The sequence below is a fragment of the Nyctereutes procyonoides genome, unplaced genomic scaffold (assembly GCF_905146905.1).
Source record: "Nyctereutes procyonoides isolate TBG_1078 unplaced genomic scaffold, NYPRO_anot_genome, whole genome shotgun sequence".
Taxonomy (NCBI): Eukaryota; Metazoa; Chordata; class Mammalia; order Carnivora; family Canidae; genus Nyctereutes; species Nyctereutes procyonoides.
In genome coordinates, this window is record NW_026575144.1 from 5790037 (window position 1) to 5911932 (window position 121896).

Sequence of the window (121896 nt, forward strand, 5' to 3'; positions counted from 1 at the left end):
ATTTCTCTTGTTTATTCTTTATGAGACTAAAAATACCTGAGAATGTAAGCTGGGTCTACCACAAAAACCATGATAGGTAAAGTTCCTTCACCTCTCTGAATCACAGTCTACTCATCTGTAGAATGGGTATAAGAGCAACCACTTTGTTTCACAAATATGTGGCAGGGATCAGAGGAGGTAATAAGCATAAGAGCTTTGAACATACCAATGTAGATGTGTAATATTGTTCTTCTACTACTCTTAGTATACCAGAGACACGTCCTACCTGGACACACATTTAATGGTAGATATTTGAAATGGTTGAAAAGAAAATGCAATAAATCATCAAGGTCTACCTAGGAGCAGGTCAAAACCATGGCATGATGGCAGCAGCTAATTTTTATTGAGTACTTAACATATGCTGAACACTAGCCACTTCCCTTAATAACATCTTCTCCTCACAGTTCTGCAAGGTATATTTATTAGCCCCATTTTCCAGATGAGGAAACTAAGGCTCAAACTTCACCCAAAGCCACATGGTAGATTCGTAGAAGAACTGAGCCTCGAGTCCAGATTTGCCTCTTCATAAAAGCCAAACTCTTAGCACTATGCAGACCTATCCCTCTGTGGAGGGCCTGGGAGAGGGAATATATGGGATGCTTTTGGTCATTATACAGCTAGGCTTCAGGATTTCATCACAGCTCTCTCCAGCATTCACACCAGGGCTGGGTGGGCTGAGGAGGAGTGGTGTATGGACTTTTCAGGATGAAATGTATTGCCTGCTACTAACCATAATGAATATTACAACCCCATTTCAGCCTGGGCTCCAAAGACCAGATAAGATTTTCCCATGGGAACCTTGTAATGTAAGTCTATTTTATAATCCATTTGAACAGGGTGCTGAGATAAAATTAATTCATGACAACTTGTTCTCAAACTGTGAATTTTTGGGAACATTTCCAGTATTCATTAGCTCTCAGATTCACACTTCCACCTGTGTGTTGAAGAGTTGTTTTATCGGTTCCTAGAGCAAGAAGATAAAATATATAGGGGGACTGACTTTGTCTCATTTAATTCCTTTAATTTGCAATTTTTAAACATCAGTAGACAAAGTTTTAAAATGTGGTCAGGAGTCCTCTAACTCCCACATTCCTCTTCTGGTAAATCTTTAGTTTTGTTTATGTCCTTTTTTCTTCATGCTCTGGGTTTCTCTCCAATGGGAATCTTATTTTTACTGAATTATGTTTACAGTAAGCTTTGTTATAAAGAGGCTCCTCCTTATCTCTATAATAGCTTTCTAGGCCAATAAATACTAAAAGTGACCTTATTTTAAGGCTACTATAACCCCAACACCCCTGAGCTTGATTATACATCAAGACTCTCAGTAAATCCTGACGTTTGGAACAAAAACTTAGCTAGAGAGAAAATAGCTATCATCTGGTCATTAAAATCACTGATCTTGTCTCAGGTAGCAGAGTTTAGCATTTCCCAGTGCAACTGGCCAGTTATACTGAAGTTAAAATTGATTTTCTAATTCTTTCTTGTGCAATGCTTACCTCATCACACACAAGACCTACTTCTTACTTACGACCTATGACAAACTAGCCCAGCTTGAGGAGCATCTCAGTAAGGCTAGGAGTATAATTTATAGCCTTTTTCTTACACAAAAGCTGTAACTCCCCCCCACACACACTCAACTTTTCAATCATAGTTCTTACCAATGCGTTTGAAATTTCACAACCTTGGTAATTTTAAAGTGTCCTATCATTCTCCTCTTCTGCTAATTCGCACTCAGGGAGAAACAAATCAGAACAGATGTTCTACACTTCATTTTCCTGCCTATCTGACAGAAAGAGATTCTGGGAACAGTGACATCAGACAAGAATACTGAAAAGAATTCTTGCAAAGAGAAGGAATTGAATAGATATTGTGGTCAAAGGGGAGGATGATGTCACTGACCCTCTACATCTCATCTGCCTTCAGTGTCCTATCTTTTTGTCTTTGCCTCTACTTCCTAGCTCCCTTATTTCCCTTTCAACTATCTCATACCAATTTTTAACTGAAGTATAATTAACATATAATATTATGTTAGTTTCAGGTGTACAATATATTGATTCAACAATCCTATACATTACTGTGTTAATCACCAAAAGTGTAGTCACATCTGCCACTATACAACATTATAACAATATTATTGACTATATTCTCTATGCTGTCCTTTTCATCTATGTGACTTATTTATTGTATAAGTGGAAATATGTACCTCTTAATCCCTTTATGTCACCCATTCCCCCGTCCTCCTACCCTCTGGTAACCACCAGTTTGTTCTCTTTATTTAAGAATCTGTTGTTGAAGTTCCCCACACCTCCCATTAAAATTTCCCCACCCTGAATGCAAGCTGATGCAGCACTCTGAAAAATACTATATATATATATATATATATATATATATATATATATATATATATGAATACTACTAAGCCATCCAAAAAAAATGAAATCTTGCCATTTGTAATGATGTGGATGGAACTAGAGGATATTATGCTAAGTGAAATAAGTCAATCAGAGGAAGACAATTATCATGATCCCACTCATACATGAAATTTAAGAAACAAAACAGATGAATATAGGTGAAGGGGGGAAATAAAACAAGATGAAATCAGAGAAGGAGTTGGTCAATCAAAACCAGAGATAAGAGACTCTTAATCATAGGAAGCAAACTGAGGGTCCCTGGAGGGGAAGGGGTTGGGAGGATGGGGTAACTGGGTGATGGATGTTAATGAGGGCATGTGATATAATGAACACTGGGTGTTATATAAGACTGATGAATCACTGACCTCTACCTCTGAAACCAATAATACATTATATATTAATTAATTGGATTTAAATTTTTTTAAAAAAAGTTTGCTTTGGGATCCCTGGGTGGCGCAGCGGTTTAGCGCCTGTCTTTGGCCCAGGGCGCGATCCTGGAGACCCGGGATCGAATCCCACGTCAGGCTCCCGGTACATGGAGCCTACTTCTCCTTCTGCCTGTGTCTCTGCCTCTCTCTCTCTCACTCTGTGTGACTATCATAAATAAATAAAAATTAAAAAAAAATATTAAAAAAAAAAAGTTTGCTTTGCTTATAAAAAATAAAATAAAAATCTCAAAAAAAAAAAGGGCAAAAGAAGTGATGGGTATGTCTATAGCATAGATTGTGGTAAAGGTTTTATGGGTGTGTACTTATCACCAAGCTCATCAAATCATATATGTTAAATATAAGCAGCTTTTTGTATGTCAACCATACCTCAATAAAATCATTTAAAAATTAAAAAAAATTCCCACCCTCACTAAAAACATCTGATAAAAGAAAGAGAGTCAAGTGTATGAATTGTCCAGGTGCTTTTTCTCAATTATCTGTTTGCATGCTCAGTAGACAACAATTAATGTATAGCTGTGTCAGTAAAAACAGAAACATATGAACCACTAAAGACATTTCTAAGGCAAGAGTTGGCTGGCTAGATCGACAAGCAGTTGTATTCTTTAAATTTAAAAAGACTTGTCAACTAGGTTTTTTTTTTTTTTTAAACACTCTGATTTGATGAGCAAGGGAATAGCTTCAGAGAAATGTATGAGAAAGTCATATTTATATCATTGTAAATTTTCTAAGCAGCAAGGATCTGAAACATGCTTTTTAAAATAGCCAGATAGAGAAATCTTAGTGTGAGCAATTTACACTTGAAGTGACTGTTCTGTCTTTAGAACACTGGGAAAAGCGAGGTGTTTAATGTATCTTCCAGACAATTACAAAGCAGTCCTTGATCAAAACCCTCTGCGAGGGATATTGACAAATCTGCCCAACTGCAAGAATCTCCTGTAGAGAAAATGATCTATGAGATTACCTGCTGGCGGGTTCATGGGTCAGATTGTCAATATCTAGAGAAGGATCACAGAAATAAACATTTAGTGTTTGCTGTCCTGATGTCTATATTTATGGTCCTGTTAAAGCAGTTGGTCAATCAAAACCAGTTAAAGCAATTACAGTTTTCCCCAGCTACATGCAAGAGAAAGAAACTGAACTCTTTGTGACGAGAAGTCAATATAGCAAGATAATCCAAAATTGCTTTTTATTCATGTGGAGGGAATTTGGTGCTATTATATCTCGTCACTTGTAATTGTCTGATTAGATGAATACACTGAAGATGTATTAATGTAATGAAGTCAAATACTCAATTAGATTTTATTTTTTCTTCCCTTCCTACATTGTTTGAGGTCCCCACAGAATTTGGAACAGAGTGTTCCTTTCCCAATTGAGTTTGACTCCTTTATATTTGGAAAATATTTATTCTTTTATCTGTGTTTCAATTGAAGCTGCAATGAATGGGTCCATTTTTCTCACAGATTGACTTCTGCTGTCAAACAATATACGTGATGTTGTTAGGCATAAAATTATTTTGGAGATGACATAAATCACTAACATGAGACAGACTGCATTCTGGATTTTCACAGCAAACTTCTGCAAAGGAATAAGAGAGAGCATAAATGGCAACATCTGAAGGAGGATGTAGTTTCCAAAAATGGTGACCCAGAGCCTGAAAACAACCTGGAAAAAAGATGCATCGAATTGTTAAATCTGAAGGGTTTAAAAGAAAGGCAGGTAAAATGAATTGGCATTTGTTTTGGTAAAACTTGCTATTCAGATACTTGAATAAGGAGTTAATAGGATTTCTGATTGAGAGCTCAGGTTCTAGAGCTGGGTCCTATTTATGGATGATGTGACCTCAGGCAAGTTGATATCCCTCTCTAAGCCTCAGTTACCTTATCTGTTGAATGGAAGTAATTGTAGAACCTGCTGGATAGAATGGTTAGGAGTTTGAAGTTATATAATCCATGCATGGCTCTTGGTACAGACTGCATTGTAAGAAGCACCCAATAAATGTGAGCTATTGTTGGCTAATTGTCAGATACTGTGGAGAGCTGACGCAGAGTTTGTGGTTCCTATTAGCAACCTGATTGGTATCTAACTCAACACACTTATTTAGGGTCTTCTATGTACAGAAAACAAACTAGGTGGATTCAAAGATAAATAACACATCGCCCCAGTTTAGGAGGGGGGGTAACCCTGGTATTCACCAGTCTCTTAGAAGGTAGACTGAGGTGAGTATCTAAGAAACTGTAAGTCACACCTGAAAAGCTTCTACATCCATTCGGAATCTTATCCTAACCCAGTCTCTATGCAGGAGTAAAGGATCTTTATAAAACCTTTCAGTGGCCTCTTGTTGAACTCAAAATGAAATCCGAAGTACTTACTCTGGGCTCCTTGGCCCTGCCCCACCTGAGCCAGAGACCTCATTTGCTGTCACTCTGTCCCTCTCTCACTGGAGAACTCCTTCCCGCTTTGCTACAGGTCTTTGCCTCTGTATCTTCCCTCCAATGGAGATGTTCCCTCTCCCTTTCTTTGCTGACTTAATTCTCACCAATTCTTCCTCAGGCTTCAGCTGTGATGTTACTTACTGAGGGAGACTTCCTTAACTGTCTCACTGCCCACTGCCAGTCTAAATGAATCTCTCATAGAAAGACTTATCATTTTCCTTTATGACCCTGAACCATTTCTCTGAATTCAGAAAAAAGAATCTGTCTCCCCTACTAGACATAAACTCCTTGAAGTCAGAGACTATGACTATTTTGATCATCCTTGTGTGCTCACATGCTGGCACAGAGCATGCCATATAGTAGTTGCATAATAAACAAAGCACTAAAGAAATGTGTGAAAGGGTAATTTCTTTCTTAAAGAAAGGTCAAATCATGATTCTCATACAGATATAAAATGAAAACATGTGAATGATTTTAAGTCATTAATGAGCGAACGAGGTAGATGTTAAACAGAGTCAAAGAAATACAAAAAGAATAGACATACAGAATCTATTTCTAGATACAGGGTGTTGTAATGAATGTGCAAATCGAGACAAAACTAGCTTCTTCCATAGTGCAAAGGAAATTTAACTGAACCTTCACCTGACATAATTCTTGTATATTCATAGACAAGAATTATTTTGCATTGCTTTTAGTTATCTACAACTTACAGAGTTATAAAGTAGCTCAAAGGTAATGGAAGGCCAAAATCTGAGAACTGAGAAGAAAGTACTCCACAGAGTACACAGTTGTCTACCGTAACACATTTTTCTCTACAACACATAGATAGTAATTATGGGGGCACATAGGAGGGTACACTTCATTTCAAGGGTAGGTGAGAGATTTCAGAAGAATAGAGGGAGAATAGTCGAGCTAAGTCTTGATTGTAGGTAGGATTTCAACAATGGTAACTACTTGAGAGTTTTGAGCAGTGCTCTAGAGAAATTTTTCTGGTAGCCATGGATGTTTGCTAGCAGGAATGCAGTCTGGGAGACAAGACACAAGGCCGCTTGCAACAGCCCGGGGGAGAAACGGCTAGGATAGAGGAAGGAGCACCCAATGGGGAAGGGTGATTCTGATTCTTGCGCCAGCGTTTCCTCTGGACTAATTCACAGATCTCTCTGGGCCTAATCTCAGAAATACTTAGTTAGCACTTGGCACCAGGAATATGATGGTGAAAACAAAAACAAAAACCAGGCATGTAACTTAGATTCTGGAGTACTGATTATTTGGATAAGGAAATCCTGATGTCCTAAAAAAAAGTCTCCAACCTCTATAGGTAGAGTCTATAGGTAGAAGTGTACTTCCTGAAGTCATATTGAAATGAGAAATCACCCTATGTCTATGAGCAGATTATTTAGTACATGAATCCTACAGGGAAGGTTCCTATCACATGACTAATATTACTGATTGTCTTCCAGCACAAGAGTCAGGAAACTTTGTCTGTAAAAGGCTAGATTGTAAATAGTTTCGATTTTTGCATACTCTACTACCTCTTTTGCAATTACTCAACCTTGCTGTTATAGTTCAGAAGTAGCCACAGACAATATGTAAAGAAATGGATGCCTCTGTTCTAATAAGACTTTATTTTCAAAACCAAGCAAGGGGCCGGATATGCCCCACAGGCCATAGTGTGTGAACACTTAGTTTTGAAGGCAAGGGGGTGAAGATCAGTAGAATTGTGAGCCAATGGAAGGCAGTTTATTTACCTCTGCCCCAAATAGTGCCTTGTGCAGAAATTCTAGAAAATTCATTGTAAAAGAAACATTTTTGTTTAAAAGGATCCTGCACTGGACTTTTACAACAATTTGTAACTAACTCTCTTGTAGCATTCATCACATCCCACGTGATTAATTAGAGTTACCCATGCACATGTCTTTATTTCTCCCTAAGCTTTAAACTCCTAGAGGGTTGAAACCAGGGCACTTTCAATCTTTCTATTTGTTCCTTGATGTATCAGTGCTAAAAAATGTTTCCTGGAGGAGTGAATGAAATCATGTTGTTTGGGGGTTTTTTTAATCGCTCTTTCATGGCCTCAGTGAAATATTAGGCCTTCCCTGGAATGTTCAGTATCTCCCAGCAGCTTTCTCCAGGGGGGGGAAGCATCTCTTGGAACAGGACACTTGCCTGTGATCATCGCTGTGGGTCAGTTCCTCACCCTTTTCTCCCTACTTTGCGGGACTACTCTTGAATGAGCGATCATTTGCCTTCTTAGGAAATGTCCTCTTAGTGGCTGCCCATGACCCATTTAACATAATTCAATGCAGCATTCATATATTTTTCCCCAGGGCTGTCCTTTTCATGTGCACGTCTGAGAGCTTTTGAGGGAGGCACAGAGTTTTGTTGTGGGTCATTTTATATACACCGCAGATAATAAACTGTTAATGGAAAGAAATATCAGCTGCATTCAAATTTCCAGTTTGTTTGTTTTTTTTTTTTTTTCAATTTTCCTTAAGTGTCCCTTCCTTTGTGAGAACACCAAGCCCTCATTTCCCTGCCTACAATAGCTTTTTCATGAAGTGCTTTTTGATTTTTCCCCCTTTTTTTTAAGCTTTTAAGCAGTACCAGATGTTGAAAGAAACTTTCTCTGATTGGTGTCCAGAGAAAACAAAAAGCATGTATCACTCCAAGCCTGACCTACACAAGGGGAAAATGGACCAAACAAAAGCTGCCAGGATTAAACGCACTGCAGATGGTATAAAAGGAAAATTCTAAAGTAGTACTTTTTTCATCCTTTGTGCTTCCATTGTTCCTCTTCATACCTGATTAAAGAGTTAATTTTTGTTAAGAAGAAAAGATAAAGTAGGAAAGAGAAAAGCCACAAGAAAAGGATTTTTGTCTGAGGTTCATCTTTTGCCTTCTGATGTGATTCTAGGCCAGGGATCCTAAGGAGACCCGTGTTCAACCAGGAGACATTGAAGGTTTGAGAGAGGAAGGAGGGTTTTGTGACCAGGTAAGTTTGAGCTATGTTGGGTTAAACAATCAAAACTATGGGCCAACCAGTATCATGAATCTCCAAGGGGGTATCTATAGCTTTAGTGTTTCCCGATAATCTGTGCAGAATACTTTTACTGCAGAATATTTTCTAGAACTAATGCTGCTGTGGCATACACTTCAGGAAACGTCCTCTGCTAGGAAAGGCATGTTTGCTAGAAAAATTAGGTGCCATGATCTTTGGTATCATTAACGCAATGGTATTTATTAAATGCCAGCTCACCGCCCGGGTCGCGTAAGGTGCTGTGGAAGACTCCTGAGTCCTTGTCTCCTGTCTCCAAAGGGGACACAGCCTGGTTGGAAAAATTTGGCACATGCACCTGAGAAGGTACCCAGTGGGACAGCGCCAAACCAGTGAGCAGGGAAGCAACTGCTACAGCATTTTTTGAAAATTATGTGTGGTGGAGCCGTAGAGAGTCCCCGAGGGTACCACAGGGCCGCCTGTGAGGGGAGAATGGTTAAGGAGAATGTCAACCGGGAAGGGCTAAGCTCCCCAGCCGTGGGTTGGTTAGCGAGCAGAATTCCATGGGGAGAGGACGGTGCTGCTGCAAAGTGCCCCAGTGATTAACCGTGAGAGGATGTCAGGCCATCCCTGTTGGCACAAATCTCCGCCTCTGAGCAGAGTGCTCCTTGTTACACTCACGTGAGGCAGAAATGGGAACATGGGTGGCCAGACAAGGCAAGAAGTGAGGAGCAGAAAGAGGAGGAAATGAGGAGGAAATGAGAGAAGTTAGAGCTGCCTAAGAAACAGATGGGGGAAACCAAGAGGGAGAAGGAAGCGAAGTCAGAGAGCGGGATGCTCTCGGGCAGCCAGCAGAGGGCGCACTGGAGGGGGCGCCTCCGGGGGAAGGGAGAGGCCGAGAGAGCCCGCGCCCAGGAGCTGAGGCGACGCGAGGCACCGCAAACCTCGACGGGATTGCCAAGGGTGCTCCGGCCGGTGCCTTGGGTAAAGACTGCAACTCCTGTTTTTATTATTATTATTTTTTCGTACTGTGCTTTTCCGTGCATTCACTGGATTGCCTGGGTTCAGAACTCAGGGCTACGCAGACCAGTCCCTAGTTGCATGAGGCTTTTTTGAAATACTGCATATGCCCTGGGGGGCCCGCCGTTGCCTGCGAGCCCTGGGAGATGCTCAAGGGGGGCCAGGCTGGGAGCTCATGGCTTAGATGATGTGGATAAAAACTGCGAAGGACTTTTTCAAAAATCTCACTTAGGAAGTCCAATGAGATTAACAGTTTTTATTACTTCATAGAACTGGGTAAACAACCTGAAGTGGTTTGCTTTGCTTTTTCCTACTCAGAATCTCCTGTCACCGAGCCTTGTAACTCTTTTTGCTTCTAGTTGCTATGGAAATGGTGCAAGAAATCTTGACCGGTTTGTGCAGGATTCATTTCTCTCTGACACCGTTGCCTTCTAAAAGCGACGTTGGGGTTGTGTGTGGAAATTGGGTCGCTGCACTGTACGGTAATTATAAATGCTGCTATTTTCATTGAAAGCAATGAATAAGACTTCTGATTTTATCTTGGTTAGGCTGGATGTGTCCTTAGAGGTTTTTTTTTTTTTTTAAGCTTGGTATCTACTTAACGTTCAAGTCTGTGTGTGTGTGTGTGTGTGAGAGAGAGAGAGAGAGAGAGAGAGATTGAGAGATTTTCCCATGTGCACTTTTTTCTGACGACTCCTTCCTCATCTGCTTATAGTTGACTGAAACCAAAGAGGGAATCCTTTATTCCCACCCACGCTACTTTCTGGAACCACTCATCTTGCCACTAACAACCATTTTATTGTGGGCTGTCTTAAAAGATGCGAATTAATAGAGAAACAATTCATTGCCTTCCGGAATCATCTCCTATCCTGAATTTATGGCCCTTTGGAGGCCCAGGGCTTGATTCTGAGGTAATTTTCTCCACATTCTGTGACAGGAATGAACTTCGTGAACCAAGAGTGCTCCTTTCTTGCCACAGTCAGGTGAGGGACTCAGAATGCCTTCATCTCTCTTCTGACCTCCAGTAGAAGGCTGGCGATCCCCTGTCGTTAGAAGCATCTGAGGGGGGTCCAGGATACCTCAGGTGCAGATGGCCCAGGCCTCATTACCACAGATGAAGTGACGATGACTTTTTAAGAGACTACCAAGACAGTCTGCTTCCAATTTCCCTCTGCTCCTTCTAAATTTGATTGTATTCCTCTGCTTAAGCCACTTTATCATCTTAATATGTGAAACTAGGACGTCAACTCTATGGAAAATATAGTTTTCCACAGAAGACTGCGTCTTAGTTTTGGCTGCACATTTTCTTCCTGCATTTTTGCATATGGCAGTCTGCGCAGACACACATTTGACTGTTTAATATAAAGAGCCATTGATTTGAGGAGAATTTACTTCGCACAAAGCCTACAATCCTGATTTTTTTTCCCCCAAAGCTTTGATAAAGCTGAAGTCATAGGGATGACTGGATTACCCAGGGAGAGGAGACAAAAAAGAATCCAACAATCTACTTTGGGAAGACTTCTGATTCGTCTGAGTGAGCACTCAGACATCTTTCCTGGGCTCACCTTGCTTTCCCCACCAAACGGTTTAGAAATAGCAGTTAAGAGTCTCACTGTTTTTCAGTTCTGCTATTGCCAAACTTAGCACTACCCATATTATTTGGAAGGAATGAAAAAAAAAAAAACAACACGAAACCACACATACAACAGTCTCTTCTTTTTTCTTTGGTTCTCCCGTTATTTGCCTATAAACGGCTCATTTAGCTGTTCTTCATTTGCAGGAAAGCTTTCTGGGGCCTCATCAAAGCCCTCTTCTCTCACTTTTAAGTCTCCCTGCAGGTTCTTTTCCTGATTGCTTTGAAAAATCTTTCTCTTTCAGAAAGGCTCTGAACTTACACCACCTTCCTTTTCTAAAACAATCACAAACCCATTTCTATATCCAAATTGTTGTGATTTCAAGAAATTGTGGTTAGAAGCGCAAACAAGATGGGAGACGTTTAGAAAAATACCTCTGTGTTCTATGCATGTGTTTGCTTAATTTGCAACTACACAAGTAGACAGGAGTTCAGGGAACTTGCTGAGATCTTCCAGACTCCTCAACCATACCACTGGGCTAGAAAGCAAAGCCAGAAGTGTTTACACACACGTGCACCATGCACACCATGCACACAAATACGCTCAGATACACACACACACACGTACTACACAGACAGGTCTGAATATTTCATCATAATCCTTGGAAACACCCATCAGCAAGTGAATGCTTATTTTCAAATTAACTTTCCAATTCACACACTACAGAAAATATGTACAAATACTAGAATTGTTCGACCAATCTATATATTTTCCTTTTTCTCGTTTTTAAGAAATTTCAATAATACAAAACAGGAAAACAACTGGTTTTTCTACCTTTTTCATACATTCTTTTTCATGAAACTTGGACAACCTAAATGAGTGAAATGTGGCTTCTAAAATAGCCTTTACCAAAACAATCAGGTCAGTCAAAATAATCGGTAAACATGTTAGTCAAAACTGTCAAACCGGTTTTGCAAAGGAAACTGATATTGTCTGTGACGTAGATCACTGTGCATTTGCCCCATATCCAAGTTCAGGTTAAATAGTCTTGGAGATATGAGGAAGAGTGTGAGGATAGAGCCAATTATCAGTTATTCCATGGCCTTACTCTTCTGTCTCCAAGCCCTCTTCCCACACAAAGTTTTCTTCTTCATGTATATTTTATTCACTATGTTTGTTAGAGTTGATAGATGCCATGTGTTTATGAATTTCACCACAGTTTTGAGTGATGCATCCATTGTATTAACAAACTTGGAACTGGCTGAGGGGGAGGAAAAGGGGCATCATTGCAGATACTGGACAAATCAAGGGATTTCTTTTTTATACTAATTGGAATCACAGTTCTCAAATTAGAATGTTAAAGTAATACTGCTTTCCAAGTTGTCTTTAAATCAAATAAATATGGACTCCAAGACACCATCCCCTGACCAGCAAGAAGTTCAAGCTCAAAAGTGAAAATCATCTCCCCTTCTCCTTTTCCTTCTGGCCTTCTGTCCCCATTCCAGCCCACACTGGTCTCTGGAAGGCCAGTTGCTTCCTTCCTGTCTACAGGGTTCTCTGCCAAACAAGGAAACCAACCTGCTCAAGCTTCCAGAGTTTTCTTATACCCTGGGGCATTCCCAGTGTTCTGGTCACCTGCTGTCACCTAAACAACTGCTCAAGAACGGTGACATAAAGCAACAGCAGTCATTTATTTCTCTTGCTCTCGTTCCCCCTCAGAGCTTTCCATGAACTTGCAGTCAGAAGGTGGCTGTGGCCGGCATCATCTTACAGGCTTCTCGCTGACAAATCTGGAATCTGGGCTGAAAATATTCAAAAAGCTGGGGGCTGGAACCTCTGGAGCCCCTCAGGCATCTCTGTCACCATGGTCTCTCTGTGTGATGTGGCACAGTGCCCTCACCATCTTCAGAACTCTTATGTGGGGGTGAAGGCTCCTGCAGGGGCTGCCCAAGAGAAACCACCACAAGTGGTGTGGTTCCTTGCCTCAGAAGGCACCCAGTATCACATCCATCACATTCTGTTGCTGACGCAGTCACGAAAGCCAGCCCAATCTCAAGGGAACAGTGTCAAAGGGCTTATAATGTTTTTTAAACCCACCAGACCCACAGGACATAATGCAGTCCCTCTCAGTCCCACGGCTGTCCTAACACTTGCCTGTTTAGACAAGTCTCATCTTTCTCCTTTCCCGTTAGTGTCTTTTTCTGCCATCCTCATCAGGGGCAGCCAGTGCTGTTTCCACAGCGCCTTGGGCCAAGGAGCAGATAAGAAAAAAGGAGCCCAAACCTGTAAGCAGGGACACCGCCCCAGATACTAGAATAAAGAAATAATCCTTTACTATAAAAAAGCCAAAGAAAAATGACAAATGGCAACCAACACTAGAGGAACTCATTTCTGAAGACAACAGGGACTGGTGCAAACTGAGGCAATCTATCCAAAAGGGGCAGCTGCTATTCTGCGTTAGCCAGCCGTTGCCATGAGAGAGACAGGCCCTGTTTTGTGAGTCATGCCAGTTTTTCTAGAAAAGTCAGAAATCTCAATTTTTATGTGAACCATCCTGATTGTTAAATGCTACTTACTAATTCAAATGCCTTGAAACATCATTTGGGCCAAGCAAAATCTGTCATTGGCCATATTTGGGGTTCCAGACGCCCATTTGTATCCAAGGCACCAGTCTTGGATTTCAGAATAGGTAGGAAGAAAAGCTGATTTCAGGCAACTTTGGACTTGTGCTCTTTCAAAATCCCCAAATCAAAGAAGCATGAAAGAACCTGTCTACTTTCAATAAAATATCCTGCCACTCAGAGAGACCAGGGGTGAGCAAACCATGAACAAACTAGTCATATATATATCTCCTGCTGCCTGGTTTTGTAAATAAAGTTTTATTGGAAAACAGCCATGCTCCTTTGTTTATGCATTGTGTGTGCTTCTGCCTTGCTACCATGGAGGAGTTGAGTAGTTGCAAAGGACAGTGTGGCCCAAAAAGACTTCACAGAAAAATGTTGCCAACTCCTGCACGGTATCACTGAGGCTTGGAATCACAGCAACTGAAAACTAAAGGCTCTTAAATCCATTTCTAACTTTGGGGCTACAGTGTGGATATTTCCACTTTAAGGAAAAGGCTGTGGTTTCTCTGGATCACTGGTAGCAATTGACTTTTCCTCTTGAGCTTGGTCTGTAATTAGCAGGTGTAGTCAACCTTGACTGGTTTCCCTATGACATGATAGTTAAGGCCTATAACTCAGCAGCTTTCTTCTAGTCAAGAGGAAGAATAAAACACGTTGAAAACTATGCATTCTATCCTCTTCCATGGCACCTTTATTTAAAATTCAATGACATAGTCACATTAGAGCATGACTCTTCCCCCTCAAGAACAGAAAACTTAGAATGAGGATATAGTTGCCAACTTTTCAGGTGTGCTCAAAAAACAGATTATTTCAATATTTTCTAAGAAAAAAAATATTAATTTCCTTTCTTTTTCACAAAACAAAAAGTCTGCCATTACTTTATATGGTAGAAACAGTCACAGACCAGTGGGTCCTACTTTCTCCCAAAGCACATAATTTAGAAAGAAGTTAATAAACTGGTGAGGTGTAAATCTCCAGCCAAAAACATCATCATTGCTGTTGTTTTACTTGGATCCTGTGCTTCACTAACTACACAACAAAATGAAATAAATTGGCACTAAAACTTCTAGTCCAAGACCAAGATAGCATAATGCACTTCTCCTTATTCCTCACTACGTACAGCTAAAACCCCTGCACATTATGTGGAAACTAAACATTACTAGATGTTGAAAGGTGGTAAGAAGAAGGTAGACCAGCTAGGAATCTTGGGACCTAAGGAATGACATGGAGGCCAAGTGCAGAACCCAGACATCTACCTGTTCGTAACAGGCAAGATCCCCCTTCACCTGTCAGTATGGTATAAAGGAGGCCTGCTAAAATAGAAGATTTCAGTACTACCTAGATTTCATAGCATAATACTCAGGATGTCCAGGACACAATAAAAAAAGTCAACCATCATACCAAGAACCAGGAAAGTTTAAACTTGGACAAGAATAAACAATTAACAGATGACAAGACCAACCCTGCCCAGAGTGGAAATTATCCAACCAGAATTTTAAAGCAATCATCATTAAATTCTTTCATAGGGACTCATAGGGACTAACTGAGTGGCTCAGTTAGTAAAGTGTCCAACTCTTGTTTTCAGCTCAGGTCGTGATCTCAGGGTTGTGAGACTGAGCCCTGCATCAGGCTCTGTACTGGGTATGGAGCCTAGTTAGGATTCTCTCTCTCTCTCTCTCTCTCTCTCTCTCTCTAAAGAAAAATATTTTTAGAAGTAATTACAATCACATTTGAATATATTAAAAAACAGAAAGTCTCAGAAAAAAAGAGAGAAAAGAAAATATTCAGAGGAACCAAATGAATACTTTAGAACTATACAATAGCCAAAACAGAAAAGTCAATGGATGGACTCAATAGCAGAATGGAGAAGAGAGAAAAAAAAAAATCAGTGGTCTTGAAGATATAACAATCAAAATGACTCAATCTGAACAACAGAGAGAATACAGACCAAAAATAATAATAATAAAAATAAAAATAAAAATGAAGGACCTGTGGGAGTATAATGAAAGATTTAACATTCATGTCATTAGAATCCCAAGATAGGAGAGAGAGGGTGAGGGTGAGGCTAAGTATTCCCAAATTCGGCAATAGACAAAATCATACAGATTCAAGAAGCTGAGTGTCTCAAAAAGAATAAACTCAAAGAAATCCATGCCAAGATGCATTATAATCAACCTTCTAAAAACAAAGAAAAAATATATTGAAATCAACAGGAGGAAAAAGACGACTTACTGACAGGGTTAAAACAATTCAAATACTGAGGAATTCTCATTAGAAACCACGGAGGCCAGAGGGAAGCAACACATTTTTTATGTGCAAAAAGCAAAGAACTGTCAAACCTAAATTCTCTATTCAGTAAAATTATCTTTCAGAAATGAAGGGGAAATAAAGACATTCTCAGATGAAGGAAAAGTAGGAGAATTTGCCATGAGTAAACCTCCTATATAGGAAGTTCTTGAAACAGAAAGGAAATGATTAAACAAGGAATCTTGGAACATCAGCAAGGAAAAAACAACAGAAAGAACAAAGATATGGGTAAATACCATACATTCTGCTCCTCTTGTGTTTTCTAAATTACATTTGACAGTTAAAGCCTAACATATAACATGTGAGATGTGATTCTCAACATATGTAAATATGTAAGGCAATTATATTATAAACACATGAGGGAAAAGGGCTTTTAAGGGAGTTGAAGTTTGTATATCTCACTCAAACTGATTTGTATTTTGATAATGGTGATGGTTATACAAATTTACACATATGATAAAATGGATAGAACTATTTACATGTATCAAAAAGACGAGAAATAACAAATGATACAAAAAATGTGGGTGAAAGGGAATACTGTGCACTGTTGGTGAGAATGTAAATCAGCCACTATGGAAAACATCATGGAGGTTCCTCAAAAAATTCAATAGGATTATCATATGATTCAGCAAAACTACTTCTGGGTATTTATCCAAAGGAAACTAAGTCACCATCTTGAAGAGATATTTATACTATCATGTTCACTGCAGCATTATTCACAATAGTCATGATGTGGAAACAACCATCTGATGGATGAATGAATAAAGAGAATGATAATAAAACAGGAAATCCTACCATCGGAAACAACATGGATGAAACCCAAGGGCATTATGTTAAGTAAAATAAATTAATCAGAGAAAGATGAATACTATGTGATGTCCATACTATGTGGAATCTAGATTTGCTGAGCTTCTGGGAACAGAATAGGTTGGTGTTGCCAGGGACTGCAAGGAGGGGGAAGTTCCTGTGAGTCAAAAGGAACAAGTTTCTGCATACAAGATAAATAAGTTCTGGGGATCTAATGCATGGTGACTATAACTAGCAATACTATATTGTACACTTGAAAGTAGATCTTAAATGTTCTCAACACACACATACACACACCCCACACAGACACAAAGGTAAATATGTGAGATGATGGATGTGTTAACTAACTTGTGGTAATCATTTCACAGTATATACATATATCAAATCGTCACATTGCACACCTTAAATTTATACAATGTTATATGTCAATCATATCTTAATAAAGCTGGAGAAAATAGACTTATACACATTGTATCTATGTCAGTGTCGATTTCCTAGTTTTGATACTACACTATAATTACATAAGTTATTACCATTGGGGGGAACTGGGTGAGATAGACAGAGGACCTCTGTACTATCTTTGCAACTTTTTGTCAATCTATTATTATTTCAACATAAAGTTATTTTTAAAATGACATTAGATAGATAGAAAATTTCTAGTTGGGAGGATGAAAATATTCTGGAAATAGTGGTAATGGTTACATGTCATTGTGGATGCACTTAAGCTACTGAATTGTATACTCGAAGCGGTCAAAATGGTAAATATACATGTATTATATATAAATATATAAATTGTAATATAACATATATAAACCTTTTATCATGTAAAATATATTTATACTTTATTTGTATTTATATTTTCTTATATAACTGCATATTATATAAATCATATAATAGTCACTTATGTTTCTATGATATATATTTAATATGTTATTATGTATTATATACTTATATGTAATATATTATATTTATATAAAATTAAATATACATAAATTTATATATAGCTCTCTATATGTATATATAATATATATGTTACTATAATAAAAATCTAGAATCTAGAAAGACTCTCTTTTCCTGGGATTATATGTATATTATATATAAATATATATAAATGCACAAATGTAACATATATATTACCACAATTTTAAAAAATGGCTCTAGAAAGATTATCTTTTCCTGGAATTATCAGATTTAATCTTTCAGAAAATATGAAATTGATCCAGGCCAAGGACAAAGGAATGTTCTGGAACTGTTCAACATGGAAACTGGCTCGATTTCTCTGTACATTTCATTCCCTCAGCACTTAGCATTCTAAATGGATTTATTTTTAAGATGAAACACAAGAAAGTAAACATTTCCATTCACCTCTCTTCTCCCCCCTGAAGATATTTGGTGCCATCTGGTGATGAGGTAAAAAAAAATTGGATTTCCAGAGGGATTAGTCTAGGCTCTCTAAAGTACCAAGTTAGCACAGAGGTTTTTAACCTGCAGTGACAAATGGCTCTGGGCTACGATCAAGTTCTACAAATAGATTAAGCCCTTTTTCTTCTTCGGAATAAACTGACTCATCCAGTCCTAAAAATAGATTACTAATCACCTGGCCTATTTTCCTACAGTTATTTGAAAAGAAAAGAAGAAAAACTCTTTTGGCCAGACCTCAGTAACTCTTATTCCCTTAATTAAGAAATTAAATATACGATTTTTAATAGGAGCTTTTTCTGATAAACTGGCTCCTAAAAATGTTAATGATTTCTCATACCAAAATGTACAATTGCAGAAGGAAATGAAATATGTAAGTAAACCCAGTCTGAAGAAAATTCATACTGCAGCAGGTAATTCAAAGTTCCCTTTGAAATCTTGCACATTTCAATTTTTCCCATAAATAAAAGCTTTTAATTTTGGATTAAATTTGATATCATTTGAACTTCTACAATAAATGTGGCGTTTTGTATTTTTATAATGAATATTGTTGAGTTTGTTAAAGGCAGTCCTTGGAAAATCTAACCAACCCCTCCCCTTTCCCACAGAGCCTGCATTTACAGATGCTATAACACCATAGAAGAAACATCAGTGTCCTCAAGGAACCTCATATTTTAGTGGCAGCCAAAGCAACAGATTTCTCTAAGCCTTTTTAGATAAGAGAAATTTCTCTGCTGTTTGCTTTTGTTCACTTGATTCATTTCCCTGTAAAGTGAAAGTGCTCACAATTCCCTGGGCAAAATGTCTATGAGAGCTAGCAGGGCATTTCATACTTCCTATTATTAAAAAGACACCGACAACAATTATACTTATTTTATTTTGTTTACATCCCTTCTTGTTCCAAAATATAATAATAATAGGAGTTATTATAATAGGAGTTACATAGCTGTAATAATAATAGGAGCTGCCATTTAGTAAGTGCTCGTTATGTGTCAGGGGCCGAGCTGAGCATTTTTATGTGGAGGTTAAGAACAGAGATTCTGTGGCCAAACACACCTAGTTCAAATCCCAGTTCCACCACTTACTTAGCTCTGTGATCTCACACACAGAATTCCCCTCTCTTAGCCTCCCCTCTTTATAAAATGAGGAGAATTATAGTCCCCATCTCGTAAGAGTTATTGGTGAGGTTTAAAACTGAGATGCTGTAGATATATCCACACAAGCCCTAACATGCAGAAAGTACTCTATAAAGGTGAGTCTCATTAATTTAATCTTTGGAACTTCTCAAAATATATAGTGTCTTGATAGGACACCGGCTTAGACGGATACACCGATTTGCCATAAATAGGGTTTTGATCCATGATTTTCTGCTCCCAAAGTCCACGACTTCTTCCTCACCACTACAATTCTATTTATTCATTTTATTGTAAAAGCAATGCTCATAAAAGCTATGTTATTGGAGGTGAAGAAACGAAACTGTAGTACAGGCTCATTAACTCTCACTACAGCTTTCTCTTCCAGGACTCCTCGTCCTCTGCTCATTCTCTTCCTCTTCCTCTGTCTCTGGCAAAGCAAAGATTCTGATGACAACCAGAGTGGCCTGAACTGGAATTGGTCTTGTTAAGAGATAGAAAAGCTGAAGGGTTCAGGAGAGGGACCCAAGGCCTCCAATGCCCGCTTACACCAGCTTGCCCATACTTGATGAATTCTCAGACCATCTCAGCCCAAAGACAGAGAGGACTTGGCACTCCTGGGGCCACTGGCTTGAATGATGCTCCATCCAACTGGAGCTCTTAGGTACACACCAGTGGCACCTGCAAACTGCTAGTGCCGTTCAGGGTTTTTTATTACACAGCATTATCCAGGTTTTTTATTACACAGCATTATCCAGGCATGACACACATGCCTGCCTCCACCAAAAGAACATTGCCAATGCTGGGATGCTTACTCATGCTCATCTTCTCCATCCTTATCCTCTCCTCTTGAGTTTACTTGCTTGTACATACTTCATATATGTCATGTTTTGCTTTTCCATTATGTATCTGGCCCGGGCAAGATTTATTTCTCCTCCTCCTCCCCTTTTCTCTTCATCCTCCACCTCCTCTTCTTTCCCTTTATTATATTATTATTCATATCATCATCATTATCAATATTTAGCTTTCCCATGACTCCCTAAGCTCATCATTTCCACTTGGAAGCTACTCTAAATATTCTCGAAATCCTCCTTAAAAATAATTTCCATTCAACAAGTAAGGTTCCAAATCCACGCCTGCAAATCTTCCTGGTCACAATCTTTTTTTTTTTTTTAATGACACTTGTTGCCTGATAAAAATGTATTTTCCCAACTAGTATATGATTCCCCCTACTTGTCTTGTGCTACCTGATTGAAAACCCACATTTTAGTTGTATGGCTTTGGCTGTCACCTTTGTAAATTACAGAGCCAGCTTCATGAGACACCACTGCAGCTGGGAATTCATTTCAAACTGATATTTTTGGTGTGACCACATGTGGCCCTATTTGTTCACTGAAACCTGCGGGAATGGGAATGTGGGCACTTTAGAATCTCACCGGGCTTTCATCTCTCGTGCTGGGCTGTCCCTTTGCTGACACGGACCATTATTTTCCCCTCACTCACACTGCCTCTCTGATTTGCTTTCTACAACCCTACACATTTCTCATCAGCTTGTTGTGAGCTCTGACACATCCCAAGTAAGTTATTTATTTTGACAGTTGTGTGTGTAATACATCTAATGTGGGATGAACCTAAGAGTCAGATAACCAGTTATTTTAGTCCTGGGAAACAACTTCATTATCTTGTGAAATGTACTTTCAACACTCAATCCTAGCAAGTAATGAATGATATTGTGTAACATGTTTGCAGCAATTACCTTTGGAAATGAAGACTCCCTCTGGTGCTATTGATAGAATGCAAGGTGAGACCTTTTTTCTTATAGAAGTCCAGGGTTTCTGTACGAGCCCAGCAAGTGTGCAAGACAAGCATAAAATATCTGTGCAACTGTATTGAGGGAAAAGACCTGTCCCCCACTCTGCCTGGCAGTGCTCCAGGCCCCACCACCCAGTTGAAGCTGAGCCTTGGAGACTAATCCTGATCCTAGTTAGAGGGAATTTGGGGATCCTACACCTTCAGAAGCCCTGCTACTTTGCATCAGATCAGTCTTTATTTAGTTCTGGTGTTGCTAGAAAGCCTTGTTCATAGAACTGGGCCATTGATATGTCCATGGTCATGAATTTTGTGTTTCCTTTCAGTTGCTTGTTCTATTGAGCAGCACGTAGGTGTTTTGGTGAACCCAGTTTCCAAATGGGTACATTTGTTATTCCTTCTGAAGACCCCTGAGGGCACCACTTGGCTCCTCGTGGAAGATGTTGGCACCACTTGGCCTCCTCGTCTACCCTATAACCCCTAAATATGATTTAACTCTCAGCCCCTGTGCAAGTCCCCTTCTCAGCCACCTTCTCCTTCATACAATCTTTTGGGGGTCCCCAAGGAGCTGATTTTATTTTTTTTTCAAGGAGCTGATTTTAACCCTAACTGCTCTTACCAGCATCCAGGCCTTCTTGCCACACCGAGTATTGCAGACACCCCCCCTCTCCTGGACTCTCCATCTGTCAGGTCCACGCTCGCTCTTCTACATCTTTCTCCACATCCCTGCAACATCATCACACAAAGCAACCTTTCCCTGGGCTAGCATCTCTCATCCCTTACTTGATGGGATGAATTTCTTTGGCATTCTTGACCAAGTTAGCACTTGGTGAATTCTACCCAAAGGAGGAAAGAATTCAGCTTTCTCCAAATGACAATCTCCTCTCCACATCCCAGCTTTCTTGACATAGTCAAGTGGTGAGGCACTACTGGAGTAGCCCTCTGTGTAAGAGCTGTGATGTGGGGAGGTGGCTGTGAGGCCCACTCTAAATTCAGAATGTATGGCACCATGTGGGTGATTATCAGCAACTCCATGGAAAAAGGAAAAGATCCTAATTAACTTTTACACTTCCATTTTATAGTAATTCTTTTTTGAGTGCCTATCATTTTCCAGGCATATGTTATTCTGCCTAAGCCTCATTCTAGTCCTTTATTACACCTCTATTATAAATGCGGACACTGAGATTCTTTGAGATTATAGTACTTGTCCTAGCTCAAATGGGTAATAAAGGACCTATTTTCACTTATTCTTTCAATGTATATCTAAGCAGGTAATATGTTTAAGGAATAGCCTTGGTGCTGATAATACAACAGAGAAACAACAGTGCTGTTGTGTCTGGTTTTCCTCATTAAGGTATGTTTGAAGGGGAGGGGGTTGTCTCAATCATCTCTGCAACCCCAGTAACTATCAAAATGCATAGTCATTATGCAATGACTGAACCAGTCACCCATCAATTATCCTCTAGGTCAGTGATTCTCAACCAGGAGCAATTTTGCTCTGCAGGGTACATTTGGCAATGTCTGGAGACATTTTGGTCATGGTGGGCATCTACTGGGCAGAAGCCAGCAATGCTGTAAAACATCCCCAAACACACAGGGCACCCTCAGCATACATACACTTGCACACACAGCAAAGAATTATCCAAAGCCAAATATCAATTGTGTTGAAGTTGAGAAAAGCTGCTCTAGGTCTGACCCCATCCATTCTGTGGCCTGCCAGCCACACACTAAACCTTGTTTAGCTAGCTATGTAGTTCTTACAACGGATCCTTTACCAGTTATGTGAGGAAAAATACCATAAAACCACAGTCCCTCAAAATTTCGTTCCCATTTGAGCCACAACTAACCCAACCTCTAAATGTAATCCTCTTGTGGACTTCCTCTTCTGAGTTGTGACTTTCCTATTTCCTTTGCACTTTAATTTCCTGAAACTTGGTCTTAGATTAGACTAAACCACAACTTACTGATGGATAGAGTAGATATTAATTGACATGACTGCTAAGCTTCTGAAAATCTTCCTTTTCTTGGAATCACTACCAATCACAGAGGTAGGCTCCCAGTGGCTGTACTCACCTCTTAGCCATCACTGACAGACCCCACGCCACACTGAGTCAATCTGAGCCTTTCCTGGCATTTGGAACTTAACTAGAGAAACACTGGCTGGAGGCCTTAGGAACTGAGCTGAGAGGCTCCAGGAAATGTCCATGGACTGGTCTTCCCAGAAGCCTGGATCTTTAGCTTTCTCTTTAGTTATGAAAAGCATTCCTAATCATTCCAATCCCCCACTTTGGCTTAAGTAGTCAAAATCTATGCCTCTTGCCTGCCACCAGAATGACAGTAAATAATACAAAATTCAATGTCATATTGCTACCTACTTTTAGAAAATATTTGAGGCAGCTGACAAAAAAAGCATTAACATAATGAGGTCAAAGCCATTAACAGAAAGCAAAAGACAAAACCCAATGAATTTGAGAAGAAGGAAATAACTTTGGTTTGTTCCCTCCATCTCCGGGTCCACCCCCAAGAAACATATACACAATCTTCCACCTTCTCTTTTCCTTCCTTATTCAAATAACATGACAATGCTACGCTCTAGGTCAATGGTATTCAACACCATGAGTGCACTATAATAAACTTATGAATATTTTGTTAACCTTCGCCTCCCAGTGACCCTTCCTGGGATATTCTAATATAATAGTCCCAGTGGGAAGCCATCCATACTTTTCAAGAGTTTTCACAAATGATTTTAACATGTAGCCAGATGGAGAATCACCTTAGATTAGTGGTTTTGCAGAGTCATGCATCCCTAGGACCCAATGAAATCTATGGACTGTCTCTCCCAGAAAAATGTACATCTATCTTTATTCTATTTTCATTATCAAGAGGCACACAGACGTCCTCAAGCCCAACTATGAATGCTTGGCTAAGAGCACTGTTTCTAGACACTGTTAAGCAATGAAGGCAAAGGGGCAAGAAGGCACTATAAATGAAACATGGCCCCTGCCCCAGAACAATTGATTTTAGCAAGAGGTTCTAGATAAATGAGCCAATGATTTTTTTCAGGCCCACCCAATACTTGCAGCTTTTTCTAATTCTGCCAACTTTCAGCCTTCTTCTAACTATACAACAGTTTTCCGGGTCTTTCTCTTTTGTAAATACAAACAGCAGCAGACCCATGTTAGAACTCACTATAGTTTAAATGGGTCTGAGTTTTCATCTAAGGCATGGGGCACAAATTATAGTTTGAGTACTCTTTTTGTCCCTAACAATCTTTTGTAATTATGCATGTATTTATTCATTTATTGGTAACATACATGAATCGCTTACTAATTTCCAAAAGCTTGCTTCATAAGTATGCTTAAGTATTGCATTTATGCAAACTCCTAGAAGGCAGACATTATAGTGGAAATGAATGCTTCATGTGGTGTAGCTGATAAAATCTCGCTTCTGGTTCTCAGAGAATTTGGCACCTCCAAGGACAGTGGTGGCAAACTCTCGACACTCATTTTCACTGGCCCTGAAACTCTGAGTGTCTTTGATATAATGGAAATAACACAGGATGAAGAGTCAGGACATCTAGTTCCCAAGTCCAGCTCAGTCTTCACCCAGCTGCATGAAAGGAATGAGCCTCATAACTGTCTTCACCTTCATTCCCAATCCAGTCAGTACAAAGACCACATCCCTAATGAGTAATCCTCAGCACTCAAGGAAACTGGAAAAAAATTAAAGGCTTCTATCATTATAAATTACTACACAAATGGTATTACTGGAGGCAGCCTGGCATGAAGGAATGAGATTGGGCTTGGATTTGGACAAATGTAGTTTCAAAGCTGATGTCTGTCATTTAAAAGCAATGTGATTTGGGGAAGTCACTTAACCTCTGTGAGTCTTAGTTTTCTCTTCTATAACATGAGGTGCTTGTGTTATCATATAAGAGTATTATGAGGATTTTATGTGAAATGTTTATCACAGAGTTTGCTTCATAGGAGCACTCAAAATATATTATTTTCTATTATAAAGATGAATTTTAATAACTAGTATTACTTCTTTAGTAGTAGAGATGGGTTTACACTAATCTAGCTATATTCTCTTGTCCTTCATCTCAGGGGACATGTGTTGCCTGGCACACATTTGCAAAAAATTACCAGAATTAGGTGAGCTCTTGGTCACCCTGAAATTGGCCACAGGAAATTTAACACCCATCCTGGCCTCATTAGTACAGAGATTAAATGATGTACTTGACTTAGGAGTGACTTCCTCTAGGCCTAAAATAGTCAAAACAAAGATAAAGAAGAGAGAAGAGGTTATTGGCCTAATAAAGTCTATTTCCTTACAAAGAGGCCCACTTGAAGGCTAATTTAAAATAGTGATATTATGAGGCTTTTTATATCACTTTAAACAATTCTTAGAGCTTAAGTGGTCATAAAAACTCCATTTCAAAAAATAATTGTATTTTTTAACAGCTGCTTGTGGTTTTAGAGAGCTGCTTATCCTTTCCCCCAAAAGAGCTTACAGCCTAATGTCAAAACATCTGGCAATTACCTTGGACACTGATGTCAATCCTGCAGGCAATGAAACTTCGAATATTCCATTAGGACATGAAGATCACAATGACATCTGACCGCTTGTATGTTAGGATTGTTCTTGACTCTGAATTTTTATAACAATCATGAATCCATAATAGACAGGTTGCATGACTGAAGCAGAGCTCTGATGAGTCATTGAAGCAATTCCCTTGGTGTCACTAACCTTTCCAGACTGCTAGGGTGAAACATGTATTGATCACTATGTACCCAGCCATGTGATCACCCTAGGGGAAAATGATGAAAAGGTATATAAGAACCATATCTTTTAAGGTGCAAGTTTTTAATGCAAACACAGCTAAATAATCTTTCTGAGACCTAACATTTAAGGTTGGAATCTTGAGACACAATGTAAGGGGCTTTAAGCCTGAATTTATTTGAAGACATCAAAGTTTATTTGAAAACTCCTTTAGTGCTTCTTTGCTGAAAGCCTCATGACCATTTACCTTCTAAGAAAGGAATGGTTTAATCACAAAAACATGGTGCTGAAGTTGACCTTAAGAGCACTGGGAATCTTTCAGAGAGACAGGATGCCCACTTTGATGAAGACAGAAATAACTGCATACTTCCAAACGTTTTCCTTAGCAACTCATGGTGCCCAGCATTATCACCAATGAGTTACTCCCTTCAAGCTAAACTTTTTCTACAGGACCATTGGCAGACACAATACAACCCACTTATACTCATTATCCAAGTGAGACATTAGTTTGCCTGTAATTTGGCAAAGAGTGGAATCTCAGTGGAATTACCAATGGGACAAGCTTGAATTTTTTAATGCTGGTTGGGAAGGGTAAGTTTAAATACTCAGAAGATCTTGAGGACATAAGACACTTGGGATCAGGCGCTGATGACAGGTTCCATATCCTTCAAGGGCATGCTGGAACTGCTAGAGACATCACTCATCCAAGGTCAACAAAGGGAAAGCATCCACACACACAACTCTCTGAAGTCATGGCCACTCAGAGAGCCCTTTCCAGCCACACTATCTCCCCTCTCACCCACCCAGGAAGCCACTGTCATCTACCTCAACTAGGAAGAGAGGAAAACCCCAGTGCCTTCCAAGATCATCTTTTCTTTTTCCTCCCTGCAGACCTTCAGGCTGGCTTTCTTAAGAAAAATAGTACATTTCCTATTTGAAAAAAAAAATCTGAGAAGAAAATGAAATAGGAGTTGGATGTTATTTCCATTTTTAAGGACTTTAGTAAATGATTTGTTTTTAGAAATTTCTTCCTGGGATTTATATCATTTTCCTCCCACCTTACCTCTCCTGTGTCCATTTTGGAGAAAAGCACCTCGTTTATCTTTGGGAGACAGTAATGCAGAAACTGTAACTGAGCAGATTTCCCCTTGAGGATCAAAATATTTGTGTTAAATGAAATGAGAAATCTGCTAAGTGGCGGCACGAATACCCCAGGGAAGGATATTTTGTAATTTTGAAAAATTCCTACTGAAATTCTTCTCTTGCCAAGAAAAGAGGAATGATTTCTATTAAAATTACTTCATGTCTGAATTACTCTCTGCCCCTTGGGAACATATAACATTACAGCTTTTATACTTAGTAATTTAGAAGGACGAGGGACACCTTATTTGGAAAGCATGTAAGCTTAACAAGAAATGTTGAGTATTAAGTATTTTCATCACAAAAGTCTTCTTTTGAAAATTTTGCACTTAAACTGTTCAAATTAAAGCTTGTCTTCAGAATTGATTTCTATGATCATCTGTATATGTTCTTTTTAACTTCCTACCCTTATCCTACCATTTCCTGAAGCTAAAGAAAAAAATTATTCAATTGGTGTGCAAGAATTGTACCTTTTATGCAAAACAAGATTGGTGATATCACATTAATAAAGTATTTGAATGCTTTTAAGCCAATCAAATCTGTAAGTTGTATTTAAAAATATGTTTATTCTTGTGAATATATGAGTAGGTGGGTCTAGAGTAAAGGCTTTGGAAAGGCACAAGTGATGGAAAACATTTAACAATACATGCACTAATTCTGATCAAGTATTATGGATCCTATAGGAACTGTGTTGAGAAAGCTTTGGAAGCCAAATTCAAGTTAAGAAGGAAAAAAATGTCATTAAAGATAAATATTGTGCCATGATCCCAGGTGGCCAAACACCAGTTGTCATCCCTGGTATGTGTTAAATAACAAGAAAGATGCTCTGAGGCTGGTGTAATTGGAGTTGTTCTCTAATTTTCCATAGTAAAATATTTTGTTTTTGTGGTAAAATTAAAGTTATTTTTAGTATTTCTTTTAAAACTGAAAAAATTGATTTGACCATTTTTTCTTACGTTGTCCCAACACTTAGGGGAAGGTACTTAAATTATCATCTTTGTGTCCTGATCAGAAAAAGTCATCTTTGGGATCAATGGAAACTTTTGCAAGGATATGGGGTTCATTTCCATATGCTGAAAGTCAATAATTCTTTGGATTATTAATTAATTATTAATTATTTAAAAAATACCAAGACATATTCATAGGCTTTATCCAGGAAGAGTTCCTAATGTTCCTATAAATAGGCTTGGGCTAAATAGAAGTAGATGTAAGGATCACTGGAGCAGCAAAGCTGCAAGAGTATGAACACGCTAGGACAAACCCAGACTGTTGTGGTTGTGGGCTCATGGTCTTTGTCACTCTCTCTCACTCTCTTGCTGTCTCTCTCTCTCTCTCTCTCTCTCTCACACACACACACACACAAACACACACACACAGAGAGACACACACACACCACCTAGCTCCTCAAAAGGAGAGAGGAGTAACGTCTATCTCAAGTGCCCTTCTAGGTATTTCAAAATGTCGCAATGAATTTAAAAAGTGCCCTATAGCACACCAATGCCAGTACACTAGCACTATGCTGGGGTTGTCATTATTAGCAATAACTGTCAATATCCTTGATTTCCTTATTAATTAAGGAAACAGTAGTACCCAAAACACAAATAATCTGAAATTATTCTTTATGCTTTAGTAATTGATTTCTAAGTAGCATAGACTCACTGATGCCTCTATGCAACTGTCCTCAGAAGTGATGTGGTTCAACAAGTTGCCCCACAGATGAAACAGGGCCCCAAAGAACTTCAGTGATGCTTCCAGGTCACATTTACAATTAACATTGAATGTGAACCAGAAACTATGGCTTTTTTGCTTTCCTTCTAGTCTCTCTTTCAATCCACACTACTGCTTCTTATTTATCTTTATAATACTATTTCCTGCAATATTTGATTTGAATGAATGGTCCACACTTGGCTAAAGATGTCAACAAAATGATTGTGCAATCTCTACATAATTAGAGGAGATTTTACCTGGGTAGCTCACACATTACAAAAAACCCTCCGCTGAGATAGAAAGTAGGTTTATCCACTATATGGATGAACACTGCCCAAATGAATAAATACCCAGCTTATGTGGTTATAAAACTAAATAAAAGCAGTATGCCATATTTGAACCTTCACACTGTCCTTCCCCTAATATTTGAATATTAAATTATAAAGAAAAATAAGAATACATAATTTGCAAGGGAGTTGGCCTGAAGTAATATGTAAAAATAATAGCTATCATTGAGAGTACATGTGTTTTGTTCCAGGTATTTAAACATATTACGGATCATCTTTATACCAGCCTTATGATATAGTGATGCTATCATTTTACAGGTGTGAAAACAGAGAGTCAGAGCCATTAGTAATTTTTTTAATTTACTAAATAGTGGCTACTTAAGACCAGAGCCAAGATCTGAACCCGCAAAGCCCGTGCTCTCTTTACATTGTGATGTTAACATATTAATATCAGAGAGTTCATTATAATCATTTTTATCCTCCTAAATCAGTTCACAGAGGGGTAAAAGTGCTCCGAAAAGAGATTTTAAATTAGGAGGTCAATGTTGTGCCATGTGATGGCAAAGTCAGATGTAGAACCCAGTCTCCTGACCTCATGTGTGTGCTATCCACTTCTTTAGTCAGCCTTTAGCATGCACCCAGGCTCATCAGGTGGCCTACCAGCCTCTGTGGGTTTCTAAAATGCTTCTTAGACATGGTGAAGCAGCATTCACTAAATAAATTCACAAGCTGACTACTTGCACCCAGAAGGAACATGGAATTGGTGGTGACTGGTGGAGAATAAGGGATGAAATACAGCAGTTTCTGAGGATAAGAGATTATAGGAGAGGGGTACTTCAGGATAACATGGCCAACTACCTGAAATGATCTGTTTCTAAGCAGGGAAAATCTCAGGTTTCACAGAAAAGAGATAAAAATTATCTGAAATAGAACAGTGTGTCTGTGGTCTTGCCTATGCCCCTGTGCAAGTCACTGGCCCCTTTGTGCGTCTTTCAAATAGAAATCCTAATGTCAACCTGATTATATCACAGCAGAAGACTAAGTAACAACCAATCCAATGACTATAAAGCAGTCTACCCCAGAAGTGTGCAACAGAAATTATTCAAATTAATGATCTGGGCAGCTTGCAGGTGAGGTGCCTGCTCCAATTTGAGCCAAGTCCTTTCAAGTTGTACTTTTTTTTTTTTTAAGAGTTCTGCCTCAATTCAGTGAATTGGATTATTTCAATGAAATACAGTTAATAAGTTCCCCTGGGCATCACTTGATACTTCTTTGCTATTCTTTTTACCTTTTTTGTATTAGATTTAACACCTGGGTAATACTAAGTGCCATGGTTACCATAAATTATAGGAGACTAAATAAATATTTGAGAGAGCAGGAGAGATTTGATTAAATTGCTGAAAATGAAATGTTGAGTACTATTTCCCACACCAAATAGACTTTCTTGCTTCAGCGTGCACTGCCAACAGTGGATTTGGTTTTCATAGCCCCAGACATTTTCTAAATGGGTAAACTGCCAGCATGAACGCTTCCGTTTTTCTCTCTTGTTTAAGCCTCAACATATTTTTTATCCTTTGACTTTAATCCAAGCTGGTAAATTATGACCAAGAATTGAAGGCTTGATTATAAGGAGTTGTAATAGTGGAACTCTATTGCAAAATCTACCTAGAATGGGCAGGAATGTTTATATTGTAAATGTGGGCTTGGGGCACATGAGATTTATACATCAAAAGTAGAGTCCTTTCTGATAAGTGGGCATGAGTGGGTAAATTCAGCTAGGATGAATTAATAATAATTACAGCAATGTCAGGAAATTTGGAACAGGCTAAAAAGATTACTTGGTTCCTCCAATGGAAAACTAGGCACCGCTTAGAGCAGCTAATTTCAATATCCCTAATGCATAAGTGACTCTGATGCTTTGGATTCCCCCCTTTGAACCAGTTGTACTCATTTAATAATGAGTTAAATAAAATCTTTGATTTTACCTTTTCAAGGAAATTATCCTTCCTCGGGTTTAATAACTAACATATAGTGAAATACTTAATGGTGCGAGATTCTGCGTGGGCAGTTTCTTATTTAAGCCAAACAACTGCGTATATATAAGCCCATTTCCCCTTTAAAAAGATGAAATGAGTGAGATATAGAGAAGTCAATAATTTGCCCACATAAGAAATGAGGTAGAAATTCAGAGAGGTAGCCTCTGTCACCCAAAAAAATGTGCAAAATGCATAAATAATACTACTGTAAATTTATGTGTGTTTTTTTCAGTTCACAGGGTATTAATATGTTGGAGTACTATGTAAATTTAAAGAAATCATAAACCACATTTATTATGTCAGTGTATCAGAAAAAAAAAGGTTAGTTCTCCATCACTTCTGACTAGATTGAGATCATTACAATATTTCTTGAGTTATTTCCCTTTTGAGAATATAGTCTTTCAACATGCATCATGGTCCACACCCTATGGGCAGTCTCACCAAGTTGCACCTTTTTCTGATGGCTGATAACAAAGATATCTTCCCCTGAAGGTTGTCCACTCTGTCCTAACCTAACGATTCCCCCAAGGAAGTGGAACACTAGTGAATGATGGGAAGAAGGAAGGGTTCTGAGTTTAGAAGATAGAGGGAAGGACGTGGCAACTGCAAAATGCAGATTTCTGAAGTCTCCGCCAAGACACAGTTGCAGGATGGATTGGACAACAAAAGGGGGTGTGCAATGGAATCTGGTGTTTGGGGACGTGATACTGAATTTGTTACTCCATTCTTCCAACACTCCAGAGAAATGCTGCCCAGTGCCTCAGCAACCCCCACTTCCATTCTCTCAGGAAGTTAGCACTCTGCCTTTAGGCTCAGATTCTGTAGTGCCTACCTACAATCTTTTTACTGCCCCAAATGGGAAGGCCCTACTAGAACTGATAAGCTGTAGAGTTTGGGTAGGTTTGTTTCTAGGTCCCAGTTTCTTCTTCCAGAAAGAAATCCAGAGTGGAGAGCCCCTTCAACTTTTAAAATGGAACAAGGCACGCCTGGGTGGCCCAGTGGTTTGGTGTCTGCCTTCGGCCCAGGGTATGATCCTGGAGTGCCAGGATCAAGTCCCATACCCGGCTCCCTGCATAAAGCCTGCTTCTCCCTCTCTGCCTGTGTCTCTGCCTGTCTTTCTCTCTCTGTTTCTCATGAATAAATAAAATCTCTAAGAATAAATAAATAAGAAATAAAATGGAACTATTTCTATAACTAGTCCATCATTCAGTGAAACATAATTCCAAGAATAAAATGAAATTTAAACTTATTTTAGGAATTATAAAGTATTTGTTTACTCCTTCATTAATTATATTCATTTAGAACTATTTTATTCCTAAAGAGAGTATGGCTGTCTTACCAGATTATATCGCAGTAATAACCCATATAATATGGTCTGCTGAAGTCAGTGTAAAGCAAGGGGATTATAGTAGGTAGGGCTGTCGATAGCAGGTACAGAAATCCACTCTGCCACTTAAGGGTAATGAATGCTCTCATGGAATCCCAGAACAGGAATGCCTCCTTGGCCCTGTGAATGAATGGAAAGTAGGATTGGAATGACCTCCCAATTCTACTCCCCACCATATACCTGCATCATTCACTTCCATTACAGAGTGTGGCCCATGACAGAGGGGGTTTCTACAAACAGCAACCACACATATATACCATCCAAAGAGGGACCAACTCCTCTCTAAGACCCAACTTGAAATTACTGGGGAAAGAGTTAGCCAGGCTTGGGTCAAATGTCCACTTCTTGATCAGTCAACTGTGGCCACAGTCCAGGAAAGGTGCTTGGACTGAAATGTGTACTCTTCCCTCCTCTAATCAGCTGTAACCTGTGGTCAGAGCCACACTACGCAAAATGGCTAAAGTGGGGGCTCCACATCCACTATTGCCTGAGGTGAGAGGGAGGGACTACTACCAGAAAACACGGGACTGAGATAACCACTGAAAAGATGTCCACCATAAGTCCCATCAAAGGAATCATTATTAAGTAACACAGTACTCATAAAACTTTAAGTAATGCCATAAACTTCATTAAAAACTCAAGCTAGAGGCTTTATGCATCCCCTCAGTCCACAGGGACATTTTGACACAACCAGACGTGATCAAGCAAAGCACACTGTATTTTCTCCTCCAATTAGCATCTTTCTTTGCTTCTCTCAGGGTGCTTATAGGAGGTTCCAATAAAAGGATGCACATTCCCAAAGAGTTCTTCATTTGTTTCTCAGCATTTTTCTTTTGATTCTTGGACTTCATTTATTCCATAAAAGCACATTGGAACATCAATGCACACCCTTGTTTTTGTGATTGTTCTCTCTGCACAATTAGGCATAATAATTAAAGCATCCTTTTTGTCTGAAAGGCAATTAAAGTACAACTTTGGAAACATGCGACAATAATATTGAATAATGTTACATTTGTCAGTGAGGTCACTAAATGGGCAATAGATCTTAGAAAGCAAATGGTCTTTCCTTTGTAAACAGATCATTGCTTAGCTTACTTAAATGGCTGTAATAAGTCCCATATAGCTCTGTAGCTTGCTGTATTTCTATTCCTTTATCAGAAGGGAACACTTTGTGGTAATGGGCACATGCCCATTGACATACTGATGAAAAATGAGTCTAAAACCACTTGGAAATCAGCAGACAAGTAAAGAGAAGACATTACAGATTTTTTAAAAAAATAATTTTTAAAAGAACGTCTCAGAGACAGAATGAAAGATGATACCCTATCAAATGTTTAGCCAGAAATTGAAAGACAATTATGGCAACTCTCAAGTAGCTACCAAGTTACTGCATTTGCAGTAATTCCTGACCAATTACTCTTTTGCAATGACATTAGCTTTCCTTCGCTGCACATTTCTGACTCGTCTACTCCACACTAAAAGTTACCTCCATGAGGGCAGAAATACTGCCACCTTTGTTCAGTATATCGTCCCCAGCACCTGAATGAGTGGCTGACAACAGGTGACGCTCAAATGTTTTTGTGCATCTCACATGGTGTTCATTTTATTTTTTATGGAAGGATAATATACCACAGAGAAGCACACATATCGTGGGTGTAAAGTGCACCAAATTGTCACATCTTCACACATCTGAGCAACCAGAACTCAGAGCAATAAACAAAACATTACCAACACCTCAAAAATCCTTTTGTATCCTTTCCCAGTTACTATCCCCACAAGAATAATCACCATCTCCAATTCTAACAGCATAGTGTGCTTTGCTTCTTTTTAGACTCTATAAACAGAACCGCATAATGGGAACTCTTTGTGTGTAATTTTCATTCAACACTGCACTGGTGAGATTGCCTAGTGTTGTAGGCAACTGTAGGTTACTCATCTCCCATTGTGTGAATGTGCCAGTTTCCTTACTCATTCAACTGTTGATGAGCATTTAAGTAGTTTCCAGTTTGGGGCTAATACAAATAGCACTCTTATGTACATTCCAGTGCGTATCTTTTAGCATATACATTTCTGTTGGATATATGCATAGAAGTGAAATGGCTGTATTGTAGAATAAACATGTTTCTGGATTTATATACATTAATATTTTTAAACCATTAATAATATGAACTTTAAAGAATCTATACTTTACTTGAATTTGGGGTGACATTAAAACACAGTTCAATACCTTGATTTCTGCATAAAGAAACTAAGGACCAAGTTCATTTAAGAGGAGCAGTAGAATGGAATGCATGCTGCTACCAACTAGCTGTGTGGCCTTAAGCATGAATACTCTGGCCTTGATTTCTTCACATAAATTGAGGAAATTCAATAAGATAATCTCAAAATCACTTCCACATCCCAACTCTAAAATTCTGTAACTCACTTGAAGCACAATTGTCAGAGTCGTGACTAAAAGCCATGCTTCAAACTCATATCCACTAGTCTTAACTCCATATCAGCCTTTATTCCAATAAGATTGATTATTGATATAATTATTTATTTTCAACATTAAAAGTTAATTATATTAGCTAATATTTATCGAATGCTCTTTCCAAGTGTTTTTCACATACCATCTCATCAAATCCTGATAACAACTCATAAAGAGTTATTATACTCCTCCTTCATTTACAAACAAGGAAACTGAGGACTCAAATGGCTAAATACCCAGTCTAAGGTCACAGAGCTGTGAAGTGATTGAGCTAGGTTCTTTTAGGCAGTATGCACAAATAACTCCATGTGCAGTCATTCTTTAAAACTAAACAGCATCCTTTTGTTATAACTTACAGCTCTTTTTAGCCACTAGTTCCAATGGAAACTTGTTTCTCCTTAGAGTCCTATATGTGACTCGTGAAACGCACAATCTGAAAAAAAGCCACACTATAGCATTTTCTGTGGGGTGCTCCCAATCCGGGCTCAGCACACTGACAGTCAAATTCTTCACTGACATGTCCCAAGATCATCTGGTACTGATCTCTATCTTCAACAACACTGGATGCGTTTCTTAACTCAGGATTTTGTGAAGGCAGTAAAACTAATGAATCACAAGTGTCTGAACCCATATAGGAAACAATGCTAAAAGAGATAGTAAAATTATGTATCAGGATCTACCACAAACTATAAATATTATGCATCAGGTATCTGACGGTAACATCTAACTTCAGCCTGATAACAAGCTGGTGGAAACATTTCGTCATCTCGTAAGTAAAATATCTCTGCTCTGATACAATTCAGATTTTTGCTTCCATATTCTTTGGCCCTTCTTTTTTTTTTAATGTTCCATGAAGATTTTCATAGGCTCTAAATTTCCATTTTATTACATACCAGATTCCTGGTTACTCAGTACAGAGAATTCTCAGGGCCTATCTGAAATCACTCTAATTGCTGGCTTTTCATGAAGGAGGTGGGGTTGTGCATCAGCTGATTTTTAGGGAGGCTTTGCTTTCAGTCAAAATACTTGGCAGAGATATGTCTATTGAGTATCTTGCTATATAGGAATTGTCCCTTTATTTCTACACATAAGTAGGATCAGTCAAAATACTTGGCAGAGATATGTCTATTGAGTATCTTGCTATATAGGAATTGTCCCTTTATTTCTACACATAAGTAGGATGTGGTTCCCAATCCATTTCTTCTCTAGCTCATCTAAACTGATCTATAACTAAACTTTCACCCAAATTCCACTATGATCTACATTTACATTTAGTCCTGCTCTGATGTTGAGGCTAGATATGGTAGGTAAGGAAGGGGCCTTACCCTGTTTGGGGTAGGAAGGCCCTCTATTCTTCCTACCCTTACAAATACTTTTTAGAAAACCATATCATATGTGCACACATATCACCCTAATTACCACATAATCTCTCATTGAAGTCCATTCTGTTTAACTGTTTACATACACAAACAAGTTTGACTTTGCCATTGCAAATATGTATGATAGCAGTCCTACGTGGCCATTTTGCCATGATACATGTAGACTTATATAACCTGGAAAATGGTTCTACTTCTCCATCCAAAGACATATGAAGGCAGCACCTCAGTGAGAGCTACAATCACGAAGGTCGCCTTACCTAGTTCCTTGTTCTTTAGTAATGTCTACTGGCTGGGTCCCTGGTCCACATGTGATCCTTATCAAAGTTTAAGGATTGCAGTTGTTTCCAGACCTTTCCACTACCTGTGATTCAGCCATCAGTAGACCTCACTGCCCTTACCTTGGTCACTAATGATTAGTTGCACAATTATTTAACATGTATGGACTGACCAATAAATGATTAGTAGTAATAATTTTGATTAGCAGCTTTATCTTCCTGCAGAACCTCAAAAACAGATCCAAACAAACTGTGGTCATAATGGGTTCAAGGACTGTACAGGTCAGTCCCCCTTCCCCTACCCCGAGGTAATCAGTTTTACATTCCCTTCCTTGGCAGCATTCTGGAAAGCATATCTGGACCAATACATGTGCAAGAAGGTAAAGAAGAGAATGGATGTTCAGCAAGACTATGACAGCTAGCCAACATGAAATTATACATTCTGTGAGGTATTTTTATTAAAAGTAACAATACTCTTCTTGTTGCAGTGACTGGTGTTGGAATATTTATTCTTGTTTCTTAAAGTAGTCTACGGCCATACCACCCTGAACGCGCCCGATCTCATCTGTTTCTTAAAGTATATAGAGAAAAAAATCAGTCCTCATGATGTCAAGGGAAGGAATGGGCAAAATATAAATATCATGATCAAATCTATGACCATCTAGGTATCAGTTAAGAGATGAGAGCAGAGTGATGAATGAGGAGCCTCTTTCCCATACTTTTGATCCCAGGCTGTCTACTATTGCTCTATCAGATCTTAAAAACTAAGAGCCAGAACTGGAGGAAGACTGGAGCACAGACACATTAATGGTAGACAACTGCAATGAAAATCACAGACCTCTCCTGCTGAAGTCCCCTAGGACAGCCTGCTTCTGACCCATTCTACAACATAATTTGAGAAAACAGTATAGATCAGAAAAGGAAGCTATTTCATTAGAAGAGAGTATGATTAAATATAAAATATGGATAGTGAAATTGAGGACATTTTCAAGTTCCTCAAACATTATGGAAACGGCCGAACTAATAAAGGGGGAACTGGAGAATGTTTACATGAATGACCTCACAATCATAGCCACAGTTTGACCAAATGGATTAGGAGGTCTGTGCATAACTTCCCTCCCCTGCCCCCTTTTTTTTTGTCCTGGACACAGGACTCTGTCCCCACACTAAAGAAAAATTGCATGAGTTCTAGAAAAATTTCATGAGAATAAGGTAAAAAGAAAATTGAAAAGAAGTCTGAGAAGATGTAAGACAGGAGTTAATTACATAGAACAAAACAAAGTCAGCAAAGCAAAGGAACTGGAAATTTGAGAGTTAACAGAAGCCTGTATTATGGAGAGTCTTCTGGGTACCATTGATCTTTTTTCTCTCCCATAGTCTCTGTTGAAGTCAAAGTTGATGATAAATAATGTAGTTACATAACTATGTTTTTCCCCTTGTCAAGAACACTGCTTGAAACTAACCATGGACTGAAGAGAGGGAAGGGTTTTCTCCAGGAGCCTTGTAAAATTGAGCTGAGATTGTAGTAAAATAGTCAAATATGCCTTATTTTGATCTACTTAAATGAACTATCATCCGAGGGTTAAGCCTGCCTAGAGTTGAGACTAGAACAGATTTCATTTTCTGTGTTCTTGAAATAAATCTTGGATTTCATGAGCAGTGAATACTTGCAATAAATCTCCTTTTACTTAAATTAGATTGATTAGGTTGCTCTTTGTTACATGCAAACAATCTCTGACAAAGATGGGTTTTAGCTAAAAACAAATTCTCCCATTAGGCAGAAACATGACCTATGATTTGGATTTCAGTCAGAAAGCAGAAACCACTTGAGGTATTTCAAACAGATAGAATTTAATCTAAGGAACTTATTAAACCAGTGATGGAAAATCTAAGAGGCTGAACAGAAGATGATGAGACATGGCAAAGATTGGTAATGGGAATAAGATGCTGCTGCCTAGAGAAACACAGGGAGGGGACTGTACTCCCAAATCCAGAAGCTGAGGTCACTGGGTATAAGGTGGAACCATAGTGGGCCTTTCCAATGGGGCTATAGAGACATTTCCTGGAAGGATCTGGATCCACACAGGAGGCACAAAGATGCTGCCAGAGATGCCACCTAAAGCAAAGAAGAGACAAGCCTTCTTCCCTTTTTATGTCTCCTTTATACCAGTGTACCCTACTGGCCAAACCTACAAAGATGCTAGAGGTCTGAGAAATAGTTTCTTGTCATACAGAACTGAGCAGGGAAAGATAAAAGAATGAATCTGAAAGTAAGGAGGTCAAGATCTGCCCCAAGTAGGCTCCAGGAAACATTCATACCACACTAGTAAACACTCTGTGACAATTCTGGGTGGTCTGGGGGCATAATAACAGAATTTTAATTTGTATGATTCTTCTTACAATTTTTCCTTTTACCTATTTCATTCTGATCCTCAGTATCTTGCCCCATAGATTTTTCTACGATGTAAAACATAAATTACTTGAAATAATATGCTCTCTGTATATAAAATAAATGCTGAAATGTGCTGCACATATTATACTAAAGATAATAGAGGAGGAGGAAAGACAGGGATTTACCTATGTGAGCAGCAAGCAACAGACGGTGAGGAATTCTCACCACTGGAGAGGATAGAATACAGATGTCTCAGGGAATCAAGCTCTCATATGCTGCTCAGTGTTGACACCCCTAGAAGAAGTCATACCCTTTAGAGAAAGTCGGTATGTGGTATCCCAATGAAACCTAAAACCTGCAGCACCTGAGTGGCTCAGGGGTTGAGTGTCTGCCTTTCGCTCAGGTCATGATCCTGGCATCCTGGGATCGAGTCCCGCATGGGGATCCCCAAAGGGAGCCTGCTTCTCCCTCTGCCTGTGTCTCTGCCTCTCTCTCTGTGTCTCTCAGGAATAAATAAATAAAATATTTTTTTAAAAAAAAGGGAAGAAAGAAACCTAAAACCTAAGTGCAGGAGATTGCTGCCTTGGCAAAGGGTCCCATCCCCTAAGCAAGGTCTGGATACAGCACAGCTTTCAGACAAAAAGGGAAGTGCAAGCTAAAGTACCATGTAATCAAAGGGAGCCAATAAGCTTTGACGAACTTCCCATCCAAGCCTTCCCTGCTTGCCTTTAACCTCAAAACCTACCTCAGCACCAGCAGAAATCAAATGGCAAACTCAAAAAAGTGTACTTGAAAGAACCTAACAAGAGAACTATTACTTAAATCTTAAACAGGGGGGTGCCTGGATGGCTCAGTTTGTGGGGAAATAACTTATAGTTTTGGTTCAGGCTTGATCTCAGGATTGTGGGACTGAGCCCCAGGGAAGGGGCCCCATGCTCGGCAGGGAGTCGGCTTGGGATTCTCTCTCTCCCTCTGGCTCTCCCCTTGCTTGCATTTGCTCTCAATCTCTCTCTTTCTCTCTCTATCTCTCTCGTAAATAAACAAATAAAATATTTTTTTAATTAAAAAAATACATCTCCAACAGGATTAAGGAAATCAACAAGGATGGTGAGGCATCTTGGAGAAAGTCACTACATTCAAGGCCTGAAGGGAAAAAGGAAGAAGATGATGATATTGCAGCCCCGAAAGAGCTGAAACCACAGAACAAAAGCCTTCCACCAAGTAGTCCTGACGCCTTAGGGAAGTGTTTTCACTGTTCCAACAATAGTGAGACATGAAAAACGCGAAAAAAAAAAATGAATATCCCAACTTATCTCTTTTCTTTCCTTTTCAACTCTAGCTGGTACCTTTCTGTTTCAACCCATCTAGAAGTTAAAAAGCACAGCACATAGGCCCAGGTAGGGCAATCTATGGGTCCCAGGGCACAGAACAGAGAAAGGCTAAAATTAGGAGATGCTAAATAAAGAACAACTCAGAGAAAATTAAAATACTGATTACTAATTCAAAAAGATACAGATATCTTTCTGTTTAGTGCAGCAGTATCTACAATAGCCAAGATATGGAAGCAAACTAAGCGCCCATCCACTGATGAATAGATCAAGAAGATGTGGTGTGTGTGTGTGTGTGTGTGTGTGTATAATGTATATAATATATAATCATATATTCATTTATATCATATATTCATATAATATGAATATTATTCAGCCATAAAAAGAATGAAATTTTGCCATTTTCAACAACATGAATGGATTCAGAGGGTATAATGCTAAGTGAAATAAGTCAGCCAGAGAAAGACAAATACCATTTGATTTCACTCATGTGAAATTTAAGAAACAAAACAATGAACAGCAACAAAAAAATACAAACAAAAAACTGACTTTTAAGTTTAGAAAACAAACTGGTGATTGCCCAGGGGGAAGGGGGTGACTAAGTGAAATAAGTGAGTAAGTGAAGGGAATTAAGAGTACACTTCTTATTATGAGCACTGAGTAATTATAGAACTGTCGAATCATTATATTGTACACTTGAAGCTGATATAACACCATATGTTAATTATATTTGAATTTTAAAAATTGTTTAAGAGGAAAAGAGGATAAAGAAAGAATAACCAGCACTTGGCAGCTCCAGATTTCGTGGAGTCTGAGGTCTCTACAATTTGAAGGGCTTAATTTAAAAAATAACAATATATCATTAAAAATACAAAATTAGGTACAGAAGTGCATATTTGTTTATATCAAAAAGAGAAATCACAAAAAAGTTTAAATAGCTAACAAATATTCAACCATAAGAACCTGAAAAAAAGCAAATCCTTATTAATTAACTGCCTAAGATACTTTTATAATATTTGCCTTCTTTATTACTATAAATTAATTTTTAATCATCTCTTTATATAAGAACACTTTCTAATATCAACCTTTGTAGTGAGAATAGAAAGATAATATAATATTTTCTAGAATCAAAATTTTTTATTATTGATAGCTGGAATGCGGGAACTATGCAATGTTACAGAAATATGTTTTTGTTGTCTGTAGTTCTATTGTAAGTTTGTGTCCTACAAACACAAGAATTTTGATAAGTTCTATTTTGCATGATTACCATAAGTCTTTTAAATGTATGCTGCTTTTTAATTTGCTAGTGTCATCATTTGTATATATCATTTGTATATATTATCAAATATATTCTCTGACAGCAGAGCATTTCCATTTTTAAAATGGTGTTGATGAGAACTGAATTCTCCACTAACAATTAAATACGTCTGATGACTGAAAGAATTTTCCAGAGATCAGCTTCCGATTCCATATATTGCACTCCTAGTTCTAATGCTAGGATCCATGTTTCTGCTTCCAGGAACCATAAAGTAATTCATACACTGATGGTTAGCAATGGCTTAACTGCACAAAAGTGACTGTAAAATCACATAACTATATCTCATTAAATTCAAACTAAATATCATAAACTCAATTTTTCCTAAGCTGAATCTTATAAAATCCTGAAATATGGTTAAAGGAAATACAGGGCAATGAGGTTCATAGACTTGCATTTGAAAAATCAAATATACTCATGATGTAATGAATTTTAAAAAATTATTACCTAACTCTCTTCACACAAAAGATTTAGAAGCAATAACTACCTCAGGGACAAGGAGTGCCCCTAGTGTACAGATTGTGGTTTCTAAATACCATTTCCACAAAACACTCCTGAAATCCTTGGAAAGATGGCTGATTTCAGGTCTGGTACAGTAACTTTATATAAGCCTAGAACATCCTATCATTCCAGAATGCTATCCACATTCACTGGGTCATGTCAAGAGATAATAAATAAGGGACTCCCAGTGGCCAAAGATGAGATCGTCCATGCATCAAAAAGTATAACTCTAATAGATAAAAACACATCCAACACATCTTTAAAAAAAAAAAAAACTATGAAGTCACACTGTTTTCCTCAGTGGCTTTAACAATTTACATTCCCACCGACTATGTACCCTTTTTCTCCACATCCTCCCCAACACTTATTATTTCTTGTCTTGTGCACTGAAACTAAAAGAATAGTCTGTGTCAATTACACTCAAATACAAAAAATATACAAACATACATGTCACACCAGGTTAAAAAATCTATGAGGTCATAATGATATATTTAAAAAAAAATCACTGGTTCCATTTGAAAGTCTTTTAGGGCACCAACCTCTCATTCTAAAATTTGACAAAGGGGGGAAATTATCCCACCTTTCCTGTATTAACTATATTCCAGTGTAATCAAATAATTGACAAAAAATAATTCTTCTTTATAGAAGAATTCCTCTTAGTAATTACAGAAGGGATGATTGAATCAGAGTATCTATATTTTGTAGCCCCTAATGAAATAATAGCTCCAGACAATGGTCATCCAGGGTGGCTAAAGCCATCTGTGGAATGATGCATAGATCAGGCCGACAATATTTGAAACCTCTGGTGAATCTTCACATTACAAAAAATGAAACAAGATACAATACAATACAATGAAAAGATAGTGCATCAAACATCATATGCCCTTGATATGATATAATAATGAGTCCACAGCATCACTTATGAAATGTTCTACCAAAAAATTGGACTTGAATATCATCAAGCATCTCAATATAACTACCAGCTAATAGGAAATACACAGATGAACATGTCAAATGACACCACAGAGATGCAACTGGCCAATCCCAGAGTGTAAAATATGCAATGGGGCACAAGATCCAGTTTCTTCAATAAATAAGTGCATTTAAAAAAAAGAGAGAGAGGGAGGGAAAGGGTTACAGATTTAAAGAATTTTAGGAAACACCAAATGTGATATGTGGACTTTATTTGAATCCTGATTCAAATAAATCAATTTAATAAAAAATGTAATGGAACAACAAGGTAAATTTAGTAAATACTGAAAACATATTTAATCATATTAAAGAAATAGTGTTGCACTGGTGGTGTAGGTAGTATTGGCAGCAGGTGAATTTGGGGCCAAGTTTCACACCATTTTGCTGAACAGCCCCCCAAGAGGCCAGAAGGCAGGATTTATGCTATGACTCTGTGAAGGAATCCATTGACTGCATTTGTAAAATTATGGAGATCATCTGAAGAGCCCCTCTATCACATATGATATCAGTAAGTTGGTTGATTTTACCCATGATTTGGTAGACCTCAGCTGCCTTGTTTATGGAGCTGATATCCAGGCATACCAGCCTTATAACAAAGTCTGGATTAAAGAAAAGATCTACATGTGTCTTCGTGGGGAGGCCCGGAAATAGCTGAGCTGGAAGCATGGGGGGTTGGGGGTGGGCTTGAACACTGGCATATACACTGTGCTACAGTGGAAGTTTTGTGTTACAGCAATCCTGTTTCCATTGTGGTATACCACAGCCAGGATTGCATGGAGTAGATGAAATGTGAGGATCTTGGTCAATCTGAAACCCCCATGGCCCTCTTTTCCCCCTCTTCTTTAATGTAAGCATTTTTATAATTTAGATGGAAGTTGTTTTTTTCAGTTAATTTTGGTTCCAATCCTTCAAACTCTCCATATCTGCTTTATAACATTCACTGCACTAATCCTTCTTCAAGTTGGGGTGGGAGTGGAGACAGTTTAGTTGCATCTTCAAGAAAAGTCTTAGTGAAAAACAAATAAATGTTCTTTAGGTCTTTTTTTTTTTTTTTTATAAATTAATTTTTATTGGTGTTTAATTTACCAACATACAGAATAACACCCAGTGCTCATCCCGTCAAGTGTCCCCCTCAGTGCCCGTCACCCATTCACCCCCACCCCCCGCCCTCCTCCCCCTCCACCACCCCTAGTTCATTTCCCAGAGTTAGAGGTCTTTATGTTCTGTCTCCCTTTCTGATATTTCTCACACATTTCTTCTCCCTTCCCTCTCGGCCTTTTGGCTAAGATCAAGTGTAGTATCTGTTCTTATCACTTTTTTTTTTTTTTAAGAAGAAATAGTGTTAAGGATTTTTTTTTTTTTGGTAAGGAGGGGGCTCTAACAATGATTTAAAAAATACTGTCTTATCTCTCAGAGATACATACTGATATATTTAAGGGTGAGGTAATATTGTGTCTAGTATTTACTTCATAATTATCCAATAGGTGGGGGTAAGGCATAGGAGAGACAGTGTAGATGAAACACGACTGGCCACATGCTGATAATAGATGAAACACGATGCCATGCGCTGATCTGGGCAACAGGCATATGGAGGTTTATCATAATATTTTTTCTAATTTCATGTATGCTCAAAACTTCCATAATAATTTTTTTTTCAAAAAAAGCAGCTGAAGAAAAATTAACTGTCCAGAAGTTTCACTGAAACTGTGATAATGCCACTTTCCTCTTATACCAGGGAGAAGGAAGTCTACTTAGGCTTTCAAGTTTTCAGGCAGCAAATTTGTGATTCCCTTCTCTCTCTCTAATCCCTAAATGTTGCCTGAATTGTCAAGCAATCAAGGCCAACTCCATAATCATCACGGTACATATGTCTGTCCCACCACTGGTATTTGACAAGGATGAAAACTTGACTTCGGGAGTACCCTGACTCAGTTATCTGTAGCAGGATGAAAACCTTTCTGAACCCTGAACAGACTTGGAATTAATTGACCCTCCAGTATTAATTGAAGGCCTTGGCTGAGTGAGAAAAAATAAATAAAGCAAGTCTTGACAAGCAATCATTAAAAGGCACTTGGTCAGCCCGGTGACAGATCTCTGCTGGAGAGCTCAAGAACTGTCTTCTCCTAACTTCTCACTGAAAGAGCGAAAACATTTCCTTCCCCTGCTCCCATCAGCCTCTGGAGTCGTTGCTTTACGGAAACAAGGCTCAAAGTTTCTACCCTTCCATTCTGATAAAGTACAGAATTAATTAGGATTACACAATCTCGAAATCCATACATAGGGATTCTTTTTGTTCGAATATATCATGTGTTAGACAGTGACACCTATTGGTCAAGTGCAGTATTGTAAACTAGGACTACTGAATATTGTAATACAGGCATCTCTCAGACACAATAGAAGAAAGGCCAGACTAAATCCATGGCAGGAAAAAAAAATCACTTTAATATGCTTTTATCACCTTCAAGTAGTCTAGGTAATTCCACCTAGACTAAAGGTGAGGTGGGTTGTTTCTTGACCCTTACAGGAAGATTTTTGATGAGCACATCAAATAGCCTGAACTGTAGTGATATTACCTTTAAATTGCAATTAAATCTTTTTAAATGGGTGTTCCCAAAGTACTTAGAGCCACTTTGTTCTCTTAAGTGGACAAATCACAGCCCAATCTCAAATCAGTTTTTGAGTGAATGTTATTTATTTTAAAATCTACCTGAAAATTCATAAATTCCAAGCTTGTAGAATCCAAATTAATAAAAAAAAATATATATTCCATACTCAGACAAACGATTAGGAGATACATTTGAGCATTATAAATGTTCAGTGTGAATATGGAAAGAGGGAGTTTCTAAGTATGAAATAAATAACCTCAATCAATTATAGATAGGAAGGATAGATCCTCTCATTGAGGGATCAAACTGTAGGAGCAAAGATTAGGGAAATATGAAAAGTAAAATCTCACCCAGTTGTCCAGCCATCAACTTGATCCCTTCCCTCATCAAAAGTTCTTACTTTTTTCATTAGAATGATTTTATATTGCTTACAGAAATAATTTCTAGGGACACCTGGGTGGCTCAGAGTTTAAGCATCTGCCTTCGACTCAGGGCATGATCCTGGAGTCCCGGGATCAAGTCCCACGTTGGGCTCCCTGCATGGAGCCTGCTTCTCCCTCTGCCTGCGTCTCTGCCTCTCTTTCTCTTTCTGTCTCTCATGAATAAATAAATTTTAAAAATCTTAAAAAAATAATAATTTCTAATACATGGTATAATTTATAAATTTGTTTACATTACAGGGTAAATATACATATGTGATATAAATATACATTTTCATATGTGTCACATAAATATATGAAAATATATTTACAACATGAAATTACATTGTAAAATAATTTTAATAATGAAGTCAATGTGAAAACTGGGTTCAGTCTAAGTAATTTGTTTTATAAATCCCACTTTTTATTGGAGTTCAATTTGCTAACATATAGCATAACACGCAGTGCTCCTCCCATCAAGTGCCCCCCTCAGTGCCCGTCACCCAGTCACCCACACCCCCCTTCCACCTCCCCTTCCACCACCCCTTGTTTGTTTCCCAGAGTTAGGAGTCTCTCATGTTCTGTCTCCCTCTCTGATATTTCCCACTTATTTTTTCTCCTTCCCCCTTTATTCCCTTTCACTATTTTTTATATTCCCTAAATGAATGAGACCATATAATGTTTGTCCTCCTCCGATTGACTTACTTCACTCAGCATAATACCCTCCAGTTCCATCCACGTCGAAGCAAATGGTGGGTATTTATCGTTTCTAATGGCTGGGTAATATTCCATTGTATACATAGACCACATCTTCTTTATCCATTCATCTTTCGATAGACACTGAGGCTCCTTCCACAGTTTGGCTATTGTGGACATTGCTGCTAGAAACATCGGGGTGCAGGTGTCCCGGCGTATAAACCCCACTTGAGGGAATACACCAACATACTGCACAGTGAATGATGCCTGAAATTGGAAGTCTTAAACCTAGGCTTCTCCCTGATATAAAATAATTTTCCCTCCCTAATCTCTCAGTCATCTCCTTCCTAACTATTTGACAACACTCTAATGGGTGGTGGGAGGTTTTCTCAGGCTCAGTTCTGAACTCACCTTCCCCTGCATCTTCTCCTCAATTATCTCTCCCTTCCAGAATCCTGGTCTCCTCCCCTCAGTGACTTGGAAGCCAGCCTTGACTGCCATGCAGCATGAGGGAGCACTACTAACATTTTCTTTTCTTCTGTGGCTCTCTCCCCTCACGTTTTAATCAATGCCAGAGGAGCACTTTGGGGAATACACTCTCAGGTCCTAAAGTCTCTGTGTGGCCAAGATGCTTGACCCTACAGGGAGCTGAAGGCACAGCAGGGACTCTGAGAGCCTTCAAGTCTCTAGAGGGCACATGGGAAGCATGTATGTTCTCTGTAGTCGATGTGGTAACCACACTAACTCTGTGACAAGAAGTTTCAAATGGCAAAAACCCTAGATTGTATGTAGAAGGAAAAGAAAAGAAGAAACAGACAACCAAGGCCCCTGACTGATGCATACTTTGCTAATGCTTCCATAGGAAGAACAACCAGTTAATAACAGACCAGAAAGGCAAACTTGCAGTTAATTTTTACTTTCTATTCCCATCATCAAAGCATGTTTAATGTGATCCTGCATGGAGCAGGAAGGTCCTTGCCAAAATAAAATCATGAAAGGTTGGCCATCTGTGAGAGTTAAAGGAATATGGAAAGAGTCAGAGAACAAAGGAGCAACTCCTAGGATAAAGAAACATTATTTAACTCATGATTGTTTTCTGGTTTATCCTTGTTTACGGTAGGATTGCGGGGTGGAAGAGTTCAGAATCTTTAAGTAAATAAAACATTACAGTCATGCTGAGTTATTCAAGTCATTCACTCAGGGAGTCGACTCCAAGAGAGTTAATTGGAGTCACTTGGGATTGAGCAGGTTACACTTCCTACAGAAGCTAAGTGAAGGCTCAGACAAAGCAGTCGTTGGAAAAGTCAGGGCAGGGTTGGTAGTTCATGAGGACAAATTAGTTGAGCCTGAGAGAGCTTGGTGAGCTGATGCATGTCCTGTAGAGTAGGATCTTTGCAAGCAGATTCAATGTTTTGCTTACACACCAGGATACTGGTTATGAAAAGCTGAGAACTCTATTAGCTAGAAAGGCCCAAGGCTGTTATCCTCTCCATAAAAAGGTAGGAATAAATCAGTAGTTCTCAAAGTGTGGTCTCAAGACCAGCAGCATCAGTACCCCCTGGAAGGGCATTAGGAATGGAAATTTTGGGGGCCTCACCCCTACACACTGACACAGAAATTCAAATGGCTGTGTTTTTATAAGCCCACCAGGTGATTCTGAAGCACACCTAAGCATGCTTGAAGAAACTCCTGGAATAAATGACAGAAATGGTTCAAGAACTTTGTTACAGTGAAATAGGGATACCAGGAGTCTCTCCCTTCCTGCCTGGCTTCACCCCTGTCCAAGCCAGCACAGTTGCATGCCCAGATACCTACAAGAACCACTGCTCTCATCTCCCCCATCTGGTTCAGGCTCCTCCAGTCAATTTCCTGCAGTGTTGGCAGAGTGAGCCTTGAAATTACAAATCAACTAGTGTCATCCTCTTGATTAATACCCTGCAGTAGCTTCCCATAATATTTAAGATCAGGTCCAATTTGTGACCTGACTTCTGCTGTGTTGCTCAAACATTCTCCCTGGCTTGAATCTCTTTGTGCCCTAGACTCCAGACCATTTGAATTGCTTTTAGCTCCTCAAATCCAACTTCCCGGCCATGATGCATGCTTTTTCCACTACCTGAAACCCTCTATCCATGTCTCTTCATCAGGCAGATCTGGAGGTGACTTGGTAGGAGGAAGAGGAAACCCACAGGGGTAAGAGTCATTAAAAAGAGGAAGCCGAGAGAGAAAGGAGAAAGGAGAAACTGCTACCCAAAAGAGTGCCAGCCTGTGCTGTGAACTAGGTCCATGGGGTCTCAAAGCCCATCCTAGCTTTCAGCTTTCTCTTTTGCAGGTGCTCAACCTATCCCTGACTTCCCCTTCAATGCCCCCAGCTTCTTGTGGACCCTCTAGCCCCCAAATATAACACACTCTCTGGAGATTAGGCTCTCCATGGCTTCCAAATAATAATTAGCTACCGGACCTGCAGGGGTTCTCAAAGTGCGGTCCCCAGACCAGAAGTATCAGCACCACCTGGGAACTATTTAGAAATTCAAATTATTAGATTGAATAATTCTGAACCTACTGCATCAGAAACTCTAGAACAGGACTCTGTAATCTATATTTTCAAAGATCCTCCAGATGACTTTTACACGCAATAAAATTTGTATCTAAAGTAGTTATGTTAAAGCCCATGCTAATGGAAGACCACATATTTTCCTCAGCCTACAAGAGGGCATTATACTTTAGGCCTTCGGGTGATGATACCCCTCCCTCTCTTGTATAAAGCTCAAAATTGTCTCAGGCAGTTGGAGCTAGGCAGAGCATGTGTGGCCCCTTGAAAGAGTATACCACCGGGGTACCTGGATGGCTCAGTGGTTGAGCATCTGCCTTTGGTTCAGGTCATGATCCCAGGGTGCATCTTGCCTCTCCCTCTGCCTATGTCTCTGCCTCTCTCTCTCTGTCTCTCTGTGAATAAATAAATAAAATCTTATTTTAAATAAAAGAAATAGTAAATACTGGTGATCATTTGCTAATCCTTTATACCATATTTTAGTTACATATATTTAACATATACAACCTTGGAAGGTAGAAATTAATATACCCCCTTAACAGATGCAAAAACCAAGTCTCAAAGAGGCCACATAATTTGCCCAAAGACACTCAACAAGAAAGTGATAGGTTAAAGACTTAAATGTGGGTCTGTCTAGCTCCAAGCCACTCACTCAACTATACTATTAATTCCTACAGAGGTGCAGGGGTGGTTACCAGAAAACACTCTGCTTCTCGAGGCAGACACCTCTTCTCAGTAAACATGGCAATGTGTTGAGTTTCCTTCTGCCCATCCTGCCTTTCTTTCAGCCTCCTTTCTTTCAGTATTTGCTTTGGGGCTTCTCTTCTCCTCACTGACCAATGATTGTGATGATGCAGTTTGCATTGTCTGTTGCCATGCAGAAAGTGGCAGACAGTGATATCTTGTGTGTGTGTCTGTGTGTGTGTGTGTGTGTGTGTGTGTGTGTGTGTGAGAGAGAGAGAGAGAGAGAGAGAGACTTCCAGATGAAATGCAATGTGTAAATGGAAATTGTCATCATTATCCCCTGAATAAATGGAGAAGATGAACATTGGCTCTAGCAGAACTGGAAGGAAAAATTGGACTGCGAACAAAAGCATTATTAATTTAAGGAACTGCCTGAATTTGCCTCTGGCAGTTTCCTTTGTAAACACCGTTAACACTCTGGAATGCTTGAATTGTATCTAAATGCATAGCTTAAATATGTAAAAACAGAAACCTAGGCATTACTTTTAGGCATCCAGAGAATTGTTTGCTTCTAAAATCTGCCAGAACAAAATACAGCTAGCATATGAGACTTCCAAATTATGAGGGTCTAATATTTCTCATAACAGAGAATATAGAATTGTTGACTACCTCCCACCCAAGACCAGATATAATTTACAACTGACAAAATATGGGTCTGTAACACTGCTGGTGCAGAACGTGCTTCTATTTGTGTTTCTCTGTAACATGAACTTGATTCTTGGAGGTAAATGGCTGTAGCAAGGGATATCTTTAGGCAACAGAGTTATTTAAGTGGCCAAGTCACAGTTAAATAACTTTGTAAATGAACCTGGTAGAGTCAACTCTGGAGAAGAATAATTGCATCTTTATGACCTCATTCTGAGGTGGAAAGCCCCTCACTCAGCCACCATGGTGGGAGACATTCAGAGAAAGTTGTATTTTGGACACTAGAAACAGGTGAGTTACACTTCCCAGAAGGAAAATATATCTATGACTTTGGATGAGGTAACTCTAAGTGAAAAGCCATCCTACCCTCACCAGGTTTACAGGTTTTCCCAAATAATTTGGAAAGTAAACATGGACTTGTCAGTTCTCTGGAGCCCAAAAAAAGCATTTGGGAGACATCCTGACCGAGTTTGGTGAGCAACCATATACCCCAGGAAATTCCCCATTTAGAAGCAAGAGAATAAAGGATGGGTAGAAAAGTTGTGGTTAATTAGGAACCAACCAGCCCCTGGAGCAACTGGTGGTAAACTAGCATTTCCCTGAGCATGAAAGAGTCAAAGTTTCAATCCCCTGTGAAAATACAGAATAATAATAATAATAATAATTAATAATAATAATAATGACAGCAACCAATAGAGAATAGTCTTACAATGTATGGAGTAAACACTATAATATATACACACACATATATGTGTATATATGTACATATATATATACACATATATATAATTTAATCTTCTCAACAACTTTATTAAGCAATTTAATAATATTATTTGCATTTTACAGATGAGGCAACTGAATACAGAGGTTTTATAATTTCCCCAAGTTAGAAAGCAATAGAAACAGAATTCAAACTGAGTCTCTAGAGTCCCTACTCCAGAGTCCCTGCTCCTAACCATTTAGATAGGTCATCACTTGGCAGGGAAAGATCATGGGCTTTCAAGTTTAGCACTAGGGAATGGAATTCTAGCTTAGATACTTGGAGATCAAATATGACCACACACACACACACACACCACATGCACTATGGAATATTACTAAACCATAAAAAGAATGAAATCTTGCCATTTGGACCAACATTGATGGAACTAGAGTGTATTATGCTAAGTGAAATAAGTCAGTCAGAGAAAGAAAAACAAATGTCATATGATTTCATTCTTATGTGGAATTTAAGAAATAAAACAAATGAACAAAAGAAAAAAGAGGAAAACCAAAAAACAGACTCTTAACTACATAGATAAATTGACAGTTACCAAGGGTAGGTGTGGGGGCGGATGGGTAAAACAGGTGAAAGGAATTAAAGAGTGCACTTATCATGATGAGCACTGAGCAATATATAGAATTGTTGGATCACCATATTGTATTTCTGAAACTAATATAGCAGTGTATGTTAACTATACTGGAATTAAAATAATTTAAATTAAAAGTGTGATCCTGAGTAAGTGACTTAACCTTATACCTGGCCTAAAAAGTAGATAAAATTCTCAACTAGCAGATTGTCATAAAGAAGGTACTTAGGACTTAGTAGACACTCAATGAACAGTTTCTTAAGGTACATCTTCTTTAAACTCACTAACCATTTCTGGCTATGACCCAGTATTGGAATGGCAACTATTAACTCCAGACTATTTCTTGGCTAAAGATCTAAGAGGCACAAGCAGAATGGGATGATTGCAAGCTATAAAGGAAAGAATCATAAGTATGTACACACACAAATATACACAGACTGGATTTTTGTGGAACTTAAAACACCTGCCTTCTACATTCAAATCCTATCACATTTATCAGGCTCCTAGCACAGTTGGCTGAAGATCCACACTTAATTCTGAATCTGATTTTGTTTGAAGAGTGTCAAAATTTTAGATTTTAAGTGCCAGGAATTTGTATTTTAAACAGATATCACTTCATATACATAAATATAATAAATATAAAAAATATAAAGGGGTGTGGGTGTGTGTGTGTGAGACAGAGAAGACTGTGTATTTCCCCCTATGGTGATTTTGTAACAAATTAACCTCATTGCTTTAGGCTATTTGGAACTCTTCATTGACTGGGCTGGAATAATTCAAAACCACCATGAAATGATTTCACTTAGGTTATATTTCCCTGGGATTATTAAGACGAGACTTTACCCCCTTCCCAACATTTAACCATTTTTCAAACATGGCTAATGACTGCTTTTTCTCCCATCCATTTGCCATATCCTTACCATGTAATAACTAGAAGAGAACATATTATTATGAATGATTTTTTTTTATCTTTCCAAGCAGAAACTGTGAAATAGTATTGTGCTTTTTCATCCACCCCCCTATTATTTGGCTTCTTTCCTCTTTCCTGGGGAAGAGAAGCTATTTCAAGAGTAGAGAAGATTAGTTAATTATTTTCAGATGCCTTCTTACCTTTCACTGTTAGACTCTAATCTCAATGGATTCGTTTAAAATAACTCTTTGATCATCAGGGTATTATTGAGGAAATTGCCACTATGGTATATTCTAAAATGTATTTTTGATTCTAAAAAACACAAGAAGTTTCCCAGGGTGTAGATCCTAGTACATGCCCCGCCTCCCTAGTTTTATCTCTTGGTAAAAATGTCCATTGAGAAAAAGAAAGTAAAGTGATTTTCTGTTTATTAAGCTATTTTGATAGATAGGAACAGAGACTCATTAAAGTCACTTCAAGAAAAGGGAGATTGAATATTAACTAGACTTATTGTGATGTTCATTTCACAATATATATAAATATCAAAGCATTACATTGTACACCTGAAGCTAATATAATGTTATACGTCAATTATTTCTCAATTTTAAAAAAAGTCCTTGATGTTTGGGGAAAAAAAGAGAAAATGGTAGAGTGAATTGTCACAAAGTCATTATAAAAGGTACCGGAGTACATTTAATTCAATTTTCTCTCCAATGTACAGAAGAAACATTTCCTGTTCTCTCTGGCCCCCTCAGAATGGCTTTGTCCTCTTGGGAAAAATAATCTCTTATCTGAGAAGGTCCTCACCTTTGATAGCAATGAAAAAGGCGAGGGACACATGCCTAGCCAGCCAGATGAACCTGACCCAGTCCAGCAACCACCAGTGATAATTCTTCCCTACTAGCTCTAGGATGACAGGTAGGTGTCCCACCCTCTGTGCCTGGGCAGGTGGTGGTATCATGGGACTAAACAGAGAACACAGAAAGGGCAGGTCTAGAGGGGAAAAGGATGAGTTCACATTTGCAAACGTCCACACTGAGGCACCGGTAAAACATGCAAGAGTACATCTGGGTTTGACTCTCACAAGACAGGCCAGAGCTGCAGACAGAAATCCAATGACTGGCCCAGGCTACACAGCATGGTGGTGGTGGTGGCAGCACTGGAAGTTGAATGGAATCAGGTCAGTGTTAGTTCTGCCATTGTACACTGCCCATAATGCCCTGCATCAGGCGTACCAGTGAGGGGTGAGGCATGAAGCTGCCTCTCTGGCCCTTAGCTCTCTGTACCTTTTCCCTTTGCTTCCTCTTCCACTTTCCCAGCTTTCAGTCTTTCCGAGCCTGCTCCGTTCTCCTTCTCCTTTATCTTAATTAAAACTAGACTCAGGAAAGGAACTATTAATATTGCCTTCCCCAGGGGGATTGACTCTTAAGTAGCAACTCACCATGGGCAATGATGAGAATGATGAACATAATGATGAGCATAAGACTTACGGATCTATTTTGTGTTTGTCCATGCTGAATTTTTCCCTGTACCTTTTAAGGCTTTCCAGACTGTTCTTCCCTCTACCCCACCGAAGATATGCAAGAGAAAGACCCAATCCTACACACAACTTCTATTTCTGGGTCCTTCAAAAGCAGGAGATCTTAGGGTAGAGCTGCAAGAGAAATATAGAGTGCTTGGTTTAATATGAATTCCTGATAGGTAAGAGTTTTTTTAGTGTAAATATGTCCCAAGCATTGCTAGGGGTATACTTATGTTAAAAAGTTATTCATTGTTTAGCTGAAATCCAAATTTACTGGGTGATTTTTCCTGGTTTGTTTGTTGTTGTTGTTGTTGTTCTTGTTCTTGTTGTTCTTGTTGTTCTTGTTCTTGTTCACTAAATCCACAATCCTACTGGAGGGCAAAGGGAAAGAGCCTTTGCAAAAATAACATTGGGGATAAAGAAGGAAGAAGAAAACAGCAGGAGAGAGGGAAACCCAAACACCAGGACAGCCTCTGAGAAGCCCTCACAGAACTGGGCCTGAGTCCACCCCTCACACCAAGGTTGAAGCAAAGTACAAGATATACTTGTACCCCATGAACAAATTCTGTCTGCATAGAGAAATGATACTGTGTCAGTTGGAAAGAAAATTTTCCCTCTTTCAAATAAATAGTGATTGTATAATATAATGCTTTCACTGAAACCTTGGTGCAAAGATACAGGTCGTTTTTTTGGAGTGACAGAACTTGGGAAAACTTAGCCTGTGCAAGGGAAAGGGTGCAAGTTCTGAGCTAGGCCTAACATTTATGTCTGAAGCAAGGAAATTAAGCATTTACATCAGTATCAACCCTTTTTGCCTTTTATAGGGAACAGCAAGACAGGCTGGTCTGAAACAAATACCTTGTCTGTCTAGTGAAGAGTCTTCCTGAGCTAATTTTTCCTTTAGATCAGAATTAGATTTGGGGGCTAGGACCTCAGTGGAGAGGCACTAAGTAGGATCCTGTAGGGGTCTGAGCCTCTGACCTCAGGGCATGCTCTAGAGTCCTCAGGACCAAGCAGGGCAGATATACCCAAAGTCCCCTAACATCAAGTAGCCATTTGTGCTTAGACAATTAGCTTTTTCTCTATTAGGTCTCAAAGACTGAGATGGGAGTGATCTAATAATGACTGAGAATAGATTTCCTGCCAACTAGCAAATAGGAGACCTCAGACTAAATTTAATTTTATCCAAAGGAAGTGATGTGACATTTCTAACATTCTGTTTTGTGAAGAAACCTTCACAACTGCAAAATAATCATCATTACTGCTGAACATTGACCACTTTCTGTGTGACACATGCCATGTTCATTGGTTCAGTTTCTGTATTACAAAATTATTATGAAACAAAAGGAAGGATCCTTTGTTAACAGAGTGTCAGTCTTTCGGGAGTATGTGAAAAAGATCTTAGATGACTAACAGAGGACATAAAGCAGCACCCACTTCACTTACTGATTACCCTGACTTTGGCCTCCAAATCTAATTGTGATATAAAGGAAAAATTAGCTCAGGAAGATACTTCACTAGATAGACAAGATATTTGTTTCAGAAGCCTGCCCTCTACCAGCCTGTCTTACTGTTCCCTGTAAAGGGCAAAAAGAGTTGATCCTGATGTAAATGCTTTATCTCCTTGCTTCAGATATAAATTTTAAGCCTAGCTCAGAATTTGTGGCCTTTCCTCTTGCACAGGCTAAGTTTTTCCAAGTTTTGTCACTCCAAAAAAACCCAAAAAACAAAAACAATAACAACAACCTATGTCTTTGCACCAAGGCTTCAGTGAAAGCATTATATCACTCAATTACTATGTAGTTGAAAGAGGGAAAATTTTCTTTCCAACTGGTACAGTATCATTTCCCTACTCAGACAGAATTTGTTCATGGAGTACAGGTATCCCTGTTGTACTTTGCTTCAATTTTTTGCACTTCAGAGATACCGTGTTTTTTACAAATTGAAGGCTTGTGGCAACGCTGTGTAGAGCAAGTCTGTAGGCATCATTTTTCCAAAAGCATTTGCTCACTTTAGGTCTCTGAGTTACATTTTGGTAATTCTCACAATATGTCTAAATTTTTCATTATTTTGATATTTGTTATGGTGATCTGTGATCAGTGATCTTTGATGCTACTATTGTAATTGTTTTGGGGTGCCATGCCCGTATAAGACAATGAACTTAATCCATGAATGTTGTTTGTGTTTTGAGTCTTCCACCAATGAGCTGATACTCCATTTCTCTGTCCTTGGGCCTCCCTCTTCCCGGAGACACAGCAATATTGGAATTAGGCCAAATAATAATCCTACCATGGCCTCTAAGTGTTCGAGTGAAAAGATGTTACTCATTTCTCACTTTAAGTCAAAAGCTAGAAATGATAGAACTTAACTAGAAAACATGTCAAAAGTTAAGACAGGCCAGAAGTTAGGCCTCCTGTACCAGTTAGCTAAGTTGTGAATACAAAGGAAAAGCTCTTGAAGGAAATGTAAAGTGCCACTCCACTGAACACGTGAATGATAAGAAAGTGAAAGAGCCTTATTGCTGATATAGTGAAAGTGTTAATGATCTGGATAAAAGATCAAACCAACCACAACATGCACTTAAACCAATGCCCAATCCACAGCAAAACCCTCTCTTCAGTTCCATAAAGGCTGGGAGAGGTGAGGAAGCTGCGGAAGAAAAGTCTGAAGCCAACAGAGGTTGTTTCATGAGGTTTAAGGAAAGAAGCCATCTCCATAACATAAAAGTATAAGAGGAAGCAGCAAGTTATCCAGAAGATCTAGCTAAGATAATTAATGAAGGTGGCTACACTAAACAACAGATTTTCAATGTAATGGAAGAATAGTCTACTGGAAGAAAATGTCATCTGGGACCTTCACAGCTCAAGAGATGTCAATGCCTGGCTTCAAAGCTTCCAAGAACAGGCTGATTCTCTTTTAGAGGCTAATGCAGCTGGTTCCTTGAAGTTGAAACCAGTGCTCATTTACCCTCTGAAAAACCTAGAGCCCTTAAGAATTATGCTAAATCTACTCTGCCTGTGTTCCATAAATAAAGCAACAAAGCCTCGGTGACAGCACATCTGTTTATAACATGGTTTACTGAAAATTTTAAGCCCACTATCGAGACCTACTGTTCAGAAAAACATCCCTTTCAAAATTATACTGCTCATTGACAATGCACCTGGTCACTCGAGAACTCTGATGGAGATGAACAGTGGGATTCACATCATTTTCATGCCTGCTAACACAACATCCATTCTTCAGCTTATGGATCAAGAGTAATTTTGATTTTCAGGTCTTATTATTTAAAAATTCATTTTGTAAGACTATAGTCAGAGCTATAGCTATAGTGATTCCTCAGCCCCTGGACACGGGAAAAGTAAATGGAAAGCCATCTGGAAAGGATTCACCATTTAGATGCCATCTAGAATATGTGATTCATAGTTTAAAATCAAAATATCAACATTAACAGGAGTTTGAAACAAAATGATTTAGATCTTCATGGATGACTTTGAGGGGTTCAAGGCCTAAGTGGAGGAAGTAATTGCAGATGTGGTGGAAATAGCAAGATAACTAGAATAGAAAGTGGAGCCTGAAGATGGGACTGAATGCCTCTAATATCATTATCAAACTTGAATGGATGAGTTATAGCTTTTTATGGATGAACAAAGAAAGTGGTTTCTGGAGATGGAATCTACTCTTGGTGAAAATCTTCTGAAGATGGTTAAAAATGACTTAGAATATTACATAAATTTAGTTGATAAATCAGAGGAAGGGTTTGAGGACTGACTCCAGTTTGGAAAGATGTTCTCTTCTGGGTAAAATAATATCAAACAGCATTGCATGCTATAGAGAAATCATTCATGAAAGGAAGAGTCCATCAATGCAGCAAACTTCACTGTTGTCTTATTTTAAGAAATTACTGCAGTCACCTCAACCTTCAGGAACCACCAACCTGATCAATCAGCAGACACCAAGGCAAGACTCTCCACCAAAAGAAAGGTTGTGCTTCACTGAAAGCTCAGATGACGGTATGCATTTTTCATCAATAAAGTATTTTTTCTTAAAATATGTACATAGGTTTTTTTTAGACATAATTCTATCACAGACCTAAAAGACTATAATATATGGTAGATACACTTTCACATGCACTAGGAAATCAAAAAAAAATTCATCTGACCAATTTTATTGTGGTGGTCTGGCACCAAACCCACAATATCTCCAAGTATGTCTAAATTCAGTGTTCCTTCTCCAGCACTAAAAAGCAAACAGGTATTGGCTTACCCGGGAAACATTTTGTGCCCCCAACACCTTAGTAAGAAGATGTGAAATGATTTTTCTTTCATGATGAAAAATAAATCAATCTAGCACCTGATTTTGCAGTCTCAAGTCATCTTCAGCATGTCACAAAAAAAGAAAACATCATCATCACCATCTTGCTCAACAATGACTAGCATTATAATGTCTGTCCATAATTACAAAGACTATAAAAGGAGACAGATCATGAAAAGAAATCTTGATTCTTGACCAAAGGCTTAGAAATTAGGTTTTGAAGAGGTTTTAACACTTAACCTTACAGATGAACCCCTTACCAAAATTTATTGGAAAAGATGAGGGGTTTTTTAGGAAAGATTTGTGTTATAGGATTTACTCCCAAGTCCGTGGTCTCTGGACTCAGTACAGACACACTTGATACTACAAATAGTTCAATCAGAGGTTGGTCTTAAATATCTTGATGTTGAAGGCAAGGTGTTATTTATGTCAATATAAGCACCTTGTGCTGGGGGAGCTACCCTCCATGGAAAATGAAGGTAGAAATAATAGTTTCTTTGTGAAGGAATTGGTAGGCATATACATAAATATATAATACGTAATCCCATGAAGATCCCACAACTTTGGCCTCCTTGACATTTATACTACTGACTGAACCACAGCAAGTTAAAGGCAATTTTTCTTTTGGTAGAAACAATTAAGATCTGGACCTCTCTCCACCTGGATGTCTCAGAGATTTTTCAAAGTAAAAAAACTATATTTCTATTTGCCTTTTAAAAACATCTTTGCTCTGGGTTAAGTTTCTCAGTATTGGAGACTGGAGTTGCAAATATGAAAAAGGGAAGACTAGACTGCACCATTAGCCATGAACTCAGTGTTTTTTAAAATACAGATAGACAAATAGAGAAATATATATATGATATACATAATATATAAAATATACAAATAAGTATAAATATTAATAAGTACAAATATAAATATATATACATATTTCCTAGCTCTGTCTAGCAAAGAAATTAGAAACAATAATACTCCAATAGTAATGAGTACACCCAAATTTTGGTACTAGGAATGGTGCTCTCCAGACAAAATATGGATTCTAGGACTGGGGCAGGAAAAGTACAAAATGATCCCTTTTGTACTATATTGCTCTAGAAGTCAGAAAGTATCCAAAGAATGGCAGAGACTATTGAAAGCATACAGAAACCTATTTGAATGTGTTCTCAGAAGTAAAATCAGGGACAATTTGAGCATCAGAATAAATATGACAGCAGTAGATTATAAACTTATATTTAAAAAGAAAATCCATGAACCTATACTGATTTAAGTAAATAAATACATAGATGGGAGGATCAGAAAAGCTCTTCCTAACAGTCATATCAGTATAGTAATATGAATACAGGTGCAATTATGAGTTGGAAAATCAATAATAGGGAAACAAAAGCAAAAATAAACTATTGAGACTTCATCAAAATAAAAATCTTCTGCACAGTGAAGGAAACATCAACAAAACTAACAGGCAACCTGTAGATTGGGAGAAGATATTTGTAAATGACATATCTGATAAAGGGTTAGTATCCAAAATATTTAAAAAACTTATATAACTCCACACCCCAAAACCAAATAATCCAGTTAAAAATGGGCAGAAGGCATAAAAGATATTTTTCCAAAGAAGACATTCAGATGGTTAACAGACATATGAAAAATGCTCAACATCACTTACCATCAGGGAAATGCAAATCAAATAAAACTATAATGAGATATCACCTCACGCTTGTCAGAATGGCTAAAATCAACAACACAGGAAACAACAAGTGTTGGCAAGGATGCGGAGAAGGGGGAACCCTCTTACCCTGTTAGTGGGAATGCAAACTGGGGCAGTCATTCTGGAAAACAGTATGGAGGCTCCTAAAAAGTTAAAAATGGAACTACCCTAAAATGCAGCAAGTGCACTACTAGGTATTTACCCAAAGGATACAAAAATATTAATTCAAAGGGATACATGCCCCTGGTATTTATGGCATCATTATCAACAATAGCCAAAATATGGAAAAAGCCCAAGTGCCCAGGAACTGATGAATGGATAAATAAAACGTGGTATATATACACTCAGCCATAAAAAAGAATGGAATATTTGCAATGATCTGGATGGAGCTAGAGAGTGTGATGGTAAGTGAAATAAGTCAGTCAGAGAAAGAAAGACAAATACTATATGATTTCACTCATATGTGGAACTTAAGAAACAAAAAAATGAACACACTGGAGGAAAACAGAGAGGCAAACAAAGAGAAGAAACTGATGGCTACCAGAGGGGACGTGGGCAGGGGATGGATTAAATGAGTGATGGGTATTAAAAAGAGCACTTGTTGTAATGAGCACTGGGTATTGTATGTGATGAATCACTAAATTCTACACCTGAAACTAATATTGCACTGAATGTCTACTAGCTGGAATTCAAATAAAAACTTGGGGGGGGGGGGAAACCCCAAATTTTTAAAATTAAAAAAAAATCAACAATGGATGCTCAAAGTATCAGATAAAAGTTTGATAAGGCACATGATATTTACATAGCCTAAAATATCTCACACAAAATTCTTGATGATTAAAAAGGGGGAAGTTAATGTTGCAGCGAAGAAATCTAGTGAACATCATTCTGAGTTATCTATGTCAACATCACTGATATTGGAACAGACCTACTTTAAGTGTCTCATCCTATGAAACACCAAGGAGGATACACCTAACTTCTTTCTTTCTAAAAATCCATAATCTGCATCTAATCATAACGAAACATTAGCTTGGCTCAAGTTGAAGGACATTCCACAAAATAAATGGCTTGTACCTTTCAAAAGTGCTAAGACATGAAAGACAAAGAAAGGTTAAAGAACTATTTAAAATGAGAGGACAATTACACAGACAACTAACTGCAGTGGATGAATCTGGAATGGATCCTGGGAGACAAGTGACAAAATCTGATTTTGTACTGTTGATTAAATAACAGTATTGTATCAACATGAAATGTCTTGGGTTTGATTATTTTACTGTGATTTTGTAAGAGCACATCCTTTTTCTTGAGAAATATACACTAAAGTGTTTAGAAGTAAAGGAGCAAACAGTCTCCAGGTTACTTTGAAATCGTTCAGAAAACAAAGCAACGTGTGTATACGAGAGAAGAAAAGGAACAAGAGCAACTGGGGCAAGATGTGAAAACAGGTGAATCTGGATAAAGTATAAGGTGATATCTTGTACTATTCTTGCAACTTTTCTATAAATTTAAAATTATATCAAAAGAAAATTTACAAAAATCTACCCATTTTTCAAAGCCCAAGTGAATCCTTACAGCTTCCATGAAGCTTTCTCTTCCCACTGCAGAATGAAATAATAAATCATAGAATTTCATTGCTGAAAGAATCTAAATACTTTCTCCAGAGGAATCCTGTAGTATGGTGAGTCTGCATTATTCATCAGTTATTAATTAATCAAAGGAGTTCTGAGGAAGTCACTTCTCTTGTCTTCGTGTATTACCAAAATCTTCTGCTATCATTTATCTCTCCACTTACACTGTAAGCCTCTTGAGACTTGAAAATGTGTTTTATAAGTTCTTTAACCTCCTGACCCCTTGGTCACATTCCGCACTCTTTCCCTACCCTTACCCTCTCCCCCCTCCCATCCATAGCCTCTTTGCCAAACACACACACACACACACACACACACACACAAAGGACAAAACTGGCTAACTGCTCCTATTACTGCTTTACCCCTTATGTTTCAGTTTAGATACCAGCCATTTGTGATACCCCAGACTGGATTAGACTACCTTTGTACATACTCCGCATAGTACCCCATTCTTATACCATAGCACTTAGCGTGCTGAACTGAAATGGGCTATTTTCATGTCTGTCTCCCTCACCACATCCCAAGATCCTTGATTAAATAACTATATGAGGGATCCCTGGGTGGCGCAGCTGTTTGGCCCCTGCCTTTGGCCCAGGGCGCGATCCTGGTGACCCGGGATCGAATCCCACATCAGGCTCCCGGTGCATGGAACCTGCTTCTCCCTCTGCCTGTGTCTCTGCCTCTCTCTCTCTCTCTCTCTCTCTGTGACTATCATAAATAAATAAATTTAAAAAAAAATAACTATATGAGTAATAATGGTCTAATTTTTGGAAGTCAACACTTGATCCCATTTTCTGTACCATTTCAGATAATCTGCTTCAGAATCACTTGCTAGAAGGTAAGGAATCTTCTGGTGAATAAGGGCTGAATATCAAATTTATCAAATTTATCAATTTATCAGGCAATTCTAATGCATATCAATATTTAAAGCCATAGATGGAGCAGAATGAAATCACTTTCCACTATCCCTGCCCCTACATTTCACCCTTTTCCATATTCACCTCTAGTGTTAAATTCTCCAAAACAAATTTTGCTGACATCCTGCAGTTTCTACTCAATTTACACCCTCCTTATTGGAATAGATCTGGCCTCCTGGTCTGCTTTGCGGATCCAGCCTCCTAGTCTGTTTCTCAGTAGCAACGTTAAAGAATTTTGCAAGACCCTCGTGTCCATCCAAAATTTGATGCTAGTTGGTGCTAAAGAAGTCAACTTATCTAATGTATCTGGGAAGGAATGCAAAGGAAATACATTTGAACATAATCAAAATTTTACAGAGAAAATAACAAAAAGGCAGCATATGGGATAAAATACAAAAACAGAAAAATATTTGCTCTCTAGCCCTAGTCCTACCAGAAAAGAAGGGTTTTCATCTAGAAAAACAATGACTTTCGATTAAGCCAGCTGTTACATACAATCACATATCCCCTTAAAGCATTAGCAGTGCCCTTGGAGTGTTAAAAAGTGGGTGAGAGGACATAGTATCCAGTTTTACTGAGGATCCTAATGGGGTGACATTTTTAGTCTGTGGACCTCTGTTGTGTCTTAACACAGCCTCTTTGTAAGCTACTAATTACTTCTGTGCTATGTGATTCTGGATGAATAGTAAAAATGAGATATTAATTTCTCTTTTTTATTTATTTATGATAGTCACAGAGAGAGAGAGAGAGGCAGAAACACAGGCAGAGGGAGGAGAAGCAGGCTCCATGCAGGGAGCCCGACGTGGGATTCGATCCCGGGTCTCCAGGATCGCACCCTGGGACAAAGGCAGGCGCCAAACCGCTGCGCCACCCAGGGATCCCGTTTCTCTTCCTTTTAAATGCCATACCTTTATCATGATCTTCAATGTCTATGAAATGAAAAAAAAAAACAGACCCCCCAAAAGTCAATGGACAGCATCTTGAACACTGTGACATAAATTATTCTGAGTTAATAATTTACTAGTTTCGAGAGCCAAGGGAGATAAAGCAAGATCCCAGTGTAAGTAAAATAAACTGTGTGCATATTTAAATAATTCATACTTTAATTAAAATTGCCTATGGAACACTAGGATATTTCAAAATCATTTTGACCAACACCTACTTTCATCAGTTTAAAAAAGAAAAAGAGGAATCACCATACGTAACTTAGTATGGTTTTTGAAAAGGTCCCCAAACTGTAGAAATATAGGTCACGTGCTTTTACCCTGTGCCCCATGCTATAATGAGCTTGTGGTGTCAAGAGGAGGAAGCACAACTGAACAGCAGGTACCCACTAGGTTTTGCTGCATGAAGCGTAATGAGGATTTCAGATGTAACACACTAATACTTGTTTTATTACCGTAGTCAATTGTCCGTGCATCTTAGGATTCATGTTGTGTACATTGGCTAACTCATGTTTCTTTCATTAGCCGAAGCAATTAATGTACATTCAGCCTTTTAAGTGCTACCTCTTTATGCTTTCTCCTTGTGTAATTCAGTTTGCAATGATTAAAATAATTTTTCAATGGCGATGTCACAGCTTAATGAAAAAATATACAGCACTAATGTAGGAAGCATTTGTAAACATTTTTAGGAGGATATTGTTTGTTGTTACACAACATTGTAGCAGATGGCTATAAAAAGCAACTCAAACTCAAACTAGCTGAGAGACAGACCTCAGGGGATTGGGATAAACAGGTGAAAGAAGGAGAAATTGTACTCTTTTTAAAGAGAATTTAACACCATGTCAGAAATACCTTAGGATCCCTCTTTTGGTTTGTATGGTTAAGGACCAAATATGGGCTAGCGTTTACAATTGATGACTCAGTCTTTGTTCAACCTTTTCACTATTGGGCATTTACCTTGTGCCAGACCTCAGGCTAAATCTTTTATACACAGCTTCCCACTCAATCACAGAAAGTAAGACCCAGGAGGATGAAATAACTTTCCCTAGAGTCTCTCCACCAGCCAGTCCTGGAGCTGGGATCCATCCCACACCCAATTCTCTCTTACCACCTAGCAGAGTGGTTAAAGAGCCAGGCTGCATCTGTTTAGGTCTACAATTCCCTGTATATCAGCGATGGGACCACCACAAGTTGCTTAACCTTTCTGAGGTTTTGTCTTTAAAAATGGGGATAGTCATAGAAACCTAACTCACAACGCTGTTGTGAAGAATCAGTAAGTGAGTTTATGCCATGTGCTCAGAAGCATGCCTGGCACACGTGGCAAGTGCTCACGCAATATCTCCTCTTGTAATTACTACTCTCTCTATGCTATACTGCCCATCCCGTGTTGTCTGCTTTCCTATTTCAGGCCTAATTGTTTCTTTGTTTAAAGCAAGATGTTATGCTATTATGATGCCTATTAGTAAACAAGTGTGTTTGTAAATGGTCTAAGAGACGATTATGACACACTTGCTACACATCATAATCAGAATCCAGATTTCAGCAACATTCGAATCTTTCCTAATTTAATAAGTGATTATCTTTTAGTGCACATGGGCAAAAATTTCAATAGATATATTTTTTTTTTACTTTTGCCAGCCTGTCAATGCATTTTATTTTATTTTTTTTATAAATTAATTTTTATTGGTGTTCAATTTACCAACATACAGAACAACACCCAGTGCTCATCCCGTCAAGTGTCCCCCTCCGTGCCCGTCACCCATTCACCCCCACCCCCCGCCCTCCTCCCCTTCCACCACCCCTAGTTCATTTCCCAGAGTTAGAAGTCTTTATGTTCTGTGTCCCTTTCTGATATCTCCCACACATTTCTTCTCCCTTCCCTTACATTCCCCTTCACTATTATTCATATTCCCCAAATGAGTGAGAACATACACTGTTTGTCCTTCTCCGATTGACTTACTTCACTCTTTTTCACTTCTACATGCATGATGTGATAATTCAGTCTTTAGCAGCTAGACATATGTGATCAGACCAAAGGAGTTCAGACACTGAGAACATTGTGTGTTTCCTTTAGATCCCCAGTCAGTGCTGAACAGAAGAAAAGCCATTTCTGATCCATGGTGATTTACTGCATTCCTTACTCAGGCTGGCTGTTTCCAAAAGCAAACTCTCATACTGTTCCTTCTGCCTATATATTTGTCATATTCCTACTCTCCCTCAAAGACTTAGCTTAAATGTTACCTCCTCCAGGAAGTCCTCCAGGAAGCTTTCCAGACCTGTTTCTTCCTTTCCAGATAAAATTTTCTCTCCCTCACCTGAAGGCCTGAGGTAGAAAACACCCATTTTCCTCCAATAACTATCCTCTCTTTCTACTTGGTTAGTAAATTTCAGGGCTGCAGCTAACACATGGCTTTCTAGACTAAAGATTGTATCAGCCTCTCCTTACAGCCTTGTGACCACAGTTTGATGAACAGGATATAAGCAGAAATATTGTGTCCTACTTCTAGGATTGTCCTCATACAGAACAGGGCATGCCATTCTTTACTTCTTCCTTCTTTCTGATTGCTAGAATATGGATTTAATGGGTGATACTTGAGCAACCATTTTAGACCATGAGGTAGAAGTCAAGTGTTCATGATGGCAAGAACGACTAGCTCCTCCCTGGTGATTGTAAAGTCACCAGGCAGCGTGGACTGCCCACTGCCAAAAACTGTTTATGTGAGAAAGATAAGACCTTGCATTTTCCTTCATCTGCATGTGAACCCAGTCTTGACTCATTCAACTCCTTCAGTATTTTGTATTATCTGCACTTGGATCTCCTGTATGGCTCTCACAATATCATATTTTATCTAACTATATAGAATAGCTGTTGCTTTACTGGATGTGAGTTTCTAGAAGTAAGAACTGTACATTAAGTATTCATCATGGTGCTAGGCTCTTAGTAGGCTCTTGAGTAAATGCTTGTTGCATAAAGACAACCTGATTCAGAATGTGTAGAAGACATTGAAAAACGGGTCCTCTTGACAGTGAATCAGGAGCATCTTTTTGTATAAGCATAAAGGTCTTTTTTATGCACAGATTTACAATGCACAGCAGAAAAGCAGCACAATATGTTTTGTCTGTTGTGTCTATCCATTGTTCTTATTCAGAATGACTTTATTCTAATTAAGAGCATAAATTCTCTTGCTTAAGGATTACGTGTTTGCTTGAAGGCTCCAGTAATAAAGTGTGTACATGTGGCTGAAGAACACTCTCATCTGAGAAGATCATCCTCTTGAGTAGAAAGCCTTAGGAAGAATGAGTGGTGGCTCCAAGGGAGGAGAGGTCCATAGTTCTGTCGCATGACTCTTACATCTGAGCTAAGTTTGTGGGATATGATTATGAGAATTATGAGACCCGGCACATGTCCTAGGTTTAGCCACTTGTTGGCTATTTCTACACTTAGTCTAACTTCCTATCCAGAGTTGTTTTCCAGGGTTCACTAAAATAGAAGATCATTTGAAATAAATAATCTATATTAACATGAACTGTAGGGTTTAAAAGGCAGCAGGACGGGACATTTTAAACTTAAAAAGCAATGTTTTAGCAGAAAGTAATGCTTTGGGGAACGTAGGCTTGGGTTTTTGTTTTGTTTTGTTTAGAATAAAACAATCAACTAAGAGAAAATAGACTATCTTGGGCGGGAGTGTCTTATTGATTTATCTATTCTCTGCTATGATCCCATGACTCTTTGGTAGTGCCACAGATATGAAATTACTATGTGAACTTTGTGAAAAAGCATGACTTCAATGGGAATTCATAACTCAACTTGTGTATTTAGCACTTAGCTCAGTTAAATTTCCCAATGCTACTGACATCATAAAGCTCTTCAGAAGGCACTGAGTGGTATAGAAAAAAAGTCTGTCTGAATTTAAGAGCCTAATTTGTCTACTTTAGAAGAAAGAAAATAATCTTTTTGGTGGCAAAGCTTTTTGAGATATAAGCATTACACTGATTTGGCTGTAAGTTTTTAAATGGCAATGAAAAATGAGCCATGTATTTTTTTTCTCAAATTCACACTTGGCCAACAGTGAGAATCCTTTCATACTGCTTCCTCTGAATAAGGGTCACTTTATTCAAAGGGCAGAGGAAAAGTGGAATTATTTTAAAAATAAGAGCAGCTGCAGAAAATGCCCTCACTGCCTTTGCGAGGCCCAAGACAAATTGGAAAACATATGTCCCTCTGACTATCAGTCACTTAACATCTTGCTCACCTTAAGGATAACTATCCTGGGTGACCATGTGTTGCCAGTTTAAAAGCTAGTTCACTAGTACCATACAGCAATACAATTAGAACTAATTCGCTCCAGACATATTATGGATTATAAATAGGTATTTTGTCTGTGGAAAACAATGCAAAAAAATCATTGAAACAAGTTAATCATGGGACATAATCATTAAAACAACTAAGTCTAGCTTGATCATTTTAAGAGTGAGTGAGTTTCCTTATCAGGATCACTCATCACCTAAGTAATGATCACAATTATAAAATATTTGCCATCGATCAAGAGAGGGAGGATGGAAGGAAGGGAAAAGAGAGGGAGGTAAAATATCTTCAGAAAGATGTCATAACCCCCTTGATTTCAAGAACCTTCAAAAGTCTTGATTAGAAAATCTGAATCCCTAATGATGTAACCGGCCTTAGAATCTCCTGGGAAGCCACAGCTCAGCTGTTGTCACTCACATGTATCTTAGCAAAAGTCTAGGGCTTTTGGGACTACAAATTATATCTGTGGCTCAGCCCAACCCTCGATTCTTGACACTGAGCAAGTCCTTTCCTTTGTTTTTTTGTCTAGATTCCTTTTTTTCCCCAGAGGAGAGAGAGAGAAGAAAGTAAGGAAGAATGTATAGAAGAAGGACAATAATAGGAATACAGAGGCATAATTCTCATTCATACCCAGGTTTTCCATTTTTTCACCTAGCTAGGGGACTTTGAGTGCTAAAAGCACTGGAATATGGGACCACATTCAGCAACTGAGCTTATACACTATGTACTAGAAGTTCTTTTTTTTTTTTTTTTTGTAGAAGTTCTAAGTACTATGGTGAGAGCCACAAAGTCCTGGTGTGTGGGATCATGTGTCCCACTGAAATACTAGACCAGTTCCAGTGACTTTGAACCCAGAAGCATTTGTGCAACAATTCAACCAAATGCTGACACTCCAGTCTGAAATCAGAGCCAAAACCACAGATTCAGAACCTTTAACCTATCTGATCTTTATTTCACTCCACAGAAACTCATGAATGTTTTCTACTGAAGTAGAGCCAGATACCAAAGTTCCACTGAGGTATTTCATATAAAGTGAACATGAAAGAGTCTATAAAGGATTCAACTTAGAACTCTAAAGGAAATTAGAAACGAGTAGAAGTAATTCTTAATGAACCAGTAGAAGTAATTCTTAATGAACCAAATCAAAAAGAAAACTGCCAGAAATCTTATGACTTCTTTTTATAAGATGGAGTCAAAACTCTTTTGACAGTTGTTAAAAACAAAACAATAGGCTACAAATAGAGTCGCTTGTGCTCAGACCCATGTCACCAAACCAAGACTTAATAATGTCCCAGCTCTCCCAGAAATGGAATCTCAAACCAGTCAGCTATGAATCACCTGATCAGCATTAGTTTGGCACTCTGCCTGACAGATCCTTCTCACCCCCTAAAGGAAAGTTACCTTGTAATAATCGACCTGCTTTCTAACCCAGTGCAACTGCTTTGTTCCTGCTCCCTTCTGCCTATAAAAGTCGTTTTGTACAATTCCTCAGAGCTCCTTTTTATCACCTGGTTAGATGTTGCCAAACACAAATCAATTTTTGTCCAAATAAACTCTTAAAATTTTAAATAAGCCTTGGTTTATCTTTCAACACAATGAATTATTTTTTGCTCAACTGATGATTCACTCCTGCCAAAATAGTTCCCTCCTGTCTTTTTTTTTTTTTTTAACTCAGAATGTTTAGTCATAAAATTATTATTGAGTCTTTTGGGTTGTATCCCTGTAAGTTGGCCACTAGATTTGAATTGTGTTAATAGATATGGTAAAGTCCTGGAACTTCACTCAGGAGGTTTTTTTTTTTTTTTTTCTATTTGTTTGTTTTCAAAGACACTAGTGACAATAACATTTATAACTGGTAGGAAAACAGTTTCCACATTAACACAATAGTTGCTACCAAAGTATTGAATTCCTGTTTTTGAGAAACATACTGGGGGATAAACTTAGTGTTCTAAGTAGGTCTTTCATAGTTAGATAAGAGCCATTTCTCTTTTCCCTTCTTCACTACAAACCTTCCATCTCTCCCCCGCCCCCCCAAAAAAAATCCTTTTGGCAATCTATTCCTTTGGATTATCAAGATACTCATAAGGGTAAAGAGAATATAAACTTGCTTTAATTGATAATTTTGCCTAATGTTCATTTTCCCCTGTCAATAATTAGAAAATCTGAACAATGGTAGAAGGGTTCTGAACTGTCCCCCATGATTCTAGATCTTGGGTACAGGCCCTGACTAACCCCATCTTTCCCTTTAAGTGTGGGCAGAACAAAAACTGTGAAGGACACTCTCCTGCTGGCCTGGAAGAAAGAAAACTTCCATGTTGGGAGAGCAGGGTGGTCTCTAGGTGTTGAGAGCTGTCCCAGCCAATATCTAGCAGGAAGACAGAGATCTCAGTCATATAACCAGTGAGGTTGCAAGGGCACTACAAGTCTCAGCCAACACCTTGATTTCAGCCTGGTGACTGCCTAAGCAGAGGACATATCAGATTTGTATCCAGACTCTTAACTCATGAAAACTGTAAGATAATAAATTTGTGTTGCTACAAGCCACTAAATTTTTGGTAATTTGTTATGTAGCAATAGAAAACTCATAGCTGACAAATGCATGTAAAAGTCAGTCAACAGAATCTGTTAAATGACCCTGCAATAAATGGCATTACTTTATCTTGGTGAAGGCAAAAGCAAAGGTTAAACATGGTATTTGTCACTATCTTCTTTCCTTTCTTCAATTATAACATTTGGCATTTGGCAGAAGTGCCTAGAGTACTGTTTTCATTTCTTCTCTGTCATCCTCTCCAATGGATCACATAATCAATTTCAGAGGAAATCATGGAATGATTCCTTTATAATGAGGTACTCAAAATCAATATTCTATTGAAAGGGATATATGCAGCTAATCCATTTTAATTAACTAAAGAAGTTTCTTTCTTATATATATGGTATCTCTTCAAATACAATCAGAATTTGGCCAATCTAAAAAATGTGTTTGTGGAGAGACAAACACATAAGATCCAGTTATACATATAGATTATATTAAGATTCTGATCGTGGTGTGTTCATTTTCCCTTTTGTAAAAATTGTAGTAGTAGTAGTAATATCCTTTATAGGAGATTGTGCTCAGCTGTTTTCTCTCTCCTGAGACTCCTGGAGGAAAGGGACTTAAGCTTAATGAGGAGGCAGCCAGCATACCTCATGGGAAGACAGTGGCATGGATAGTAGGAGCCCTGGGTTCCTATATATATATATATATATATATATATATATATATATATATATATATGATTTTTATTTACCTATTCATGAGAGATACACAGAGAAAGAGAGAGAGAGAAGCAGAGGGAGAAGCAGGCTCCTCACAGGGAGCCCGATGTGGTACTCAATCCCAGGACTCCAGGATCACATCTTGGGTTGAAGGCAGGCGCTAAACTGCTGAGCCACCCAGGGATCCCTGAAGCCCTAGGTTCTATGACCTACTCTGACATTTATTAGCTCATGATTTTAAATCTATAATTTTCTTTTTCTAGGTCTCAGTTTCTTCATATATATTTTTTAAGATGTTATTTATTTATTCATGAGAGACACAGAAAGAGAGAGGCAGAGACCTAGGCAGAGGGAGAAGAAGTAGGCCCCCTCTGGGGAGCCTGATGTGGAATTCGATCCCAGGACCCCAAGATCATGACATGAGCCTAAGACAGATGCTCAACCACTGAGCCACTCAGGCATCCCCTTCATGTATATAAAGAAAGGGTTCAATATGCTCATTATAGTTTATAGTGTTTAAAACCTCAGGAAATCCCTAATGAACACATGGTGAAAGCAAAGACAATAATGGAAGTAGGGGAGATGGGAAACCAAGCTGACAGGTTCCAGGTCTCCCTGTTCATCCCCACACAGATTAGTTATTCTCTGTCTCATACTTGTGGGCTCCATGGAGAATTTCATATCAACAACTATAGCCTCATTAACCTGTAAAACTGCATGCAGTGTAGGGATTATTTTCTCCAGTTTACCAATGAGAAAACTGAGGCTCACGGCAAGTTATTTAACTTGCTCAAGTCACAAGCTAACAAGTGACAAGCCCACATCTGCCTGACTTCTAGTACTTATCCACACATTGTACTCTTTCAAACTACTAGAATTCGATCTGCTTTAGAGCAAAAGCCAAGATGTTTATTTTTGAGTGCCCTCATCAGCAGCACAGTATTTTATACAGCAGATGTCATACGAAAATATTTGTTATTGAAATAACTATCCCTATTATTATTGGTGGTAAAATTGAAACTGAATCATTGGAAGGTGTGGAAATATCAATATGCTGTTCAGTGGAACTGAGCTTTACTAGCTACTATAATGACAAAGCTAAAACACACAGAGAAAAGCTTAACTTTAATTCATATCATCTATTATCTAAATGGATTTGTAAACATGGGATCATTGTCCTGTAAATGGAAATTCCTAATTCTTTTAACCAGCAATATCTAAAGAAGACTATCAAAACAAGAACTCTAAGAAGTAGGTATGATCTAATATATATTAACTTTAATATATATAATCTCCCTCTAACTGGATTTGTTGCCATAGGATCATGGGTTTACTACATGGAAATTTCCAATTCTCTTGAATATGACAATATTTAAAGAAGAAAATTAAAGGCATGAATCTAAAATAATGACTGATACAGCCTAGGTTAGTATGGGATTCATCCTAAAATAACATTTAGCTCATTAGCAATAGCAGCCTGATCTATTCTCCCTACTTAGTAAGTGTTACATATGGTATCAGCTATATTTTCCAAACCCCGAATCAGAGTACATGACATAGGATTGCTAGGGAATATCCAGAACATATGGTCACCATCATATTAGGGAGCAACCATGAGATACTTTGGAGTTGCTATTCCTATAGCACATATGTGTTTCAGAGAATAACCCCTTATTTTCCCAAAGATATAGCCTAAATCTACCAAAAGCCTTTGAGAGCTGAAGTTAATTATATATCCAGGTAGGTGGGCCAGCAAGAAAGCTCAGAAAACAGCTTGATAATACAAGAAATCAACCCTTCAACCATTTTCAGTTTAGAGAAGCCACATCAAACCTTAATGAGAAACCACATGTAGTGGTAAATTCTGGCATTTAATTTTATGATTATTTACAGCCATTCTGGTACATAGCATATGGCATACAGTTGCCTTTTTAAAAGGACCAGGAAAATAAGCTCGGATGGACGAAACACATAGCAATTGAGTTTTATTCCTCTTGATAAAGAGATGAGAGACATATTTAATTAAACAACAAAAAAAGATAAAATGGTATGAGCTGTGGGTAATATTTCATACTTTGGAACTGCTTGGCATCATGCCTCAGGCAAAAACTAGTAACAGATATTAAGAAAGTAACAAAAGTTGCAAGGTAATTTATTCTTAGGTGAATGTCCTATAGTCTGCCAAAAGCTTCATTCTTTTAATTCTATAGTCATTTGTCATTCTAATAAAATATTATAAAATACACTGTAAAACCTTTCACCTATTTGGTTTTTAAATTATTTTCTGAAGTCTCTTAGGTGATTGCGGATATAGAAGCAACATAAGATTCATTTCTTTTCTCCTCAAGAACAGTAACTCTGCTCATCCACATCCCTGTGTATAAACCTAACGGATTTGAGTCAATTTTCTTCCCAAATCAGCTATTATGGTATGTTTCACTGAATGGTAAGAGAGCAGTCAGATGGCACATGATACCGCATAGTAATAAAAATCAAAGCAGAAGAGTTTCAGGTACAAAATCACAGACCAGGGATTCACCCCCCCACACACACACCCAAAATCCCACCCAAAAAGACTATATATCAGTACAAAGGAATACAACCATATGAACACATACACTGGGAGGAGAGAAGTTCCTCATATTTTTGGAAGCACAAAGATGGATGAAACAGTGGGATAACACACAGTCCAGAATCTACTGTGTGGAGGCATAATGCCAATCACTGAAAATGCAGTACACAACCAGGGAGGCTCCGGCATAGGAGGAAGAGTATGGAGAGGACTGAGAAACAGGGCTGAAAATAGAAGAACTGGTTGAAGGCTGAGAGAATTGAAGAAAAACTTCAGTCAGCCCTTCTCCCCAGATATGAAGGTGGGCAGGTTGAAGGTAGACTACTCTTTATTCTCAGGCAAAAGTTACACATAAATAAAAATTAAGTAGAAAAGAATTCATTGTGGCCAGCCACGGAAAGACTCACCATTGTCATGTTAGTGCCATGAATTTAAGGCAGAGGGAAAAAATAATACACAACTTGATGTTTAAAATTTATGATCTTCATCTATTATCATTTGAAAGCAATGTCCAAACCTTTGGAAACATTTAGAACCCACTTTGCTTATGTCCAAATGCCTAATGTGGCAAAGTAGACACTAGCCAGGCATGGGATGGGTCACCATTTTCCTAAGTTGGTCTGTTTACTTGAAATGCTCAATGGAAAACACCTCTTCTCTCAGTCACTTGTAGAGAACTGAGAATAGGCCTTGAAAGAAACCCATTTAAAACTGAAGTCCATAGCATGGAGCAGCTAGATAATGCACCAGTGCTATTATAATCTTTTGAATTCCCCCAGCTGGATAGAAACAGAAGCAGGCAGCTGGGTGTCAAAGGGAAATGACCCCCACATGCCCTCTGCTTAGACACCACTCAACAAGTGTTCTAGAAATCCAACTAGATTTCAAGGTAGGCTATGTTTTGTGGCTTTACAAAGATCTTTAAGGAAAAGCACCTCACTTGTAGCCGTATCCACTTCTCTGACATTCCCACTGTCATTGTCATCACTCCCTCCACAATGAGTTTTAATGCAAAATCAAATAAACTTGAAATTAAAAATGTCAACACTCAGGGCACCTGGGTAGCTCAGTCAGCTAAGCATCTGCCTTCATCTCAAGTCATGATCTCAGGGTCCTGGGATCAAGCCCTGGGTTGGGCTCTCTGCTCAGGCAGGGAATCTACCTCTCTCTCTCTCCCTCTGCCTCTCCCCGTCTCTTGTCCTCTTCCCCCACTAATGGTCTCTCTCTCTCTCTCTCTCTCTCTCTCTCTCCCCACACACACACACACCCCTAATAAATAAAAAATGGCAATACTTGGTGGCTAAAGGAAACTAGCTCTCAAATACATGAGAATCTAAAACTTGCCTCCTAAGAAAATCTATAGTTGATTTGCTCCAGAATTTTCTAACCTATTATTCTCATCCTAGTTCTACATTAGAAACTTCTATGCCTAAGTCTCACTTCAGATGAACCACATCAGAATCTCTGGGGTAAAGCCAGGAATCTTGTCTTAAATGCTCTCCATGTATTTCTAATGTGCATCCAGCATTCAAACCACTGAAGTGGCCTCTAGTTGTAAGATGACTACAGGTTATTTGAATAAGGAACTGCAAACACTGATGTAGGGCATGAGTACATACACGTATTTCAGGATTATGAAACACTTCTAAATAGCCACTTGAGAAAACTTAGAATATTCTCAGTCATAAAAAATAAGATTTAAAATCAACACAGAACCCCAATTATCATCTAGTGAATAACCCAACCCCCCCCCACTATCATCTAAGATACTTTGACTTGACTTAACAGCACTGCCCAGACCTAGGACAGAGTGGTCATCTGATGCTGGTCTAGACACCTGCTGTTTCCTTTCTCTGGCCATAATAGTTATTCTTGGACCAAGTCTGAGCAAAGATGACACAACTTTTCTACAACTCTGAAACTAAGGAAAGTGCTTTTTCTCATGAGACTTGATTCTGAAAAAATAAAGGTTGGAGTTGGTAAAGCCAATATTTCCAACAAAAGAAAACATTTATTGGAGAATAAATCCAATAGAAAAAAACTAGCTGAGAGACTCTGAAAGAGAATCCAGCCCCTGATTATATTCTCTGGGTTCCTACCCATACTGAGCCAAGCCTAAAACTAAATTTTAATCTCCAACTGAATTTTAAGTTATGAGAGCCAACAAATTCCCTTTTTATAAGTTTAGTATGGGTCTTTGGTAACCCAAAGTATCCCATGTGAAACACGTTCCCATCTACACAACAGATACTTTCTTCCTTTCTCTGTCTCAAACTGTTCCCATTCCCAGCACAAACACAGGACGTTATTGCCATGAATTCAGTACTCACATTCATAGACACAGAATCACAAGCCAGCTCACTCTCATTCTCAGAAGTCGTACAACCCCATGACAGATAGACCAAGACGGATTAACCCACATTATTGCACAAAACAAGAGCTTGACTAGAAGAGAGTCAGGTGGTGATTGCCTTATCCATTGTTCCTATCATCAAAAATATTAAGACAAAGATTCACAAGGAGAATAAATAAAAAACAGGTAATAATAAAACTACTGAACATATAGTAAAATTACTGGAACCTGACGACAAAGAGAAAATCTTCAAAGAAGCCAGAGAAAATGCACATTACCTTCAAAGAAATCCTAATATGATTACAGCTAATTTCTCAGCAATAATAATGAAAGGCAGAAGAAAATAAAATATCTTTCGAATGATATAATAAATTGAAACTATAAATGCACTAGGTTAATATATATATACATATATATATGTATATGTATACATAAATCTGGCAGCTTAAAAACTTATAGCAAAAGAGCACCTCAGTGGCTCTGTCGGTTGTGTCCAGCTCTTGATCTCAGCTCAGATCAGAACATTGATCTCAGAACATGAGTTCAAGCCTTGTGTTGGGCTCTAATTCTGGGCATAGAGCCTCCCTAAAAAACAAAAAAAAACAAAACAAAAAAAAAAAAACACCACACTTTTTTAGCATACATAACACCAAAGAGGAAAACCAAGAAAGACAGAAAAGAGGAATAGATCTGACCATATAAAAAGTATGTTTATAAATTTGTATATAAAAAGGAATGCCATAAAAATGTAAAAGATATTTTCAAACTGAGGAAAAATATATTTCCTGTATATAATATATAGAGGTGTTGTCCTTAATAGATTGTCTTTACAAATCAGTAGAAAATATATGATCATCTGAGATTAAAATGAGCAAAGGATATATAAACAATTCACAAATAAATATAAATGTTTAACTTAAACATATTTAACTTCATTAGTAATAAAAATACAAATTAAACAAAAATATCACAGAAACTTTCAACTATAAAATGGTCAATATATTTTTAAAATTTTAATATTGAGTTTTTCAAAAAATATGCTGACAATTAGGCTCCTTGTACTTCTGGAAGGCAGTTTAGGCGTGTACATTTGACAACCTTTCTGGAGGGCAACCAAGCAGCACAGATTTTTTTAAAAATTAGGACATGTCCTTTGGCCCAGTAGTTACACTTCTAAGAATCCTTAGTCAATAATCAAAAAAGCTTATGAAGATTTAGCTATAAAGAAGTTTATTACAAAATAATTTATATGAGTAAAAATTTAGAAACAACATATATATTCAACAATAAGAGAGCTATTAAAGTAATAAAATATACTGTAATTATAATATTTTGTAATTAAAAATACAATCAGGTAAGCATAATATTATTCCATTTCTCTAGATTTTTATAGGACATACATCACCTTTTATGGGACAGCACAAATTTTAAATATGCTGTATTGGACTCAATTTATGTGTCTCTCCGGATTTCCTCAACCCCTCTGAACTCCCACGCTGAATGCAAGAGTCTTAACTGGACAGTGATGTAACCAACCTGAGTAAGTTCAGTGGTGAAGGTTTTGGGTGCAACAAGCAGATGACATATTGAGAACAGGAAAGCTCTGATAACTTTCAAATCACATCCATTTACATATTGGGGAAGCCTCAAAGTATGAAGGTTTGGTGTGCAGAGAGAGAAGAGGAGTCCAGTAGGTCCCTGTCTTATATCTTACATTTCCTTTCCATCAGTAACTTTAGTGGAAAAAGAAACAGTGCTCAGATTTGGAATGATTAAGAGATCAGCCTGCAATTCCATACCATTGTCAATTTATGCAAAGAATCCTTGAGAAGAGTTTCGAAGCATCGTCTGTATTTATGCCCTAAACAGATTGACTCCATGGCTACCCACAGGCATCACCTGAGATGCTCTCTTCAGTATTCCTTGAAAGCAGTTCCTTCTGAGTCTTTTCCTTCTTAAATATAATCCCTCTCCACCTCACCCCAGGTCTAGGTGGCCTTGCACTCTGACAAGAGTTATAATGAATGAGAGTGAGACAACAAAGGACAAGATTTAAGATTCCTGCATCAGATATCTCAGAACACAGGCAAATGTACATAAATTCTGACCAAGCAGGCATGAACTTCCATGTCCTTCCAGGAAAATTCAGTTAAATCTACATCAACATCCTGGTGCAGATTATCTAAGTCAAACATTATTATCTTTTATGCTAAGTTTCTGTTGCCATGACACGGGTTCCTTTTTTTGTGATCTCAGCAGTGGAGATTAAAAAAAAGATGAAGAAAGGAAAAAAAAAGAAACTTCAAATATAGATTTTTACAAAGTGTGGCTGAAATTAGTAATATGATATTACTAAACTGGGAAAGTTTTTAGAATCTTAAAGTTGGTGATATTCCCAAAATATACAAAACACAAGTTCCTATACTGTCCAAGACTCAAGACTTTTCAATTATAAGAGAAATCATGTATGAAGGCCAATAAAAATCTACCTTGCACGACTCCACAGTCACATTAAAAATAAAGGCTTTTTTTTAATTAGGTTCAGAAGATTTAGTGATTCATTAGTTTCCTATAACACCCAGTGCTCATTCCATCATTTGCCCTCCTTAATTGCCCATCACTCACCCCATCCCTCCCTCCCACCTCCCATCCAACACCCCTCAGTCTGTTTCTGAGAGTTCAGCATCTCTTATGGTTTGGCTCCCTCTCAATTTTCATCTTATTTTATTTTTCCTTCCTTTTCCCTATGTTCATGTGTTTTGTTTCTTAAATTCTTACATGAGTGAAATCATACTCTATTTGTCTTTCTCTAACTGATTTATTTCACTTAGCATAATACCATCTAGTTCCACCCATGTGGTTGCAAATGGCAAGATTTCATTCTTTTTGATGGCTGAGTATTAGTATTCCACTGTGTATATGAACCACATCTTCTTTATCCATTCATCTGTTAATGGACATCTGGGCTCTTTCCACACTAACACTAATAAAAATAAAAATTTTTAAACGTGTTAGTCTTATCTGCCTATTAGATAAATGGATTAGACAATAGATATGTCTGCTCATTTGCATATTTCCTCGAGTCTAGAATTGTATCTTAACAGTAGTTGTTTTTTTTTTACAGTAATTGTTTTGATCAACAACTGTGCATTAAAAATTCTCTTAGCTGCTAAATTTGCATCTAGGATTCTTTTATAGTAAATTCTTGCATCATGCACTTGACTAACACAGAAGCTGCTGTGTTAGGACTTGGAAGAAAATAGTTTGTAGGTAGTGTCTGCCTTGGTGGCTGACAGTTGAGGATGGGAACCAAGGAAATGTTAGCAGTCATGAAAAGGAAAAGCAGTGCTCGATAGAAGTATGCAGTAGTATTCAGAGAAAAGCAGAAGTAGGGCAGCAGAAAGAACCTAAGGACATTTCAGTCCTTCACTGGGCCCCTGCCATTCTTGCAGAGTTATATCCTATCAATAATATCCTCTTTTGGTTCAAGCTACTTCAGGTTAAATTTCTATCACTTGGCGCCTGAAATACTTCTGACCAATTCATCATCTTTTCCCTATAAATCCTCTCATCTATTCCTTTTCTGCTCTTAATTATTGCCAACTCAAGCTGTATCTCCACTGAGATAGTCGATTCACATTTTGTTGAAAAGCACACAAAGAATACTGATCAGATGTCAAAATGATGAACCTCAAGTTTATGTTCAGAGTATATGATTAAATTGCTATTCTGTAACACTGGGTATCACTCAAAAGGCCTTCAGTTGATATTTAAAGATGTTGTCATACAGCATGTAACACTACAATAGTAATCTTTTAAAACATGCTCTAAACTGAGTTAATTGCATTTCTTATAAAATTCACTACCTAATTTTCAATAGGTAGGTTTTTATTTTCTCTCCAATAACAAACACTAATATTTTTCTAGTACTTAAAATTTTACAATGCCTTTCACATGTAATCATGTTTGAGACTCTCAATAACCATGTGGAAGATACAGTGGATATTGTTTGCACTTTTGTACTATTCATGGTGGGTTAATGGCTGCAATTCACAACCCTAAAAGCTCAGTGATTCATAACAATCAAAGTTTATTTTTTGCTAATAGTGAGTCTAACACAAACCAAGCAGCCTTCAGAGATGCCCTTGTTATGTCACTATCATCAACACCAACACAGCAAGGGGGGGATGAGTATGGGAAAGTACACCAGCTGGCCACTTTTTCAGAAGTGACACACGTATCAGTTCCACTCACAATTCACTGGCCAGAACTAGTCACATGGCTTTGGCTCAAAAGCTAAGGAAGAGAGAAAGGCAGTCCTTGGCTGGCATCAGCTTCCCAGAAGCAAATCCACACTATGGAAGAAAGGACTGAGGGCATTCAGGTAGCCACCCTTGCCAAAGTTTTAGGGGTGAAGACCCTGAAAAATCACACAGAGCAGGAACTGCAACAGATCAGTCACCCCAACCCAGGTGTCCGGGCTTTTAGGTGGTGCTTTCTCCTCGGTGCTAATGCTAAAGGCAGTCACAATGACATGCATGTAGAGGTATCTGTATGTGTCTCCTCAACTCACTCATTCAGATTTTTCTGAGACTCTTAAAAACCTCAATAATCTTAGTTTTTTTTTTTAGACCTCCTTCCTTTCCCACTCTTGTCCCACCCCATCAACCATGCTCCCTCTATTTTTGCATTAATTAGCATTCACCTACATTGGAATGTGCTTTATCAAGGTCTATATCTCTTGACAGAACATGAACACCTTGAAAGCCATCTTACTCCTTTGTGTGCCTGATACACAAAAAGTGATTAAGAAGTGCTTGGTGACTGAGGAAAGACTTTCTCCAAAGCTGGGTTTATCCAACTGCTGACCTCTCTTGGATTAAACCTCATTTTCCTCCAGTAATATGGAAGACCAAAAACAGAAGCCAGAACACATGTTACAGATGTAAAAATGTAAGCCTGGAATTTTTCTATATGTAACACATTTTGTTATGACTCCAGTTCAGGAGCATCAGCAGATCCCCCTTCTTAAAATGTTTGTTTAATCCTACCATTCAGCAGCCTCGAGTCAGGGCGCCTACATTAGCTCTGAGTTGATGCTTGGATGAGCCTTAAATCTTCATGTTTTCTGACACCGTGCTGAGACAAACTCTTTGATTCAGGAAAACTGCATACTCTATGGAATAAGGCTGAAGCAATTAATCAAATATTTAATTATATCATAACAGAACACACAGTTATCAAGCTTTTAACTAACAATGGTAAAGAGTCCCCAGTGACCCAGGCAATAGAAAACACCAAGACACAAAAGGCTGCTTAAACCTTACTTCCTCCAATCTCTGTGGGAATGTGTGGAGGAGTCTGGAATGGATCAGCACCAAAAGACTAAGAATCTGGCAGCCAAGCAGCCCCTTCCCTAGGAGACTGCTTGTTTCCAGACATTCCTATTCACTGGTCCCGACTGACCTGCCAACTTTCACCACCTTGTGTTCTCTGAAACAGAGCTCTTCAGTTTCTTCCCCTTTGCCTCTTTTTTTATCCCTGCAGCTCATGGTCAAAAATCTAGATACTATAATCCTGGCATTTTGAAGCATGATATCTTAAAGAGCATGCAACACTGAAGAAATCATCCTACCCTTGGCTGACTTCACAAATTCAGAATCCATAGGATGATGCAAAACATTTACTTTCTGTTCTATTATGTCCATGTCAATGGATATCCAGAAGTCTCCTCTCCTTGGTCTCTTTCCCTCTTTTTCAGCCTCTCAACTTTAAAGTCCTGGTTCATTCTGTGGCTACCATTCTGTCCAAGGCCAGAGCAATACATTCCTGTCCCACTCTTCCTGGTAAGGTGAGGCTAGGCATGTACATTCTTTGGATTGGATAAGATAACCCAATTCCTCTCTCACTAATAATAGAGAGCATGTCTCGACAGAACCTTGATGGATTGTGATGCTTAAACAACCCTTCACATTATATGAGAATGGGGAGAAACAAAGGTAATAAAGAGAGAGTCCCATCTTGCCACAAAAGTTTTGCCTACCCACTATAATCTGAGTGGGAGGCAATTTATCTCTACAACATAACCCTCTATGTCACACACAACTTACACTCACTTCTCCATTCAAATAAGAAATTGCTGCTTCTCAATAAATTTATCAACCATTGTCTACCAACCACAGAGTTAAGATTTAAGGTTAAGGCTTAATTCTGAAAACCACAAAGAATGATAAAATAAATTAGTGTCCCAATTTTTCACTGTTTTCCTATAAAAAGTTTATCTATCCATACTTGTCACCATGTGATTCTGCAATGCCACCAAGTAAAATACACAAAATATACATAACTCTTCTTTCAACCTGGCTATGTGACTTGCTTTGGCCAATGGCATATGGGCAGAAGAGACAGTGTGCCAGTTCTGAAAAGCAAGTTTAAGAGGCATTGCTTGCACCCTTACCCTTAAGCCCCTACCATGAGAACAGCATATCCCATACAGTGGCTCTTCCTTTGGCTTGGGGCCAAGGATGAGAAACAGATGGACCTGAGTCAAACTGAAACGACTCAAATTAAACCAAACCCAGCCAAACTCAGCCAAGTCCAGCAGAGCCACAGTTTGCCTGTAACACAAGAAATAAGTAAAATATCTCTTGTAGTCAGCCACTGCAGTTTGGGGCTCGTTTGTTGCTTGATACGCAGTAGGTTCTAATTAGATTTTTGTAGACTGAAAATTTAAATGAATGAATGAATGAATGAATGAATGAATGAATGTTAGCAAATTACACAATCCAACTGGGTAAGTGCTATCATAAAGCAATTTTAAAATAATCGTCAGATGAATAGACATGTATTTTTCTAAACTATACCATGTGATACATTAGTTTTTCTTAAGATATTAAAATGTATTTCTGGAGAAAACTGCTCCACAGTTAAATAAGTTTAGAAAATCTTGCATAAAATACTTCCCTTTGGAGATCCATAATGCTCATCAACAATTAAAGGCTCTGAGAAGTCATGTGATAAAGAACTCTATTTAATTTAATTTAGTACTCCCTGAAATTAATTGACCATCCACTCTTCCCCCTACTGGAATACCTATTAATATCCAGTGTTTTTTTATTCAGTGTTTTCTCAGGACATGGTTCGTGTCTTGACTTGAGCTGCCATAACAAAAGAGTATAGACTGGGTGGCTTAACCAACAGTTTATTTTCTCATGCTTCTGGAAGCTAGAAGACTGATATCTTGGGTGCCAGTAATGGTCAGTTTCTGGTAAGGACTGTCCTCCTGGCTTGAAGATGGCTGCCTTCTCACTGTGTCTTCACATGGCAGAAAGAGAGAGAAGGGGGGTTTCTCCTCCTCCTCTTATAAGGCTACCATACCTATCAGATTGTAGCACCACCTTTATGACTTCATTTAACGTTACTTACCTCTAAAGCTCCCTCTCAAAATGCAACCATACTGGAAGTTGCCTCAACACAGGAATTTGGGGGAGGAAATAATTCAGTCTATGCAGTTTGGGAATTACTGGTAAAATAGGGAGTGTAGCAAGGTGAGTTCAGGCTATGTTGATAGAAATAGGAAATACTTTACTGAAGAGGCATGACTTAAGTTAGTCTGGGATGCAGGGTGAATTTAGAAAGTTACTTAAGGGATCTATAAAATAGTCCATTTTAAGCTGACACTCCTGTCAAATTTCAGAAGTATGAGCAATTTGCTGGGCTAGGCAAGTATACTACTTTAGATGTTTTACTGCCCCCACCAGAGGAAGGAAGGTTTTTCTCCTTCCCTCGCAACAGCCAGGTTAATGAGGTTGTCACAACTCAGCCAATGAAAAGCTACTACACACTTCAAACTCCCAGTTTACTCCAGTGGACTTCCAGTTTATAACATCCTTCCCAACCTCTCTCTTTCCTCTATAAAAGAGCGTTCCTCTCCTTTGTAGTCTGGATGGGCCCACAGTTTTGCTGTAGCTACTTATCCCAAGTGGTAACTTTCTGCTATTTCCAAATAACCCACTTTTGAGGATAAAATAGCCAAGAGTTTAATTTTAAGATTGTTTGCTTGTTTATTTGCTTGTTTTAAGGTTCAGGAGACTATCTAGTACAAACTAACTCAATGTGATATAAATAAATATAGGGTTGAAGATGCAAATGCTCCCAAGAACCAGCATGGCAAATGCAAATGGGTAAAATTAGCCAAGTTTAAATGACAGGGAGTGGTGGGAATTGTGACAAACTGGGGAACGCAGGCCCCTTCTCTAGAATTCTAGCAAATATTACCTCGTAGATATGGAAACTGAGTGCTGGCACATCTCCTCGCTTTTCAAGTAAAACTGGAAATCTGGGTTTTTATGTAAAATCTCCTAACTTTTAAATGTTGGCAACTAACTAAACATTTTTAAATCCCCTCTATATAGATGCAAATATACTCCTCCATCTCCACACATACACACACTCACACATACATATGTATACACACTTGTAGGGTAAGTCCAGCCCAGAGGCCACCAGTTCTTAACCTGCAACATATGCAATAAATATTTATTGTATGAAGACATCAAAACTATTTCTTTCCCTCCAATTGAGGGATAGATACAAGAGAAGTCCTGGTATTGGAGACCAGCATCTGGGATTGTCAGAATGGTACAGCATTAATTTTTTATCTTTGCTCTATTAAGAGAAGTGACCACTAAAATTTATAGATATGTTTGAGAGAAGTTACCATCAAATATTTCTTCTCTGTTAAATGAATACTTCGTAAAGGACCCTAGTCCAGATGTCATTACAGATGGACTGTACTTCAGATGGCATGGACTTTCACTGCTGCATCCAATGTCAAATTGAAAACAGTCCTATTCTTTCCATACTCTTGATGAATATTATTTCAAGATGATGACATTAAGTCATGCATAAAAAGTTATACATGCAATATTGTGTCACTAAGACTTAATTACAGGATATGTTACATTGAAATCCATACCTCTCACAGCTAGCCATGGTTCTGTCTGTTTCCTTTGTTTTTTTTTTGTTTTGTTTTGTTTTGTTTTTTGTTTTGTTTTTTTTTTTATCCAGAATGGTTTCATCTTAGGAGATGATATCTTAATTGGGGAAAGAAAACTGCTACCAAAATTTGGAGGATACATTAAATTCTGGTTTTTCTCTGTCAAGTTTTGTTTCCTGTGCTCTTTGCCCCATTGCTGTCCCTCAACACCTCTTCCACTCCAAAAGAAAGCAAGATTTGACAGACTGAGAATGTGCTTTCTATTCATTTCTTGAAGAATTAACTTGTGGAAGCTCTCCCCAGGTCTTATTCACCAGGAAGCTAGGAAGCTCCTCCTTTCCTACTGGATGCCTGACCCTCCTCCACATCCTCCATCCCTTTACCCCTACAATTGCAGTGGGACTTGCCTTAAGCTAAGCTAATCAGCTTGTGGTCATTGAGAGCAGGATCTAAGAAACGATCTGAGTTCTTCTTAATAGAGGCGATGTAAGATGATATCTAAGGAGAGGACTGTCAGATGACATGGCCTCAACACCAGAAGAGTGATGCATAGGCATGGAGCAAAACCTGGAGGCAGGGAGAAAGTTCCAGGAACCATAGCTCATGTTTCTAATTGCATCCGAAGGACTGCCAGCTCTCCTGCCTTGGAGCTCTTTGAGACACCTCTGTACTCTCATAAAAAAGACTCCTTCCTCTGCTTCTGTTTTCAAGCCAGCTCATATCTGTTCTTAGGGCCTGATGAAGTCAACAGTAGCTTTACCTTGCCAACTTTACCAACTTTAATCAGGGATATTACACAATATGAAACTACATAGCCCTCTTTTCAATTCAAAGGTGGCTAATTGGAAAATGAAATGGATGGGATACCTTAAGAAGCCTCATCCCAAATTCAGTCAAATTTTTATGGACAAAGTGAGCAGAAATACAACATGCCAAATATTTTATTGAGACAGGGGCCTCCTTATTTATTTCAAGTCCTTGTATTGAGAACACTGTGCATGCACATGCAAAGCTGCTGTGTCTATTGGTTTTTCCAGAGAAGTGAAGAGGCTACAGCAGAAGGGCAGATAGAATGTTTGGGCCCGCCTTCAACTGGGTCAGCCCCAAAGGGAAAGAAGGGAGTCAGATGGAACTCATCCCATTTAAGGACATCACTGATTGCTATTGTACCAAAATTTGTTACCAAAACCTTGCTGGGATTTACTCCATATAAGAGGGTCCCTGCCTTGGTTCCTTTTTATTAGGCTTCAACCCCACCCCCACCTCAACCAGAGCTTTAAAGTTTTACTTTTAATTTCACCCAACTTTACTCTTAGCTTTATAATGACTTTAACTGTTCAATATTTAATGAACCAATTAATTAAATAACATTTATTATGCTGTAGGACGGTGGTTCATGTATTTTAGTATGCATCAGAATTACCAAGGGAGCTTGTTAAAAACTCCAAGCGCCCACCAACCCAGAGATTCTGATTCAATAAGTCTGAGGTGCGGGGAGCAGGAATCTCATTTTTAACAGCCCTGCTGCATCTGATCTGGGTGATCGGTTGGCTAAGTTTTGGGATGTGCTACCCTAGGGATACAGGATTTTAGGACACAGCGTGTTCTATAGGCGGTAAAGAAGACAGGCAATAGAGTGCAAACGCAAAAGCCCGTGTCCATTACTCACTAGCTGTGTGATTTGGGGCAAGTGATTAAATGCTCTGCAACTCAGTTTCCTCATCTGTAAAATGAGAACAATAATAGTACTGGAGTCACAGGGTTGTTGTGGACATTGAGTGAGGTGATACAGGTGAAGTCCAGATCTCATGCTACCCTGCCTGGGACTCTCACTGACTCCAGATGCCTCTTCCTCCTTCCAGGGCAACCAGGCCAAAGGGTCAGCCTCTGCTAAGAGAATCTCACAAAATTCCAGTCCATCTGTGTGTCTTGGGGAAGAAAAAGGCAGTCGTCTGAGGTAAAATAGGTGTGATATGAGACGCCCACTCCCCAGTCAACTCAAGGGTGAAAGACTGTATGATGTGAAGATAAACAAGAATGGTCACTACAACCAAAGTAACCCCCCCCCAAAAAAAAAAATCTCTCTGGGACAAGTGACACTTTCCCACCTAAACAGTCACATAGGTAGGAGCATTTACACTGTGTATACACAGATTTCACTGTCCTATATATAGAAAAAAATAGGTCGCTGCTGGCCACTGACCTTCGCCAGCCCAGGGTGACCACCTTAAATCAATCGCTTGCTGTAACACAGCTGAGCTTAGCAATTTTAATGAGAAATCTGGTCCTGCTGGATTACTGTTCCTGGACCACATCTTGTCAGCAATTCCTCAGGAAATTATTCAACCATCCCCAATTGCAAAGAAACAGATGGCGTACTGGAAAAAAAAATCTGAAGTGTATGCGCTGGTAAAAAGCAAATTTAAGGACACAAAGGCCAAGGATGACACAAATACTAAAAGTACTTCTTCCTCAGAAAAATGGACTTGTGGATATTTTTTGTTTTTCCTGTCCTTTTAAACTGTGAACTACACCAGTCATCAGCATGCATGCTCACTGGAGAGATCTGCTTGACTTTTTAGAGCCGTTTAACGGAGACAGCTTGTTTTAATAATACAGAATAATACTGATCAAACGCTCTCATGGAAGATCAAGTTTTAAAATTTGTATTAATGCCCTGCTTTCATTCCTCTAATATCCTATAACCAAAACTCCAGGATCACACTCTATTATGCCAACTGCCCATGAAGAAATGCTGAATTATTATTAAAAATTATTGTGGCACCTGAGAAAATAGCAGTGTAACCCTCATGAATATTAAATCTTTTCATAATGATCAGTGTCATTACCATGAATACTAAATGTTACGAATTCATTGCAAATTATGCTTAGTGTGAAAACTTGGCCTGTAACCAAAAAGTCTGAATTACACTTGGCAAATGCTTGGACTGACTTAAGTTATAAAAAGCAGGAAAAGGAAAATGGATAAAATATTTGACCTTCAGTCTCAGAAGCCAAAGGGCATGAGGAATTTTGCAAAAGAAAGCAAGCCACAATTTTCAAATATTTCATGTGAATGTTAGAATCTTCTTCAGAGTCCCCATATATGGTTAATTATACCCCAGCGAAGAAAAGTCAGAGAAATGTGAGGAAGGAGAGACTAGTGCATTTAGTTATCAGTCTGTAGTTGCACTTGGATGGCATTAACTTGGACAGGTTAGTACTGAGCATGTCATGGAAGTGATTGAGCCCTGAGAAGACATTTGTGAAAAATGATCATTTTATGACAGAGACTGCAGTTTTAAAAAGCCAACTTGTAGTCCTCACATTTCCCACTGAGTGTTCTGCTTCACAAACAGAAAGCCACATCTATACGAAAACAAATGTAAAGAGTACTTTTTATGGTTAACTGATCACAAGCCTTCAGCCATGTGTTTTTATATTTGCATGACATTCAGGCAAATAAAATGGAATGATTGATTCTCAAGACCTTCCAAAAGCAGAGGAACAGACGGAGTTTTAGGCAAAGAGATCCTAATGAAAATCCAATGGGAAATGTATGTCTCTCAGGGAGATTATGACTGAAAAACTGGGGGACAATTTATAATGAACTGAAACCTACATTTCCTGAGCATGCCTTAATAGGGTCACTTACAACTATATATACTGAGAAGGCCTCCCCACTCTTGCTGAGTGATTAGAAATCACAGGGGTTTTACATCAAAGCAAAGAAGCTCACATCAAAATTCTCTCCTTAGAAAATAGGTTTTCTAAATCCACAGATAGTTAGCACTCTTCAAAATTAAGAGCATGTTCAACATAGATTTAAAATCTGTGGTTTTACTGTAGTTTTACCCCAAAACCAGTTTAAGATCCATCGGAAATTTCCTTTAAAATATCTTACAATATCCTTAAGATTTAGAAAAAGTTCGGGTGGATGGACAGATCTGAGCAGCTCATAATTTCCTAAAACATTCTTTCACTGTCTTCAACCATAATTCTTTAAGGTGATGGAGAATACAGGACAGATGCTAATTTTGCCTCTGGGAATTTCTACGAAGTTATAGGATGGCACTGAAACTGCAAAACAGCAGGATTTAACTAAACAGAACATCAATCAGTAAAGAACAGTATGGTATGCCTGGAATCCATTCAGAATGTCCTCGGGGCAGATTCCAAGATGTTTTTTCCCCTTTAAATTTTAAGTGTCACAAGTAATGTCTTACATTCTTCCAGTAATTTCTTAAATTATATAATCACCGCCAACCAAGTGGCTCCTGAGAGTTACTCAGCTAATGATCCACCGGTAAAAATTATTGGGCTCTTCAGAATAATTACTTTGCATTCTTCTTGAATTCACCCAGATTCCCTTAGTGTCCTCTGAATCTCCTTGGTTTCAACAAGACTTTCTCGATAGTGTCAGAAGTCTTCAGTCTGAGGGGCCCAGATTAGAAGTACAGATAAAAATTCTTCATATGTTCGCAGAGAATCATGAATAATATTTCTAAGTTCAAAAATAGTCCCTACTTACTTAACAAGGCAAGCAAATTGAGTGAAATTTTAAAGCAATACCATGAAGAGAGAAAATGTTCAATATTCCAGTTTAAATGAAGTCCGATGAGAGAGCATGGTAAAATGGAAAAAAAAAAAAAAAAAGAATGTGGTTTTTGATTCCTGGGTCTTTCACATAAAGTGAATAATCATTTCGTTTTTCTATGTCTCTGGGTCTTCGTCTGTAAAATGGGGAAAACTATACATCTTGCAGGGTTATGGTTAGGATTAAATGAAAGAGATTTCTAAAGCATGTAGCACCTTGACCAACACCAAAATATGTCTCAGTAAACACTTATTTTCCCTAGGATCAGAGCGTCTCCTTGCAAGTGTGATTTCTGTTTGTCTGCAGAGGCCTGGGGCAGAGCCAGCCATTTTAGCAAATCTCCCATTTATAAAGGCCACTCATTAAATAATAGCTTTTCTTCCTCAATAGAGATTGCAGATTACAAGCAACAGATGCCCATTCAAAACAGCTCAAATACAGGAGGACAATTGAAGGATGTGGGGAAAGCTCGAGAAGTTGTCAGTGACCAAGGCAGCTAGTCTGCTTCTCCTCAGTCTCTCTTGGAAGCATAGTGGCCTCTTCTTGCTTCTCTCCTCTTGCTGCCTTCCCTCACCCGCTTCTCTTTGAGTTGGCAAGCTTTCTCTGCCTATTAAGGCACATGGCTCAAAATGCACCCTGTCCCGGGCCTGCTGCTACACGACGTCTGCATTCAAGCATGCGCCACCCAATGAATACACACTGTCTTTGACAACAGACTCTCACAACAGGAAATATGGTTTGTCTCTGGCAAATTGTGTTTATCTTTGGTACAAGAGGTTGTGGCAGGAATGCGAAACCGGGGAAGCAACTTCCCCATGAAGGCCAGGGCCCATCCTTCTAGCAAACACTGTAACTGGAGACCGCTCTAAAAGAAGAATGTACAAGGCTGGCACCCCAGAGCAAATCTACTCAATCACCTCAATAAGATGTTACCTGCTTCATATTTATCAAAAGGCTGGAGGCATCAGTGAGATTGCAGACTGGTGCTATTGGCCAGTGGGCATCCGTAGCTGTCATGTCTCTCAAAAACTAGGATTTGAGCAACCTAGACATGGCCTGTGAACTCAGGCCCTGAGAAACCATCAAAATTCTCAACCACTTCCAGAATTAGAAAATGGTGCCAGCTTATTGCCTTTCCTGTTTCTTCTCTCACACTTTATAAATGCCTCTAGTCACTCCCACACACATACCACACACACTCACCCACAGCAAGGGTCTACTGAAAACTCACTTCCATAACCAGTCTGCTCTTACTCCCTTACTTGTCTTTCTTATGTGTATTTTCTTCTCCTTCTCTTCTTTTTTTCCACTTACTTTCCTTTATAATATCCTCAATCCTTCTTTCATTTCCTAGTCCTTGAGCACTCAATTCCAGAATGAAGTTTAAATCTGTACAGAATAAGTCTTATAGTGGTGGCCAAGTTTTATAGAAAGATGCCTATTGGGTATCAATACATTTGACACTTAGAAGCAAAAAATGTCACCTTATTTTATTTGTTCTAAAACAAGTTTGCTCTGGTACTAAACCCCCCACTAATCACAGTGTTGATAATCTGAATCTTGGACATATTTAGGGAGGCCTTTCCTGTCTCTAGAGGACTATTTAATAGTCCCAAAGAGTGTTTCCAATCCTTAAAATTGGAGAAAGAGGCCTCTTATCTTCAGACCATCATGACTATCTTTGAGATAGTCATTATCCAAGATACACACATATAAACACACACACACACACACACACACACAGGTCATCTGAAGTCAAGTGTTTCCCCTGGCTTTTGCCAAGCTCAGCCACAGGATCATTTGCTATGGTTGCAACCTAATTTGTAGATTTTTCGGGCATTGATGCTGTCATTCTCACCTGAGGTACGTCCATCTTGGGATGGGAGTGAGGAAATCCATCTGCATCCCTCCAAGGTCAAACCATATCTCCTTCCTCCAGTTCTTGGAGGCCACCTTCTTTTCTAAAAAGCCATTCCCTTTGTGAGTCTAGATATTAAAAAAACGAAGAATTGGTAACCTCCCCCTGAGGGCAACAGATGTCCAACTTCTGGGACTCTAAGCTTGCTTGCTTTCTGGAAGGTATAAAAGAGAAAAACATTTCTCATTTATTTTCTGACTTTTCCTGTAATCGTGAGAACAAGACAAATATTGATACCACTTGCTTTAGCAACTCCTATAAGTGAAACTTTTTAAATGACTGTGCTTGGGGCCTCTTCCCAAGCTGTTGATTCCAGGGTCATTCTCCCAGAAGCTGAAAGTGAGCATTTTGACCAACTATTTGGTATAGAAGGGGTCATGGAAAGGAGATACTTCAGACACTGGTGCTCTCAAACAGCTAGGTGACCACACAGACTTTCTAGTCTGGTCCTCCATTTCTTCATCCACTAAGTAGTAATAATATTTGTTATTATTAGATGTTCTGAGAATTAAATGGGATGACATTTGAAAGTATAATTCACATCATATTGTGCAGCAGCTGGCTTAAGAGCCATGCCCAGGCTATTGAAAGGTATTACACAAGAAATTTCTCATGCTGTACGATGAGGGAGCCACCTTCAGAGTGCACTCTAACCAGTCAGTAAGCCTTCTTGCAAAACAGAGTTTAAAACATTCCCTTAGGGCAGGCCGGGTAGCTCAGGGGTTTAGTGCCGCCTTCAGCTCAGGATGTGATCCTGGAGACCCGGGTTCAAGTCCACGACGGGTTCCCTGCATGGAGCCTGCTTCTCCCTCTGCCTGTGTCTCTGCCTCTCTCTGTGTGTCTCTCATGAATAAATAAATAAAATCTTTAAAAAAAAATAAAACATTCCTTCATAAAGAGCAACAACTTACAAAGAATGCTAATCAGAGCAGGGGGAAAAAAAAAAGCAAGATAAAGACAGAAGACAGAGACCACTCAAGTTATCTCCACAGTTCACCAAAAAAGCTGGCATCCAGCATTTTGCAAAGCATATTATTCATTTGCTCCCTGACTTCTTCCCTACCTCTCACCAGAGCCAAAGGGCCCAGAGGCACCCCCAGGCCCAGAGGCACCCCCAGGCCAGGCCTGAGCCTGGGAGCCTATGTCCCACATGGAAGTATGTGAGCTGATCTGATATTGTCATACGTGAGGCAAAAGGAAACTTCTGTGTAAAGACAGGTGTAGGAAGCAAGGAAAAATCCCAAAAGGGAAACCCCTGGAGTTGGCAGAGGAGAAGTGAAGGCAAAAATAATAAGAAGAAGACGAAGATGAAGACGAAGAAGAAGAAGAAGAAGAAGAAGAAGAAGAAGAAGAAGAAGAAGAAGAAGAAGGAGAAGGAAGGAGAAGGAAGAAGGAGGAGAAGGAGAAGAAGAAAGAAAAGAAGAAGAAGAAGAAAGAAGAAGAAGAAGAAGAAGAAGAAGAAGAAGAAGCAGTAGTGAAGGCAAAGAGATGGTCTATAACATGAGATATGCACAGCCAGGCTAGGCCAAGAATACAGAACTTAGAAATGCTCCAGAGCCAACCTGAGGAAGGTGAGGGCACCTTTAATAGGAGGGTCCAGAGAGCATGGAGGGCAGAGAGCACTGAGGGGTGTGCTTTGTGGGCTCCACGGAGAAATGTAAACCTTTTGGTAATAATAGTAATTCTGGAATGGCTGATAAAATATAGCTAATATTTTTTAATATTTTGAAGTATTTTGCATACTTAAGTATTTACTCTCACAGGACCCCATGAGGCAGTCTGTTGTGGTCTCCATTTTATACATGCAGAAACTGAGGCCTCAGAACCCACCAAGAAGACACAGCTGAGAAGCAGGAGAGGGGGAATCCAAATATGGGAGGTCTGTTTTCAGAGTCCAGACATGCCTTGGCCCTTAAGAGAAACCAGGCATTCCTTGAGGCATCTTACATATGGTAACTTTTTTTTTAAGATTTTTTATTTATTCATAGAGACAGAGAGAGAGGCAGAGACAGGCAGAGGGAGAAGCAGGCATCATACAGGGAGCCTGTCGTGGGACTCGATCCAGGGTCTCCAGGATCACGCCCCGGGCTGCAGGTGGCGCTAAACCGCTGCGCCACCGGGGCTGCCCCATATGGTAACTTAATACTGACAGCACCCTACTACATAGTTACCATTATAAATCAAGTACAAGTCTGTGGACATTTATACAAAAAATACACTACTCCGACCAAATTGGTCAGATATGTAAGAAACATTTAACAGCATTCAGCAATTAGTTGTAAGAGCCCTGAAGTATGAAACAAATCCCAGGTCACACCATCATCCATGCTCCGAGAGAAGCAATGCACCTCTAAAGAGGACATGCCCTGGACCGGCACAGGGGCTCTCGGCTTAATTATGCTTATTAAAGATTATCACCAACAACTTTGTGAAAAGGAATCTGAGACTCAAGTCACCCCACTGAAGAGCACCCATTCAAGAGCCTATCATATATAAAGATAAGTTCAGTTTCTACAGATAACATACACACATGCATACACACACATATGTAAGGTAAACAGTACATCCTTACAGAATTCAATCTGAGTTTTGAACATGATTTTTAAAAAATAACCACACAGAAAGTTAAAAATAGAACTACCCTATGATCCAGCGATTATACTACTAGGTATTTACCCAAAGAATACAAAAATACTAATTCAGAGGGATACATGCCCCCCCCTGCATTTAGCAGCACTCAACTATAAAACAGAATGAAATCTTGTCATTTGCAACAACACAAATGGAGCCAGCGAGTATTATGCTAAATGAAATGTCAGTCAGAGAAAGACAAATACTGTATGATCTCACTCATAGGTAGAATTTAAGAAACAAAACCAATGAGCAAAGGGGAAAAAAGAGAGGGAGGCAAACCAGAAAACAGACTCTTAACTATAGCGAACAAACCAATGGTTATCAGAGAGGAGGTGGGAGGGGCGGTGGGGTAAACAGGCAATGGGGATGAAGGAGTGCACTTGTTGGGATGAGCACTGGGTGACGTATGGAAGTGTTGAATCACTATATTGTACAGCTGAAACTAATATTACACTATGTCATCTAACTGGAATTTAAATAAGAACTAAAACAACAACAACAAAAACACACATAACACCCTCAGCACAGTGTCTGAATCTGGTAGGAAATAAGCAAAGTAACATTTGTGGGGAGTTGAATTCTGTGTCAAGAACTACTTTAGAAGAAGAAAAAAACAACTTTAGGACCTTCACTCTCATTTAAATTATTCATTTCACAAAAGCATTATCTGTTTAACCCAAGTCTAGGAAATTTTCTTTCAAGACCAAGAGATAACCTTCCAAGGGGCAAATATTTAACGAAAAGAGGAACACTGATGAAATTAAAGTATTTTGAAATTAAATAGTTCTACGTTAAGGTACAGCTTAAAGCAGTGGAGCCAAGAGACTACTGTACCTTAATGGGAGTCCGTATCTGGCATCCCAGCTTGAGAATGCCTTGCAAACGTGTACTGTGGCCAAAGAGACTGAGGGCCACATGAACAATACGGTGACAGACCATATTATGCGGCTATTAATAGTGTCAGTAGGAGACCTGAGCGTTGCTGAGACAGAACTGGAGTATTATGCCTGGACGGGCATGCACAGACCATCACATTGTCAAGCACATGTAGAAAAAAAGAAAACCAGAGATCAGAGAAATAGACTGATGCTCAGAAAAATGGAAATGGAAGGACATCTCTGCTGCAGAGCAATGTGCCCCGATAGCTCAGACTTTGGGTTTGCAGACTCAAGTTTCAAAAGGTATGGCCATCCTTTTCAGCTGAGCTGATGGTGAATAATTACATCCTGTCTACATTTCTCCTCAAATTAGATGAATTTTAAAATAGTATGGTGACAGGCAGGTTTCATGGCAATCATAATTGAATATTTTGATGAAGAATTTCTTCTGTACTTCACTAGAGCTTTGCTGTCTCATTTTTCTTAGGTGGTGTGGATTCTAAGGGAAGGGAAGCTAATGTTGAAGTACATTATTTGACCAAATAGCCATGTAAAGAATACCTTTGGTCAGTCAATTGTAAAAATAAGATTTTTTTCTTACCTTTCTTTTGTTAAATAAAAAGGGAGAGGCCTCTCAAGGAAGCAGATGACTTCTGACAGCCACTTGTCTGTAGACTCCAGGGAAAAGAGCAAAACAAGATAGTTCCAGATCTGTGTCTGAGGCCACCACTTCACTAGCATTAATGTGAATCCTGATCCCATCGCTGAACTAGAATTGACATCCTAGACAAACTGCCTGACCTCTCTAAGCTTCTCCTTCCTCCTCTGCAAAATAAGTGAAGTTGTATCTATTTTTGTGGGGGGTTGGGAGATTCTAAACCTAAACATATCTAGGTTCAGTTTTCATTGTTTCCAGAAGGTTTAACTGGGGATCACATGACCAAACCTGCCAATGAACAAACGTTAAGCAAAAACTGTACCCATCAACTCTAATATTGGCACCGAAAGATGAATAGGAGGGACTGCTTTCAGAATAATTTGTTTTTCTTGGCATTTATTTCTTACTTTTTAAAATCCAATCTTATAATTCCTATAGCTGTGATGCTAAAATGCTATCCCCTATTTTGAAAATGGTAAAGTGCATAAAAATCTGTGTAAAAATCCTATGCACATCAAGGCCTCATAGGAACACACATTTGCCAAAATATGCTTGTACCTAGCAAACCTTCATTTCATGGAGACAACTGGATATTGCTCTCTTAAGGGTTTGATTATTGTCAGAATGCCTGGGTGGCTCAGCCGTTGAGTGTCTGCCTTTGGCCCAGGGCATGATCCTGGAGTCTTGGGATCGAGTCCCACATCAGGCTCCCTGCATGGAGCCTGCTTAGTTTTCTGGCTATGTCTCTGCCTCTCTCTCTCTCTCTCTCTGTGTCTCTCATGAATAAATAAATAAAATATTTTTTTTAAAAAATAGTGTGATTATTGGATTTAAGTGATGCTTGTGAAAGAATGAGATTGTTACTTGGATTTACAATGAATTATATGAATAAATCAATGTAAGGCATTAATATTTTATTAATAATTATTAAGATATATTGGAAAGGCATACATTATACTAGGTAGTTGGTAATATATGTATAGCATTTACTACATTGTTGTCATAAAGCAAACACTCAGAAAATGATAGCTGGCCTTAGTAAATATCCTGTAGAAAATAAGAGTAGAGTTAAAATAAACTGGCAAAGTACCAGTGTGTTCTTTTGGAACTCATCTTGCCAAAATCAAGCCAAAACAGTCTGCTCTTTGTAAACTGTAGCACCCTACATTCTAGAAGAAATCATTTTATTTCAACATCGGCATATTTAACTTTTAAATGGTTATTAGAAGATCCACTATGTCAATTGTGGATATTATTGAGTATCTACTTTTCTTTTTAGGCAACTCTGATTTTATTTTTTTAATATTTCAGTCATTATATACTAGTGTATTCTCTTTGGTTGGTTTCACCAATCTATTAAAAACACCTGAATCTATTATTCTGTTACTAAACACATTGTTCAGCAGCCCGGGTGGCTCAGCGGTTTAGCGCTGCCTTCAGTCCAGGTTGTGATCCTGGAGACCCGGGATCGAGTCCCATGTCAGGCTCTCTGCATGAAGCCTGCTTCTCCCTCTGCCTGTGTCTCTGCCTCTCTCTCTCTCTCTCTCTCTGTGTGTGTGTGTGTGTGTGTGTGTCATGAATAAATAAATAAAATCTTTTTTAAAAAAACACACTGTTTCACCTATGACTATTTTTGCTATACAACATACACCACAATTGTCAGCTATTGCTTTTCTGGCTGCATCAACTAGATAGAATTCATGGCTGCAGATTTCTAAATTACAATGCTTCACCTTTCACATTCAATAAATCTCTTGTCTCACTTAATCAAAAATTATATCCTCCTCTTCTAGGGCAATACGTGGAGGCTTAATGCCATATGAAATCTATGTATCTATTAAATCTTGTTTTGTATTCATCTTGCTAGAATATTGACAGCTTGTGGTCCTTCTGAACTTAGAGCCCAGAAAATATCTTAGAAGTACAGTGGTGGCTTACATTTCCATATGGCATCTGCATTTACCTACCCTTCTGAGACACCATCATACTGATACTGAAAACAAAACAGATAAACCCACAACGATAAAGAGAATGACAATCTGATCACCAGTGAGCAAGAGATCTCAAAATTTCTGTAAGACAAAAAAACAGATGGATGAGTCTAAAGACTAATGGAGAAAGATGGAGAAAACTGCAACCAGAATACTAATGAAGTAGACTGCAATCAATGAGAGAAAATAGATTTGCCCTGGAATACTAAAAAATACCAGGCACGGTGGAGGACAAATTTAAAGCATAGGCTTGAGGAGAGGATTAACTGTGAGTCTACAGATGGAACAGTCAACATTCTTCCTCTTACCTACTCCCATGAAGAACACTCTAAAGTGAGATATTTATCTCCCAGGGGGAAAAAAGGCATCCTCTGGATCTGCTGAATAAATTATCTGGGAAGAAGGAAGGCAGTCAGTACAGGAACTAGCACCCCTGAGCAAAGATCTCTTTATTCTGGTATTCAGGAGTCCCCATGCATCATCTCTGCTTTTCTACCCCCACTTACCATAGTTGATTCTTTCCTCTTCACCAAGTTCCATCCACATACATTAAGCTCACAGTCCATTTTTCCATCTCATCAATGATGGCATTTAAGAATAGCCGAAACATGCAACATAAAGACAATGGGCAAAAATGACTGAAGATGAACCAGGATAATTCAGGGATGGAGGAAAAGAGAGAGAAAGGGAAAGAGAGAACAAAACTACTTCTAGTTGGTGTTCCTGCAGAGGATCTAGAAGATAATGCAACATAAACCAAGAAGAAGATGCTATGAAAACAGAGAAAGACCAAAACAAAACCTTCAGAAATCCAAAAATTGTCACATTTTAAAAAATCAACAACACACTGTAATATTAAATCAAGCAAATCTCTCAGAGCATAGGACACAGAGAATGAGATAGAAGACATCATTACACCTTGACTAAATAGCAAACATTTTCATTTATCTCCAATTTTTAGAATCAACCTGCAGACAAACTGTGAACTACCTTGCGCTATCAGTCAGAATGTGTATATTCTCAACCCTGTCGGTGTAAAAGGAAAGTGGTAACTGACCAAAAATGTAATGGGATGAAGGGAAGTGGAGGAAAGTATGGGAACACTGGTGTCTCATCATCACAGTCCATGATGATGCAACAAGAGATGGTGGTTTACTGTCAGGAGTTGAAAAACTGACCTGTCAAGAAACCAAGTGTGATTTTGGATAGAAGTGAGGAAAAAGATATAGAGGCCAGTATTATTAAACTAATTCTTTGTATATTGTACTAGAACACTGATAAATAAGAAAAATAAATTAAGAAACAGCAATATGAGCAATTTTATGTGAAGAAATGGAGAAAAATACATGAATAGACCAAAGCAAAGACAATGATAAGTGGTTGCCTCTGACAAGTGGGACTGGAGTAAGGAACTTACCAGAAGCCAAGAATTATTGCTTTTCATTCTAAGTGTTTCTATACCTACTTGACATTTTAAACCATGAGCATTAAATACAATATACACATTAATTTTAATGCACTGTTAGAAAACTAAACATCTTCCATCTACCTCAATCTCAAAACATTTAAGAGGCTGCCTCTGACCTTTTGTATTTCTTTGGTGGATGCTCAACATTCCCAGCATTTCAGCATCATGGGGGTCATTTTTCAGCCATGCTTGTTATGATAAGGCTATATTTACCTGTGTGATAGTGTGATCTATCTCCAAACTAAAAACTAGTAGTAGACAGAAATGAGCAGCAATAATCTCATCTCACCTGTAGAGTCAGATATGCTCACAAAGGATGTTGATATTTAGCCTTCAAAAATATGCTGAGTTCATTACAAATGAAGTAAACCCTTGATTATTTAGAATTCTTAACCAGAATCGCTACTTTGCTGCATTTTACCCAAGAGGAGAAAGGAAACACACGTGTGTTCACATCTCACTCCAGCCCTGATCTAGTGGAAAAACTAAGTTCCCAACCATGCCCAGTATAGATTCATATCAATTTCCCTGGACTCACCGAGGTTCAGAAAGGTAATGTGTAGAACTAAGAGGCTTTTTTTTTCCTTCTTCTTTGTACCTTTTAATATTTCCCGTTTTTGCAAAATGCAGATATATTACTTTCAGTAGATAAAAAGAAAACAAAAGCTCTCAGGGAGTTGGTGGAGAGCTAGGAATGAAAGCTTGAGAGACCTCAATTATCAAATAAAGAGAAATACATTTCAATACATTTCAATTCCAAATGATGCACTAATGAGCAAGGAAGGGGGTGGAGGGTTTCGATTTTTACTTACACGGTGGTACAGCTTCCTAAAAGAAGTTCTGGTCGAGCCCTGTGTCAACCTTCCCCTTCACTGAGCTTGTAAACTGCTAAAATCTCTCTTACCATAATTTTCCTTCTCATTTTCATGCTGTTCTATGTCACTAAATTCATCTTTTAAATTCATTGTGTGTATTGGGTTTATTTGTTTACACATTATAAAGGTAATCCGTGCTCCATACAGAAATATTAGAAAATACTGAAAAGCACATTTAATTTTGCAATCTGCTTGGCAACTTACTGTGAACATTCTTACTTCGGTAAATATATTTCTCCCCAAATTGTTTACATGTCACAAAATATCCCATCTGATGCCTGTCTTATACTTGTCTTAATCTTTTATTGTTGGATATTTCAAGTGTTTCCAGTTTCTGACTATGCTCAATAATGCATTGGTGAATATCTATATACATACATTTTTGAACACATCTCTGAGACTTACTTCAGATAATATGAAATTACTAGATCAAAGGCCATACTTTTTTTCATTTTATAAGCATTCTCATTATTATTTTTTATAGTATACATCTAGTCCAGTTCATTGGAAACAATTTAGGGTATATTAAGGGTGATTTGAGAACTATTCTTGGCAACACATTCTGCTTTGCACAAACTCAAAAAATCTCCAAAGTTTTATCTTATTGTAGCTATTACTAGGATTTATAAATCAACCTATATGAAGGAAATTTCAGACCAAGAATGATTCTCCAGGATCACATGTCAGCAACAGAAAATGCTGTTACTTATCAAGAACTGAACATGTGCCAGGAACTATGCTTAATATATTACATGAATTATATAATCTAATCCTTACAATAACCACTGGAGGCAGGGGCTATTGCAAAAGAAGAAAACAAATTTTTTAGAGGTTAAACAATTTGAAAGACCATATTTTAAAGTCTTCCATAAAATCTATTACTTAAAATCTTTTAATTCATTAAATTCCTTTTAATCCACATCTTTCTTTTAATCCACATCATCTCATCCTTTCAGGATATGCCCTTTTCAATACATCATTTTGAGATTGATATGTAGAAAAAAAGACCAGAAGTAATTCATCAAATATACTGGAAGTAAATATACCAAAATGTCTTTATTTGACTCTGAGTAATGAGATAATGGATGATTTTGCTTTTTACCCTTTACAGAATTTCTCAAATTTTCTCTATGATCACATATTACTTCTTTAATTTAAATTTGCCAACATTTATTGGTCAGGTTGTGGAGAAAGAGGAATCCTCTTCCACTGTTGATGGGAATACAAAGTGGTGTTGCTACTATGGAAAATAATATGGAGATTCCTCAAAAAGTTGAAAATAGAGCTAACCTATCACCCAGCAATGGCACTACTGGGTATCTACCCCAAAGATACAAACATTGTAATCCAAAGGGGCACCTGCACCCCAATGTTTATAGCAGCAATGTCTGCAATAGCCAAACTATGGAAAGAGCCCAGATGTCCATCAACAGATGAATGGATAAAGAAGATGTGGTACATATATACAATGGAATACTACTCACCCATCCAAAAAAAATGTAATCTTACCATTTGCAAGAATGTGGATGGAACTAAAGGGTATTATGCTAAACAAAATAAGTCAATCAGAGAAAGACATTTATCATATGATCTCACTCATATGTGGAATTTAAGAAACAAAACAGATGAAATAAGGGAAAGGAGGGGAAAATAAAACAAGATGAAATGAGAGAGGGTGACAAACCGTAAGAGACTCTTAATCATAGGAAACAAGCTGAGGGTTGCTGGAGGGGAGGGGGTAGGGGATGAGGTAACTGGGTGATGGAATGAGCACTGGGTATTATTTAAGACTGATGAATCACTGACCTCTACCTCTGAAATTTATAATATAGTATATATTAATTAGTTGAATTTAAATCGAAAAAATAATAAATTTGTCAACATTTAAAATCTAAAACGTCAGCATTCATGTGTATAGTTTATACAGTGCCAACCTGTTTCCATATCCAACTTCTCCTTTTGTCTTAATCTAAACTGCTCATGGACCTTTGAGAGAATTACATTCAGTTCTCTGAAACTGAGAATTTCAATTCTCACTTGAAGAAATGGAAGGCTCCTCATCCAATGGAGCCAAATCCATAGAACTGGCTCTGTCAGTCAGATTCTCTAACTGAGATATAGAGACTGCCATTAGTAACTGGTAGGTTCTAGAGCTGAAAAGTCCTATAGAAAAGGCATAATGTCAAGTGAAATAAGTCACACAGGGAAAGACAAATATTATATGATCTAACTTGTATATAAAATATATATATATTTTAAAAACCTAATATTTCAAGACCAGATGGGTGGTTGCCAGAAGAAGGGGAATAGGGACAAAATGTGTGAAAGAGCCAAAAAGCATAAGCTTCCAGCTAAAAAATAAATAAATCATGGGGACATAGTGTACACCATAGTGACTAACACTGTATTGCATATATTTGAAAGTTGCTAAGGGAGTAAATCTTAAAAGTTGTCATCACAGGAAAAACAATTCTGTAACTAGGTACAGTGACAGATGCTAGTTGGACTTAGTGTGGTAACATTTCATAATATCTACAAATATTGAATCATTATGCTGTACACCTGAAACCAATATATGTCAGTTATATCTCAATTTTTTAAAAAAATCATATAGCACAGGTCCTATAGCATAAGAGCCAGAGTAACTCCTCAGCTCGATGAAGTTTTGGGATACAGGTGAGGTCCATAGCCGATGACCAAGAAAGAATTCTTGAGACGTCTTTGGTGCAAAATGGTGGTTTTATTAAATCACGTACAGGACCCATGGGCAGGAAGAGCTGCTGCCCCGGCCTGTGAAGGGGTGGCTGATTATATACCCAGGAGCTGGGGAAGGTAAGCAAAAGGGAGATTTCAAAAGGATTTTCGGATGCTAAGGAGGACCTAGAAGATACTAGAGGCCTTGCCATTGTCAAGTTAAAGATTGCTTTTCCCTCTAGCAAGGCATTCACAGCAAGACAACTGGAAACTTCCTAAAGAAATTCGAAGAGATCCCAATCGCACACATTAAAGCATCCTACAACAACACGCAGATCCAGGTGGTCTCTGCCGCTAACCAAGCCCCTTGCCCGCACTTCCTGTGGCATCGAGGGATTCCGGAACGCCAAGAAGGGCACGGGCGTTGCTGCACAAGCAGCAGGCGTAGCGGCCGCGGTGAGAGCTACGGGGAAGGGCGGGACCCACATCCGAGGGGTGGTGAAGGGCCTGGGGCCAGGGCGCTTGTCTGCCATCAAGGGACTGACCAGGGGGGGCCTGGAGGTGACCTCCATCACAGACAACACTCCTGTCCCGCACAATGGCTGCCGCCCCAGGAAGGCTCGGAGGCCGTGATGGAAAAGAAGCCTGCCCTGAACCTGCCCTCACGCCCTACCTGCAGCTGGACCTCGTAGGAGGCACCCTGTCAGGGCTGTCTCCAGGGGAGGGCTTGCTAGAGACCTCTCAGGGAGGAAGGGGGAGCCTTGCTTGTTCCTCCGACTGGAGACCAGTGTCCAGAAGGGACTCGAGAGGAGCTCCAGGACAGCTGCCACTTAGACTCCAGAGCCAATAAATGCTGCCTCTGCTCTGCAAAAATAAAAATATCTCTGCCACCTGAAAAATATCCCACACATATCCCACTCTGGGTGGGGATCATCTGTGAGATACCAGCTTATGCTTTGTCCTCAGCTAGCCCTCTGTTCTTTTTTTTTTTTTTATTGGAGTTCAATTTGCCAACATATAGCATAACACCCAGTGCTCATTCCGCCAAGTACCCCTCTCATTGCCCATCACCCAGTCACCCCAACCCCCCACACACCTCCCCTTCCACTACCCCTTGTTCATTTCCCAGAGTTAGGTGTCTCTCATGTTTTGTCACCCTCACTGATATTTTCACTCATTTTCTCTCCTTTCCCTTTATTCCCTTTCACTAATTTTTATATTCCCCAAATGAATGAGACCATATAATGTTTGTCCTTTTCCAATTGACTTATTTCACTCAGCATCATACCTTCCAGGTCCCTCCATGTCGAAGCAAATAGTGTATATTTGTCATTTCTAATGGCTGAGTAATATTCCATCAAGCTGACCAAAGCTTTGTACAGGCCTCAGATGTGGGACACAAATACCCAGAAATAGGCCCAGGAAGCCAATTTGCAGGAAGAAATGGAGGTTTGTTCCTGGAAAGGCAGAAACACAAGACTGTATGTCCTCAGAAAGACACACACAGAGGTAACACAATCACTCATTTTTGGATCTTGGTCCTGTCCCCACGAATCCTGGGGCAATTTCTTTTCCATCATGTATGCTATTTATGAGATAACCAGTTGTATTTTTACCAAGAAAAAAAGGAAAAAGAATAAATATATATAATATATTATATGTATTTATATATTATATTAATGTATTTATATATAATGTATTATATATAATGTATATTATAGATATTTATATTTATATATGATGTATATTATATGTATATATGTTATATATACATATATATATAATAAAATACATATCTACATGAGTTTTTGTTCTTTGGGCCCACAACCTTCTTAGTTGAGCAACATAAGACAATGACTTCATACTAAGTGTGGTGTAAGAACATTGATATTCTAAACCTAAAGTGCAAAAGGGGAGCCCGGGGGTCTCTTTCCAGCCTCAGGCAGGACAAACACTTATATACAGCAGATTTTACACAAAATCTGAATCTTTATCTTCCTTTGAAAATATTCCATAGTTCAAGCATCACTGCACCCCACATTTCTGTGAGGCCTGACTTGGCTGGAGTGGAGCAGCTGCTGATGCTGTTAGACATGATGTGTCCCTCGCAGCTCCCATTGTGCACCAGCACAGACCTTCTAGGGCACCTCTCCTGACCAGCGACATTCCTCTCTACCATTTAGGCATCCCCATAGGAGTCAAAGTTCCTGATTCCCTATTCTAAAAGATCTACTCTGAATTTCTCCCTCTCTTGTGTCTGCTACTGAAGGTCTGATTCCTGGGTTCTTTATAAGAGATTACAGGCAACGCTCACTGCATCTCCTGCACCCTCCTGCACCCTCACCAGAGTGTCCTCTTTTAACTCAAGTTAATGGCTTGTCATTAAAGGGTGAGTTGGTGCCTGAGGAACCAGACATTTTATCTGCCTCGGCAGTATGTCTGTGGCAAAGGATAAAAGCTAGAAAAATCAAAACTTCCTCATTTCTCCAGAAAATCTTTTTTTTTTCTAAATTAGAAATATCCATGGGGGAGGGGGGATTTTTCTGCATTCTTTGACACCACATCATTATCCCAAGCCCAAACACAATCCATGAGGCTGAAGGATGTGATGAAGGATCTGGTCTGAACATTAAAATTATTCATCTCCAATTATGAAATTGCCTGGCTTACAGAATTGAATATTAGATGGTGTTCATTTGGGGGCCCTGAAAAACTGTTTTTGAAGAAGCAAACAGGACATCATGGTATTTCGCACTTTGGATGAAAGCAATGCTCATCGGCTTTGAGCACCTGCTGGCAACTGAGTCTTTTTCGCCCTTCCATGTGCCTGGGAATAACTCAGGGGGAGAAAGGGCGACTAAGTGAGGCCACAAAAAAGATCATCATCTCCAGTCTTGAAAATCTGAGGTCCTTGGCATTTGCTAAACCCCAGGGGAAATGTTTTTGATAAAACTGGATGCTTCTGGAAGACTATTTGTTAAGAAGCAGAAGGTTTTCTTTTACCCTTAATTTTTTGAAAGCTTTTAACTTGAACCATTAGTATCTTTGAGCCTAATCCCTGGCAAGCTGATATATTTGACAGAATAAAGTCTTTTCTCGTGAGACCTAAATGAGCTTTTCCAATTTGCCACTTGAGGGCAGGAGATTAAACCTGAAACTGAACAAAAATTCTGAGCTAATGAAGAATGTCCCACCTTTTCTCTACAGGATCAGGCTGGTATGAGGCAGGAGGAAAAGTTATCAACTATGCCATTGCCTCTTGTTTATCAAGATAACATATTTCTCAACAGAAATATTCCAAATCGTGAATTTCAAACACTGTCTCAAATTAGAAGTCCAGCCAAGCTTTAACTGCAGTCAATATTACCCAAACTTTAACCAAGTTATTTTAATCCTTAATAATAATAATAATAATAAGTAGAATGATAATGAATAGAACTGAATACATAATAATAACATAGAATAGATACATTTACCCAATTCGCCATTCTACAAGTCTCAGCTGGACACAAGGAAACACTGGTGAGCTAATTCAGCGATGAACTGTCATTCTCCAACAAGAATACTGAATGTTAACATACCTGATTGGGGACTAAGATTAAAGGTACATGTAAAAGGCGCTACACGAGATCTGGAGGGAATTCGACCCTTTCACTGCACGGTAATGTCATTCTACAGCCCCCTTAACATTGTACATTGAATATGAAATGTCTGCTTGTATCCATCACTACAGAGATTCACAAAGAGCTTTAAATTATAACCCCGTTTGAGTAACCACAGGCTTGTTGCTAGGTGTTTGTTTCATTTTTAGTAAATTGAGAAATAAGGAAATCCAGCAGACAAAAAATAATCAGGAGCTACCTGGGATATGACCCTGCGAACTCTGCCAGGTTCTGACTTTAGATATCCAAGAAACCTGTGGGCCTCAGTTCAGGTCTCCACTGAGGTCCAAACACCACCACTCCAACCTCACCTCACAAAGACACATTTCTATCCTCAGGAGGCAGCATTTGTGATAAAATGTTAGGTATACTTTATTAACAGTAATGACTCTGGTGATGAGAAGGTGATTAAGCCAGTTCCTGATTTGCTGGTTTGCTAGAAAATAATCTTACCCAACAATACAAAGTGATATTTTTAAAAAAATATATGCACCACTGTTTCCTCCCTAACTGTACTCCTTATGAAATATCAGATCTCAGAAGGAAATTAAATCATAAAATGCTGTAATGTCTCATTTAACAGATACAGTCAGAGAGTACTAAGTTATAGGTGAATGAATTTTCCAAATAACTTGAAATTTATCCCATTAAACATCAATTCCTTAAAAGGTTACTAGGTAAATATATAAATTACATGTAATACAAATGTGTATAAATTATCATTGTGCAGTATGATATATAAATTATAATATTGTATGAATTAATTATATGAGTCGCCTTTTTGCCTTCTAAAACATAAGGCTTTGAACATGTGATAACACAGTTCCCTAATCTGGAACATGTGTGTATATGGTAATCACAGTATCCTAATATTGTCCTGCATTTTGATTTGACTTTTTGAAATTTTTCAGTCTCCTTTTCAATTTCAGCTGTTTGGTATCATTTCAGGGTAATAGTCTTTCTCAGCAACCCGAAATCCCTCTTATATTAATTCCTTATTTCTAATTTGCTGTGGACAAATAGATTAGATTTTTAGAAGAATAAGTGTGTGTGTGTGTGTGTGTGTGCGTGTGTGTGTGTGTTTTATGATTGTAAACCAGCCTTTAAAGACTATTCCAAGACCACAGTGCAGAACTTTAACTTACTGGAAAACTACAGCCACATCTTTGACTTCTCAGAATTCTCTTTCCCTGGTTTTTAGCTAAGCTCCCAGGAGTTGATGTGGCTGGTTAGGTGACATCCTGATAAACAAGGTACTAATGAAGCATGATATTATATAAATTCTTTTCAATTGAAGATTAAGAAAACATTTCAAGTTTCAAGACTGTCTTATTTCCATCCTCAAATTATGCAACCTTGATGTGCAATGTAAATAAAATATTACTGAGTATAAAGCTTAATTTAACGCTTAAAGAGCAAAGTATTAATTTGGGATCACAAATGTTTGGGGAGAGAAATAAAAGGCAGCATATTAACGAACACTCTTCTAATGAATCTTGAAAGAATTTTACTAGTCACGCACTTCAAAGTCGCACGTTTACCTTGCTGGCTTGTTCAAGCACGCCTGGGGCCCCAGCTAAGGATTCTGCTTCTAAAGTCAAGGAAGGAGCAGTACCTCACTAACATTTTTAAACTCCCTTAGCTAATGGTGAACAAGTGTTGAAAACCACAAGGACTAGCCCCTCCAGGTTATTACCCACTGCAGGAATCCTCTCCCTTTTATATATATTATTACTCCTCCTCCTTCTCTCCTCTTCACTCCCAGCTCTTGTCCTCTTCTTCCTCTATTTCTCTTCTCTCTCCTTGGGCTTAGCAGAGGGGCAGTGCTCTCTTAAACTACTGTGAAGTCTTCTGGTTTTTCTAAGGCACTAATATAACTTCCAGACTTACTTTGCTCACAAGTAACATCTCCCAGGACACCTGGGTGGCTCAGTAGGTTGAGTGTTCAACTCTTGGTTTCAGCTCAGGTCACAACCTTAGGGCCATGAGATCAAGCCCATGGCCAAGCTCAACGCTCAACAGGGAGTCTGCTCACTTGCTCTCTCTCTCTCTCTCTCTCTCTGACTCTCTTTCCCCTGTGCCTCCCCCTACTTGTGCACTAGCACAATTTCTCTCTCAAATAAATAAATCTTAAAAAATATCTCCCAACTTCTATGCTTTCCCACTCATATTGCTCTTCATTTATTTCCTCCTGCTTCATGGTATAGTTAATTATTTTTTACTTGCCCATAATCCTACAAATTCTAAATTGACTGAGGACAAAGATTATTTCCTATTCCCCCTGTTATCTTCATAATGCCTAGTGAACAGTGGGCATTAACTCTATATACATATACATATAATGTATATTTAATTAAATTGATGTTATTTGTACACAAGGAAGGAGAATATACTATATTTATATGTGTTGTTTTCCAAAGCCCTTCTATATCCATGTTCTTAATTTAAACATATAACAAGCCAATGGTTTAAATGAGTCCAAAATGGTCATTTATTATTTAACCTACCTGGCATTCATTTACTTTTATTCTTTTTGTTTGTTTGTTTGTTAATTTATGATAGTCACAGAGAGAGAGAGGCAGAGAGGCAGAGACACAGGCAGAGGGAGAAGCAGGCTCCATGCACCGGGAGCCCGACGCGGGACTCGATCCTGGGTCTCCAGGATCGTGCCCTGGGCCAAAGGCAGGCGCCAAACCGCTGCGCCACCCAGGGATCCCCCATTTACTTTTATTCTGATACCAGTACTCTGATTTTTCCTGGGGAAGGATTTCTACACTTCTTTTATTCCAAGTGGTACAGGTGGTACTACCTCCAGCCCTGACTCCACAGATGGTCATGTGATAGATGTGTGGCCTAACAGGGCACAATACTCCCCAGACTCTGGTGATTGATTCAGGGATAAGCATGTGGCAAAAGGAAGGAAGGAAGGAAGGAAGGAAGGAAGGAAGGAAGGAAGGAAGGAAGGAAGGAAGGAACTGAATTCTGGGACTTCTGTGAAACTGTTAGGAAAACAAAATAACTCCTTTCTTTTGTTTTATTTAAATTCAATTTGCCAACATATAGTACAACACCCAGCGCTAATTACATCCTGTGTTCTCCTTAAAACCCATCACTCAGTTACCCCATCTCCCCACCCACCTCCCCTTCTGCAACACTTTGTTTGTTTCCCAGAGTTAGGAGTCTCTCGTGGTTTGTCTCCCTCTCTAATTTTTCCTCATTTCATTTCTCCCACTTCCTTTATGGACACTTTCACTATTTCTTATATTGCACATAAAAATGAAACAATATGATGATTGTCCTTCTCTGATTGACTTATTTCACTCAGCATAATACTCTCTAGTTCCATCCACATTGATGTAAATGGTAGGTGTTCATCCCTTCTGATGGCTGAGTAATATTCCATTGCGTATATAGACCACATCTTCTTTATCCATTCATTTGTCGAAGGACATCATGGCTCCTTCCACAGTTTGGCTTTTATGGACATTGCTGCTATGAACTTCGGGCCACAAGTGTCCCCTCATTTCACTACATCTGTATCTTTGGGGTAAATACCCAGTAGTGCAATTACTGGGTCAGAGGATAGCTCTATTTATAAGTTCTTGAGGAACCTCCATACAGTTTTCCAGAGTGGCTGCACCAGCTTGCACTCCCACCAACAGTGTAAGACTGTTCCCCTTTCTCCACATCCTCACCAACATTTGTTGTTTCCTGTATTGAATAACTCATTTTTAATGAAGCTGTTATGACATTAATATGTAAATTAACTTAGCATTACAAGGGAAGAGCCAACAGGGAGGACACCAGAACTGTGAGAAAGAAGGGAGAAAAATGACACTTAATGACATCATTTGAACTTCTGGATCTAGTCATACCTAAAGCCTACATAGAATATTTTTGGTAAGTGAACCAATAAAATGCCTTTTGTACAGCAAAACAATCAACAAAAGGTAATCACAGATTGGAAGAAATTATTTGCAAACTATATGTAATATAAGATAAGGGATTGATACACAAAATGTTCTAAGAACTATAACTCAACAGCAATCAATCAATAATTAAAATAACTCAAAAAATGGGCAAAGGACCTGAATAGACATTTTTCTAATGAAGACATACAAATGGCTGACAGGTACATGAAAATATGTTCAACATCAACAATCGACATGGAAATGCAAATCAAAATCACAAAGAGATACCACCTCATACCTGTTAAAATGGCTATTACCAAAAAGACAAAAGATAACAAGTGTTGGCAAGAGTGTGGAGAAAAAGAAATCCTTGTACACTATTGGTAGGGATGTAAATTGGTACAATCGTTATGGAAAACAATATGGAGACTCCTCCAAAAGTTAAAAAATGATCCAACAATCCCACTCTGAGTATATACCCAAAGGAAACAAAAACAGAATATCAAAGAGATATCTGCACTCTCATGTTCATTACATCATTATTAACAATAGCTAAGAAATGGAAACAAGCAAAGTGTCCATCTATGAATGAATGAATAAAGAAGAAAAATACACACACACACGAATATTATTCAGCCATAAGAAAAGGAGACCTGCCATTTATGACAACAGGGATGAATCTGGAATGCATTATGCTAAGTGAAATACACCAGACACAGAAAGACAAATACTATGTAATCTCACTTACAGGCAAAATCTTAAAAAGTAGAACTCATAGCAGAATGGTGGTTGACAGGAACCAGGGGGTGGGGGAAAGGGGAATGTTGGTCAAAGGATACAAACTTTCAGGTAGAAGTCAGTTCTGGGAAATCTAATGTACACATGGTGATGATAGTTAATAATACCATACTTCAAATTTGCTAAGTAGATCTCAAGCGTTCTTATCATACATGCAGAAACAAATGATGACTATGTGAGGTGATTGATGTGTTAATTAACATGACTACTGTAAGCACTTCACAATGCATATGTATCTTAAATCATCACATTGTACCTCTTAAAACGACATCGTAAAATACATAAAGTTTGCACATCGTACAAATACATAAAATTTTTATTTGTCAATAATAGTTCAATAAAGCTAGAGGTGAAAAAAAAAAAGCTATTTGAAATTTTTTGCCATTTCAAAAAGGAAAGGTTCTGCTTACCCAAAAATTAATATCACTGAGGGTTAAGGTTTTATATGACCCATCTTTCACTCATGGAAGTTAAGCTAGGGAAGGTTCTGGGGACCATACTAGCTCTCCCTCTAATGCCATGCTCCCTGTAACATTATTCCTCCTCAACGCAGTATCATAAAACACCAACCTTCCTACAGCAACACTTGGGGAAAGTCAGAAAACAACTTTCAAAACAAGTTAGTCAATGATGGTTTTTTTTAAGTATATTGTTGCTACAAATTTATTTTACACAGTTGAAATAAATTTACCAAATATTGACAGCTTTCACAATTTTACTTATCCACAGTATGGGTGAGTATAATCACCCATTGTTCCCCATACTGTTTTCTTCCCCTCATGGTAACAAATTGGTTTGGTCTTCCCTTTCAGATTCAGGTGAGTCACTATGTCATGTGACAAGAATAGAAACTACTCAAGCAGAATACATTTGTTAAATGTCATGAACTAGGACAAAGACATAAAACAGATCAAAATCTGTCTATGTGGCCTGACTAAATAATTCAACAGCAGATGGTTCTGGAAATTCAGGCAGCTCTCAGTAGTTAGGGTTTAAGATCTCAGCCCTAGGCAGGAGGATGTTCGCTTCAGCTGTCTCAGTAATGCCTACCTATTATCAGTCCAGAATATTGGTCACTGTGTGCTCACCTGGCTTCTTCTATAAAACTGAACTTAACAAACAGAACTTAACAAAATGAGAAGAGAGGAAAATAAACCTGGAGGGCTCATGTGAAGTGTTGGGTAGTAGCTGCTGTAGCTGACGGAAATAGGATCTGTCCCTCTACTGGGTAAAAGATCAAGGTCAAGCCGCTCAATACACATGTGAAGTTAAAAAGGTCACCGAGCTTCAAGATTCATTTTGTTTTGTTTTCCATTTGTCCATAATACAAACACACACAGAGTCAATCTTCATTATTTGCAGATTTCGTATTTGCAAATTCGTCTACTTGTAAAAATTCATTTGTTGCCCCAAAGTCAATATCAGTGGTGCTTGGTGAACATGTGCAGATATGCACAGAGTAGACAAAAAAATGTTAGCCACACATGGCCCCAACAGAGATGAACAAGGCGACACCCTGCCCTCTTATTGCAGCTGTCATACTATAAACAAATCCTTGTCATGGTCTATGTAATGCCACCTTTTTCACATTATTGTTTGATGATTTCACTGTTTAAAATGGCCCCCAAGGATAATGCTGAAGTGTCCTCCAGTGTTCCCAAATACAAAAGGCTGACATGTACCTTATGGAGAAATGTGTGTTGTGAGCTTTGTCAAATATGAGTTGTAGTGTGGTTGGCTGTGAATTCACTGTTAATGAATCAAGAATATACATTAAGTTGTCACATAAAGCAAGATTATGTATTGATCGGTTAATGATAATGTTGTGTGACCAGAGCCTCATAGGAATCTAACCCTGTATTTCTCCCAGAATTTTTGGTGACTTCCCAAAACATAACTAATACAAATAATAAGACTTGACTGTACAAACAGATACAATATGTATATATACATATAGATATATATACGTATACAGTGTGTATGTGTGTGTGTGTGTATATATATATATATATATATATATATGCTGCATATGCCCAAATACCTTTAATTGACATTGTATACAGAGAGACCTTCATTCAAATAGCCATTTTTTAGGGAAAGGGCTATATTACCCTTTCTGTATTCAAATTGCTGGTCCAGAGACAGAGCTGTGGTGAGAACATTCAGGGCCTTTTCCATCCAGTTCCAGCAGATAGGGAGGTGATAAATACCTAGTGCAGGACAATCTGGCAGTGGACACAGGAGATGAAAGAGCTGACTTTGATCACTTCATTGCTGCTTCCCTGATGAGCCTGGGTAATGATATTCATGGAGGAACCATGGAAACTGCTTACCTGAGAAACAATAAAACAAGGTAAAAGTACTAACTACTACCATGCTCCCTCTCCCTGAACCTGGATATAACCTTAGAATCTGCTCACCACAGGTAGCAATTATGGTGGCAATCTTTGTGTCTGCTCCCTAGCTCCCAAGTTTAAGCAAGCCATTGATTTTTCTATTAAAATCTAACAGGCTGTACTCACAGTGACCAGAGTTCTAAGGTCTGCATTATCAGCCACAAACATATGGCATATGTTCCAGGTAAAGCATGATACAGGACAGTTTAAGAAAATACAAAAAAGTTCAAGGTAAGGTTGGCACCTTCAAAAATCTTCTAATGATCAAAGAAAAAAAGCTTAAAATTCCGATTTCAAGCTTTTGAGGACCCTAATTAATTTGACATTTATATGAACCAATTCAGAGTTCCTATTAAAATCATGTAATGAGCGATGGCAGGTTTAACATCATGGCTTAGGCAGAAAGTATTAGCATATAAGCCTTTTGGAATAGAATGTACTATTTTGCTTTTTGTTCGTTGACTTCTCTTTCAGTGGCAATTATACACCATGCACATAATTGGAGCTCAATCAGTATGTCTTGAATTAAATAGAAGATACCTGGTTATTTGTTGATATCATCTTAACCTAAAGCCCTCCTGGCCTTAGACAAAATCAGACAGTTATGGATCTTACTATGTTTTGGAGTGTATTCCATAATGACTTTTTCCAAATTGCTCAGGATGATAAAGGAAAACAGATCTACCTAACAAGTGTCCCCCAGACATGGTATGTATATGGCAGAAGGGATGCACAAGGAAATAGAGAGATACAGGCTAAGGGGGAAGAAAGTGGAGATAAGCAGCAAGGCTTTATTGCATCCTAGCAATGTTGCACCTAGTAGAACAGTGTTAGCAACTGGAATAGCCAGTTAAATATTGTGCACTGAACCTACTCACTTACATTCATTCCTTCTCAAAATCTACTCATGCACTAACAAATCATAAACATGCAAGCCCAGCAGTTCACGAGTTTCACTCATACAAGCTTTAAAACCAGTTATTGTTCCTCCATCCTTGCTAGGAAGAGAAAAACCAAGGTAACCAGAATCATAAAGAAATTTTCTAATGTCAAAGAAAGTAGAAAAACACATTAAAAATGACAAAGATGAAAAGTGACAAAAATATTATGAGAACGTAACTTACAAAACTATTATGATAGCATCAGCGATAAGACTGAAGATGGCATCCATCAAAGTACAGGGTGCCATGAAAAGAAGAAATATTTAGAGAGGGATGCCTGGGTGGCTCAGCAGTTGAGTGCCTGCCTTCGGCTCAGAGCGTGATCTTGGAGTCCCAGGATTGAGTCCCACATTGGGCTTCCTGCATGGAGCCTGCTTCTCCCTCTCCCTCTGCCTGTGTCTGTGCCTTTCCCTCTGTGTCTCTCATGAATAAATAAATAAAATCTTAAAAAAAAAAGACTTAGGGGGAGGAATGATTTCAAAAATTCTATACCTAAACAAATTATCAATTAAATGTGATCATAAAGACCTTTTAAGTACACAAGTCCTCATGAAATTTACCTGCTGTGGCCCCCTACTCTAGAAAGTACAGGATAAAATAGGTTATCCACCAGAATGAAGGTATAAACCAGGAAAGACATGGAAATAAGGAAACTCAGATCCCATTAAAAAAAGCAAGACAGAATAATGTGTCTTAGCATAATAAAAGAGTGAAGTCCAGAGTGACTGCTGAGTCCAGGCCCAGTTTGTGTCTAATCCAAACTGGAGCAGAAGCAAAGAAGATCCCCCAGAATTTCCCTCTCCAAAACAAAAAAAATAATTAGAACTGACATATTACTTAATATGTTTCAATGTATTAAGAGTTTAGATAAGATAGATAATAATACTGTATTATGTACTTGAAAGTTGCTAAGGGGGGGTGCCTGGGTGGCAGTTAAGCGTGCAAATCTAGATTTTGGCTCAGGTCATGATCTCAGGATCCTGGGATCCACACTCAACAGGGAGCCTGCTTGAGATTCTCTCTCCCTCGGCCCTGCCCCCTGCCACATGCACATGCATGCATGTGTGCACTCTCTCCCTCTTCTTCAAATAAATAAATCTTTTAAAGAAAAAGGAAGTTGTTAAGAGAGTAAATCTTAAATGTTCTCACTGCATAAAAAGAAATGGTGATTATGTGATATGATGAAGGTGTTAGCTGATGCTATGATATAATCATTTTGTAATTTATAAGTGTATTGAAACAATACATTATATACTTTAAAATTATATAATGGTATGTCAATTATATATGTTCAATAAAATTCTGAACAGTTTTTTTTAAAGTTTTTCAAAGACAAGAAAAAAGAGATCTAGATATGACAGTTTGGGAGTAATATTTTTATCCATAAAATAATGGAGTAGACTAGCAGGTCTCTAAATCCTTTCCAACTCAAACAACCTATGATCTCTAACCTATGACCCAAATTCTTTTAAGATGAAAATCTATATTTTAGAGCCAAGGTCAATGATGTATGGTTCATGCACTTACCTGGGAAATGAGCCAAACAATAATTTTTAGAAAAACATTTATTTATATCAGGATTTTAAAAGTTGGCAATTTAGCCAAATAAGCTGTGCTTCCTCCAGTCAAACCACAATCCACCTCTCCACTCTCTTTCAGGCCCAGACTCCCAACCATGGCTCCCAGACAAGGAGCTGGGAACAGGTGACAAGAAATACCTTGCAAATATTGGCACCTTTCACAGACAGGCCACTGGTCTGCAAACTAAGATAATTTAAAGATTAAAAAGTCACTTAAGCATAGCACTCACATTAGCCAACTTATCTTTGCAGTTGCTAATGACCAAAAATAAAACCTTAAATATATGTGAAGTGTTCTATATACCTAAGAATGAATGAGTATTTCCTATGAAATCTTTCTTTTTCTCTTTGGCCTCCATATATACAATCCTAGGGATCATGCTTGTTCAGTAGAAGTGAATTTCCAACCTACAGGATGAATATAAAAACAAGAGACCAAGAAACTTTTCATTTTTTTTCCTGGTTTCTAGTTTCACTGCCCCTCTAGCCATTATCCTTGACTATATCTTCCCATGGCCCCTCTCACTTGATCCTACCTGCCACACTTTCTCCAACCTCCCTATCATCTTTGGTGGGCCTCTGTCCTCAGATATCTTCTCCTTCCAGGATGATTTACACCCCCACACCATTCCTTAAGCTAAACCACCAGGGAAGCACCATTAAAACGTCTTGGGGCAAAGATGATGGCCAAGGAAACACATTGAAACCTGCTGAAACCTGCTCAGCTGTTTCAGGAAATCAGGACAAAAGCTGAGAGTCAATTCTGAGCTTCCCCTCTGACTTTATTCAGAATCATCTCCATAATATCACATAAGATCTGAGGGATCAGATAACCCAGGAATAGAGAGCAGTCAAGAGGTAAATGAATGACCACATGTGACTTGGCCTTGGAAATATTCATCTAAAAGTTTGCAAGAGGTTGCATTCACATTAAGACTGTGTGTATACAGGATCCCTGGGTAGCGCAGCGGTTTGGCGCCTGCCTTTGGCCCGGGGCGCAATCCTGGAGACCCGGGATCGAATCCCACATCGGGCTCCCGGTGCATGGAGCCTGCTTCTCCCTCTGCCTGTGTCTCTGCCTCTCTCTCTCTCACTGTGTGCCTGTCATAAATAAAATAAAAAAAAATTAAAAAAAAGACTGTGTGGATATATATATATATATAAAAGATTTATGTATTTATCTGAGAGAAAGAGAGAGAGAGAGAACATGAATGGGGGAGGGGCAAAGGGAGAGGGAGAAGCAGACCCCCACCCCAAGCAGGGAGAGACTTAGGGCTCTATCCCAAAACCCTGAGATCATGACCTGAGCTGAAGGCAGACCCAGGTGCCCCTAAAGCTATGTGTTTTTAAATCAGGCTGAACTGGGATTCTAAATGTTTGGGGAGGCACCTTCTACCCTGAGTTTTTACAGTTTTTAAAGTTTGCAGATTAAGACACAGCTCAATAGCCAGAAAGCGTTCATGCAGATAGCAGAAGGTACAATTTGTTACACTGGAAACACCTAAGTCTTCTAGATCCATATATCTCTGTACACAAAGCTTACATGCAGAAACAGTTAAAGTTCCACACCAAGGATTGCAAATTCACCTGCCTGGAGGAGTCAGAAGGTACCATCAATGACTGGCCAGAGGCAGGCACAGGAGAGAGGGCAACTATAGCAAACAATTGGAGCAAGGAAGTCCCATCCGAGGGGCAGCACCTACTTTGCTTCAACCAACTACTATCATGCAACACCATGTGACTATTGCCACCCTATGTTTCGTTCTTGAACAGTAAAATGTCTTTCAAACACTAGAAAGGAAAAAGAAAAATCTGTAAACTTAAACTACCAAATCTATCACATTATAGGGAGTCATGCAAATTTTTATCTTCACCTGCTAAGAAGAGGGCAGTATTGGGAAGGTTTACATAGCCCTCCAGGAGACAGCTCCAAATTTCAGATACCTCAAACGTGACCTCTGTCATGCACTTTGCTCTCATCAACGTCAGCAGGAGTTAAGAATTTATCAGATCAATTATATCAAGATTTTCAAATGAAGGCCTTCTTTTTATCTCTCATGGATCAAATATTTATTTCATAATCCTTGGGAAAATATGGATGCCAGCCTAAACAAAGAATCCTGAATTTTTCTGTTTAAGAAAATATATGTACTAATAAGAGGCCAAAAGAGGTTTTTAGGTAAATTGACAAAAGATCGGTTTTCTGTGTCTGGCATTAAAACTTTTGACAACAAATTAGGTAAAAGTGTCAGAAGATATTCTTAAAAGTCTGACTGCTCAGGAAGGATTTAGGGATATGAGTGTGCAGCTGAGTATCAGGACGTTACTGGCATTTGTCCTCAGTCAGTGTTTGGCAGACTGTTTCCACAGGATAGGATTGTCCAGTCTCTCCTTCATTTATCTCAAATTCAAAATTATACTAGTGTTTTTACTGGGGCACATGGGTTAGAGGAGATCCATGAAGAAAAGAAATGGGTTGGCAAGAGATAAAATTCAAATACCAAGTAACATCTTAAATTGAATTGTTTTGAAATAATCTAACAAGTTTATGAAAGTCTAAAACATTTTAAGGGTCAAAAGCTCAGAATCCTACAGCATTTCTAATTAGCAAAGTTCAGCTAATAAAAGGAGGAGAAGCTCTCAAGATTAAATCCAGCTGATGCTTCTGACCACTTCCACTTAACCAGTCCTCCTAACTGAGCCATGGGCTCCTTTCCTCTGTAAAACATCTGACTGATTTTACATTGGACAATTACGACCAGTAGGTTATTTTCTAGAATGCCCACACACTTGTTTTATGTTCACTTTGAGGTCTGTTACATTTTTCTCAAGTCAGCGTACACCAGTTTTCCTACTCTTACAATTACATAATTTAATTAAATGTCACACAAACTGATGAAATAAGAGTGGGGAGAGTTTGGAGTTTCTACAAAAACCTAGTTGAATACAAAGAGTTGACAAAGGCAAGAAAATTATTGTGGGTAAGATATTTGTGAAAGAGTGTGAAATATTCGTAAAAATCCAGACAGATTCTGCTATCCGACTGCCTCATAACTCTAGCTCCTAGTTCTCTGCTTTTAGCAAACTGAACATAGTAGACAACGTATTGTGGACAGGCTGGATGCAAGGGAGCTGACTGAGCTCCCTTCTGCTCACTTACACTCAAACGAGAGGCCTTGACTCATCAAAATATTAGTGAACAACATGAATGTATTTAAAACACATACATATTATTTTCATGAGTCCCTTTTCTTTTTTCCTTTATCTATTTGAGTATAGTTGACACACAATGTTACATTAGTTTCAGGTGTACAACACAGTGATTCAACAATTCTGTGCATTGTGCTATGCTCCCCACACGTGTAGCTACCATCTGTCACCACACAACGTTATAATACCATTGGCTACATTCCCTTCACCCCTTTGCTGTCTCTGTTATTCCCATGACTTACTCCATAACCGAAGCCTGTGTCTCCCACTCCCCTTCACTCGTTTTGCCCATCCTCCCCAGCCACCATCAGTTTGTTCTCTGTGTTCACGGGTCTGACTCTGCTTTGTGTTTTGTTGTTCATTCATTTGCATTTTTAGATTCCACATATGACTGAAATCATACAGTTTCTGTCTTTCTCAGTCTGATTTATTTCACTTAGCATTACACACTTTATATCCAACCATGTTGTCTCAAATGGCCTGATCTCATCCTTTTTAAGGTTGTGTAATATTCTAGTGTGTGTGCATGTGCATGCTTGTGAGCAAGCATACTGTATCCTCCTTATCCATTCTTCTATCTGTGGATACTGAAGTAGCTTCTAGATCTTGGCTTTTGTAAATAATGCTGAAATAAACAGGGGGCATAAATCATTTTGCATTTGTGTTTTTGTTTCTTTGGGTAAATACCCAGTAGTGGAATTACTAGATCATATAGTGTTTCTATTTTTAATTTTTGGTAGGAAGCTCCATACTGTTTTCCACAGTGGCTACACCAATTTACACTCCCACCAACAGTGCATGAGGGGTCCTTTTTCTCCACATCCTCGAGAACACTTAGGTCTTTGTGATTCTAGTTGTTTTTCCAGATGTAAGGTGATACCTCACTGTGGTTTTTATTATTTGCATTTCCTTGATAATTTGTGATGTTGACTAATCACTAATAATGAACCTCTTTTCAATTTATTGGTCAATGCCAATCACATCAGATAATAGGGCTTCTACTATGGTCATTGCAAGTAAACTCTATGTTTATTATAAACAGGAAACACTTTGACCAAAATGTATGATGTTTGTAGCCTTTGGGTTTTAAACTACTGTCAAGATAGAAATTATCTCCTCAGCCTAACATCCTAGCATGACAATCAATTGCAAAGTTAACATTTCAGTGAACCCAAATCAGGGTAATACCTATATGGAAACTGTCTGCTACGAAGTTGCTTTTTTCTTCTTGATCTCATAAAAATGTATATGTTTGTTTCATAATTAAGATAAATAAAATTATCAAATCACTTTACATTATCTAAAATGAATTCTGTCTTATAAATCTATGAAATATTCACAATTAGGCCAAAATTTTGAGAAGTAATAATCATTAGTAATTTTATGTGCCAGACCATATTAATAAAATGTAGATACACCATCTAATTTTACACAGTTATTTTTCACAGAACTTTATACCTGAAAAAAGTTAAGTGCCAGAGATAATAAATAAGTAGTCAGCAGTCACTGTCTGTAAGGAGAAGGGCAATAGCCAGGATTTGGCTTCTGGTCTCTTGAACTCCCTAGCTGGTACTCATTGACACAACACTACCAAGAGCTCCCAGAATATGTTACTTTGACACTACTCAACCAAAGGCTCCCAGAATCTTTAGAATACTTAGACTTTATTTTTTAAATGGTTCAATGCAATTTTTTAAGTCACTAGTTGTAACATGAAATTATATAACTTAAAAGTACTAGATGGTCTTGCATAAAATTTCCCTGGAACAGAAAAGTATAAACATATATTACTAATAAGAAAGTACTTTAGAGGAAGGACATAAAATAAATAATTCTGTGACTTTTTTTAAAGATTTGCTTTTTTATTCTTGACAGACATGGAGAGAGGCAGAGTCATAGGCAGAGGGAGAAGTGATCCTGGGATTCCACGATCATGTGAGCCAAAGGCAGACGCTCAACCACTGAGCCACCCAGGTGCTCCTAATTCTGGGATTTTTAACTCATTCATACAAATACCTACTCTGGGCTTATACTCAGCACTGAGAATACAAAGGTGCCTAAGACACTATGATTGTCCTTAGGGAGCCCATGATCTGGGTGAGGAAGAGATAATTAAGCTTTTGTAACATGATATCCTAGCAGTTCAAATAGAGATCCACCCTCAACTGCAGAAGCTAGAGGTCATGAAAACCCTCAACAAACTGGGTATAGAAGGAACATATCTCAATACTATAAAGGTTATGTATGACAAGCCCACAACTAACATC

The 121896-nt window shown here is 38.5% G+C and overlaps 2 pseudogenes; both read left to right on the forward strand.

The window, feature by feature from the left end:
- Nucleotides 1–44252: 44252 nt before the first annotated feature.
- LOC129499270 (U2 spliceosomal RNA) lies at nt 44253–44376 on the forward strand (annotated as a pseudogene).
- A 9669-nt stretch (nt 44377–54045) lies between these two features.
- LOC129499109 (28S ribosomal protein S11, mitochondrial-like) lies at nt 54046–103764 on the forward strand (annotated as a pseudogene).
- Nucleotides 103765–121896: the final 18132 nt, after the last annotated feature.